At 39.1% G+C, this 131,750-nt stretch overlaps 4 protein-coding genes and 1 pseudogene across 5 annotated transcripts; 1 reads left to right on the top strand and 4 right to left on the bottom strand.

The window, feature by feature from the left end:
* Positions 1–7,494: 7,494 nt before the first annotated feature.
* Positions 7,495–12,459, bottom strand: Gng10 (G protein subunit gamma 10). Its single transcript, XM_071600835.1, has 3 exons — positions 12,334–12,459; positions 9,775–9,906; positions 7,495–8,461 (listed from the first exon to the last, which is right to left on the bottom strand). The coding sequence occupies exons 1-2, from the start codon at positions 12,412–12,414 to the stop codon at positions 9,781–9,783; spliced, it is 207 nt and encodes a 68-aa protein (XP_071456936.1). The 5' UTR covers positions 12,415–12,459; the 3' UTR covers positions 7,495–8,461; positions 9,775–9,780.
* Positions 12,460–18,037: 5,578 nt separating this feature from the next.
* Positions 18,038–36,502, bottom strand: Dnajc25 (DnaJ heat shock protein family (Hsp40) member C25). Of its 2 annotated transcripts, XM_071600834.1 has the most exons (5): positions 36,107–36,502; positions 23,314–23,466; positions 21,516–21,708; positions 21,238–21,416; positions 18,038–19,263 (listed from the first exon to the last, which is right to left on the bottom strand). In XM_071600834.1, exons 1-5 carry the CDS (start codon positions 36,431–36,433, stop codon positions 19,141–19,143), a joined length of 975 nt encoding a protein of 324 aa, XP_071456935.1. In that variant the 5' UTR covers positions 36,434–36,502; the 3' UTR covers positions 18,038–19,140. The 2 variants fall into 2 exon arrangements, with proteins under 2 accessions (XP_071456935.1, XP_027798842.2); XM_027943041.2 differs by having other exon boundaries at positions 21,238–21,708.
* Positions 36,503–68,328: 31,826 nt separating this feature from the next.
* On the top strand, positions 68,329–96,721 carry Ptgr1 (prostaglandin reductase 1). The gene is made up of 10 exons (XM_027943005.2): positions 68,329–68,432; positions 70,307–70,422; positions 71,866–71,911; positions 73,200–73,256; positions 77,358–77,525; positions 81,529–81,646; positions 87,128–87,283; positions 89,665–89,773; positions 93,489–93,607; positions 95,375–96,721. Exons 2-10 carry the CDS (start codon positions 70,317–70,319, stop codon positions 95,483–95,485), a joined length of 990 nt encoding a protein of 329 aa, XP_027798806.2. The 5' UTR covers positions 68,329–68,432; positions 70,307–70,316; the 3' UTR covers positions 95,486–96,721.
* Positions 96,722–104,762: 8,041 nt separating this feature from the next.
* Positions 104,763–116,264, bottom strand: Znf483 (zinc finger protein 483). Its single transcript, XM_071600403.1, has 7 exons — positions 116,067–116,264; positions 114,333–114,345; positions 113,807–114,220; positions 111,587–111,675; positions 109,210–109,336; positions 108,158–108,268; positions 104,763–106,309 (listed from the first exon to the last, which is right to left on the bottom strand). Exons 1-7 carry the CDS (start codon positions 116,262–116,264, stop codon positions 104,763–104,765), a joined length of 2,499 nt encoding a protein of 832 aa, XP_071456504.1.
* A 1,867-nt stretch (positions 116,265–118,131) lies between these two features.
* Positions 118,132–119,069, bottom strand: LOC114098777 (baculoviral IAP repeat-containing protein 2 pseudogene; annotated as a pseudogene).
* Between the last annotated feature and the right edge of the window lie 12,681 nt (positions 119,070–131,750).

Here is a 131,750-nt window from a genome sequence, read left to right as displayed (position 1 = left end):
GAAGGTACAGCTGCTAGTTTAGATATATGACATAAGAGAGAGGACTCAGGGATAACACCAAGGTTTTTGGCCTGAGAAGCTAGAATGATACTGTCATTTACAGATATTGGGGACACTATGAGAGTATAATTTAGAGAGAAGATCAGGATCTGATTTGGGGGCAAATTAAATTTGAAATACTTACTAGACTTCCAAGTGGAAGGCATTTGAATTATAAAAGTCTCAAGTTCAATAGGATATGTAAATGTGGGAAGTACAAATTTGAGAGATATCAGGTATAGGTAGTATTGAAAACTACAAAACTGAATCACATTACCAAGGCAGCAAATTCTATTTTTAAATTTTTAAAAATAGAAAAAGTTCAAGGACAAAGACCTGTGATGATATTTGAGAAAAATGGAGGGAAAATGAAGGAAGATTGAGAAGGAGCAACCAGTGAAGTAGGAGGAAAATTCAGGAGATTGTGATGTCATGGAAGCCAAATGAAGATGTTTCCAGATGGAACCATGGATTGTGTCAATTGCTACTGACAGATCAAATGAGAGGAGGAAAGAGAATTAACCACTGGATTTACCAAAGATAAATTAAGATCATTGATGATTTTAATAAGAGAAGTGTATGAAGGAAGGGTGAAGCAAAAGCCTGATTAGAATTCAAGAAAAGGGGATTCAAGTAAATAAAGGATAGGAAAAAAGAGGTGAGGAGTTTATACAACTCTTTCTGGAGTTTTTGCTGCCTAGGTATTTAGTTAGAGAAAGAAGTCAAGAGTGTATTCTTAAGATCGAGGTACCTCACCATGTTTGTATGCTGATGGAAAAAAATCTACCAGTGGGATTCAGAAGTTAATGGAGGAGGAGAGAGAGAGGGAAACGGGCAGATGTGGTGAGGGAATATGGACATTCTCTTCTGATTTGCTTCTAATTTTTTTTTCCTATCAGTTTTTCTGTTTTCTGTATTACATTTTTTGGTTTGGTTTTTTTTTATATATTTTATTTTTAATTTTTTATTGTTGGTTGTTCAAAACATTACATGTTTCTTGATATATCATATTTCACACTTTGATTCAAGTGGGTTATGAACTCCCACTTTTACCCCATATACAGATTACAGAATCACATCAGTTACACATCCATTGATTTACATATTGCCATACTAGTGTCTGTTGTGTTCTGCTGCCTTTCCTATTTTCTACTATCCCCCCTCCCCTCCCCTCCCCTACCCTCTTCTCTCTCTACCCCCTCTATTGTCATTCATTTCTCCCCCTTGTATTATTTTTCCCTTTCCCCTCACTTCCTCTTGTATGTACTTTTGTATAACTCTGAGGGTCTCCTTCCATTTCCATGCAATTTCCCTTCTCTCTCCCTTTCCCTCCCACATCTCATCCCTGTTTAATGTTAATCTTCTTCTCCTGCTCTTCGTCCCTACTCTGTTCTTAGTTACTCTCCTTATATCAAAGCAGACATTTGGCATTTGTTTTTTAGGGATTGGCTAGCTTCACTTAGCATAATCTGCTCTAATGCCATCCATTTCCCTGCAAATTCTATGATTTTGTAATTTTTTAATGCAGAGTAATACTCCATTGTGTATAAATGCCACATTTTTTTTATCCATTCGTCTATTGAAGGGCATCTAGGTTGGTTCCACAGTCTTGCTATTGTGAATCGTGCTGCTATGAACATCGATGTAGCAGTGTCCCTGTAGTATGCTCTTTTTAGGTCTTTAGGGAATAGACCGAGAAGAGGAATAGCTGGGTCAAATGGTGGCTCCATTCCCAGCTTTCCAAGAAATCTCCATACTGCTTTCCAAATTGGCTGCACCAATTTGCAGTCCCACCAGCAAAGTACAAGTGTACCCTTTTCCCCACATCCTCGCCAGCACTTGTTGTTGTTTGACTTCATAATGGCTGCCAATCTTACTGGAGTGAGATGGTATCTTAGGGTGGTTTTGATTTGCATTTCTCTGACTGCTAGAGATGGTGAGCATTTTTTCATGTACTTGTTGATTAACTGTATGTCCTCCTCTGAGAAGTGTCTGTTCAGGTCCTTGGCCCATTTGTTGATTGGGTTGTTTGTTATCTTATTGTCTAATTTTTTGAGTTCTTTGTATACTCTGGATATTAGGGCTCTATCTGAAGTGTGAGGAGTAAAGATTTGTTCCCAGGATGTAGGCTCCCTATTTACCTCTCTTATTGTTTCTTTTGCTGAGAAAAAACTTTTTAGTTTGAGTAAGTCCCATTTGTTGATTCTAGTTATTAACTTTTGTGCTATGGGTGTCCTATTGAGGAATTTGGAGCCCGACCCCACCGTATGTAGATCGTAGCCAACTTTTTCTTCTATCAGACGGCGTGTCTCTGATTTGATATCAAGCTCCTTGATCCATTTTGAATTAACTTTTGTGCATGGCGAGAGAAAGGGATTCAGTTTCATTTTGTTGCATATGGATTTCCAGTTTTCCCAGCACCCTTTGTTGAAGATGCTATCCTTCCTCCATTGCATGCTTTTAGCCCCTTTATCAAATGTAAGATAGTTGTAGTTTTGTGGATTGGTTTCTGTGTCCTCTATTCTGTACCATTGGTCCACCCGCCTGTTTTGGTACCAGTACCATGCTGTTTTTGTTACTATTGCTCTGTAGTATAGTTTGAAGTCTGGTATCGCTATACCGCCTGATTCACACTTCCTGCTTAGCATTGTTTTTGCTATTCTGGGTCTTTTATTTTTCCATATGAATTTCATGATTGCTTTCTCTATTTCTACAAGAAATGCCGTTGGGATTTTGATTGGCATTGCATTAAACCTATAGAGAACTTTTGGTAATATCGCCATTTTGATGATGTTAGTTCTGCCTATCCATGAACAGGGTATATTTTTCCATCTTCTAAGATCTTCTTCTATTTCTCTCTTTAGGGTTCTGTAATTTTCATTGTATAAGTCTTTCACCTCTTTTGGTAGGTTGATTCCCAAGTATTTTATTTTTTTTGAAGATATTGTGAATGGAGTGGTTGTCCTCATTTCCATTTCAGAGGATTTGTCGCTGATACACAGGAATGCCTTTGATTTATGCGTGTTGATTTTATATCCTGCCACTTTGCTGAATTCATTTATTAGCTCTAATAGTTTCTTTGTAGACCCTTTTGGGTCTGCTAGGTATAGAATCATGTCATCTGCAATAGTGATAATTTAAGTTCTTCTTTTCCTATTTTTATGCCTTTAATTTCTTTCGTCTGTCTAATTGCTCTGGCCAGTGTTTCGAGAACTATGTTGAACAGAAGTGGAGAGAGAGGGCATCCCTGTCTTGTTCCAGATTTTAGAGGGAATGCCTTCAATTTTTCTCCATTCAGAATGATGCTAGCCTGAGGCTTAGCATAGATTGCTTTTACAATATTGAGGTATGTTCCTGTTATCCCTAGTTTTTCTAGAGTTTTGAACATAAAGGGATGCTGTACTTTGTCAAATGCTTTTTCCGCATCTATCGAGATGATCATATGGTTCTTATTTTTAAGTCTATTGATGTGGTGAATAACATTTATTCATTTCCGTATATTTAACCAGCCTTGCATCCCAGGGATGAATCCTACTTGATCATGGTGCACAATTTTTTTGATATGTTTTTGTATCCGATTCGCCAGAATTTTATTGAGGATTTTTGCATCTAGGTTCATTAGAGATATTGGTCTGTAGTTTTCTTTCTTTGAAGTGTCTTTGTCTGGTTTAGGTATCAGGGTGATGTTGGCCTCATAGAATGAATTTGGAAGTTCTCCCTCTTTTTCTATTTCCTGAAGTAGCTTGAAAAGTATTGGTATTAGTTCTTCTTTAAAGGTTTTGTAAAATTCTGCTGTATACCCATCCGGTCCTGGGCTTTTCTTAGTTGGTAGTCTTTTGATGGTTTCTTCTATTTCCTCAATTGATATTGGTCTGTTTAGGTTGTCTATATCCTCCTGACTCAATCTGGGCAGATCATATGACTTAAGAAATTTATCGATGCCTTCACTATTTTCTAATTTATTGGAGTATAAGGATTCAAAATAGTTTTTGATTATCTTCTGTATTTCTGAAGTGTCTGTTGTGATATTGCCTTTTTCATCCCGTATGCTAGTAATTTGAGTTCTCTCTCTCTCTTCTTCTCTTCGCTAGCATCGCTAAGGGTCTGTCGATTTTGTTTATTTTTTCAAAGAACCAACTTTTAGTTTTGTCAATTTTTTCAATTGTTTCTTTTGTTTCGATTTCATTAATTTCAGCTCTGATTTTAATTATTTCTTGCCTTCTACTTCTTTTGCTGTTGTTTTGCTCTTCTTTTTCTAGGATTTTGAGATGAAGTATGAGATCATTTATTTGTTGGTTTTTTCTTTTTTTAAGGAATGAACTCCAAACAATGAATTTTCCTCTTAGAACTGTTTTCAATGTGTCCCATAGATTCCGATTAGAGTTATGGCACGCTGTTCATCAGATGTCATCCAAATGTGAAAAGGCAATACAAGAGGTTAGGAATACTTTATTACTATCACATAAATTGTTATGCATCAAAAAGTCTGCTGTTTTGCAGTAGAGCGTTCACCTTTCCCTGGGTTCAATCCTCAACACCATATAAAAATAAATAAATAAAACAAAGGTATTGTGCGCAACTACAACTAAAAAATAAATATTAAAAGAAAAGTATGCTGTTTTTACTTGCTTTTTAATTAAGTTTTTCTGGTGGGAGATGAACCAAAAAAATCAATTTCACTGCATATTCATTCCTCCTGTTTGTCCCCACTCTGATTTCCCTAACATCAAAGTACTGAAAATTAGTTTTGGAAATTACAACCTCAACCATTCTCCCTTGCTTTCAATAATCTGTTTATCCATCACTTCTTTACTAGCAGAGAGAAGTCAGCAGGGGCTGTTTCCATATCCCAGCCTCAACCTGACCACAATGACCACTTACTAAGTCACTTCAAAGAACAAACTCCTCCAACAATATAGCTTATGCTTATGGAACTGCCAAGATTTGACTGGCTGGATCCACTGGCACAACAATGTTATCTGTTTCAATCTGGTGGAGTTCACAAATCAATATTAGCTTTTCATAGATGCATTGGTAGTTTTACCACAGATAATATTCAAGGAGCCAAAAACTGAATAAATAGAAAAAAAGTTAAGAAGAATCTATTCATCACACCATTGTTATATGAGAGGAGTGATACAGGAACGATTTAATTTTCTACATGTAAATCTATATCATCTGGCTTGTCTATGATAAAGACATTACTTTTATAATAAAAAGGAGGTATCTGGAATTTTTCTTCATTAGAAATAGATGAACCAATCTTTCAGTAGATAAATGGATTTAAAAAATGTGGCATACATACAAATGGAATTTTACTCAGCAATAAAAGAGAATAAAATCATGGCATTTGCAGGTACATGAATGGCATTGGAGAAGATAATGCTAAGTGAAGTTAGTCAATCCCCCCCCCCAAAAAAAATGCCAAATGTTTTCTCTGATTCATACTGGGGTAGAGAGGGGGAGCATGAGAGGAATAGACGAACTCTAGATAGGGCAGAGGTGTGGGAGGGAAAGGGAGGGGGCAGAGGGTTAGCAAGAGAGGTAGAATGTGATGGACATCATTATCCAAAGTACATGTATGAACACATAAATTGGTGTCAACATACTTTATATACAACCAGAGATATGAAAAATTGTGCTGTATATGTGTAATAAGAATTGCAATATATTCTGCTGTCATTTATTTTTTTTAAAAAATAAAGAAATAGAAGGACTAAAGAATCTAAACAACACTATAAAATAAAGAACATACAATGTTTTACACAATTAATAGGTAACTATTGTACAACCCACAATAATGAATCATTATTAAACTATTCCTGCCTCACTAGGGTATTGATGGAATTTTTTTTTATCTTAGGCATGTCAAACTATAATGTGCTCTCATTCCACACATTAATCCAAAATATTGAAATTGTTCCTGTCTAATCAGTTACTTCCCTGTAGTAAAATAAATTTGCTCAGGGCAAAACATTTCAATTCTGCTGGTTCAATCTATAAATGACTTATCAGCTGGTTTTCCCTGATCTACCTAGTCTTGTTCCTTGTGTCTGTGTTTTCATTTATCTCTAAGAATTTTTTAATTTCCTCCTTGATGTCTTCTATAACCCATTGATCATTCAGTAACCTATTGTTCATTCTCCAAGTGATGTATGCTTTTTCCTTCCTTCTTTTATCGTTGATTTTCAGTTTCATTCCATTATGATCAGATAAGATGCATGGTATTATCTCTACTCCTTTATATTGTCTAAGAGTTGCCCTGTGACATAATATATGATCTATTTTTGAGAAGGATCCATGTGCTGCTGAGAAAAAAAGTGTAACTGCTTGATGTTGGGTGGTATATTCTATATATGTCAATTAAGTCTAGGTTATTAATTGTGTTATTGAGTTCTATAGTTTCCTTATTCAACTTTTGTTTGGAAGATCTGTCCAGTGGCGAGAGAGGTGTGTTGAAGTCTCCCATGATTATTGTATGGTGGTCTATTAGACTCTTGAACTTGAGAAGAGTTTGTTTGGTGAACATAGCTGCACCATTGTTTGGGGCATATATATTTATGATTGTTATGTCTTGTTGGTGTATGGTTCCCTTGAGCAGTATGTAGTGTCCCTCTTTATCCCTTTTGATTAACTTGGGCTTGAAATCTATTTTATTTGATATGAGTATGGACACACCTGCTTGTTTCCGAAGTCCATATGAGTGATATGATTTTTCCCAACCTTTCACCTTCAGCCTATGTATGTCTTTTCCTATCAAATGCGTCTCCTGTAGGCAGCATATTGTTGGGTCTTGTTTTGTGATCCATTCTACTAGCCTGTGTCTCTTAATTGGTGAGTTTAAGCCATTAACATTTAGGGTTATTATTGAGATATGGGGATTAGCAAGGATGGTGGAATATGATAGACATCATTATCCAAAGTACATGTATGAAGACACGAATTGGGTGTCAACATACTTTATATACAAACAGAGATACAAAAATTGTGGTATATATGTATATTAAGTATTGTAATGCAAAAAAAAAGAATAGCGTTACCTTAGATTAGGTAGAGGGAAGTGAAAGGAGGGGAAGGCAGGGGATGTGGGGATAAGAATGATAGTAGAATGAAGCAGACATTATTACTTTATGTATGTATGTGACTGTATGACCAATATGATTCTACAATATGTATATTCAGAAAAATGAGAAATAATACCCCATCTATGTGTGATATATCAAAGTATATAAGTGCATTCTACTGTCATGTATAACTAATTAAATAAAAAATTTTAAAAAACAGTAATGCTGGTTAAAAAAAAAAGATTTTTTTTTTATATTATACATATACACTTTTCAGAATGTTTATAAAATTCTACAAGGACTTATAAAATTTTTACCTCCCGCTTAAAGCACTATTCTCACAAGCAAATAGAAATCCATGACTAAAAGAAAAATATCAGACACACGTTACTGTCATAGAAAATGATGAATTAAACAGAATTTATTTCCAAGATCTTCAAAGATTATTCCAAACACGAAGTATCCTTCTAAAAGTATCCCAAATTAAATCAAAGGCACATCATCAAAGTCAAACACTTGTGACATGAAGAATTCTTTTAGGTCATAATATTTTCACATTACTTTGTTTTTAATCATTTGCAATGCTCTGTATGTAGGTCCTACTTTAAACATTTTTTTAAAGGCATGAAATAATGTAGTATCTTTTTAAAAGTGCAACCACAAAGTAAAGGAACTTAAAAAGAGTTCAAATCTGCTTCTTACATAAAATGAGACAACCTAATATATATCATAACATGAATCTTCCTAAACAACACCTCTTGTGTTAAATAAAACAATCTTCTTATTTAGAAAAAATCAAGGCATCATTTGATTAGTAAAGTCTATTCTTCCCCCACAATTTTATACTTTCTTATCTTCATTTAGTAATTATAAATTTATGATAGAACAAATTTTATTATAGTATAAAAATCTTAGGAACAACAAATTACAAATACTCCATTTTTTTTAATAAACAAAAGTGTTTTCCTTCCTAAAATGTAAACATCCAGTTAATAAAACATACATGATATTCTAGGTATAGCAACACCAGTAACTCACTTATTAAAGAGGTGTATTTTAGTATATTGGTGGTAAGGTTTTTATCTTAATACAAAGCACTTCTTCAGGAGAACCAAGCCATTATTACTTAAAACAATTCTATTTCTTCACTCAGTTTCCTTATTTGAGTAGAAAATCATTAATTTCTGTAGAATTTTGGCTGTAAGATCAGGACACTGGAAAGGTCTGAAATATCTCAGTCATTTGGCTAAAGAAAAGTGTTTTCTTGAGACTTGGAGTCAGTCATTCATTACTTTGTGCTCGAAGGCATTTCTCAACAAACTTCTTCCCTATTAGAAAGAGAGTTTGATTGGTTTTCACTTTAGTAAGGTTTATTCATAACTATTCATTATTTCATAGGGCAATTTAGTATTCACAAAGTAGAAAGTAACAGGTAAACACAATCAACATCCTAACCACATCACTGGATGAATAATAGCTATACAAGTACTCTGTCAAAAGAAAACTACTATGCTAACACAAGACAACTATTTTAATATCCTGAATATGTATATTTTCCATTAAGAGGTACAAGTGTACCTGATAATAGAATTACTTCCTTCTTTTATATATATGTATATACACATATATGTATATTTTTTCAGTCATAGATGGACACAATAACTTTATTTATTTATTTTATTTATATGTGCTGCTGAGGATCAAACCCAGTGCCTCACATATGCTAGGCAAGTGCTCTACCACCCCAGCCCCTACTTCCTTCTTTTACATGTGACCAATTCCTTTTACAAATTTACAAAAAAGAACTTAATATCATTACTTACAGTATAAATATCATGTAGAACATATCATTTGAAATATGTTAGCCCAAAAAGTCTAAATCTAGGTCCTTTTCATCTTAAAAAATAATAATGAAGGAGCTGGAGTTGCGGGTCAGTGGTAGAGTGCTTGCCTGGCATGTGTGAGGCCCTGGGTTCAATCCTTAGCACCACATATAAATAAATAAATAAATAAAGTAAAAAATCCATTAACATCTAAAAAATATTTAAAAGAAAATAATAATAATGAAAATGTGAATAAGACCTCAATACAAAGAATTTAAACTCATGAAATCTCTAATGTGCTACCAGAGAGATGTTTTCATTTCACTCTCGATTTTTAAAGCTCTCTTAACCCTATTCACACTTCCCCCCAGTAACTATATTTCTTCTTCCATTAAAACACAAAGATATGAGAGCTTTCAGGAAAGAGATCATAGCTCATGGTAGGAACAAGTCTCTCCATCTGAGGAGTCCTTAGTTCCAAGAATTGTAAGTCTATAAAGTAGCAATCACAACTCTGGGGATGATATAAGGACAGAGGGTGGGGATTAAGGTCAAGAAATCACTACTAGTCAACTCATTTAAAGAACTTAATTATATAAGGATACTGGCATCTCATGAGTTAGTGCCAAAGAGAGAATTGAGTTTGTCTTAATTAGATAGAGTCTACAGGCAGAGTCAGTCTAGTCTACAAACTAGAGTCACTCTTCAGGGAAAGTTGTACATTCTCCTGGTCTTTTATGTTAATTCCCCCAAGAATAGTAGATATTCAAACCCCAGTTGCCCAAATCCTTTGGGAAGCCTTGTGATAATGTCATAGCCCCAAGATGGCATGGTGTATCATTACTTACAAGTCTTCAAAGTAAAATGCAGGATCTGGGCTCTCGGAAGGGGTTGCTTCCGGCTGGAACTCCAACCAGCAGAGCATCCTTACAGGCATTCTGCATGCAGTACTGCTGAAGCTCTGCCGCAGCCTGAGAGACCTGAAACCAAGGCACAGCAACATGATGCACTGCTCACAGCCAGACGCGGTCCAATGTCATCTGATATCCTGAATATGATCACCAAAGCTGATAAAGGTCAAGCTTTTTGCAATCTCCAAGTGTCTTTTTCGCTGATTCCAATAACCCAATTCCAAAGAGGAAAGGTCGTAATTTCTATAAACTTTAATTTAGGATATTTTTTACTTAGTTGCTTATCCAGCAAAGGTAAGAAAAAGCTGTAGCTGAAGGTTCATTTAGAAATCTAATTCTATTCTTTTTTTAAAATATTTATTTATTTTTGTTTTAAGTGGACACAATATCTTTATTTTACATTTATGTGGTGCTGAGGATCGAACCCAGTGCCTCGTGCATGCTAGGCAAGCACTCTACCACTGAGCCACAACCCCAGCCCCTAATTCTATTCTTAACAGAGACTGAATTGGCAAAGAAATAGCTCTCTAGTGTTCCTTGTATGAATTTTCATTATGTAAAGCATATATATGATATATTCAAGTTTGCCATGAGAGCAAATTATTTCAATGTTTGCAAAGCTGGACTCTTACCCAGTCTACTCCAGAAAAGTGAGTCTCTACTGAGGCTATCAAAATAGTGCTGGTTCAAACATATCCATAGGTCTAATGAAGAAGGTTGCCAAACACACAACAGACGTTCTTAACCAACAAAACATTGCACAAGTACTAATGCCACATGTTTGAAAATCCCTTTCTTGCTTTCTCTAGCTTCCTCCTCAATTGTCCACCAGACTTTTAGGGGAAATATACGTTATTGGTTAAGAATTCAATCTCTAGAACCAGACGTCTGGACTCAAATTCAGCTCTATCACTACACATGTGATCTTGGGTAAGTTACTTAATTTCTCAGTACCAATTTTCTCATTTGTGAAATATATTTAGCAACAGTAACCCACTTCCCTTAGGTTGATGTGATGGTTAAGTAAAGCACTTAGAGTAGTGCAAACAATTAGTAATACAATTGTAGCAAACATGCTCACAATAATTTACAGCTCCTTCCACAATCAGGAAGAATCTACTTACCCTTAAATCTGGGCTGGGCTTATGACTTGCTTTGACCAATAGCATGTAACAGAAATAATTGGCAAGTTCCAAATCAACTCCTTAAGAATATTTGCAGCTACCACTTTTGCCACAGTTGAATCCCCTGAGACCACCATCATCCTGAATGGGCCCAACCTAGCCCTGTTAGAAGTCTTGGGGAAGAGAACCACCAGGTGGCCCCACCGGCCCACCTCAGGACAAGTGAATAAGGCCACCCAAGTTCATGCAGACAGCGGCCAAGTCTCCATCTGATTGCAGATACATGAGAGAGTCCAGCCAAGATAAGTAGAACCATATGGCTGAACCAAGCTCAGATTTATTTTCAAGTAGCGTTATTATCTGAAATCATTTTATATACTAATGTTTATTATCATCCCCACTACAATCACTCTATTCCCTGGAATAGCCCATGTCCAGGTGCAGGGAACTGAGTCTATCAAAATAGTGCTGGTTCAAACATATCCATAGGTCTAACGAAGAAGGTTGCCAAACACACAACGCTTCTTAGCCAATGAAACATTGCACAAGTAACTAGTGCCACATGTTTAAAAATCCCTTTCTTACTTTCTCTTGCTTCTTCCTGAATTGTCTGTTTGGACCTTGGTCGCACGCCCTGGTCACTGCTCTTCATGCAATGCATTTTTTTCCCTCTCACTCCTACACATTTTAATGACCTCTTTCAGCCTTGCGCTCTGAGCTTCAGTCCACAGCTGAACACCTCTTGGATATCCCCGCAAAGTCCGCTTATCCAAAACGGAACTCGTTTCTTCCAAACTCCTTCCCCCTCCTCTCTACCTCAGCCACCGCAGCTCCATCCATCCATCCCGTCACCGCATCAGAAACCTGAGCACCCTTTCCCCTCCCTCTCGCTCTCATCCTATCCAAGCATCACTAGGTCCTATTCATTCCGCGCCTCCCCATCGCCAGACTCCATCTTCCTTCACCAGCCGAGTCCAGGCCGCCAACGTGTCGCCCGCAACGTGGGTCCCCGCCAAGTTGCTATCCACGCTGCACGGACCAGGGCTAGCCTTCCAGATTGGAAGAGCCCACGGGGAACCCCAGAGCCGTGCCACGCCCGCGGGGCCAAGCCCGTGTCGCGGGGCCGCCACGGACCCGGCCTCCTCCCCAGGTCGCTGGGTCCCGCAGGGCCCTGCGCGCACTCCCGGCCCGCAGCCCCGCGTCTCCCGAGCCCTCCGCCGCCCCCAGCTCCCGCCCTGCTCGCGCCTGGGCCCGGGTCAGCAGCCATTTCCGCCGCGGCCTCAGGCCGCCCCCTCTCACGCCCCTCGGTGGAGACTGGAGCCCGGGTCTCCGGGCGCCGAGGGGAGCGCGCCTCTGGGCGGGCCGCCCGCACCTTGATCCTCTCCACGCTGGCCTCCAGCTTGAGCTGCTCCACCAGGCGCTGCAGGGCGCTCACGCTGGCCCCGGAAGACATGGCGGCGGCGGCGCTGGCTCCGAGGGCGGCTGAGCCAGGCTGGGCTGAGCCGCCGGCCCCAGTCAGGCGCCGCCCCGGGGCGGGGAAGCAGCTGCTCCCGCCCCGCGGCCCGGCTTCCACAGCCCGGGGTCCCGCAGCCGCAGGCTAGGAGCAGTTAGCGGCGCCGGCGGGCTGGCGGTGCTCTGAACCCCTCCTGCAATGAAAACCTACGTGGCACCTGCGTCTCGTCTGTGCCTGGGACCTGCGCTGGGACCGGAGGCCCGTGGCAGGGCGCGCAGAGCAGCGCCCATCTCCGCAGCGAAGCTAGGGCTCCTAGAGGGAGCGAGAGTCGCGTGGGGTGTGCACTCCTCAAGGGGCAAATGTTCCTGGTGAGCTGATTCCCCGTGGCTGGAGCCAAGGTGTGAAATGAATTGGAGAAATAAGGGGCCATGAGAAGACTATCCCGAGGGAAGTGGACGACAATTTGTAGGATTTCATGAAATAGTAACAGGCTAACCTATAAACCTGTCCCTGCCTCATGAAAACCTACCAGTCAGTCTAAGGGTCAAGGAAGTAGGGTAAAACTATCTCAGCCCCCGCTGTCTTTGTGAAATACATTGAATAAAATTAGATTAGCTTCTGACCAGTTTCTGTTTTCCTGCATTTTCTTTAATGTGCACGTTCTAAGACTGGGATCATTACTATATGTAAATTTGGAGTTTTTTTTCACTTAATGTATTATGAATATCATTATTCTTGTATACATTAATTACACTTGTCAGAACCCACAAATTGAGTAATGCAAAATGTAATATTTTGGCTTCTATAATTGAAAAGTCCATGTGCTGGGAGCCATTAGCCAAGTAGGTATGACAATTTCCTTGCCAGCGTACCCCATGTTGCAGTGACATTGAATGTAGGTGACCTTGTTCAAGGACCAAGGCGGATTAGGGCGTTCCCGGTTTAGGTTCCAGGTTTAAGGTTTAAGATTATTCCTGCTGGGAATAGGGCGTATCCTGCTGCCTGAGTTCCCCTTGAGTTCTCACGGGATTCAGAGTATTTTTTGAGAGATAGAAGCCCAGTGGAGGTGATTTTGGGCAGAGAACGTGGATTTGGGCAGAGAACTTGGATTTCCCCAGAACGTGATTGTAGACGGCTGGTGTGAGTTCGGGAATAAAGGGTTGCTGTTTGAATCTACAAGCTGTGTGGTGGCTCGTGATTGTGTGCCCAGCCAGACTGCGGCATTTGTGCCCAGCCAGACTGTGGCATCCATGGACTTTAAACTGGTGGATTTAATTACCTAAACAATAGTTTCAGACTCTTCTCCATCTCTTGGCTTTGCCTTCTCTGAGCCTTGGCTTTATTTTCTTCAGTGGTAGATAGGCTGTGAAGGCAAGCTTCATGCTTTCATTAGCCAAGCCTAAGGAGCACAGTAGCAAGTATATCTCTTCCTACTGGTTTCAGCAAAAGTCCTCACAGTGGATCTCACTGGCTGGTAGTGAGTGATGGGCTCAAACCCTGAACCAGTTACTACTTGAAGGGAGGGATTTGTTGGAATGGTCAGATTTGCTGCCTGGGCCAAGAGCAGGATGAAGATCTGAGTTAGCCTTACATGTAGTGGGCCAAGGTACACCACCCCAGTTCCTGTTTCAGGACTGAGGCACTCATTCCTCCAGTGGCTGGAAGTGGTGGCAGTAGATGATTCTCATCTGATTCTGATCTGTGAACTGCAGAAAACATGTAGGCCAGAGAACACCTAGGCCAAGGTCACAACCCTTCCAGTGTTAACCCTCTTCCATTGGTTGATGGAAGAAAGATATCTATATATACATACACTCACAAACACATATATACATATATATATGCATTTTTATATAGGAAAGAAAAACATAACTATAAATATATATGTATACACGTATACTTATGTGTAATGCATACATATATATGTGTATAAATATATGTCATCAGTAAGCTCTTTTGAAACCAACCAGGGCACTGTAGTCTAGAGTAGAAGATGTGATTTCCCTGCAACTCCAAGATCCACTCCTAGGTGAGAATCCTGTGGAAGCCTTTGCAGGTGTGCACAGGGGCTCAGGCAAGAATCTCATAATTTGCCATCTGCTATAGGATATCTAGCACAACCATTGGCCTCAAGTTACACTGATAGATCATCCCAGCTCTGGAGCACCTAAAGGGATCATCTCAAGTCTTCATGAAGCACAGGCCAACTCCTCCTTCTGCCCAATCCTCACTTTCTGAACCCTCTGCCAAGTGTTGGTTTTAAGGCACTCTCCAATAAACTTTGTTTGTATGTGGTGCTGAGGATAGAACCTGGGCTGCACGCATGCCAGGCAAGCGCGCTACCCCTTAAGCCACATCCCCAGCCCACACCCAATAAACTTTCAATGTGGAAATTTTCATCACAGGGTGTTTCTCTTAGGAACTCAAACACATGGACCAAGATGGGGGAAGAGCAGTTTCCCAAAGGAAAATCAGGTTGTTGATGTCAGAAGAGGGGAAAGGATAGAGAGAAGAAAAAAAACTACAGCTACTTTTAATGACTGCAACAGTTTATTACTGCCCTATTATTTAATACCATTACCATAAACATATATCTCTGTTCAGATATTTCCTTAGGATGCACTCCTGGAAGAACCAATGGGTCAAAGAAAATACTTAAAACTTTGCTACTTTATCTTCTTGAAGGTGATAACAACTAATTTTCCCACTAGAAGATGATGAGACTGCCTATTTCTGTGCCATCATATTGAATAACTCCACACTGTAATTCTTAACCAATAGGTGAAAAAAATATATCAGAACTTTTTAAATACCTTCACTATTAAGACTGAACACTTCTTATATACATTTTGTGAGCTATGTATTCATGGTCTATTGTTGTTCTTGTTTTGTTTTCCAATTTTATCCATGACCTTTGGAGTGATAAAATCCTACCTAGTAACAGGAGCATATTTGCACATTTGAAAGCCTTCTCTCTTGGCAAGTTTCTTTGCCTCAAAAAAACATTCCAGTAGAGATGGAAGCATTACTAGACTGATGAATGGGACAGAATAGAATGTATTTTAAAAACATGGCATTGGCAAAGAACTCAGCACAAAGATATAGACTGGAGGAATGAAAGGCTCTTCACAAAGCTGCTAAGAATGAGAGTCATGGGAAACTTAAAAACAATCAAAAAGACAAGTTTTGTCTTTTCGGTGGGAAGAACAGCCCTGGCTAGGACTGCGAGGGTAGGAAGGTGGAGAGACACATCAAAAGACTCCATCCAGGTGGTTATGAAATGCAAAGGAAAAGGGGACAAGGTTCTGAAGTGGAGTAGGCCAGAACTGATGCCAATAATGTGCAGTTTGGTTTAGGAGAAACTAAGCCCCTTTGGTTAAACATGTCCTCTAGGCTCTTAAAAATGCTCAGTAGTCAAGATGTTAATGAGAGATGTCTGCACAGTAATGACAGCTGAATTATAAGATTATCTTCAAATAATTACACATGAAGGTTTTGGATCTGCCCAGAGGGACACACAGTATACTTGTGTCAGCCATGAGGTAGCAAAAAATCTGGGGGTGTGGCCCATCTCTCTGCTTCATACCCACACCCACCTACTGCCCTTGCCCACCTCAGTGTTCCTTTGTGCTACTCTTCAAGAGGAATGCTTGGATGTGAAATTGCCTGGTTTTGGCACACAGCCCCTAGACTGATCCATGGACCAGCAGGCCAAGTGCCACTTATACTTGAGGAGGACTAGCCATCAGTGTGATGTTTTTTACTTTACCAAAATTGCTTCCCATCCATGACTTTTCCATCATGGAACTTCTGAGCTGAGAGGAACAGTCAGATAGTGCAGCACATCTCTGACTTTACAGAGGAAGAAAGTAACACCCTCCAAGGAACGTGAAGTCACCGATCCATTATCACAGAAAATGGGAGTGGGGACAAGAATTTCCATCTTAACTTTCAAGAGAAGTCACCACCCACCTGGAGGATGAGGGGCCCTTCCCACATGTACAATGACTTCCAGAACTCTGAACAGAGGTGAGGCATGGGGACGTTCCTCCTCTCTGCAGTTAAAATGCACAGATCACCAGTATTTTTTTAAATGTTGTTACTTTTTCTTTCCCCCTTGGTTAAGCTAAAAACTTTAAAACCCCCCGTTTCCAAGAATGTCAGTATTTTTCAGATATGTCAATGCCCTTATAAAGACAAGTGCTTCATTTGTTTCTGCTCTGATCTGCAGTTCTCCACTCTTCATAGTGACTTATTTTTCCAGAAAAGGTCTATGAATCATTCTTCTCCATAAAAATGATACAGTGGGAAGGTACTTCCTTCTACCAATGTTATCCCAAAATTGCAATAATGTATACCTTCTGTAGCTTCCTAAAGTAATAATAGTGGACTATATTCAGCTGGGCCCAGTGGCACACATCTGTAGTGCCAGCTACTCAGGAGGCTGAGGCAAGAGGGTCGCTTCAGCCCACGAGTCCAGGGCCAGCCTGGGTGGCATACTGAGGCCCTGTTCCCTCAAAACAAAACAATTTAAAAAGTTCACTTCCTTTACCTATTGTACTTTTAGAACCTTAGAATGAATGAATGAATCAGGAGCTGAAAGAATCTGCAGATGTCCACAGGCATTTTGGTCTTTGGGAGGTGGTGGAACTTACAGCTACCACATCTTCTTGAGCAACTGTTCTGCTGCTCATTTTCTCAAGTGTCCCTTCACTAAATACAGAACTTAGACTATGGCAGGGCGATTCACTGTCATCATCTCTGAAAGTTCTCCTTCCTCTCCTCTGTTGTCAGCTGCTTCATGTTGTACCCCAGAGTCAACAAGGGCAGGCAGCTGCTTTTAAAATAGCCAATTCCCACGCTAAGGACTTCACTTTTTCACTCTAGCTCTGTAACCTGCACAAGGTAAGAAATTCTAATACTTATTAAAAGAAAAAAGAAACAAGTTTGTATTAGAACACTCTCCTTACCATGAATTTTAACAAATGAGACTTCCTCTTTCCTGCTCACTATGAAGGCAAGGGAACAAACATTTACTGAGCACTTAATATATGCCAGAGTATTCTCACAAGAATTGTGTGAAATAGTGAGGATCCTCATACTAAAGAAAAGGAGATTCAGGTCAGAAAAATGGCCCCATAGACAACCTTAGTGTATTTGATTACAAAGTCAGAGTTACTCTACTCTACCTTGCTCTTATTAAAAGAGGAACCTCTAATTAGAAATCTGTATGACAGTGATCTGAGACCATATGATCCATTCCATACACAATTTCTGAAGATATCCCAAATCCTTTAAAAATTAAGACATCTTTGGGCTGGGGTTGTAGCTCAGCGGTAGAGCGCTCGCCTGGCACGCGCGAGGCCCTGGGTTCAATCCTCAACACCACATAAAAATAAACAAACAAAATAAAGGTATTGTGTTCAACTAATTATGTAGCCTTTTTTACTTAAATACTCATAACATTTCTTGATCACAGATAATCTATCTACTTTAGTCCTATGAGAATTAGGCAGGTTCTAATTATGGAATTTTAAGTCTCCTATGCTACATTAATATTTTAAAAATTACATAATACAAAACCAGTGAATTAATCTTTTAAATGTCATATGAACAAACATGATATATTGCAACCATTTTATTAATATGAAGCAATGGCATAAATCCTTCAACAGGAATATTGGTTCACTATTGTAAATATGTATTGATACTCTGGTATAGTATCATGCTTGATTCAGTAAAATTATGTGTCATTTACTTTAGCTTTCACATTATAAAAACATTTATATTTCAGTAGTTGAGAAAACAGTATACAGCCATGCTTATCTTCTTTCTAGTTTAAATGCATGTAAACACTCATGTACAATGGATTTCTCACTGCTCAAGGACTTCATAAACTATGAACAACTTTTTAGCGCTATTTGTCCAGCCATTTTGTTTTAATTGAAAAGAAAGTGAGCGAGCAAACAATGCTGTGGTACAAAAGATCTTTGTACAAGATCCCCTTCTGAAGAAATGTTTGAGTAACTGTAGTCCTACAATGAGACTATAATAAAGATCATCCTACAAGGACATGAGGCAGACCCACTCTCCTGGAGAGTTTCCGATCTTATTAAGAGTACTATTATGACTGGGGTGGAGTGGAGATCATTAAGACATTCTGGAAGACTCTCCTAGAGAGATTATTCTGAACATATCTCAATCCTATAATGACTATAATGAAGACAACATGACAGTTGAGTCATTCTGCTGAAGAAATTTGTGTCCATAAAGACACAGTAATATAATTAAATGATATAATTATATTACAATTAATTTTTTTATGTTCAGTGAAAATATAGAGGCCATGAAAGCAGAAAAATGTGGCACTATGACAAAGAATAAGGAAGCACTCTTAAAGAATAAACACTTAATCCAAAAATATTTCACAGGTATCTAATAAATTTTCATGTCAAATCTTTTAACTAAACATATAAAAATTTTAAATGGCAACTAATAAATTTCCATGTCAAATCTTTTAACAAAATCCACAAATAGATTATAAAAATTGAACAATCATGTCTTATGTATAAAGTTTTACGGAAAAGTTGAAATTTCTACATTATTCTGTTTAATCAAATGCTGAAGGAATTTGAGTCACTGTTGAGGAGCAGTTGATACATTTCTGAAATAGTTACGAAAATAATATCACAATTAAGGTTTGGCACAGTAGCATTCCATCAATCTTCAGTCATCTACAAAAGTTAACCGCCCAGGCCCTTCGTTCTTCATCCATCTCCTGTATCTCTTCCATCTTGGGTCATTTGCCAATTTTTTCTTCAATTCTTCCTCTTGTTCTTGTTTGTAAATCTATAAGTATAAATAACACTAACTGACTTTACAATGCAAAGAGAAACATTTCCCATTAGCTTTATTGCATTTTTATACTTTTCAAATATAACTTAGGTAAACGATTCCAAAGAATATATTGACTGATTTGATTTCTGAAGACCATTCATCTACAAATGCTAAGCAATTAAGTATTACAACAATCAGTGTTAAATAAAAAAAAGAACTGTATAAGAACAACTACTTCCTTTTTTGTCACTGAATTCTACAACTAGAATTATTTAAATCATACATGAGCTGAGTTTAAATGGCTTAACATTTACTCTCTACAACTAATGTTCCAATATTAAAGCATCAATATTTTTTAACATGGTATGTTGTAAATTTAACTGATGACTTTCAGATTTGTTGACCTTAACCAAGGAACAAATTGACTTTAAATATATATCTGCTCAAAACTAAACTTATACCTACTTTTATCTTCAAAGATAATCACTGGTTTTAAAAAAAATTATTGAAGTCTCTAAAAACTAGATAAGCCATATAGGTTAAGAACAAATGGATGCTAATTGAAACTAAATAGACAAGTTGCCATATCCAGTTTCATAGCTACATCAAATTTTAGAAATAAATACTATTTCCATATTTTAGGAAGCAATGACTAAAATAACCTGACATAATAACAAGATAATTCAGCTCTGTACAGCAATCTAAGAAAGGCAGTATTATGTCTAAAAGAGAAAACTTTTCAAATAGTTTGAGAGCTAAATAGTATCTTTTTAAAAAAAATATTTTTATTAGTTATTCATGGACCTTTATTTTATTTACTTATTTATATACAGTGCTGAGAATCGAACCCAGTACCTCACACATGCTAGACAAGCGCTCTACCACTGAGCCACAACCCCAGCCCCCTAAATAGTATCTTAACCTTCCATTTATTTGTAAACAGGCTGAATATATTTACTTGTTTCCAGATGTCTATCTGGAAACTTCCAGTAAGTTAATGGTCACATATAATTTAGACCAAAACTTTACTTTCAATAAAATCTACTCAGAACCTCACATAGTTTCAAAACTAAAAAAAAAAAAACAAAAAACTAATCTCTCTCAAATTTCTTGATAGTTTCAGTGTGTTCTATTTGACATTTAACATATTAATGAATTAACTGTATTCAGAACTTAAAATTTGAGGACAATTATAGTAACAAGAACTGCTTGTCCCTTTGCACTATGAAGGTGATGACTTCAAAGTAACTTTTGTAACTGAGAAGTATAGAATAAAAAACATTTAATAAAATGAATGAAGTTTAATGACATTACAGTAAGTCAACTTAAAAGTAAAATAAAACAAGCACATCTGTAATCCCAGTGGCTCGGGAGGCTGAGGCAGGAGGATTGCGAATTCAGAGCCAGCCTCAGCAACTCAGCAAGGCCCTAAAAAACTCAGCGAGACCCTGTCTCTGATTAAGATATAAAAAAGGGCTGGGGACGTGGCTCAGAGGTTAAGGGCCCCTGGGCTCAATTCCTGGAACCAAAAATAAAGTAAAATAAAATTTTCCATACATAGATTAGTTACTATGCAGAAGGTTCTGGGGTCAATAATTTTCAAAGAGTATTTCAACAAAATTTCCATCTTATTCTCTGTTTTGCTTTTTTTTTAAATCTCTGTCAAACAAAACTTGGGAAGGACCAAATTTTAGTGCAATTAACAGAAAGTTGTTTAACACCCCTGCGAACACACACATCATTACTCTACAGATTAACACAACAAATCTGACCTTTTCTCGGAGTTAGCCGAATTTGAAATTTACCTTATAAAAAGGCAAATTACAGGCTAAAAACCCACTGGCCAATTACAGTCACACTTTTACTAATAAAATAACTTTTTCATTATTCAACTCTTGGATTTCATACACTTCTGTATCCCACCGTATCCATAACCCAGATTTGGTGAGGGGGCGACAATAAACCCACAGTAGTGTCACTACTCACCTCATAGTTCTCCTTTATCCAGAGCTCCCGTTTAAGAAAGGTTTCTTTCTGATGATCTTCTAGACTATCAAACTGAGACTTTGACATCTTCATAGATTTACGTATGATATACAGTCTCTCTTCCTCCCCATATTCTTTGCCTTTGATGTTAAAATTATAAATCCACCGGCAATACCAGGCTATATATGAGCACAAGTGAAAAGGAGCTAAGATAATTTGAAACAGGAGAAGATCACGTATTTGGGGTTTCTGGTACCCTCCCTTTATATCTATTTTACTTTTTATAATGTTCTTTATGATGTTCTCCTCCTCGTCACGAATTTCCTCTTTGGACTTTTTATTTCTGCCTTTTTCTTTGGCTTTCTTGAGCAGTCCCTGCTGCTTTGCAATCTCAGTTGCTTGGATACGGTACTTGGGCACTGTGGCGAGGTAGCTAATTGCCTTATTGTAGCTATTCCACCAGCTGAAAAACTAAAATATTTAACAAAGAAAAATAAGTCACTTTTATTAATAAAATTCATGTATACTAAAGCAATAGTAGAGAGTCTTGGTGAATACCATCATCCAAAAATTCCATTCTGATTAAAATCAGGGATCTCAAAGATCTTATGTCATAAGTGGACATGCATGTGCTCTCTCTTTCTTGTATTTTTGCAGTACTGAAGTTTAAACCTAGGGCCTTGTGCACGCTAGGCAAGCTGTCTACTCCTCAATTACATTCCCTGCCCCCTCTTTTTCTTTAACTGCATCCACCTACTAGAGGAAAAGTTAAATGGCCAAAACTAGATGGTAAGAAATTAGTTTCTAAAATTCCTGGAGTATAGCAGACACAGGCAACTAGGTTCATTTTTATCCCTTTCCTACACCATCTACATATATCAGAGTGATACTTATTCAATTCTGAACTGAAAGATTCAAATACATATTAACTCCATGTATTTGGACAGGAAAACATTTAATTTCGTGAATAAATTCTACCACAAAGAGTTTTATTGTCAGAAAAAGGCTTGTTCCTCAGTACCTCTATACATTTCAAAGTTTCCATTTTACTAAATGCATACAGCAGTGATACTATTAATATTCTGAAAGAGTATACAAATAATCTATTAGAAATAGCAAAGAAAAATCAGTAGGGTATTACAATGTCTAAAACAAAAAAGTAAAATTATCCTTGCTTTCCCCCTCGGAAGCGGGGGGGGGGGGGGGAATGATATATTTAAAATATATCTTCAACAGGGAATTCTAATTTTTGTTTGGGTTTTTTCTTTCACAATTTTAATAAAATTAGCACTTTTCCTGGATATTCCTGCCCCCTCTTCCCTTGACCAAAGAGTAACAGGGAATTCTCTTACTACATGAATTGCAGTTGAGAATCATTTCTGGGAATTAATCTGAAGAAGTCATTTTCAAACTGAAGAAGTCATTTTCAAACTAGTAAAATGCTCTATTCTAGTCGTCTCACTGTTCTTTTCCATTAAAGTAGCACATGGCAGGTGTGGTTAGTGTAACAATAACAACAGGGAAAACTTGCTATAGGCTCAGTTAAATTTTTGTGATATTTTAAAGCAACATAAAAAGTTACTATACCTATTTTAATCTGTCAGTGGTTTTCAACCTGAACAGAAGCACCTGTAGGGGGGCATGTGGAATGATGCAGGACATTTCTAACTATTACAATGGTGAGTTCTACTGGCATTGATGGATGGGAGCCAGGACTTGCTATGCCATAATTAGAAGCTCTTATTTCTCCCAAGTTCATGGGAAATCACTGAATAGTTCTAGAGAGGCAAATGATATAATGTAGCTGTTATGTGGCAAATACATGAGAAAAGATTTGTATTCTGTGGGGGTTTTATAGTTACATAACTACATTTATCATCAGTTACTTAGATTTCCCACTGACAAAGATTCTAACACTGTTGGTTGCTAGAACAAATGGATGGTAGTTTTCTAGACTCAAAACTTAATCTCAAAAATTTTAATCTCAACTAGAAGTCAAATATTACAAAAAGGTACTTGAGCTGTAAAAGTGTAGGCAATGTGCACCCACATTGAAAGACATCCACAGATACACACCTGAAACACTGAAATAGCACACACACTGACCAAAATCACTATCCTAACGTCCACTTTGGGGGTTAAGCGTCTGCTGTAGTAATGGTAGTAATGGCTGTAGTATTCTTCTGGATGATCCAGCATATAGTCATAATCTTTTCGTGTTTCTTCATCCTGCAAAAATGACAAGATTTCCAATTGCATAGGACATTTCATTAAATGGTCTAAGTTTATAATTTAAGTCAAACCTAGAAGTTTATAATTATGAAAGATTATTCCAAACAAAAGTTAAAATTGTCAAAATAAAAAAAACTTCCCAATGCATAAATTTGTTTCCAGAACTTTAATATTAGTTATAAAATAACTGTAATATAAAAATATTCCAAATTTTTATTCCTAGAAAACATACACACACTTTAACAACAATTAACCATGACTTTTTAGCTAATGCTGTGGTGCTAATAAGCACCATGTTCCTATAATGTAAGAGAATATTGAGGGCTGGGGATGTGGCTCAAGTGGTGGCGCGCTCGCCTGGCATGCGTGCAGCCCGGGTTCGATCCTCAGCACCACATACAAACAAAGATGTTGTGTCCGCCAAATACTAAAAAATAAATATTAAAAAATTCTCTCTCTCTACCTCTATCTCTCTCACTCTCTCTTTAAAAAAAAAAAAAAAGAGAATATTGACACCTATTCAACTACCGTTCATAGAAAAAATGTTTATCTCTTACATATATTCATATTCACATTCCAGCCTTGTATAGAAAGTCTTATGTTGAAAGCAAGGATTAAGATCAAAAAATGGATGAAGCCAATCTGGGTCTACAAAACTATGCTTATCTCAAAAAACAGTGAGACATCAATGTAGTATAAGGGTCAAAGTTTAGCTTTGTGAACCTGGGTAAAATATTAAGCCTCTGTGAGCCTCATTCTTCATTTGTAAAAGGAGATAATACTGCCTGCCCTAATATTTTTACATGATTGTTTTAAATATCAAATGACATACATGGTACATAAACATGTTACAAATATGTAGTGATTTACTATTATAATACATTGTCACAGCCCAGTTCACAAACAAACTCACTGAACTATGGCATTCTGAAAAGCTGTCCTGAATATTCACAAATAAAACATTTCCTAAAATATCTAATTCTAACCTATTTCTAACAGAGATAAATGCCAGTGTTTACTGAGCTACCCAAGTTAAGGAGCTACTAAAGTAGGTTGCAATTTGCTTTGTATCCCACAAGAAACCTGTTTTTCAACTTGTCCCATTTAAAAGAAAAATGCCAAAGGACTAAGACCAAAATGAGTTCTTTAAGCTCTACACATGAGTAGAATAGAAACCATTACAAAAGCAAAAATCTTTTTTTAGTTAGATTTCCTTATTGATTAAACTATTCATCATTAATAAAGCTGCACGTTCTGAGCTAAAGGCATTTCAACAATTAATCTAGTGCCTTGTCACTGCAGACAGATTCTCTGGAGGTAAATTCCTGTTGACAACTTTAAAATACTACGCAGACAAAAAGGAATGCTAGTTAAAATTTTTAAATTTCATTTTATACTTGAGATTTGAATTTGTATCAACCAGCTATGAAAAAAATAATTTAAGTAAAAGGGATGGAACCCAGGGGCACTTTACCATTGAGCCACATTCCCAGCCCTTTGTATTTTTTATTTGAGACAGGGTCTTGCTGAGTTGCTTAAGGTCTCACTAAGTTGTTGAGACTGGCTTTGAACTTGCAATCCTCCTGCCTCAGCCTCCTGAATAACTGGGATTACAGGCATGTGCCGCCAAGTTCAAAGAGCCAATCCATAGAGGTCACACAGTCCTAAAAACTAAAGCCCACATGTCTTGTTGTGTCTCATTTTTGAGTACTTTAAAGTGTCCTTTCAGAATTTTTCCATTCTCCCTTCAGTTTTTGCTTTTTTAGGCTAACTTTATAGAAATGCCCTGCTTGAAATTCTTGATTTTCAATTCAGCCTTTCAATCCCAGCAGATGCCTTTTGAAATGTTTTACTTCAAGCATGATTCTTCTTGTTTAAACTAGATCACATGTACTTGAAACTTAACACCAGACTTGAGATAGAATTCCTGAGTTTCCAGCAGCTCTGTCTACACAAAGCCATTTGCCCAGCTTGGGTGGCTTACTCCATTATACACACAGCAAGGACTTCAAGTGTCACTGAAACCCAGTAGTGGAAGGCATGTGTCCTGTGGCTGTCCTCCCTTCTTTGTTCTCTTCATGAAGGTCACATTCCATAGTATGCAGATGCCATCCCTCTTCAAGCATTTCACCCAGATTGTCCCCCATGGTCACCATCTTCTCACTGTTTTCAGATTTGTGACTTCACCAAGCCCCGAGCTCCTCCTACAGGAAGGTTAACTAATGCTCCAGACCAGCAACTCCAAAATCTATACCTTGTGACTAGCTTTCTAATGCAAGCAGAATCTGTGGGGTCTATTCAGGGCCCCACAGTTCTCAAGCTACCTAATTGCTATAAAGGTTTTCAGGATCAAGTCTGACTTCTCTTAGAATAGTTTTTTACTTCAGGTAGGAGGAAAATAAATTTATGAGCCTATTTGGTCATGATTAAGAAACTAGAAAGTTGGCCACCTCTTTGTCATAGCATTTATTCAAAGTTATTTAATTTTCACTTAAAGTTTTCTCTCCAAAATGAAGAAAACGATCTTTAATCTGAGGTATGCATACAATTTAGAAGGTATTCCAAGTTGACACAAATTGGTAAAAGTTAGTAGATCTCAACAGCCTAAGTCAAAATTCTATTCTTTAGTAACCTACAAAATTTAGAACACAAGAATACCAGGAATAGAAGAAAGAAAAAAAGACAATAAGAACATCTTTCTTTTTGGGACCCAATTAGAGAGCTAAGGTACAGTCTTACTATAACACCACAGTTTTTTCTCCGACCCATCTTAGAGCTAAGGTAGTCCCACATTTTTTGTTATTTATCTCCAATGCTTCCCACCAGTTATAGTTTAAAACTTCCTTGGTATGTAAGAAGTCCTCCACAATTGGCCCAAATTTACCTCCTAGCAAACATCTCTTATCACTCTCCCCTTCTTTTACCCACAGCAAACATTCAGATTGCAATTTCTGTCATTTTGCATGTTCTTCCAGTACCGCTTCCTTTCTCAGACCTATGTCTTGGAACATATAAATCTCTCTAACTTGAAGCCCATCCTTTCTTTCAACTTCATGAGTTCCTGTTAATCATTTAGGACATGCCTCAGACAGAGTAGGGCCTCCCCCTTCCACACATCCCCTCTTTTTTTTCCCTTTTTGCAGTGCTGGAAGTCAAACCCAGGGCCTTACACATGCTAGGCAAGCACTCTACCACTAAGCTACCCCCTAGCCCATGGACCACTCTCATTATACTTAGTATCTATTTATTATAGCACTTATCACATTGTAAGCATCAGTTTTTTCTGTTCTTTGAATAAAAATTTCTAGGAAGTAGATAGGGTAATTCATTAATCTCTGTATATCTAAGACCTATCACAGTGCCTGGCATTCAGTAACTGTCATTTCAAAAATGAGTGAAATGTTACAAAGGTTCCCCTTCACTATATACATCTCTCCAGCCACACAGGTCTTTCTCCATCTCACCAGCAAGGCTGGATGGGTAATTATATCACAAAAACTTTAGCTTGGCAGAAATGACTGCTTGAATTCACTGCTTACAAAAATTTGCTAATGTGCCTAAAATAGCTTAAACCTTAAAACAGTTTAATATCTTACCTTTCAATAAGGTAGTACTTTTTCTTTCAGCAATTTTGTGGATCTTAAGGTCCCAGAGTCAGGAGATTCCAACTTCTTTCCAAAACCAAAAACTTTATACTTGTATCTTCCTCCTCTCTGTCCTGAGCCTTGATAAGCAGGGTAATAAACTCCTTGTTTCTAATCTCTACAGGAATAAATGGTGCTTCTGCTGGTGTCCATCCACTCCCAATCCTCTTGGGCATATGCAGGAGGACTGGAACATAACCACCAATATCTAGATCAAAAGTGAACAAGAGGAAACCCACAAGCAAAGAAAGCACTGAATCCTTCCTTTTCTTATGAAAACAATCATCCCTTCCCCAGAGGCAAAACAATATGTTCCTGCCCTTCCAAGAAATGAGTAGCTTGATTTCAATAAATATAAGTTGCAATAATATAATTATTGCAGCCAGTTTTACATTAAAATTTTCTATTATACAGAGTGTTGAAATCATGTGGGGATGGTAAATGCTAGGAATCGATAATATATAAAAACAATCATTTTACAAGCTCTTAAAAATATATATTAATTTTAAAAGAATCTCACTCTCTCTTTCACAAACACACACGATATTTAGGAAATATAATCTATGTTGAATTTTTTTTTAAGCCATTACATCCTACTGAAGAGGAAGAAAATTAACTATCAGTTTCATTTACTTTCTTGTTCCCTAGCCAACAGTCACTAGCGCAACTATCTTCTCATTCTCAATGACTTCCATGATTTGGATCATTACCAATATTCTAGTGAGCATCTGATTGTCCTGCCTCCTTTCAACTATGTCCTGAATATTTTCTAAATATAATATAAATACCTACAATTTAACATACTCAAAAATCAAATTTGTTTCCCTGTTTCCGATAATATCACCAACTACTTGGTCACCTGAACTTTCAAAAACCTTTGTCATTTCAATTCAGCAAATAATGACACAAGTTATCAGCCTTGTGTTAAAAACAAACGAAGACAAAAACACAAAGACAAGGTCTTGGCCTTAAGAACCTTCCCATCTAAAAGAAGAATCTAGCAAGCAATAATTTGATTTGCTATGGAATAAAGGACCAACCAACTGCCTGGGACCACAGGCAATGGGATTGACAGAAGAGATGAGAGGAGAGCTGGATCCTAAATCAAGTAAGATATGAAACTTGTTACAAGCAAAGGGAACAGCAAGTGTTGGAGCATCAAGGAACATAAGTATTCAGTGAAGCTTGAGCACTAAGGAAATCCAGAAAAGACTAGTACACTTATCTAGAAAGGTAAGTATGGTTCTTACCATAGAGGATTTTATATGTATGCCAGAGTTAGGGTGTTGTCATTTGTGATATTCAAAAATGAAATGTTTGAAAGTATGAGAACAAATGGATTGACTAGAAGGATGTACTCTTGAAAGACAATTCCAGTATCATTATTAAAAGTGGAATAAGGGAGGGCTGGGGATGTGGCTCAAGCAGTAGCGCGCTCGCCTGGCATGCGCAGGGCACTGGGTTCGATCCTCAGTACCACATAAAAATAAAAATAGAGATGTTGTGTCCACCGAAAACTAAAAAATAAATATTAAAAAAAAATTAAAATAAATGTGTCACAGTAGATTGGGTAGAAAGAGGGGAGGGAGGGGAGGGGGGGATAGGAAGGGTAGCAGAATACAATAGACACTAGTATGGGCCTATGTATAAACGCGGCTGCACGTGGCTGTATAACCAATGTGATCCTGCAATCTGTACACGTGGAAAAATAAGATTACGTACCCCAATTGAATCAAATGTAAAAGATCATTGTAATGTTTTGAGCAACTAATAAAAAAATTTTAAAAAAAAGAAGTAAAAATAGATCAAACTTAATAAAAATATTTCACAAATCCTCAAAAAAATTCTCTCTCTAAAAAAAAAAAGTGGAATAAGAGAGAAATATTTTTTTGTTATATATGACAACAGAATGCATTACAATTCATATTACACATATAGAGCACAATTTTTCATATCTCTGGTTGGAGAAATGGTTTTTAATAGTTAAGAAGTAGAATAAATAAGACTTGATGATTAAAGGGGCACACAAGACTCAAAGGAGATGTTGAGCATGATACTGAAGTTTCCAATTACAATTACCATATGGATCATGTTACTGGCTAAGATAAACAATGGAGGAAGAGGACAGCAAGTATAGAGAAGATGTGAGGGGAAATTTTGAAATGGGAGAGTGAAAACTGACTAGATACCCTTTCAATCTCTGGAGCCTCCAAAGATTATCTTTGTCTGTCTATGATTAACCTACTTTAATTCTATTAAGAAGTAACTTATAGAAAACTGGAAATAATGCAAATAACTCCTGTTTTCAGGAAGGCAAACTCTGTCCAGTAGAATGCAGCTGATTACTGCCTTGTAGTTATTAGTCAGTTTTACAGGTATTCCAAAATTCCCTATGACTACAAATGTGGAACACTTTTTCTTTTGAACTAGTTTTAATACCTTACTGGTTTCCTCATTAATTAATGAGTTAAAAAAAATCTCTGCTATTTATTCATTTTGTTTTTGTATGAGAGTCATGACTATAACCTCTTTTAAAGTTTACATTTAACATGGGGCTGGCATTGTAGCTCAGTGCTAAAGTGCCTGCCTGGCATGTGTAAGGCACTGGGTTCGATCGTCAGCACCACATAAAAATAAATAAAAATAAAGCAAAGATATTGTGCACATCTACAACTAAAAAAAATTTTTTTAAAGTTTACATTTATTGATTGATGATTGATTGATTTCAGACATATGATAACTGTGCTACAGATAAGAGGCAGCTGGAAACATGAGTCTGGAGAGCATGCAGGTTTTAAAGTGGTCAGCTTAAGAGCAGTGACTGAAGTCAAAGATGTAGAGTTTTGTCAAGAAAAGCTTAGAAAATAGAAAATACACAGAGGACAGAACTCCAAGAAAAAGCAATGTTTATGGATCAGGCAGAAAAAAAGACTTTAAAGACTGAAAAGAGAGCTGAGAATGTAATTCTCAGGTAGAGTGTTTGCCTAGCATGGGCAAAGCCCTGGATTCAATCTGCAGCATCACAAAATAAAAATAATAGTAAATTACATCAAGAAAGTCAAGACAGGACACCTTGAACTTAATTGTCAACAACACTAAATGCCACAAAGAGTTCCAGCAAGAAGAAGAAATGAAGAGCAGCCATCAGATCTGATAATCAGAGTGCCATTTTCCACTTGTTAAAAGAATGGTTCCAGTATGTGTGCTGGTACACATGTTAGTCTGATAACTTAAATAAAAGAGAGATGAAGTAAATACAATGAATAGTAAAGAAAGAAGAAAAATGCAAGTGTAGCTTTACAAGAAACAAAATTAAGTGAATGGAGTAAGAAATGAATCAACTAAGAGATTCTCAAGTTATAAAAGAGGAAAGATGAGATTCCAAAGGAAGAATACAGAAATAAAATGAGTTCAGTCAAGAATACCTTCTTGCTCTCCCCAGCCCATTCTCTACATTGCTCTCAGAGTTTTCTTTCTGTAACAAATTTAAGATTGTGTCATTTCGTCACTTTAAAACCTCTGGTAACTACTCAAAACGTATAATTCAAATTCCTGAAAAGAAATTATGGGTCAATCATATCTGATCTCAAACTACGCTCCAATCTCCTAAAACTGTCTCCCACGCAGTTCACAGGCTTCCAACCTAGAAACAGCAGACGCATGAAAAGAAGTCTATAAAGTTATGCACTTGTGTATATCTCGAAATGTTCCATTTATCCATGGTAAATCTATATAAGCTAAATTAAAATGCCAACTACTCAGTTCTTGGCTAGAATCATACAAACTCAGTAGTTTTCAAGTTGATCTGATTGGTTGACTAGTTGCAGATGACATCAGATGTCAGGTAGTCAACACCAGAATTCAACACATCTGATACATAATCAACCTCAGCCATAAGTAGGACATAACAGCTGAAATTAAGGAGTCATTAAAAAAAATAAACAACACTTATGGTTTCACAGCTGAATGTAAATGTTACACATGCTACCACAGCATTCTGGGCCATGGGAGAAATCACTATCAAATGTATTACTCCTTCCTGCTAAACCCAGAAAGGTCTCAAGTGTTCCAGATAGTCATGCCCAATCAGAGTAAACATGTAAAATAAAAACTATCTGCAGTCTATAATCTGTAAACATTCTCAATCTAGTTGTTTACCAGCATCAAAACTATACTAGAATTTACATATTATAATATTTTCATGAATATAGCCATTCTTGTTATTTGCAGGGGACTGGTCCTAAGACCACCATGGATATCAAAATTCTCACATGCTCAAGTCCCTTAAATCTTGGTAACTTTTTTCTAGATTCATCCAGCTCTAAGAGTACATTCTTCTCTAATCCCCTAAGAATAAATAATTGCTTCCTCTCCATGGCACAATATAATCTGCACATACTTTTATTAACCAAACAATAAGTATATCTGCCTCTGTTAAGGGGGTTAACCCATTAAGTCCCAAGTTTTCAATTCTGCGAACATAACAAATACTTTAATAGTATTTCAAAAGTTACCATAAGTGGTATATTTATTGCTCAATATAGGTCTTTTTAGGTGTTCCACATCTGGAGCAATGGGACAAAGTGGGTTAAAAGCTTAAAGTCAGGAACTGCACTTTTTTTATCCATTGTTATGGTCTCCTCCTCAGCACCCATGTCAGTGCTGGTTAGAGAAAAGGGTTGAGTAAAAGAATGTACTAAGGTATAACAATAACACAGAAGGGGAGGGAGTTCAGAATCCCCTTTTTGCTAAATTCTTCTTAGGGGTTAAAGCACTGCCACATCAGATTGATAAAAAGAAACTGAAGTGCCCTTGTGAAATCTCCCTCCTTTCAAAGTCAAGGCTGGAGTAGAAGGTGCTTTGCATATCCTTTCAACTTACAGATAACCTTCATGCCAGCAATACTCCCAAGAATTATTCTGTATTCTCCTCTTGTGATCTTGCAAACTACTGTCCAATTCTACTACTTTCCCATTTCCTATCAGTTTTTTCTAGGTATCCTTTCTAGCTATTCCTGCATCTGCTAATTTTTATGCAATTTTTCATGTTTCATCCATTTCATCCAATTTTTAACTACATTCAAAAATGATTTTTAAGGCCGGGAGTGGGGACACTCACCTGTCTGTAATCCCAGCGGCTGGGGAGGCTGAGGCAGGAGGATAATTAGTTCAAAGTCAGCCACAGCAATTTAGTGAGGTGCTAAGCAACCCTGTCTCTAAATAAAACACAAAAAAGGGCTAGGAATATGGCTTAGTGGTCAAGTACCCCTAAGTTCAATCCCCAGTAACCCCCCTCCAAAAAAAAGATTTTTATAAAATGATTATAGTTCTCACTGAAAAACCACCCAGAGCATTAAAAGAATAAATGCAATTTTTCTCTCATACAGGAAATTTTTCATTCATAACATCTATGCCGCTCTTTAACATTACAATTAATGTGGGTGGAACTGCAAAATAGATTGCACATAACAATATCAAATGCCCAAAATTCACTTTCAATTTCCATTCTATTTGAATCTGCTTCCAGATGTGTTTAAATGAATAATATTCATTATCTGATGTGCCAGACACTGTGCTAGACTCTATGGATATACACACAAAAAACAAGGAGGCCAGGTTTAGCGGAGAGGAGAAGGGCTACTCAATATTCACGATGCAGTGTGATAAGTGCTATAGTGGCAAAAGAACAAGAAAGCAGTAAGCGGGACTAGAGTGTTCCACCTGGTAAGATTCAATGTTGACATAGTGAGAGTTTACTTAACTTCCAAAGTCCATGAATTCCCTGAACCCTGATAGTCAAATAAGGACTAAGTACTATTGCACTGTCTTAACTTACACAACAATGTATGAAATCATTATGGTCTGAAATCTTGCTGAGATCTGGAATTGTAAATTATTTGGAATGGGAATGAAGCATGACTGGGCAAAAGCATCTTTCCATTATTACTTATTTTTCTTTTTCAGATTTTCCCCAACCTCTCCCTGCATGAGCCCAATCTTTGATTGCTGATATAGTAATAACTGAGTGTCATATTTTCTTGTCTTAGTAACTACACTTAAATCATGTTAGTATATTTATTATTCAATAACCACCATCTAAAAAAATCTCTAGAGCCAGGCACAGTGGTGCATGCCTATAATGCCAGCAACTCAGGTACTGAAGCAGGAGGACCTCAATTTTGAACCAGCCCCAGCAACTTAAGAAGACTCAGTCTCAAAATAAAAAAAATAAAAGGGTTTATGTCTCAGTGGTACAACATCCCTGGGTTCAATCTCTAGTACTGGGAGAAAAAGTCTCTTTCTCAAAAGAGCTTTTATTTGACCAAAACAAGTTCAGAGTCATAAATCCACCAAGCCTTATATAAACAGTTGCCATTTTAGTGATAGCATTTATTATCAACAGAGACAGGCTTATAAATGCCATTTTTATTCTGGAGCCAGTAGAGCTCAATTTCTCCCACTATTCTCCCTAACCTGCACCTAGCAAAAGTCATCAGGAACTCCTATCCCTCACAAACCCTTTTGCCAGCTTGAGGAGACCATTTCAAGCAAAATAGTGATTGCATCACCTGAGCGTCAACGGGATAACTTAAAACCTGAGGTCCTCCAAATTGGATGACCCGAATTTATTAAATCTTTCCATGACCCAGAAATGATATTCTCTGGCAACTTTTTCACAAGTCTCCATTATGACAGAAATTAAATCAGGCCACCCTGTTTGTTTTCAATAGCTTCTCCCATACACAGCAAAGTCCTTTTCCTTATCTCCTCATCTGCAATGAGGAAAACAGATCTTGGGAGGGACTCCACTTGGAAGCTGAATCTATGTTCATCTTTACAAATTCTAAACAGGAGTTTTAACAGTTATGCTGGGTCTGACTTTCAAAGGTCCAAACTACTCAAGATACTCCCTTTCTTTCACAAATAATTTCTATCTTCTTGCAATAAGACAGTGTGTGTGTGGAGGGGGTGGTGCCACAGTTGGGGAGCTACAGAACACCTCCAGGCTTCTCTCCTCCAGCAGTACAACTTCATTTTTGTTGGAAGGGTTTGTAACTACCACAAACATCCTGTCAGAGTCCATAAGTGTTTTCCTCCAGAAATACTAGTTTTAACTGCCTAAACATTTCTTGTTATTGAGTGGACAAATTATTTTATTAGCTAACACTTTAGAGGCTTCTTCCCCTATAAAAGCAACCACATAGATTCGCCAGATCAGTCCTCTGAAACTGGCTTTTTAAGAAAATGGCAAGAATATTAAAAGAGTCCTGGGGGACCTCCTGGTACAAACTTCTCCTCCCTAACCATGGCACTTGTTTTCAATGTTCTTACCAATATGCTCACCATTCTCAAGCCAAACTTACCCATCTCCAACCCCTCAAAACCCAGCAACAGTTGCCCTCTCTTTTGGAAATTCTCCATCTGTCCAGAGCTCCCCATGCACTACCAGAGCTTTGGAGCTTCACCAGTGGCTGGCTGTCTGTCTGCACTAACGTCTTTCCTCTATAAAAACAGGATGACGCTTCAACATGTTGGGTTACCCCAGTGGAAAGACTTCCTTTCTTTTCTGAAGTCTGTCATCAATCACTTTTTACCCTAAATAATGGGCAACTAAGCCCTCTGACCTAAGCACTTTCCTAACTCTTCACCTACTCCTGTTAATCGCCAATAAAAATTACAAACCAAGGCTATCGAGAATTTAGTGAACCAAGCACACTTTTTTTTTTTTTTAATTCCTAATTACCCAAACTGTACTGTACAGAGTTTCTAACTCTCAGTATTTTCAACTCCATAAACTTAATCTGGAGAAATGATCCATGGTCATTATAGTATATCCAGTCAAAATAGTCATTAAATGCAGACTGTAAGCTAGGCATGGCCGAGCACACCAGTAATACCAGCTACATGGGAGGCTAAGGAAGGAGGATAGCAAGTTTGAGGACAGACTAGGCAATTTAGCCAGACCCTGCCTCAAAATAAAATTTTTTAAAAAGGGGTGAAGATGTAGCTCATTGACATAGTGCTTGGCTAGTACAGGAGAGACTCTTTGTTCAATCCCCAGTACTCGCTCACCAAAAAAGCAGACTAAAGGAGGGACACTGAAGACGGTCTTAAAATAATACCTCACAACTATAATTGCTGTTGAATTAGCACGATGGGCCCTTGAAGCAGTAATAGCTCCATCAAATGTGACTTATACTTGGTGATTTCTCATATGGTCTGATCTTTGCAGTAACAGAAAAAAAAAATGGTGTCAGGGTAAATCTCCCCCACCCTCATTCCCATAGTACACAAGAAAACCTTTGTCAAATAAAAACACATATACGAAAAATATTTCTTGCTAGAAATTCTCAGTCTTGTAGCCCAAATCATTAAGCATCTATTTAGGGGTCCTACCTGGGGGATTTCTGGCGCTTGTCAATAAATCCCCGTAATAATTCTGTGAGGAGTTATCATGCCTGGCCTTTATTGTGGTATGAAGAAATAGCTATCCAAGGTCACGAAGGGGTATCAGAGCCAGGAGTCAAATATCTGGCCTCTGACAGATTGTTCATTGTTCTTCTTTTAGTTCCTTAAACCCCTAAGTGTCATCATTAATACCATCCCTAGAAACCAACCTTCTGTCATATCAAATTGGCATGAGCAGTGTCGCTTTGTCATATCAAGTTGGCATGATCGGTGTCAATATGGTTTCTGAGCAGCATATTATCAGCATGTTTTCATGAAATGATAAAATGCCCAGCAGCGCTTTCCATAACAAGGACTGTTTAAAAAGAGGAGGGGGCCGGTTATCCTCCCCAGGGCTGGAGGAGTTTCCCATTTCCCACCCTGGTCAGTGGGCCAAGCTGACTTTCACAGGGCCACGTGGCAAATGTGAGCCTCCTAAAGGTCGAGGTGGCGGTCGCTCCCGATGCCGGGGTCACACAGGACACCGCCACGAGGGCGGAAGGGCCAGACCACCGGCTCCCGGCGGCCGGTCCTCACAGGTCTCACCTTGAGAGTCTCGTAGGCGGTCGCCACCAGCAGGAAAGCCTCCTCGGCGCTCCGCGGGCTCTGGTCCTCGTCGCCGGGCTCTGGCCGGTAGCGGTCCGGGTGGTAGCGCCGGGCCAGCTGGCGGTAGGCCCGCGCGATCTCCGCCTTGCTGGCCGAGCGGCTCACGCCCAGCACGGCGTAGCAGTCCCGCGTGCCGCAGTAGAGCCCCTCCACCAGGGCCTCCGCGGGCCGCGCCAGAAGCGGCACCAGCAGCAGGGGCGACAGCAGCACCAACCGGCGCCGGCCGGCAGCCCCGGCTCCCCAGCGCCGACCTTGCGGCGCTGCCATCCCGGCCTCGCTCGCGGCTCCGCCACGCCAGCTGCTCCCGCACTCCGCGACGCGCCGGGCGCCGACGCCCCGGCCCTGACGTGTCTGCAGGCGGTGCCTCTGCGCAGGCGCACACGCTGCGGCTGCTGCCTCCACTTCCTTCACGACCGGTTGCTAGGGGAGAGGACGCCTCAGCCGCCAGGCCGCTTCCGGCCTGTTACCCAGCGCCCTTCCTAGCCTCTGCAGGCTGAGGGCCTGATCTCGGCTGAACCTGGATGACGTCTCTGTGTCCCAGGCGCACTTAGCTAGTGGGTGCAGAGCGCTCTGCAGTCCACGATGCTCAGCAGCCCTCACGTGCAACCTTTTCCACATCGTGATTCACAAGCTGCAGTAGGTGCTAGGGTTCTTTGCATCGCCTTAGCGTCAAGAAGATACGTGAGTGATACTGGCCAACTTATATTGCTATAATGTGTGCATGTACGAGTATGTACAACAAATCCCAAAATAGTGCACCAATTTTTAAAAATTGGGAAAAAAATTTTTAAAAAAAGAAGAAATTTGTAATGTTTTGAACAACCCACAATAAAAAATTAAAAAAAAAAGAAAGAAAGAAAGAAAAAAAAAGAAGAAGAGAGAAGAAGAAATGTACATGGAGGAAAGAAAAGGAGGAAGAGAACGAGGACGAAGAAGAAATGTGCATAGCGTTTTAAAGCCAGGTCTCCAGTTCCGGACACCTTTTTTTCTCTAACCCCTTTCCAAAATAAAAGATGAACTTAGAAAATCCTGGGCGCTGCCTAACAGGAACCCCATTACCTTCTAGTTCTCTTCCCATTATTGACATTTTGGATCAAATAATTCTTGGGAGGGCTGTCCTAGTTAGTGTAAGATGTTCAGCATCATCCCTGGCCTCTCGACACTAGATGTCAGTAAGTAGTACCACCACCCCAGTCATGGCAATTAAAATGTCTCTAGATCTTGCCAAACGTATCCTGGGGGAAGGGTTACAAGAAAAAACACAGAACGCTCCATTAAATTTTAATTTCAGATTAACAGCAAATAATTTTTAGTATAAACATGTCCCAAATATTGCATGGGACTATATAACAATAATAACTTGTGATTAGCAACTTGATCACAGCTATATTAGGATTCTAGTAATTGGGATTGGTCAGTGCAGGCATTAGTAAATTGTGATAAACAGTGTTAGAAACTCATATGGAATACATAAAACTTTCTAGTATCAACGTGGACTCAAGATTTCCATAAACATAAACTTAACCTTAAGTATTTCATTTGATGTTAATTTGAGATGGGTCAAGCACAAATACTTATTCCAAAATAGAATTCTATTAATAGTCACATTTGCAAATTTGCAAGTACAGGCACAATTAATTCACATACATTGGAAGAAGTTTTACAATTAAAAACTTTCCCTTCAAAGTGGAGAAGTGTTTCAATGCACATATATTTAAAAACATATATTTTAAAAAAGCTATCTCAAAATCAGCTTTGCACTTAAACTTCCCTTTGGTCCCATTTACAAATTTGTTCATCTTAGTGCAAATAGACTGCCAGTCCACAAGTCTGCTAGTGTGAGGTAGGTGGTGATGGTGCTGGAACTTCACCAATTTTATGGCCAACTTCACCAATTTCTTGGTCAAGCTTGTATGAATATAACTTCTCTTTTGCCTTCTCAATATATGTCTACTGTTCAAAAATAATTAATACTTCTTATCTCTCCTGAAATCAATTCACTTTAAAAATGGGGGGGGAAATTTTGCCTGTACTAGCTCCAGTTTTTCTCGCATCTGCTGCCCTTCACTATTCAGTTCTTTCAGTCACTTCTGTAAAGAAACTCATTTTTCAATTCTCACACTCTTCCAGCATTCTAATTTGGGGCAAGCAGAAAAATCACACAGCTCACACAACCCACTCCTAGTGGGTTTATATCCTGGACCTGCTAAGTCATTAGGGATAAAGAAGCCAGGTGTTTACTTACTGACCACTAGAGAGAGAAGAAAATTACTGATGAGAGATTTTGGGAGAGGACTCACCTTTCTTGAGTCTCACCAACGGTCGCATCAGAGACCATGATCGTTCCAACATTGTCCACTAGAGGGTGCTACTCACTCCTGCACTGTCTGTTGCAGATATCTGGATTCCAGAATTCATAGTGATATATATTTTCCCTAACCTTCCTCAGAATTCATGAAAGACACACTTTAAAACCAAGCATCTTTGGGCTGGGGTTGTGGCTCATCAGTAGAGTGCTTGCCTAGCACGTTCGAGACCCTGGGTTCAATCCTCAGCACCACATGAAAATTTAAAAAATAAAACTATTGTATCCAACTAAAAAATAAATATTAAAAGGCATCTTCAATAAGAGAAAATAAATCTATATGATTGGATGTGTAAACGAAAGAGGAATGCTAAAAAACAGTTCCAATAACCACTCCTCTGCACTGTTCCTATCAGGATCAAGTCAAACCCTTGCAGTTGACTCCTTATTTTTTTTAATATTCTTTTAGTTGTCAATGGACCTTTATTTTATCTATTCATTTATAAATGGTGCTGAGAATTGAACACAGTGCCTCACATGTGCTATGCAAGCACTTTACCACTGAGCTACAGCCCTAGCCTCGCAGTTGACTCTTTTTAAGGGAGAAAAAAAAGGATTTTCAAAGAATGATCTCTAATGTGCAGGCTGACACCTATTTACATTTTGTCCAAATGAGTATGAAATTAGGCAAACAGTCATTTTTGAAATATGGTAAGATTTTACATGGGAAGCATAGGGAGATGAGCATTTACTAATTAGCATGATACCAAAGCAGCAGCTGGCTTCTGCCTGAGTGTGAATCACTATATCCCACTGAAACAAAATGAAAGTCAACATTTAAAAAGAGATGTGAACCCTTAAGAAAAACTTTGATACAGAGAAGGATTTGCAAGTTGAGAAATAGTAAAATTTTTCAAAATTGATTACACGAAACTTAAGAGTATGTATTAAAATCCACAATATTAAAGAACAAATAACTAATTGGAGGCAGATACAGAAAAATATGATAAAGGATTAGTACTTTATATAAAAATCATACAAATTATTTAAAAAGTGTAAAGACACTATTTAAAATTTAAAAACAACAATCTGAATCGACTGCTGCCTACATCGCTGCCGCCATTGCTGCTGCCTCTGATTACCCCGCTGCCAGACTGGAATGGCCTGAAGGTCTTCTTTCTGGGTGCTGCTGCCAAAGAAGAAACCAAAACTGCTATCCCAGATGCACCTGCAACGGACACTGCTGCTGACTCCCAGAGATCGCCTGGTGACCCTGCCCCCACAGCTGCAGTTTCAGCTGCTGCTGACATGCAGCCTGCTGCCAACAACCACCTCCACTACCTCTGCTACAGGGGCTTGGAGGCTTGGTTCAGGAGAGACTCCGGTTTGGTTGCACATGGCTGCACTCTTTTAGGACACCAGCCAGGGCCTGAGGCCTGGGTGCCAGCATAGAAGCCTCTGTCTGGGAACTCCAGCTAGGACCTGCAGGTCCAGTGTGGGGAGTGTCTACAGGTTTGGAGGAGCCTGGGGTCTTTCTGCTGTGAGTGCTAGTGGCCCTTATCTTGCTGCTGCATCTCGGAGTTGCTCTTTTGCATGAGTGTGTCTCTCTGCAAGTAGGAGCAGCATTGAGATCTTGAGACTGCAGCATGGCCCAGCCTGGGGTATCTGGAGCCCAGATCCGTGGGATAGAGACTGGGTTTATGAGGGCTGATCTGGGTTTGGTACAGAGCAATGTCAGTGACAGGGCTGAGAAACTGTTGAACACTAACAGAGACAGTTTGACTTTCCAGCAAGATTTATTTTATTTTTCGATTCACTGATCTCTCTAGCATATTTGGAACAGGGTGTTTTTTGTGCATCTGTGTGGAGGACAATAATATATGAATGGTATTTTGCATTTTTGCTGTATTCTTATGTCTTTAATTTTGTTTCTCTTTGTTCATACTCTTCCTCTCTCGTCTATTTTCTTTCCAATTTTTCTCCAACCAACAGCCGGTCTCATCAGCTCCTCTTCCACTCTTCCTGTGAATTTTTACTTCTGGCTTCTCTCTTCCTCCCTCATGAATATTGTATACTGCACTGCCTCTGTTCTCTCATCCACCATTTGAGATTGTAAATCTTTTTGACAGGTATTCTGTTTGTACTGTAGATAGTTATTGAACTTGTCATTTTGGTTTAGTGCGAGAAAGCCGTGGACAACTTGGTGGGACCTATTGGGTTTAGGGCTGTATATTGTGTACACTGAGTACTGTTGATTTTGGTCTCACCAGTGAAGGCGAGGTGCTGGAAACCTTTGGGGACACTGTGGGTCTACAGGTTAGAATTTGTACTGCCTGGGATCCATATTTCTGTGTGGGAAAACACACAAACAGCGTGAAAGAACGGGGGAGTGAAGCGCCCCAAACAAACCAAGATGCTTCAACAATGGAAGCCTCTGAAAACACAGTAGAGAAGGTGTCATAGAAGGAGTTCAGATTGTAAGTGGTTAGATGGATATATAAAATAAAGGATGGTGTAGAGAATGAAGTCAGGGAGGGAACACGGGAAGTGAAAGACCACTTCAATAAAGAGAGATCATGAAAAAAAAACAAGCAGAAATCCTTGAAATGAAGGAATCAGTGGACCAAATTATAAATTTGGACCACTTAGAGGACAAAGCCTCAGACAATGAAGACAGGATTTGTAATTTTGAAAGTGGAATTGAACATGCAGAGAGGATGGTGGAAAACCATGGGAAGAACATCCAGGAATTGTTGGATGGCATGAAAGGATCAAATTTTGGAGTTGTTGGAGTGGATGGAGGAGCAGAGATACAGGCCAAGGGAGTGCACCATCTTTTCAATAATATGGTAGCAGAGAATTTCCCAAACCTAGAGAATGGAATGGAAAATCAATTACAAGAGGCTAACAGGACCCCCAAATGTACAAAGTTGCAGCAGACCCCCACCAAGAAACATTGTAATGAGAATGACTGACACACAGAATAGAGATAAAATCTTGAAGGCTGTGAGAGAAAAAAATCAAATTATGTATAAAGGGAAGCCAATTCGGATCTCTATTTATTTCTCAACCCAGACCCTCAAAACTAGGAGGTCCTGGGGTAGTATATTTTGGTCCCTGAAAGAAAATGAATGCCAACCGAGATTAAGTTTCAGATTTAAGGATGAAACATTGCATGATAAACAAAAATTAAAGGAATTCACAACTGGAGAGCCTACACCACAGAACATTCTCAACAAAATATTCCATGAAGATGAAGTGAAAAAAAGACGTGAAGGCCAGCAAAGGGAGGATCTATACTGGGGGAACATTCAATCCAGTGAGGGACTGGGAGGGATCAGGAACCAGGGAGGGGATCAAGATGGCGGGGAGTGCAGATCATGTCTCAGTGTAATCTTGAATGTTGGTGGCCTGGGCTTGTTGCTGGAGGACATAGACTCGCAGATCGGATTAAAGAGCGGGACCTAACGAAAGGCTGTCTTCAAGTGACTCACCTAATGAGCAGAAAGGTCCACAGGCTGAAGGTGAAAGGATGGGAAAAAACTTATCATTCATGGGGATTGCATAATCAAGCACGGGTTTCCATTCTCATTTCAGAAAAAGTAGACTTCAAACCAAAGTTAATCAGAAGAGACAAAGAAGGACATTTTATCCTTCTCAAGGGAAGTATATATAAGCAGGACATAATAATTATAAATATTTATGCCCCCAGCAATGGAGCATCATGTATATCAAACAAACCCATCTCAATTTCAAGAGTCAAATAGACCACGATACAATAATACTGTATCGTGATTTTGGCACACCTCCCTCACTACTGGACAGCTCTTCCAAACAAAGACTAAATAAGGAAACTATAGAACTGGACAATACAATCAATAATTCAGACTAAACATATATAGAGAGAATATTTCATCCATCAATGAGCAAATATACTTTCTTCTCAGCAGCACACAGCTCCTTCTCTAAACAGTCCATATCTTATGCCACAAAGCAGCTCTTAATAAGTACAGAAAAACAGAGATAATACCCTTCATTCTATCAGACCACAATGGAATGAAATTAGAAATCAATGATAAAATAAAAAGTAGAAGCTACTGTAACAAATGGAGACCAAATAATACACAATTGAATGATGAATGGATAGTAGATGAAATAAAAAAAAATTAGAGGTAAATGAGAACACTGATACAACATATCAAAATCTCTGGGACACTGTGAAGGCAGTACTAAGATAAAGGTTGGTTGAATTGGGTGCATTCATTAAAAGAAGAAAAAGGGGCTGGGGATGTAGCTCAGTTGGTAGAGTGCTTGCCTTGTGCAAGGCCCTGGGTTCAATCCCCAGCACCACCAAAAAAAAAAAAAGAAGAGAAAGTCAACAAATAAATGGCCTAACACTGTATCTCAAAGCCCTAGAAAAAGAAGAACAACACCAGAATCAGTTGAAGACAGGAAATAATTAAAATCAGAGCTGAAATTAATGAAATTGAAACAAAAGAAACAATTGAAAAAATTTGCAAAGCAAAAAGTTGGGTCTTTTAAAAAATAAATTAAATAGATAAACCCTTGGCCATGCTAATGAAGAGAAAACTCAAATTTCTAAAATCCAAGATGAAGAAGGAAATATCACAAGGGACATGTCTAAAATATAGAAGATACTTAGAAACTATTCTGAAAATTTATACTCTGATGAAATAGAAAATATCAAAGAAATCAACAAATTTCTAGAGACATATGACCTACCCAAACTGAATGAGGAAGTCATAACATGATTTAAACAGATCAATTTCAAGTAATTAAATAGAAAATGCCATCAAAAGCTTACCAATTAAGAAAAGCCCAGGACCAGATAGATCCTCAGCCAAGTTCTTAAAGACTTTCAAAGAAGAATTAACACCAATACTCCTCAAAGTATTCCATGAAATAGAAAAGGAAGAAACACCTCCAAACTCATTCTATGAGGCTAATATCATCTGATACAAAACTAGACAAAGACACATCAAGGAAAGAAAACTTCAGACCAATATCCCTGATGAATAAATAAATAAAATTCTGGCAAATCACATACAAAAACATATTTAAAAGATAATGCACCATGATCAAGTGGGATTCATCCCAGGGATGCAGGGTTGGTTCAACATACAGAAATCAATAAATGTAACCCATCATATTAATAGACTTAAAAACAAGAATCATATGATCATCTCAATAGATGCACAAAAAGCATTTGACAAAATACAGCACACCTTCATGTTCAAAACACTAGAAAAACTAGGGATAGTAGGAACATACCTCAACATTGTAAAAGCTATATATAAACCCAAGGCCAGCATCATTCTAAATGGAGAAAAATTGAAAGCATTCCCTCTAAAAACTGGAACAATCCTCTTTCACCACTTCTATTCAACATCATCCTTGAAACTCTAGCCAGAGCAATTAGACAAAAGAAAGAAATTAAAGGGATACAAATAGGTAAAGAAGAGCTCAAACTATCACTATTTACTGATGACATAATTCTATACCTAGAAGATCCAAAAAATTCCACCAGAAAACTTCTAGAACTAATAAATGAATTCAGCAAAGTAGCCGGTTATAAAATCAACACTCATAAATCAAATGTATTTCTATATATCAGGGATGAATCCACTAAAGGATAAATTAGGACAACTATTCCATTCATAATAGCCTCAAAACAAATAAAATACCTGGGAATCAATCTAACAAAAGAGGTGAAAGACCTCTACAGTGAAAACTACAGAACACTAATGAAAGAAATTGAAGAAAACCTCAGAAGATGGAAAGATCTCCTATGCTCCTGGATAGGCAGAATTAATATTGTCAAAATGGTCATACTACCAAAAGTATTATACAGATTTAATGCAATTCCTACTAAAATCCCAATGACATTCTTCATAGAAATAGAAAAAGCAATCCCAAAATTTATTTGGAAAAATAAGAGACCTAGAATAGCTAAAGCAATCCTTAGCAAGAAAAGTGAAGCAGGAGGCATCACTATACCAGACCTTAAACTATACTACAGAGCTATAGTAACAATATGGCATGATATTGGCACCAAAATAGACTTGAAGACCAATGATACAGAATAGAGGACACAGAGACAAACCCACATAAATACGGTTATCTCATACTAGACAAGGGTGCCAAAAACATTCACTGGAGAAAAGATAGCCTATTCAACAAATGGTGCTGGCAAAACTGGAAATCCATATGTAGCAAAATGAAATGAAACCTCTCTCTCTCACACCCTGCACAAAAATCAACTCAAAGTGGATCAAAGACTTGGGCACTAGAACAGAGACCCTGTGGCTATAGAAGAAAAAATAGGCCCAAATCTTCACCTTTTCAGCTAGGATCTGACTTCCTTAACAAGACTCCTAAAGCACAAGAAGTAAAATCAAGAGTCAATAAATGGGATGGATTCAAATTTAAAAGCTTCTTCACAGCAAAGGAAACAATAATGTGAGGAGAGAGCCTACAGCCTCGGAGAAAATATTTACCACATGCACCTCCACTAAAGCATTCATCTCTAGGATATATAAAGGACTCAAAACACACACACACACACACACATAAATAAATAAATAAATAAAAAATAACCCAATCAATAAATGGGCTAAGGAACTGAACAGACACTTCACAGAAGAAGAAATACAATTGATCAACAAATATATGAAAAATTGTTCAACAGCTCTAACAATTAGAGAAATGCAAGTCAAAACTACTCCAAGATTTCATCTCACTCCAGTCAGAATGACAATCATCAAGAATACAGGCAACAATAAATGTTGGCGAGGATGTGGGGAAAAGGTACACTTACACATTACTGGTGGAACTGCAAATTGGTGCATCCACTATGGAAAGCAGTATGGAGATTCCTCAGAAAATTGGGAATGGAACCACCATTTGACCCAGCTATCCCACTCCTTGGTTTATACCCAAAGGACTTGAAGTCAGCATGCTATAGTACCCAGCCACATCAATGTTTATAGCTCAATTCACAATAGCTAGATTATGGAACCAAGCTAGGTGTCCCTCAATAGATGAATGGATAAAGAAAATGTGGTGTATATGCTCAGTGGAGTATTGCTCAGCTTTGGAGAGGAGTGAGGTTATGCCATTTGCCAGTGAATGGTTGGAGTTTGACAATATCATGCTGGGTGAAGTAGGCTAGTCCCACAGAACCGAGGGCCAAATGTTTTCTCTAATATGCAGAAGCTAATTCACAATAAGGCAGGGGACGCTAGGAAAGAATAGCATTACCTTAGATTAGGTAGAGGGAAGTGATGAGAGGAAAGGGGAGGGGATATGAGGATAGGAAAGATAGTAGAATGAAACAGACATTATCAATGTATGTATATATGTGACTGCATGACCAATATGATTCTGCAACATGTACAATTACAAAAATTGAGAAATTATATCCCATCTATGTATGATATATCAAAGTGCATAAATGCATTCTACTTATGTAGTGCATAAATGCATTCTATACTTATGTATAGCTAATTTAAAAAAAAATTTAAACCAACAACAATCTTCAATAGGCATTCTCAGAAAAAGAAATCAAACCAGTTGACAGAAAAGGAGATACTTAATTTGTTTAGTAATCCTAGGAATGCAAATATTAGCCTCAAATGATATTTACCTGACAAAATTAGCAAAGATTGTAAAATTTGCAATAGTCAATTTTAGCAAAATGGGTGAAAGAGGACAGTTCACACTTTCCTTGGGATTGCATAAATTAATAATTGAGATAACTGTTTGCAAAGTAATGTGGTGATTGTAATACCTGTAATTGAGGAGCTCAAGCATTGTTTCAATTCCCGGAAATTACTCATACTCTTGGCCCAATACTTTTCTACCATAAGAAAAAAATTCCAAACATGGGAAAGGAGGTATGCACAAAGACATTCATTCTGGTGCTGTATATATGTTATCCAGGCCACACCAACCTAGAGTTTCAAATGAGGTTCATAAAATAATAATAATAATAATAATAATAATAATAATAATAATAATAACAACATTTCTTGAATGGTCCACATCTGCTCCACAGGGTCTCCAGCAACCTGAAATTTTTTGTGACGAGTAGGGTATTCTGTCACCAGCTTGTCTACTCGCTGACGTATTCTTCTCATTCTAGTGTTTCTGAGGGAATTGACCAAGAGGCTTAGCCATACCCCCATACCTATTGCAGGTGTCACTGTCACCATACTACTACAAATACTGATGCTGCAAATGTGACCAGTTCTTGGTATTGAGGGTACTTTGGCCTTGGTTGGATTGAAGTGCCAGCATACATGCCCGTGTGACTTATGAATGCAGTGGTTTACCAATATGAGAATTGCTTCTATTTAAGGATTTTAGGAACATCAATGACAAAGAATCTCTAGACTCTCCAAGAAAAGAAAAAACTTGTCTAGTTTAAATTCATACCTGCTCTATCTCTTATTTATAACTAACGTGCTTTGTAAATATTTGATTAGTAAAGTTAGTGATGTTGCAACCCCGAGACTACTTCTAATTAATAAGGGGAATTATACTTGTTAAAGGTGCTTTAGTTAGATTTTGCATCACTGTAACCAAAATACCAAATAAGAACAATTTAAAGGAGAAAAAGGTTGTTTGGGGCTCATGGTTTCAAGGTCTCATTCCATACTGACTCTACTGCTCTGGGCCCAAGGTGAGGCAGGATACCATGGAGGAAGGACCCAGCAGAGGAAAGCAGCTCAGCTCAAGGCTGGTATCAGGAAATGGGGAGGAGAGGGCCATAGGGAAGTGCACCCTTCCAGGACACACCCCAGAGACCCACCTTTTCCAGCCAGCCCATGCACGCCTGCCTACAGCTACTGCCCTGTCAATCCATTCAAACTGGGATGTATTACAGCTCTCACAATTCAATCATTTCACATTCCTGTGTTAATACAGGAGTTTTGGGGGACACCTCATAGCCAAACCATCACAAGGAAAACTGACTTTTTTCACTCCCAATTATCAACTATTTTTGTCATAGGAAATTGAATTTGTGCACAAACTTTGTGATTATCTCTGACCATGGCCTGTCTGGTTATTGCTAAGAGCCAAGTATATGATGCATGGCATTTTTGGTCGAAAGGTGATGCCAGCTAGCCATTGAGATGATATGATTATGTTAAGATTTGCATTCATATGGATATTGGATTCCTGCTGTTCACCTAGGCCGGCTACGGGACTCCTGGAGAGTTCCCATTGGTTGGGGAAGTACAGTAGGAGGGAGTTCCGGGGGAGGAGCGCTCTCTGCGGTTCAGGGAGGAGGCCGCGTGGGTGGATCGAAAATCTTCCCGGGCGCAGTTTCAAAAAATAAAGTTTGTTCCTGCTTGAGTGGCTCATGATTTTGTGCCCAGCCAGACTGCGGCAACTGGCTGCCCGTATGGGGAACGCCTGAAGCTTGGAGGTGAGTAAAATTGCTCGCCCCTGAGGGAAGGCAACAAAATGGGTGACCATTTCAAAAAACAATGTGTTCTCGTTTTGATTTATCTTGTTTTTGTTTCAAGCTGCCTATCCCTAGAATTTTCTCAGGCAAACTGGGAAAAACGGTTGGCTCAAGGTTTGAAGTTGTTCGGCCCTGAGAAAGAGAAAATTGATACAACTATTCTTTGTTCGGTTTTTGTTTCATTCTGTTTTGGTTTTGTTTTATGCTATCTTATTGGGTTGCGTTACCTTTATAGTAGATTAGAAACTAGTAAAAAACAAACCGAAAGACTGTTAAGTAAATTGTTAGAGGTCCAGACTATGGTAGAAAACATGTTAGGTCAAGCGAAAGAGAAGGTCTCTCAAGCTAGTCAGACAGAGGAAGATTTGAAGAAAGAAAGCTTAGAGGAAAAACAACCATCAGGCGGGGAATTACAACAGGAGGCTGCTACTAACCCCGTTCTATCACCAGAGGGCGTAATTCAACCAACAGCTCCATCTACAGCTGAGCGGCCCTCAACTCCCGTAGTTGATGGACGGAATCCTGAGGCAGGACCCCAAAGATTAGCATGCCCTGTACTTGAGCAGGCAGGAGAGCAACGAATTCACCGTGCTTTAGATTTCAAAACAGTGAAGCAATTAAAGGAGGCTGTAACAACCTACGGGCCGCAAGCACCCTTCACTGTGAGCATGGTCGAATCCATTACCAACTTAGACATGACGCCAGCAGATTGGGCTAACATGTGTCGATCTGTGCTAAATGGAGGACAATATTTGTTATGGAAGGTTGCCAATGAGGAATTTTGCATGGAGACAGCTAGGCGAAATGCAGCAGCCGGTTACCCTCAAAGAAATCTAGATATGTTATTAGGAAAAGGACCTTATGAGGGTCAACGGCAACAAATTGAATATGATCCTGGCGTATACGCACAAATTGCTGCAGACGCAGTTAGGGCATGGAAAACTTTACAGGGGCATGGAGATTTACAAGGACAATTATCTAAGGTAATACAAGGAGCTAATGAACCTTACGCTGAATTTGTAGATAGGCTTATTCAGACAGCTTCTAGAGTATTTGGAGATACAGAACAGGCAATGCCATTTATAAAACAACTGGCTTATGACCAAGCAAATCGTTGCTGCAGAGAGGTCATCAGACCATAGAAACATGAAGATTTAAACACATATATTAAATTATGTAGAGACATTAATGAACAAGGGCAAGTCTTAGCAGCAGTACAACAGGCTTTAGATGCCAGGCCAAAAACATGCTATAATTGTGATCAAACAGGACATTTTAAAAGGAGTTGCCCCATAGGAGGAAGGTTTAACAAGGCTAGGTATCAAAGGAATAGGATACCGGGTATTTGCCCACGATGCCGTAGAGGGAAACATTGGGCTAATGAATGCCGTTCTCAAACCACAATAGAGGGTATTCCGTTATCAAAAAACAGACAAGGACCAAGTGTTTACCCACGATATCGTGGAGAAAGACATCAGGATCCATTGCCAAAAAACGGACTGGAGGGCCCAATGCTCCGGGGCCCAAAACCACAAATATACGGGGCAATGGAGGAACCCAGCAGCACCATCAAGGTAGTGCCCAGGACGCATTATCCATTAAATCCCTCATCAGACAAACTAGAGGGAGCGCAGGGTTGGACATCTGCGCCTCTGCCAGAGCAGTACTAACTCCAGAGATGGGAGTTCAAATCATTCCCACAGGAGTAAAAGGACCTCTTCCCCAAGGAACAGTAGGCTTATTATTGGGACGCAGTTCTTCAACACTAAAAGGACTTATGATAAGTCCTGAGGTAATTGATCCCGATTATGAGGGTGAAATAAAAATTATAGCTATTTCTCCAAGAGGTATATCAGTAATTTCACCAGGAGATAGAATAGCACAGTTATTAATAATACCCAGCCTACATGATAAATTTTCCAGTCGTACTGTAGAAAGAGGTTCCAAGGGATTAGGCTCCACAGGTGTAGATTGGGCTATGCTGTCTTTAAATCTAGATTCTCGCCCCATGCTAAAACTAAATATTCAAGGACATGACTTTAATGGGCTACTGGATACAGGTGCAGACCTTAGCATCATATCTCGTCAAGAATGGCCGAAACATTGGCCATTACAACAAGCCACTCAAATGCTTCGAGGCCTAGGAGTGGCAACTAATCCCCATAGAAGTGCAATGGTATTAGATTGGAAGGATCCTGAAGGATGTGAAGGAACTATACAGCCCTATGTATTGGATCATCTTCCTATAAATTTATGGGGACGAGATGTCCTAGATCAATTCATTAACAAATAACATCAATCCTAATGCGCCCACTACTAGGGCTAGACAAGGCTTTAGGAAAGAAGAAAGATTAAGAGAACAAGAACAAGGTATGACAGCACCAATTCAAATAGATCAAGAAACAAATAGACATGGATTGGGTTTTCAGAAAGGGCCACTGAGACAATCAAAATTACTTGGAAATCAGAAAGACCAGTGTGGGTTCCTCAGTGGCCCCTGACTAACGAAAAGATACAAATAGCCCATGACCTGGTCAAACAACAATTAGCGGAGGGACATATACAACCTTCCGTATCTCCCCATAATACTCCCATTTTTGTCATTAAAAAGAAATCTGGTAAATGGAGATTATTGCAAGATTTAAGAGCCATTAATAATGAGATGGTTATTATGGGACCTGCTCAATCAGGGATTCCCCAATTGTCTGCTTTACCAAAAACCTGGTATGTTTTAGCTATAGATATTAAAGATTGTTTTTTTTCAATTCCAATTCATCCCGAGGATAGTCCACATTTTGCATTTACTATCCCTGCACTAAATCATGAAGGTCCTGATCAGAGATATGAATGGAAAGTACTCCCTCAAGGGATGGCTAATAGTCCAACTATGTATCAAATTTATGTTAACAAAGCAATCCAGCCACTTAGAAATCAAAATCCTGAACTACAAATATTTCACTAAATGGATGATGTGTTATTGGCACATAAAGATAAAAACACATTGCTAGAATGTTATGCCACACTTACAAATTTATTAAAAAATTATAATCTAGAGATAGCAATAGATAAAGTACAATTAAATCTTCCAATTAATTATTTAGGGGTTTTATTATCCTCAACCATGGTCCATCCACCCAAAATTCAAATACGAGTAGATCAACTCAAATCACTTAACGACTTTCAAAAGTTATTAGGAGACATAAATTGGATAAGGCCTTATCTAGGCATACCAACAGGAGAGTTGGGACCTTTATTTGATATTCTAAAAGGTCCATCAGATCCAAATTCACCCCGCATGTTGACGCCTGAAGCAAGAAAGGCATTAAAAATCATTGAAATATATATGGAAAATATGCATTTGGATAGAATTGATATAAGTTTGCCTTTATTATTTATTGTTCTGCTAACAAAAATATTCCTACAGGAGTATTCTGGCAAGAAGGTCCATTATTGTGGATACATTTATCTTATTCTCCTAACACTATTCTTACTAGATATCCTGAGTCTGTAGGACAATTAATACTCAAAGGAATAAAAGCAGCCAAGGGAGTGTTTGGGATTTCTCCCAATAAAATTATTACTCCATATACTATGGATCAAATTGATGAGTTAGCCAATGAGTTAAATACTTGGGCAATAATCATGTGTAAATCTAATGTTTCATTTGATAATCACTTACCGTCTAATCCTTTGTTGTCTTTTTGGTCTAAACATCCTGTAGTTTTTCCAAAGATGACAAAAAAAAAACCCTATCATGAATGCTCCAAATATATTCACTGATGGGTCAAATAATGGTACAGCAGCAGTAGTTACCCCTGATAAAACTTTTACATTTTTAGTACCCAAACAATAAGCTCAAAAGGTAGAGCTTAATGCAGTATTACAAGCTTTTATGATGTTTAAAGATTCTGTATTTAATTTATTTTCTGATAGTCAGTATGTAATTAATGCTATAGTATCCCTTGAAGATGCTGGTAGGATTTCCCCTTCTTCTACTGTTTTCTCTTTGTTTTCCACTATACAAAGTCTAATCTGGGACAGAAAAGATCCATTCTTTATAGGACATATCAGGGCACATACAGGATTGCCTGGAGCCCTTAGTTTGGGCAATGAGTTAGCAGATAAATCTACACATGACATACATATTTTCTCCACAATAGAAGAAGCTATAAATTTTCATAAAAGGTTCCATGTCAAGGCTAATACTTTACAAAAGCGTTTTAAAATAACTAAAGAACAAGCCCGACATATAATAAAACAATGTCAAAATTGTGTGACATTTTTACCACAAGTTAATCTTGGAGTCAATCCTAGAGGACTGATACCTAACCATATTTGGCAGATGGACGTCACACACTTGCCAGAATTTGGAAAATTAAAATATTTACATGTTACAGTTGATACTTCTTCCGGATTTCTGATGGGCTCCCTTCATGCCGGAGAAAAAACTAAAGATGTTATAGCTCATTGCTTACAAAATTTTGCCACTGTGGGCGTTCCAAAACAGTTAAAAACTGATAATGGTCCTGGATATGCGTCCACCTCTTTTAAACAATTTTGCTCATCATTTGGCATTACTCACATAACAGGAATTCCATACAATCCACAAGGACAAGGCATAGTTGAAAGAGCTCATCAAACTATTAAAATGTACTTATTAAAACAAAAGGAGGGAATTGGAAAGGGGTATATATCCCCCAAAGATAAACTTAAAATAACCCTTTTTACTCTAAACTTTTTAAATTTGGATTCATCAGGGCTTAGTGCTGCGGAAAGACATTTGTATCCAAAAAATGTACATAAGCCTAAGGTACTTTGGAAAGATATTCTAACAGGACAATGGAAAGGTCCTGACCCAGTGATAGTCTGGAGTCGGGGCTCTGTTTGTGTTTTTCCACAGGAAAAACAGCAGCCGATTTGGATTCCAGAGAGACTAACTAAAACAATTTCTACAGACCAAAAGGAAGATGATTCGACTCAAATCCATAACAGCTGATATCCAGATCTCCAGCTTGGCTATTCTTACATCTGCGACAGTGATTAACCAGGATGCTTTTTTCAATATCTATTTTATTATTGCTTTTTCCCACATCATAAAGTTCTATTTTATTTTTGAGCTCATACAAACCTAGGTTAATGTTTTTTCTGATCAGTTTTATTTTTTGACTGTGGAGTTTTTGAACATTGCAATGGAGATTTCACCTAGGTAAAGCTACAAGGCCTTTACTATTGTCTTATGTGTTATATGTTACGTGTGCACACTTCTGTTTTGTGTTGTATGTCTGTATGTGCGTATGTCCATATATCACATATGAGGAGCGCTCATGCACATGGATCCAAAAATTTTTTTTTATTATTCACATGATTTTAATAGTTTAATTTAATTTGGGTAAACAGCTGTTGAGGATTGTTTTAATATATGAACAAATAGAAGGTTAACAGATCTGTTTGTTTACTTTCACCTTTCCTTTTCATTATATTTAATAATTCTGTTCAGGATAATGTAAATTGTTCTAAATATTGTTTTCTTAGTACCTGTTGAAATGTTACATATTTTTTTTTTAGCATCATTGTCAAAATTCCTATTTTCATCCCAGTGCCGGTGAAGACAAAGATAAAACCAAACTACAACTTCTTCGAGAGTTATCACAACAAACCGTGTAAACTGATACATCAATGATTTATAACTCAACGAGTAATGCTCAATCAATGAGTCGATTTATTTTGGAAGGATATGGACATATTGATAGATTCCTCTGCTTTGAACTGCTTACAGAACTTGCCTGGACTATGTATCACTTGTATGCTTTGTGATCTATTTGTTGATGCAGCGAATTATGGTAGTGCTAGCGTATCTTTGCTGATGTGTCACCAGTGATGCAATTTTTCCTAGGAGCCGTTAATTGACTTGGTGTCATGACATTTCTGTATCCTCCTCCCTTCTACTAGTGATGGTCTAATTTGGGGGGCCAACAAAGGTGAGGTAAAGAACCTCACCCCCCCACCGGCACCAAGGGCCAAATTTGGGGGCCAACAGAGGTGAGGCAAAGAACCTCACCCCCCCCACTGTACATAGGCCTATCCACAAGTATGGCTATATGCTGGACCGGTAGTCAGTGACGGGTATGATCCAATTGCAATGGTATCAACCTAAGACAGGAGGCTGACGCCTAAAAGTCAGTTTTCTGATGACGGGTAAGAACCATATGTTGAATTGGACAAACCTAACAGGCACGGTCCCTAGCCAGATTGCTTGTTACTTAAACAGAAGGGGGGAGATGCTAAGAGCCAAGTATATGATGCATGGCATTTTTGGTCGAAAGGTGATGCCAGCTAGCCATTGAGATGATATGATTATGTTAAGATTTGCATTCATATAGATATTGGATTCCTGCTGTTCACCTAGGCCGGCTACGGGACTCCTGGAGAGTTCCCATTGGTTGGGGAAGTACAGTAGGAGGGAGTTCCGGGGGAGGAGCGCTCTCTGCGGTTCAGGGAGGAGGCCGCGTGGGTGGATCGAAAATCTTCCCGGGCGCAGTTTCAAAAAATAAAGTTTGTTCCTGCTTGAGTGGCTCATGATTTTGTGCCCAGCCAGACTGCGGCAGTTATGTTTAAGCAACCAGTACATAAACTGTTTAAGATCACTTGCCAGACAGAAAAGGTCTCTGACTGTGAGTCTAGGTATTCCTGTTTGAAACATATATATATATATATATATATATATATATATATATATATATATATATATATATAAATGGAACAAATTGAATTCATGGTTTAATCATTTTGAACACAACACGAAATTCTTGGTTTTCTATATAATAGGAAGAAAGAAACTGAATTAGTCTTTCTTGAAAGATGTGAAAAGAAAAATCCAAGAACATCTGTTGAATTTATAAGATTAACTTCAAGTTTTTGAGGCATTAGATAACAGGAAAGAGGACATGTTGAAAACAATCCTATATCTATCTTCCCTATTTGTTCCTTTTCACAGATAAATTTTGTGGATTTTCTCCCTGCCACCCCCTTTGCTCTCAAAATGAGGAAGCTATCTGGTTCAAACCCAAACCTAAAAATAATTCTTTCTCTTTCTGAAACGCTACAGAAAAACTAAACTTGAAAAACATCAGGACAGGAACATGAGATGATTATAACTCATACTGTGTGATTTTTACCATTGTCTCAATATTCTGAGATCAACAACGTAGATGGGGCCAGAATATGTTGTACTTCCTGTGATTAATTCATGGATGGTTGGGGAGGGCGAGAGGCTCAACTCATGCTTCCTCAGCAGTTTCTACCCTGATGAAACCTTCCTCAGAAATGTCTTCATTTAAGCACCAGTGACAGAGCTTCTGACCTATGTCCATAGAGTACCACCTCTAAATTCCACGTAATCTGATTCTCATTCCCCTTGACTTTCTAAGCCAAAATATGAGCTAACACATCTAACCTGCAGTTCAAGTTCTTCCTCAGTACTTATTGTTGAGGGGACACGTTCTCATTGCAGAGGGAAGAATGTGCTGTGTCATTGTTGTAGGGACAGATGAGGCAAGGCACCAAAGATAGCAGGAAACAGTTTTATTCAGCTGCAGTCAGGTTCAGAGGGCAGCTTTTGCTATAATCAATCCCCTGAGCCCTAAGTTCAGGTAGTTTCAGAACTTTATACCCAGCATGTAAAGGAAGGGGCTCAGAAGTTCACAGTCTGCAGAAGTTCACATAAAAGCAGCTTTTTCTTTCTTTCTTTTTTTTTTTAAAAAAAAAGAGAGAGAGAAGTTTTTAATATTTATTTTTTAGTGGACACAACATCTTTATTTTATTTTTTATGTGGTGCTGAGGATCGAGCCCAGCGCCCCCGCGCATGCTCGGTGAGCAAGTTACTGCTTGAGCCACATCCCCAGCCCACATAACAGCAGCTTTTTCTATCACTGTTCTGGGCAAGTTAACCCTTCAAGGACAGCACCTGAGAAAGGGAGAACTTCTTCTCCCCTTTCTTTCCTCCCCCTGCCAGCTGTTACCGTGGAGCCCAATTGGTAACTTCTCTTATCAGAAATGTAGCCATCTCTGTGAAGCCAGCTCAAGGCCAGAGTCCTTGTTTACACATTTCTACAGACTACTACACTGGATACATGTTTGTGAAAAACTAGTAAGTGGGTGTCCAGCACCTGGAGTGCTGATTTCTTCCCAGCCGGTGGCCAAGTAAGACAGCGCAACATGAAAATAGGAAGTTTATCTACATTGAACTCTTTTGTAGAGACTCTTTTGCTGACAGTCCTAAAATCAGCCATGGTGAAGATTTCTGGAGAATACCAATTAAGACTTTTCTGTGGAGAAAGGGGGTGCCACTACATCATCCCTCATGGGAAGAGAGCTTAGGGATACTCACCTATGGGTGTCTCCAGACTCTTCCTGATTCTTTTCCCTCCTTACTACATTGCTGTAATAAATCTTTGATATGAAACAGTATACTAAATCTTGGGAATCCTTCTAGTAGCCCTCCAAACATGGCAGTAATCTTGGACATTCTTAATGCATGTAGTTAGGTCATTTAATCTCAGTGTGTCTAATAAGGTCAAAGTTGACAGTGCCATCTGCCATCCATGTTGAAGCTGCTTAATAGCTGATATGAGTACCAGAAAAATATAGGATTATTGACTGTGGATTATATTAATGAGTGTGTGTGTTAGATAAAGACTATAAGCATTATGTCCATGATGTAGTGTAAACTACAAAACTTAGATAAACCACAGAACTTAAATAGATTTAAGTTAGTGACATAAGAGTCTACACCTGGGTATAGACCCCAGAGCTCACCCAGTTATCAGCTGCAAACACAACTGAACTATGACTTAAAAACCCAGCCTTTTGGAGGTTGGGGAGACTAACAGGACATGGATAGAGAGACCAAGACCTCCATCACTGTTGTCCTCCTTGCGCCAGACTCCTCCGGCTCAGATCGAGTTCAGCAACCTGGACTTAAGACATGTCACAAGTGAACACTCAGGACTTAGAATGTGTATCTAAAGTTCAATGAACATCAATAAAATAGATTTGATGGAATCTAACTGTGCCTCAGAATGAGTCATAGTAACCGCTCGTGACAGTAGCAAGGCTACTCAGTACATTACAGAGAGTTTAGTGATACCACTTATTTAAGTTTTCACTTTTTTCTTTGTTAGTGTCCCCTGTGCTATAACTCAAGCATGACACCAAGAGTCCAGGCTAAAGAAATATACAGATAACCAATATCCAGCACTTGTTTTTTCCTTTGACCACAAACCACTCGCTGTTATTTGTGATACTTGACTCTCTTTCATACAAAGCATTCTTTTCCTACAATTTCTCAACCCCTCATATCATTTTGAAATTATTTTGAATGAAGATATTAGGACTTCCCTGAGAGTTGCTAAAAAGCTCTCTCTGAAACTCCCTCAGTCTTCTAGACAGAAATCCAGGTACAATAGGACCCCCAACTTTATAGTTTTGCTGTCTTTGTTTCAGATACCACCGTCAACCACAGCTCAAAACTTTTAAGTAGAAAATTCCAGAAATAAACCATTCATAAGTGTTCAATTGCACACTGTTTTGAGTAGCATGATGAAATCTTGTGGCACCTACTCAGCCCTGCCCAAGACATGAATCACCCCTTTTCCCATTGTATCCAGGCTATATACACTACCTGCCCATTAGCCATCTAGTAGCTATTTTGGTTATAAGATGAATTATTGTAGTGTAATCATGTTTGTGTTCAAATAACCTTTATTCTACTTAGTAATGATCCCAAAGCAATTATATTGTATAATTGTTCTTTTATTATTTCTTATTATTGTTCATCTCTTGCTGTGTCTAATTTTTTTTGTAGTTGTAGATGGACAGAATGCCTTTATTTTATTTGTTGATTTTTATGTGGTGCTGAGGATCGAATCCAGTGCCTCATGCATGCTAGGCAAGCGCTTTGCCACTGAGCTACAGCCCCAGCCCTATTACTGTGTCTAATTTTAAGCTAAACTTTATTATAGGTGTGTACATGTAAGAAAAAAACGTAGTATATATAGGATTTATTTGTGGTTTCAAGCATCCACTGAAGGTTGTGGAACATAATCCCCTCAGAAAACTGGGACGACTCTGAGTAATTGCTGGTAGTAATTTCTCGTTTGCTCCTCCCACATAGCTCACAAAACCAAAGTGAAAAGACCCTAATTGAAGAATGGCTCCCCTCTGCCAGTTCAGGATAACTACAAACTAGAATCTAGACAATGTCTCCACTTGGCAAATAAAACCCAAATACAATCCAGAGTCAGTGGTAGGAGCCTCTTCTGCCTTTCAGAGATCTGATTAACCTGTCATTAAAATTAATTTTGTTCCCCAATCATCCAAAGTCCACCCACAATATCTGTGACTTATGGGCTTGTCTCCTTCTACATTGTTATATATTTAGCCCCTTTACCCACAAACAACCTATTCATCCCAATATTTAGAAATTTTGTTTATAATTTTTGTGTGATTAAGGGATTATGGGAGGGGTTCCAGCATGTAACACAGACCCATTATCTTCCCTTACTTTTACTTCTAGAATAGGGAGTTCGAAATTCTCTCATCTTCTCTTAGTGACTTTACCCAGAGGTACACAGCAAGTAAAAGGGTAGGCCAGAATTCAAGTTTGGTTTTTTGCCCTTTCTACCTCATATACAAATACCTATTAGTCTTTCCAAGGTCTTTGATAAGAAAAGTCAATATTATTTTCATATACTCACATTTTAAAATAAACAAATTGAAAAGGCAAAGGTGAATTGTTAAAAAAAAAATGCTTAACATGATTCCTGATTCATTCCCTAAATGAATTTCTTTCATAAAAATTGCCAAGTCATGGGCTGTGGCTATGGCTCAGTGGTAGAACACTTGCCTACCATGTGTGAAGTTCAATTCTTAGCACTGCATACAAAAATCCAATTCAGTATATAAATAACATGCTGTCCATCTACAACTACAAAAAAAAAAAAAAAAAAAAAGGAAATTGCCAAGTCAGACAAGTCAGAGGCTGTTTCAAAGACATTTTAACTGAACTTGATAAGAACTACAAGGAGGCTCCTAATTTAAGTTTACCTTAATTTCATTCAGCAAATACTTAATCACAATGACATTGCATGGTTATATTTTTTATTTTATTTTTAATCAACAATATGTAATATATATACACTTACATATACATATATATTTATGAAATACAACATTTGTTTTGACTTATGTATACATTGTGGAAGGGCTAAATCAAACTACTTAACACACATTACCTATGAGGGATGACTGTCATTCTAGCACATTGATTATTTAAATTAAAAGATAGCAGATGCAAGATGATCACTCTCATCTTCCTGGTATTTCTTAAGAGCAGATGAAATTCCCATGTGAAAGATACAACATCCTTATACTCAAGAATGAAAAGTCAAGATCAAGAGAATTCCATGGACCTTGTGAATGTAGTTGCTAACGAAATTCAGTTGCTTCGTCATAACTTACTGTTCTCTGTCCAATTCAGTATATAACTGACTCTGCTTCTTTGGGTCTTCGTTTCCATATTGAGACTCCTATGCCATATAAAACTTGCATTAAATAAGCTGGTCTGCTTCTCTGCTGTTACTCTAGTTTATGTAAATTTAATTCTTGGACTCAGCTGAGAGCCTAAGAGGATGGAAATGGAGTTCTGCATATATTTAACATTTGTGTGTGTGTGATAAAAACACTTAAAATTCACTCTCAGCAAAAAATATTTTAAAAAAATATTTAAAAAAATATTTATTTAGTTGTAGATGAACACACAGTATCTTTATTTATTTTTATGTGGTGCTGAGGATCGAACCCAGTGCTTCACATATGCGAGGCAAGTGCTTGACCACTGAGCTACAGCCTCAGCCCCCACTCTCAGCAATTTTAATAACATGTTTTTATTAACTGTATTCACCATTATGTAAAATAGATCTCTTGAACTTATTCTTCCTAAATGAGATTTTTCTGTCCTGTGACCAGTGTCTTCCCAATTCTAATTAAAAATGGGCAAAAGAGGGGCTGGGGTTGTGGCTCAGTGGTAGAGCACTTGCCTAGCATATGCAAGGCACTGGGTTTGATCCTTAGCACCACATAAAAATAAATAAATAAAATAAAGGTATTGTGTCCAACTACAACTAAAAAAAAAAAAAATTTCTTAAATGGGCAAAGGAGTTGACTAGACTCTTCTCCAAAGAAAATATACAAATGACCAAAAAGCATCTGAAAGATGTTCAAGATCACTATCATTAGGTAAATGAAAATCAAAACTTTAAGGAGGTATTACCTCCCACCCATTACCACGATCACTGTCAGGAACTAGTAAGTGTTCGCAAGGATATGGAGAACTGGAACCATTGTGCACTGTTGGTAATCAGTTCTTGTGGAAAAGAAGCATGGAGATTCCTCAAAAAATTAAAATTGATGAACTACCATATCATTCAGTAATCCCAACCAAAATGTCCCTGGATGGATAAATAGATATAGAAAATGCAGTGTATATATACAATAGAAAATTATATAGCCTCTGAAATGAACAAAATCCTATCAAATATCATGATATGGATGAACTTTGAGGACATTATGCTTAGTGAAAGAATCCAGTCATGAACAAATACTGCATGATTCCACTTATATGATGTATCTAAAATAATCAGACTCAGAAAGAAAAGTTGAATTGTGGTTGCCTGGGGCTGGAGGAGGGTGAAAGTAGGAGTTGTTCCGGTGGGTACAGAGTTTCGCATGGTAAGATGAAAAATTTCTAGAGATGTTACACAACAATGTGAACCCACTTACTACTAAACAATAAACTTAAACATGGTGCAGGTGGTAAATTTCATGGTTTTTACAACAAGTTTTTTTAAAAAATAAAAACCATTTTACCTTGCAGGATATATAAAAATAGGCAATAAGTTGGATTTTACCTGAAGGCCATAGTTTGTCAAGTCCTGCTCTAATGTACAGTTCATATTTAGATTTCACTGGTTATTTCAATTATGTCAGTTATGATTATCCTTTCACCCTCTGCAATCTCATTCAGCACCATCTGGCTGCTATGTCTCTTTTGCCTCCTTTGATCTAGAATAGTTCCTCAGTCTTTCTTTAAATTCCATGATCTCGACACTTTTAAAGATTATATTACAAGCTAGTTATGGTAGAAAATCCCTCAATTTAAATATTTCTGTTATTTCCTCATGTTTCAACCCAGGTTATGCATTTCCATCAGGATATCACAGAACTGATGTTGTGTTCTTCTCCAGGCATAATATAAGAAAGTAGAGATAATATCTACTTATCTTATTATTGGCAATATTGGCCTTACTCACTTGTCTGCCAAGGTTTTTCACTGTACAGTGACCTTTTCCTCCTTTAATAATCTATGATAAGATACTTGTAAATATCTACTATGAAAATATCCGTATCAAACTTTTATGTATTAATTTCAGCCTCCATAATTGCCTGAATCAATTATTAATAAAATGATTGCAAAATGGTGACATTCTAATTCAGTCATTCTACCTACCTTCAGTAGTTGGCATTCAACTATCAGGAAGATCTTTTCCTTTTCTTTGCATTTATGAACCCATGGTAATTTATTGTATAAGTTAACATTAACTGTCATTGATAATTATGTGGGCGCTGATATGTTAATTTCATTATTTATTTTGATGTTCAAATTGTTTCAGATTTGGCCAATAGAAGTTCCTATAAGGTGGCTTTTGGGTCCTTTTGACATGATCCCATTCGTTTTTGTTCCCATCATGTTTTGTATACTTATTTTGCATACTTGCTTGCTTACTGATAGAAAAAGATGTTTTAGGTACCTCTTGTGTACTCTCTATGCCCTAACCCAAGTCCAGAACATTATGAGGAAAAAGATGCTCTGGAACAGAATTACATCAGACACTAGCCAAGTGGACAGGAGGGTGGGAGGAGGGACTGGAGGGAAAGCCAGGATGAAAGTGACATTCGGAGACTTCAGCATATTTGCATGTCAGAAATCACATTCCTGAGAGTAACACACAGAAATCCTGCGTTTATGACCTTCCCTAAGTTTGTCTTACCTACAAGAGGCATCTACTTCACCTGTATTGAGAGGTAGAATGGAACAGAGAAAAATGCAGGGTATTGGAGCAGACTAACTAGGTTTCCAATCGCAGCCCCACTTAGCTTACACAAGATCACAGGGGGCTGGGATTGTGGCTCAGTGGTAGAGTACTCGCCTAGCATGCATGAGGCACTGGGTTTGATCCTCAGTACCACATAAAAATAAACAAATAAAATAAAGGTATTGTGTCCATCTGCAGCTAAAAAATACTAAAAACAAAAAAAAAAAAAACAAGATCACAGAGCTAGTCACTAGTGGGGTTGAGATTACAAATAACAACTATCTCACCAGGCCAGTAAAATGGAAGGTGTAAAGAAGCAAAAAGGGGACACATCCGTCTAGGTTGTTTTTTTTGTTTTGTTTTATTTGTTCTGTTTGTTGTTTTGTACCAGGAATTGAACCCAGTCCTTAACCACTGAGATACATTCCCAGCCTCTTTTATTTTGAGACAGGGTCTCACTAAGTTGGTTAGGGCCTCTCTAAGTTGTTGAGGCTGGCTTTGAACTTGCAATGCTCCTGTCTCAGCCTCTCACTGGGATTACAAGCATGTGCCACCGAGCCTACTTTGTCTAGTTTTTAAATGCATTGTCATAGAAATCCATGAGGAATTCCTACCAGACATTTGATGCAAATAATTATTTTATTATTTCCATGATTTTACTAAGTGAATTGTTCCCTCAGAGAGCTAGATCAGAGTTCTTTGAATAAGCTTCAGTCAGAAGACTGAATTGAATACAGTTTCTCAGAGCAAAGCAAAAGCAATCTTTTCCCTTGATCCTTTGTTCTATACTGTGACTCTGTGTTTAAGTATGTATCAGCCATGACTTTGCCTAATCACCATGAGTTGGCTAGCTGCAATAATGAGTCAAAATGATTGGCAGAGAGATCCTGTTTGACCTGGTGTGGCCAGATCTTAACTATACCTTCCATTTCATGTTAAGTAGACACATATTTGAGGAAGCCTATATAAGGTTTCTCAGAGCAAAGCAAAGGCAATCTTTTCCCTTGATCCTTTGTTCTATCTTGTGACTCTGTGTATGAGTACATATCAGCCATGACTTTGCCTGATCATCATGAGTTGACTAGCTGCAATAATGAGTCAAAATGATTGGTAGAGAGATCCTGTTTGACCTGTTTGGCCAGATCTTATCTATACCTTCCATTTCATATCAAGCAGGCACATATTCCTGACATTTTATTTGTCTAATTCTTACTTTGCAAAGGCTTTTCACACCTGCAGTTTTATTAGTTTTTTCAATATCAAGAAGCAGAAGTGTTGTGATTATCTGATATACTTGAAACATGTTTTGTTCACAATATTTAATAAGTATATTTTTAAATGTTAAAAAAAAAAAACAAGTTGTGAAAGTGGAGAGGAAAACAATGATATTTGAGGGCCTTACTACTTGCCAGTACTATATATCCCATGCCAAATCTGTGTTAGTCTCTGTGACCAAAAGACTTAATAAGAACAACTTAGAAGAGGAAAAGTTTATTTTGGCTCTGGTTTCAGAGGTTCAGAACATGGTTGGCTGGCTGCATAGCTCTGGGCCCAAGCTGAGGCAAGCCATCATGGCAGAAGAGTATGGCAGAGGAAAACAGCTCAGGACATGACAGCCAGGAAACAGAGAGAGCTCTGCTCACCAGGGACAAAATATAAACCGCAAAGTGACACCCCTAATGACCTGTTTCCTCCAGACATACTCTACCTGCCTAGAGTTACCACTCAGTTAATCCATCCAATTGGATTAATCCACAGATTCAGTTATCATTCTCATAACCTAATCATTTCACCTTTGATCATTCTTAATTGTCTCGTACGAGTTTGGTGGGTAGGGGGACACTACATACCTGAACCATAACACAATCTTTACACTGATCCTGTTTAACAATGTCATGGGGCTAGAGGTCTGCGGTTGTTTCCCTAAAATCCACTTCTAGGTGCCAGGCAAGCTTTGAAAATTCTCTCCTCACAGGCAGAGGTGGTTTCTTGATCAATTGCCAGATACTTCTTCTTTCATCTAGAGGAAAGATGGACTTGATAAATTCTCACCAGGAAAACATGGTGGCACAGGTTCCACCTATTCCATTCCTGGATCAGACCTACAGTATATGGTTCTAGAAACCAAAACCACAAGGTTTAAAAAGCACTTTGTTCTTCTTTCTGGAATAATAAATCCAAAGTAGGAAGTTCAGGGCTGGCACAACTGCTCATTGAACCAGGTGACTTTTTATTTTCTCTAGTGTCATCTCCAGTGGGTGGCTTTCTTCTACATGGACACAAGAAGTTTGTTCCACCACCAAGACAGCACCTTGGTGAGAGCAGGGAGAAGGACAAAAGTAGAAAGACGCATGTTTGCAGTAAAATTCTCCCTTTTTGTTTTAATCAGGAAAACAATTACTTTCCTAGAAGCTTCACCCTATTTATTACGTTTCTGCTTATGTCTTATTAGAACTGTGCTACAACCTCAGCCACAAAGAAGACAGGAAAGTAGAGTTCTTTAACTGGGCACACTGCTGTGCTAAACAAATGTGGGCTATTGTGTAGTAAAGACAAAAGGGAGAATGAATAGTGAACAGGCAAACAGCATGGTCCACCCCTGGATATACAAAACACGAGACCTTTCTATCTGGCTCTTTGCTATTAAATGCAGGGTTTCTGTTCCCGTGACTAAAAGTCTAAGGGGTCACTCCAGGTAAACTGGGCTAACTGGGCTGCATGAAATAACCACACAAGAGACACAAATACCTTTTTCTTTGGGGTCGCTGTGACGGCTCCTCTGACCTTAAGGGTCTGCAGAAAGAGAGAGAGCGAGAGCACATGCTGACTCCTTTTATTGAGGAGAAGCTATTCAAATGAGGCAAGGGGTCAGGTTTCAGGGGGCTGAGTCTATCTTCATGATGTCCACTGTCAGCAGGTTGACTGACACCTGGGTAGGCCACACCCAAGGGCACAGTAAGAGGAGGGGACACACACAAGGCACTTCCATGGAAGATTCTATCCTAAACAGTGCAAGGGGTTATATTACAAAGGAACAGGTGAGCGTAGCTTCACCCATGGGGCTGTAGCAAGACACACCCATGCACGAGACACTGACCCTCGCACCCAAGAAGGGTGGGGAAAACTCTGCCACATTTCTGTGACTGAGCGCCTCAGCACCCAGTCAGGGAGCGTGACTCAGTCACGTGTAAGGTTGGTCTCCCACAATTAAACATACATTGGAGGGCTGGGGCTGGGGCTCAGTGGCAGAGCACTTGCCTAGCATGTATGAGGCACTGGGTTCAATCCTTAGCACCACATAAAAATAAATAAAATAAATGCATTCGGTCCATCTACAACTACAAAAAAAAAAAAAAAAACTTGTAAAAAATACTTTGGTTACTTCACAATATTTGTTAGAGAATAAAGAAAGCTCCAAATGGGAAGGAACATGTTGCAACTGAATGTTACCACTTGGGCCAAATGTCAGAGAAAGAGGGAGGCAGGTTGTCTTGTGTCCAAGAAGCTTTACCGAGGCCAAATCTTTGTCTAGCCTGCTAAGAAAGTGAGGGAGGGGTGCTGTGGTTTCTTCACTGTTCATATTTGATTTTGTACCAGGGGTTAGGGCCAAACATATATGATTTTGGACCATGGGGGCAGAGGGTTGAGTTTTTCATACTCATCAATGAGTTTATGGCACATTACTGTTACCGGTCTGCTGAATTATTTCCCTCTCTGTAATTTATGTGCATTATTAAAAAAATCACTATTCCTTAGTCTTCGCTTCTTACTATCGGCAATTATGGTGATATGTTTAATGTGTGCGTAGTTTCTTTTTTTTCTTTTTTCTTTTTTTTTTTACATGTTCTTATTTAATTTTTTTTCAGTTTCTTTTTTAGAGAGAGAGAGAGAATTTTTTTAATATTTATTTTTCAGTTCTCGGTGGACACAACATCTTTGTTTGTATGTGGTGCTGAGGATCTAACCCGGGCCGCATGCATGCCAGGTGAGCACGCTACCACTTGAGCCACATCCCCAGCCCACATGTTCTTATTTAAGGTGGGCATTCACTACAATTAACAAACCTCATTCTGTTTCTTTTCTACTGCAGAATTTGTTTTTAGGATCCATGCAAGTTATATACATCAAACCAGTGCTTCTGATTGCTGTATTGTAACCCACAGAATGCACCCACCATATTTTAACCATATACTGGGTTATGGGCTGAATTGTGTGTCCCCTCCTCCCACCACAGAAAATTGATACGTCAAAGTCCCAAACCCTAGTACCTCAAATGCAACCATATTTGAAGACAGGGTTTTAAAGAGGCAATTAAGGTTAAGTGAGCTCATATAAGTGAGTCTTAATCCATACAACTATATTTGAAATTGGACCTTCAAAAGTGTGATTAAATTAAACTGAGGTCTTTAGGTTGGACTGTAATCCAACTGTGTCCTCATTAGAAGAGAGACACCAGAGATGCACAAATACAGAGAAAAGGCCATAAGAGGACACAGAGAGAAGGTGACCATCAATAAGCCAAGGAATGAGACCTCAAGAGAAACCAAACCTACACACTGATCTTGGACTCCAGCCTCCAAAACGTGAGAAAGTAAATTTCTGTTGTTTAAGCCACCCAGTCTATGGTATTTTGTTATGGCAGCTCTATCAAACCAAAATACACTCTCGGAAACACCTAGGTTTCTTTCAACTCTTCTATTGAAAAGCTTTTGCATTCAACAAACCACTTTTACTGTGAAACTGACAAAGCTGTACAGCTAACATCTGAAAACCTCTTACTGCTATCTTACATAGAAAATGGGGAATTCTGTCTCTTGGAGCGCTAAATCTTTCATTTAGCGCCTTGTTAATTGAAATCCTGGTAAGAAGAAAAGATCAATCCTATGCTCAAAGACAGTTGATTGGTTTAGGTAATCCAGGGCATAAACTAATTTGTACTCACTGGATTGGCAAAAGGTAAAAACAACATCTCCACTCCTGATGTGAGCTTCAGTTAAAAGGAACTCTTTTATGGAATATTACCTGACAGTTATTTAAGTAATGAGCTACATCTATATATGTTTATTTAGAGAGATGTCCATGATATTAAATCAGAAAAAAAGGGGTAAAGTACCATCTTTAGAAAGATCCTAATTTTATATTATGTATAATCCATGTCAGTCATGTAATTGACTGACAAAGACTGGGTGAAGGTTTGACAGTATGTAATTGGATATGGTGTGGGTTGTCTGGGATTTGACAGTATGTAATTGGATATGGAGTGGGTTGTTCTTCACCTATGAAGAACTCAGAAGACTGTTACTGGGATCTAGATATTAACCACACTTCTGTACTAATCTAAGCACTTGATATTTGACTCATTTTATTCTTTCACAAAGACATTTAATTTTCTTTTGTATTTTGGGGGGTATTTATTTTGTTTTTTTGGTATTGGGGATTGAATCCAGGGGCACTTTACCACTGAGCAGCATCTCCAGGCCTTTTTATTATTATTATTATTTTTTATTCTGGGACACAGTCTCTCTAAGTTGGTGAAGCTGTTCTGGAACTTGTGATCTTCCTACCTCAGTCTCTTAACACCCACCTCCTTTATCGCTTAGGGATCTAATCCAGGGCCTCATGCATGTTAGGTAAGCCCCCTACCAATGAGTTACACCCCCCAGCTATAAGGTATGTAATTTTCAAAGTTACTCTGGGGGTAAGCACTATTCCCCACCTCCTTCAACCCCCGCCATCTTGCAGATGGGTGCTCAAAGCTGCACCACTAGTAAGTAGCTAGCTCAGGCTTCCAAGAAGAGCACTCTTAAGATCAGCGACTTGACTCTGCCCAACCGCTGCCTTAGACCGCCTCTCTTCGCAGAGGCAGGGAAAGGCCAAGTCAAATGCTTACAGTTGCAGGAGTGTGATGGGTGTGTACAGGGGGCGCTTCAAAGGCAGAGAAGCTCACTTCTCTCTGGAAGGGTCTGGGAAGGATACACAGAAGAGGTAACCCTTTTCTTGAAAGCTGAGTAGGTGTTCACCAGGCACTTGGCGTCTCTCTCACCGGCATCTTTTCGCGGGAGCAACAGGCTCCAGTGGGGCTGCTACTATTGGAAGCCAAAAAGCGCGCGCGCGCGCGCGCACACACACACACACACACACACACACACGCACATTCCTCAGTTCCAGAGTTCCCTCCAGTGATTCTCTGGCGGTCAGAGGTCTCAGGCTTCCAGAAATAGCTCCTCCCCGGAGAAGCCCCACCTTCCTTGCTACCGCCTTAAACTCAGCTCTCCGCTGCGCCTTCTCTTCCCCAGCAAGTGGAGTCTGCGAGATCTTGTGAGTAGACATCCCACATTCTCTTTTCTCTCACTTCTCCCTCTCCTCCTCCAGGTCCTCCAATCCCTCTTTTTCCCTGCAGAAACGCGCCTGTTGAGGAGGGTTTGCGCTTACCCTTTCCACTCCAGGTGCTGAAGGGGAAACAGGGGAGCCGGAGGTCCCAATGCTTCAGGTCCAGGCAGGTTCTTGGGGTGTTCGGGACGGGTGCTGGAGGAAGGGGCAAAATCTGGCTGTATTTCCTTTATGCCCCAGCCGTGTACGAACTGGAAAGGGGCCGCCAAGAAACTTGCTGGACTGCGAACCCGGGGAAGGAGTGAACAGGACGCAGCAGGATCGTAGCCTGCGGCGAGGTGTCTGCGCCGCAAGCGGCGCACCGCACCAGGCCCCTTTCCTCCAAGGGCGCTGGCTTCTGCGGCCAGGCTCTTTCAGGGGGCGCTTTCGAGGCTTGTGGCGAGTTCAGAATCACCAGCAATTGCCCTTTTGTAAAGAAAGGCAAGAAACTGGAATTAAAAATAAACAAACAAAAAAAACGGGAGACTCAGAAGGATTGAGAAAGTTGATTACCAGAGTCTGGGAGTGGCTTGGGGCGGGAATGAGTTATTAGTGAAAGGTCACGAAGGGCCAGATAGGAGAGTAAGTTCTGAGGTCTGCTGCACGAAAGGGTGACTGTAGTCAGAATAATGTATATTTCGAGGGCTGGGGCTCAGCGGTAGTGCACTTGCCTGACATGTGAGGCTGGATTCGATTCTCAGCATCACATATAAATAAAGGTCTATCAAAACTAAAAAAAAAAAAAAAAAAAAGAAATAGTGTATAATTCGAAATCACTAAGTAAATTTTAAATGTTTCACCATAAAAATGTTAGGTAAATAAGGTGATGGATATGTTTGTTAATAACTTGATCCAATTACTCTACATTGTATTACACATATCAAAACACAGCAACCCAGGTTTCAGAACACAAAAAAAATCACGCTGTACCCCATCAATGTATAAAATTATTAGTTGACAAATAATATTATTTTGTTCAAAAAGACGGAAGAGCTGGGCTTGGACTGGACGGCCCTCAGCGTTCTCTCTGTAAAGCAGACGTGTCCCCTCCAGGCTACAGTGCCCCCATTCCCGGGTCCTGGCCAGGAAACAGAGTAAGATCACCAATCCTGCAGGCTTGTCTAGTTGTCACTGGTGGGGAAGGCGTGGTTCCCACGTGATGCAGCCCAGTTCGGTGCCCAAAGTCCTGACTCCAGAGCTCAGAGCAGGATTAATCATCTCTTGTTTTGGGGTGGAGGCAAGTTTAAACTCAAATCCTGATTTCCCCATTGGAACCAAAACTAAAGAACATTCGCTCCTGAAAATGGGGCGTAGCATCGGCGCCACCCAGTGGCATGCAGGCGTCCCTGGGACTGCCTTGAGATAATGGCACTGTCCACCTGAAAGAAGTGAATGAATTTGGTTTTGTGTTTTGATTCTTTTTCTGAGGATTTAATTCATGGAAGGTAAGAAACTGGAAGTATTTTCACGCCGAGCAGATGGTCACTGTCCTGGAGAAATTCAGCCTAGTGATGCCTGGGAAAACTTTCCACTTCAGTTTATATTTTTCCTTTCTTTGAAGGTTTCTTTAAGTATCTGTACATTGGCAATGATAACAATGCCTATCTTATAGGGAAGTTCTGGGGATAAAATGATATCATGTATGCAAAGTGCTTAGCACAGCACCAGAAGCAGTAAGTACTAAATAAAAGTGGCTGACGTTACCTGATAATATGAGAAGTAGTATGTGTAGCTGTGCTATCTGGCCTCAGTGCAGTGTGACTAGAGAACTGTAAGAATCCAGTCACTTCAAGGAAGCCGACCATATGTTTACTTTGTTCTAGGAGCTTCAGGATGGTTCTTGCTAAGAGGTGGACCCTGAAGAAGCACTTCAGTGGCAGCCCTACTAATAGTGACTTTGAGTTGAAGACTGCTGAACTCCCACCCTTAAAAAATGGAGGTAAGTCAGACTCCTAAGATCTCAAAATTGTATAGGTTAGCCTTTGCTGCATAACAAACTACCTTAAACCTTGGGGACTTGAAGTAACAATTATTGATTAATTCACAATTCTGAGGGTTAGCAGTTTGGGTTGAGTTAAGGTGAGTGATTCTGTTGGCCTCTCACTCACATGTTTGATGGTTAGCAGGTTTTCTGCTGGGGTGCAGGCCTCATGTCTCCTCTATGAGGCCTTTCTAGTAGGCTAGACTGTTATCTGTCTCAGTGGTCCCCTGGAATTAGAGCAGCTGGAGTTGACAAATTCCAACATGCAGTTGCTTTTCAAGCCTCTGCTTTTATCGTGGTTTCTATTAACCCATTGGTCAAAGCAAATTAGATAGCCAAGACCATATTCAAGGGGAAATACAGTTCTTTTCATTTTTATGTTTTTATTTAGTGCTGGAGATCAAACCCAGGGCATTACACAAGTACTCTACCACTAAGCTACATTCTCAGTCCCTGGAAATAGATTTCCTGATGGGAGGAGTGGCCAGAAGGCCCGCACAAAAGAGTAGGAGGTATTTGTAGCCATTTTGCAGTCTGCCACACTGACCTTTCAGGGTCTTACATAACCTCTATGTCATATTGGAGGATCCTCTGCTTTTTTTGATCATTGAAACTCATTCTTGGGTTCATTGCTCTTCCTGGCTCTGACAGGACCATGAGGAAAATGTCCTCTGTGTCCTGGTGAGCCTGATGATGACAGAGCATGGATTAAGAATATGACTCTAAGGGGCGTTTATGAGTGGGTAAATTTTTGAGAAAAGAGGATGCAGTCAAGTAGCATGACAAAGTTATTTATCCCAGTTAAGTCGTGATAGTCGGGACTCAGATGCAGAATTCCAGAAAATATGTGAATGAGGGTCATTTCAGCAAAATACACATTCTTTCATGATAATTAGGACAGATAATGAAATCCTATGTGAGCATGATCAAACCCAGGGCATTACACAAGTACTCTCCCCTACATTCTCAGTCCCTGGAAATAGATTTCCTGATGGGACTGAGTGGTTACAGATGGGACCCTGGGCAAATTACTTAACTTCAAATAAAATGGAAACAATAGTTGAGAATATCAAGTGAAATAATCCATGTAAAGCAAGAAGACAGTGCTGATAAATAACCACATCGTCACCATCACCATCATCATCATCTAGGCTGGGCCAAACATGAGAGCCCTTCTTGTCTCTTCTATAGAAAGCACAGATGAAGGGCTGGGGTGTAGATCAGTGGTAGAGTACTTGCCTAGCATGTAGAAAGCTCAGAATCTGATCTCCAGCCCGGGGGAGGGGGTGGGGAACCGACCCTGAAGCAAAAAGATTATCTGCATTTATTTAGAATGCCAAAAATGGCACAGGCACCAAGCCTTGCGTTTCTAACTGCCTGTGGAATACTTATATTTTGTAGAGGTCCTGCTTGAAGCCTTGTTCCTCTCCGTGGATCCTTACATGAGGTATTATCTTCCTCCTCAAAATTCTTATGCTGTGTGATGGACCCTATTCTGAATTACTGCAATGCACCTTTTAAAATGCTCAAAGGAGATGCATATTTTTAATTTGATTCAAAACACTGTCATTTCTGCGTTTCTCCCAGTATTGTATCAATGATGGATTCACAGATGCTCTTCTGAGAAGCGTAATGAGAGATTAACATGGTTGCTTTCTTTTACAACCATATTCTCTCTGCTCTGCACAATTTGCCTTTTATTGTTCACCAGAATTGCTTCTGGGGTGGTGGGAAATGAAAAGAAAAAGAAGCTAAGCCCCAATTCACCCATTTCATTTGTGGTAAATAATTTGGACAGAAGTTGCTGAGACTAAAGCCGGATATTCTTGCCTTCCATTGACTTGTGTTCTTTTAATTTAGGTTATCTGTAATTGACTTAAATTTATATACTAGTAAATAACTCGGGATTGGGGGAATAAAAAGCCTTCCAGGCAACAAATGCCTCAGTAATTTTTGCCAAAGTAAGTAATATATTCATCCTTCTTTTAAATATTTTTTTCATGCTGAGCATGGTGGTGCACACCTATAATCCCAGAAACTCAGGAGACTGAGGCAGGAGAATCACAAATTTGAGACCAGCCTCAGCAACTTAGTGAGGCTTCAGCAACTTAGTGAAACCCTATCTCAACATAAAAAATGAAAAGGGTGGGGGATGTAGCTCAGTGGTGAAGCACTCCTGGGTTCAATCTCCAGTACCAAAAAGATAAATAAATAAATAAATTCAGAGTTATAAAGAATTTTACAGATTCAAATCTGAAGTGTAAAATGCAGTGTTTTTTTTGTTTTGTTTTTTTTTTAGTTGTCAATGGATTTTTAACTTTGTTTATTTATATTTGGTGCTAAGGATCGAACCCAGGGCCTCACACATGTTAGGCAAGTGCTCTATCATTGAGCCACAACCCCAGCCCCTAAAATTCAGTTTAAAAATGTTAACTAGCATCCTTTTTTTTGTTTGGCTAGTATTTTAGGTATATTTTTAAAGTTATTGATAGGAACTCACCTCCAATTCAACACGGTGGTAAGATTCTCCTGTCCAGTCATAGGACTGCCAGAGTGCATCTTAGGGGTCACAGAACAGAACTGCCCCTAACCATTTCACCTGATTGTGCCACCCTTGTGTATCTGGGTTTTATTTCTGTACATACTTCCCCAATGGTTTGTTCATTTCGCTTGAAATTCAAGACGGTTTTCCCCACATGCTCTTAAAACTAAGAATGGAATTTTATTTTTTTCAGAATAGCATCCAGAAAATTGAAGGAAGGTGATATAATGATGGGGGAGCAAGTGGCCAGGTAATTATTTTCATTTGTCCCAGTGCTTGGGAAATACACTTCTTCCTGACCTCTTGCTGGGTCCTGTCTCTGTTCATTGCTCCTACTTGAGCCTGTATAGTTCACTCACTTTTTGATTTGAAAAGCCCCTTGGGAGATTCTGTCCACTTCCTGACTAACCAAGAGGGAGGGAAGATGTGAAATTGTCAATCTTGCCTCACTCTGCCATCCTTACTTTTAATTACTTTCTTAAACAAATGTATTCATCCAATTCATGATTATTGTAAAAACTCAAATAAACCAAAAATTTAATCTTGAAACTGAACTGTAAAGTCAGTTGTTGTTAATGGATTGTTATTTCAAAAATTGTTTAGTGCACATAGTTTTATATAGTTTTAAGTGGGAATATATGCCATTCAACAAATTGCTTTTTTTCTCATTTACTATGTCATAGATATCTTTTGTTGACAGTATATAAATATATAATCTACCTTTATTAAAAGTTGCAAATTATTCCATTATACTCTGACATTTAACAAATCTGCTACTGATACAACTGTTTTTTTTTTCTACTACAAATAATTCTTCAGGGAGCATGTATGTATCTGTGTATTCTTTGTCCACTTGGAGAAGAAGGCTTTGCATTAAATTCTCAGTAGTATAAATTCTAGCTCAAAGGAGATGAATATTTTTAATTTGAAAAGGTCACGACAATTTGCCCTTCAAAAAGATAGTATGGGCCAGGCATGGTGACGCAGGCCTGTAATCCCAGGGGCTCAGGAGGCTGAGACAGGAGGATCACCAGTTTAAAGTCAGCCTCAGTAACTCAATGAGGCCCTAAGCAACTCAATGAGACCCTGTCTCTAAATAAAATACAAAAAGGGCTGGAGATGTGGCTCCGTGGCCGAGTGCTCCTGGGTTCAATCCCTGGTAATCACCCACCTCCCCCCACCAAAAAAAAAAAAAAAATAGTATGAGCCTGGATATGATCTTTCACACTTGTAATCCCAGCTTCTGAGGTTGCTGAGGCAGGAAGATTGCGAAACTAAGGCCAATTTAGGCAATTTAGGGAGACCCTATTTCAAAATACAATACAAAGGGCTGGGGATGTAGATCAGTGGAAGAAGTGTTATCTAGCATACACAAGGTTCTGGGTTCAATCCCAGTACTGGGTTGGGGAGGGTTGAGTATACACTCCCACCACCCAGTAGTTTTAAAGAACCTCTTTCCTTACACGTATGCCCATCCTTTTTTTTTTTTTTAAGGAAATTCTTTCAGTATTTTTTTTTTTTTTTGCAGTTGTAGATGAACAGCATGCTTTTATTTTGTTTGTTTTTATGTGATGCTAAGGATTGAACCCAGTGCTACGCACATGCTATGCAAGTGTTCTGCCACTGAGCTACAATCCCAGTCCACACATATGCCCATTCTTTTCCATCTTGGTTTTGTTGTGTTGTGCTTTGGGGCTGATGTGCTGCACTGGGAATTGAACCCAGGACCTTGTGCATGCTAGGCAAGCACTCCACCATTGAGATTTACCCCCAGCCCTTTCCATTGGTGTTGGCAATCTGAGATGAATTTGTTGATACTTCATGTTTAGTTTGTATTCCTTTCATTACTAGTGATGTTGACCTTCATTTTGTAAGTTAATTATCAGTTTTCTTCTCTGAATTATTTGTGTCTTTTGCTGTTTTCCTTTAGGACTCTTCCTCTGTTTTATTGATTTGCAATTCTTTTTGTATGTCAAAGGCATTAGTGTTGCAAATATTTGGGTCTCTTTATCTTTCTACAGTATCCAATCATAATTTAAAAATTTTAAATATTTGCAATTATGGCCTTTTGATTGCATCTTATGCTTAGAAAACTTTTTCACCTCTGAAAGGGTTAAAATATTCATTCATGTTTTCTTCTATATTTTTAGTTTAATTTTACACTCAAATTTGCTAGTCATTTACTTTTTATGTTGGCATAAGGAGTGAGGTGTTTGTGTCTTCATGACTAGTGGATTGGCATAATCTATTTGTTCAAATCTTATTTGGATTTTTATTGATATTTCAATGACCTTGTAGATTGATTTAGAAGAAACTGATATTTTTGTAGTCTTTCTCTCCAAGTACAGGGTGTGCTTTTCCATTTATCCATTTTGTCTTATATTCCATTACCAGGGTTCTTCCCACAGATTGTTTTGGGGAGTCTTGGGGGTAGGTACCAGGGATTGAACCCAGAGATACGTCACCACTGAGCCACATCCCCCTGCCCTTTTATTTTATTTTATTTCTGAAAAAGGTCTCACTAAGTTGCTTAGGGCCTCATTAAGTTGCTGAGGATGACCTCAAACTTACAATCCTCCTGGGATTACAGGCGCATGGCACTGCACCTGGCTTCCCATAGGTTTTATACATTTCTTGCTAATAATCAAAGAATGAACATGTATTGTGTTTACTGAATTGGCAGAGACCTTTAAAATCATAATACTCAGTAATGGAGATGATGTGATGATACTTTCACTCATTGGGTAATATCCATTAATGGATGATGATACATTATCAGTCCAGAAGTTGGCACAACCTTCTAGAAAGAAAACTGTCAATAGGCATCAAGAGTTACAAATGTTTTCATACTCTTTGACCTTGTAATTTTACTTGTAGAAATGTTGTCTAAGGAAAAAGTAAATTCATATTTATCAGTATTAATTAAAATGTAATTTACATTAGGAAGGATACTGGGAATAAACTAATGAATAATTAAATTCATTATAATTTTTTTGGGGGGGGGATTAAACCCAAAAGTACTTTACCACTGAGCTACACCCTTATCCCTTTTTATTTTGAGACAGAGTCTCCCTAAGTTGCTGAGGTTGACCTATAACTTGCAATCCTCCTTAGCTTCCCAAGTCATGGGATTACAGGCATACACCACTGTGCCTGCTGCTTGTTATAGGTTTTTAAGGATTCTTAATGACATGGAGAAAAGCAAAAATTACATAGACCAATATAGTGTTGATAGTTAAATTTGGTTACAAACGTTACTTCATACGAGCACAGTGACACACACGTGTTGTAATCTCAGCAACTCGGGAGGCTGAAGCAGGAGGATTGCAAGTCTAAGGCCAGCCTTAGAAATTTAGAGAGGCCCTAAGCAATTAGTAGGGCCCTGTCTCAAGAGATAAAAATGGCTGGGGATATAGCACAGTAGTAAAGAACAAAAGCAAAAACAAAGCCTTGGTTCAATCCCTGGTACCAAAAAAAAATTTACTTCAGTTGTGTAAATATGTATAATATACATCTTAAAGGATATCACTAACATTTCCATAAAATACACAAAGATATTAGCAATTACCTTTGTGTTTGTGGATTATAACTGATATTTTTATCTTACCTGTTTTACATTTTCTAGAACAAAATGTGTTATATAATCTTATGATCTGGGGGAAGATAGTAAAGAATAGTGAGAGTGCGGAAAAAAATAAAAGAACTGAGACGGAAATGGGGCAGCTCAGAGAGGGAGTCAGGAATAGCTAGGAGCAGTCAGTGTCCTGCAAACCCATGGGAAGCGTTCATGGTGAGCTTCAGTGTTGAATGGAGTACAAAGACAAAATGGGGTAGTGATTAAAGGATGGCCACTGGATTGGAATCGGGAGGTTGTTGAGACCTTCATGGAACAGTGGTGGCGGAAGGCAGGTTATTAAGAAAATGGGAAGTGAGGAGGATCAGCTTCAAAAGCAAATAGAAGGAGGAAGGTGGGAAGATGAGAAGGAGCTTAAGAGGTGGCAGAATGAGCCTGCGCACATGCTGAAGCAAAGGCGGTGGAGGGGGAGGTGTTGGTGATTCAGGAAAAAGGAAGGCAAAAGGTAGAGGCGAAGCCCTGAAGAGAAGAGGCTGCTGTCCAGGCCACCTGGAGCCAAGGAAGGAGGCTTCTTGCTTAAAAAGGAGAGAAGTAGGTGAGGCGAGGATGGACTTCTCTTTGAGGGACCCCGTGCGATGATGACTAGGGGTAACTGGAGAGGTGACAGGATGCCACTCATGGAGGTCAGCCTCAGGCCCATTCCTGAACACTAACAACACTAACGTCCCCTACAAAAGGGAAGAGGTGTCACATGTCTTGATGTGCTTTACCTTTCAGAGTTGTGGAAAGTAAAAACTCAGCATTCCCCAAAGGAACTGTTGTACTGGCTTATTTGGGCTGGACAACGCACTCCATCTCTGATGGGAAAAGACTGGAAAAGCTGCCTACGGACTGGCCAGATTCACTACCACTGTCTTTGGCTCTGGGGACAGTAGGTATGCCAGGGTGAGTTTCATGAGTATATTTCATTTGTTTGAATGCCTGACCCTTGGTTTTTCCAAATTGGTTGGTCCAGAACTTGGTCCACAAGAACAGACATGAAGCATTATAGGCCTAGAATCAAAAAAGTTGAACTCAGAGCAGAGAGGAGAATGGTGATTAGCAGGAGCTGAGGGCTAGGGAACTGGGGAAACGCTTGTCAAAAGATATAAAATTTCAGTTAGACAGGAATTTCAAGAGATGTACAACATGGTGCCTATAGTTAACAATATATTGTATACCTGAAAATTGCTAAGAAGGTAGATTTAAAATAGTCTTACTGTGCGAAGTAATGTATATTAATTAGCTTGATTGAGCCATTCATATATACATATTTTTTTCAAAACAACCCATTGTACATTATATATATATATATATATATATATATATATATATATATATACACCATTTTCACTCGTCAAGTACAAATTAATAAATAAAGGGAAGGAAAAGGTGGTCTAGAATTAGCCTTGATGCTGAAGAAAGGAGACAGGAATCAGATCCCAGGTATAGAGGAAGCACCATAAGAAGTGACATGGCACACGATCCCCACCAGCGGCCGGCACAAGGGAGACACAAAGGAACCAGCTGCTCCCGGCCCTGGGAGGCTCTTGGCATCAGCCGCTCATCTCTGCCTTTCCTTCAGAGTTTGTAAAGGGAGAGGGATTTCAGCCAGCGTGGTCTTTCTGTACTGGCTCTGCTTCCTCCTCACCTCTCTCTCTATACATCTGTTTCCTGGGGTAGAAGAGGATCTGAAGTTTACTTAGTTGAGATGAATCACAGTATTGTTCAGTGACTCCGCCTGGAAGAGGTTTAAAATATGCTGATGGCCATATCTCTCAGGAAGACTCCTGGGTCTACACTTCAGTTCCCAGCTGAACTTTGAAACCTCGCATTTCCTTTTATGCCAAGGCCATTGTTGCCTTTAGTGTTCCCAAAACTTTGCCAACCTGAAATTCATTTCTTTCCTTTCTCTAAGTGGTGTGATCTTTTCTTTTTTTCCTCCCTTCTCCACTCCTTGTTCCCTTATTTGAAGAGCATCTAAAGAATGAAATAGAAATATAGACCCCTAAATGGTCAGTCTGTTATAAAAACAACTTCCATAACCCCAAGTTCATATTCCAGTCAGAATTTGAACTCGGAGTCAGCAATGCCAAAAGACATTGTGAAATCAGAGGCGGCTCAATGCCTTCTCACATTCAATTAGTGGACATTAACCAGAATTAGAGTGCATCCTGGTTTTTTCTGCCTGCCCTTCCTTCACTCTCCGCTGGTGACAGCTCTTCCTCCTACCTTGTCATCTCACCCATCCTTCTCTCTGTGCTCTGAGTCAGGTGGAGGAGAGCAGAGGTGAAGGTAGACCTGAGGGAACTTGGGAGCAAGTCTCCCATGACTCAGCCGGGAAGAAAGTTAGTTGTAAGCTATTAGGAGATCTTGACTCCCAAAAGAGAATCGGTGTGTATTTCTTAATCATCTCTTCCAAGCCTCTAAGGAATGCACTTTTACTCCCATCAATCAACTTTATGCCAGTGGTTCTCAATGATTGAGGGGAGAAGTTACATCATGCCTGTTTCTAAGCATTCTCTAGCAACATACCACCTATTTGTTGAGACTACTCACCATGGTGGATCACTCCAATGAGATAGGTCAATTTTTAGGAATGCTTGGACCATTGCTAAAAATTATAAATGATGTTAAATTTTGGAATCAGTGTATTTCAACTGTCCACACACTCCAGATTTAATATCCCCCCAAAAAACTATTGTGTCATTCCCTTCCATTTAGTTGAAAGACCTCATGTGTTTTGCTCTCTAGATTGTTGTTGTCCAGTCTTAGCCATAGCGTACCTTGATTTTCTCCCTAGGATTTCTTTACAGCTGCCTATTCCATCTTATCTCCATTTGTTAGTCCACTTTCTATCACTATAACAAAATGCCTAAGATAACTAACTTATAAAGAGAAAAGGTTGATTTTTGCTCATGATTTTAGAGGTCCCAGTCCATGATAGATTGGCCAGTTGCTTTTGGGCGTGTGGGGAGACAGCACATAAGGGCAGGAGTGCAAGGTAGAACAAAACCATTCACCTGTTGGCCAGTTAATCAGAGACAGAAAGAGGAAGAGACCAGCATTCCACTGGCCCCTTCAAAGCATATCCCCAATGACCTAAAGACCTCTCCCAAGGCCCCACCTCCTAAAGCCTCTGCCACATCTTAACAGTGCTTGCCAACTGGGGAATAAGCCTAAAACATGGGCCTTTGAGGAACATTTAAGATACAAACTGTGATTTATTCTCCAAGCCACTGTTTCTATGAAGTCCTCCTTAGTCCAAAGTTCACCTTTGACCTCCCCGAGAATTTCTTTTTTTGTTGATGTTTCCATCTTATCTCCATTTCATTTTTAAAAGAAAGTAGTTTGGAAAAGGCCTTGTATATCTTAGGTCAATATACAGACTGACCGGAAATCCCAAGGAGGTAGCTTCAGGGAGGACAGATGCTGGGGGCCATGAGTTCATTAGTTGATTTCATCATTAGGTGAACATCCTAGATTATATTTACACAAACTAAAATAGCTACAATGTTGCCGTAGTCCGGCTGGGTTAAATAACCGAGAGGTGACAAGCAACTTGAAGGTTGAATTGGGAACTACTTTATTGCGAGTGAACTCAGCAGGAACTGAGAACTCAAAGTAGCGGGCACCCAAGGTAGCAGGAGCCGCTTCTCTGCCGGACTGCAGAGGTACATATACCCAACTAATTACACACAGCTTAACTTAATTGACATCATCTAGACACAGCAGTCAGTCATTAAGGAATCCTCATCATCTTAATGGCTCATTGGCGTTGGCTTAGAAACCACTCCTCCTAGCATACTGCCAGGCGCCATCTTAACTTGGTTGTGGCCCTCATCACAAGGTCATATAATTTTACGGACCACTACTGAATACGCAGTCTGTCCTTGACCAAAACATCATTATACAACTCATGACTGTATTTGAATCCTCAGAAAAAGATATTACCTGTGTCTGTCACTGCCTTCCCCTTAGGGCCTAACTGTCATGGGCCCCAAATAGAAACAGAGGCTGAATAAAACAATGTCATGCTCACATGCAGGTTCTGTTTTACACAGAAATCACTTTAGATGAATTTGTCTGAAATTTTGCAGGTCCCTTAACCGTCACTATAATACATATCGATCTTTGGCACAGAAATACATCTTAAAAATTTAGCTGTGACTGAACTTCATTTCTTTCTCAGGCCCTTATTTGGGCCGGTTTAGTAAAAGAAAACTTTCGGTGAGTTCTTGCTGGCAGAATGGGGACAACGTCTCCATCTTAATCGGTGTCGGTCTTATGCTGTTCCCTCTCAATGTCTTCCATTCCACCCCCTTCCAAGTTTCAAGCCACTGGGGTGTGGTAGTGTCTTCACCCAGTCCCCACCGTGACTGTCTACACTGCATCTCTGTAGGCCCAGGGTTCTTTCTTGGCAAGCTAACCTCACATACCACTTCAGGGCACATGGGGGAAATTCAGAAGTTCTTCTATACCTCTCTGGAGTTATCAGAAACTCAGGATGCTGTCTCTGAGCCTCTCATGCCTATCACAGCATAGCATCCACCCTGCAGCCAAGGCACTGTTAACACTGAGGCTTGCTCTGTGAAGCTCACCATCTCCCTAGGACTTACATGGAGATAAGGCATGAGTTCTCCATTCTTGGAGCCCCAAAATTTAAGTCTTTCTTCATCCCTGAGATTTGACCTGAACATGGATGTGATGAAGCCCCATCCCAGCCAATTCTCTATTCCCTTCCTATTTCAAATCATCTGAATTCTTCTCTAGAAGAAGGTGGACCAATCGTCATTTCCTGTATTTCTTACTTTGACTGGACCCCATGGCACGGGGCTGCTAAGAAGTCCTTCAAGGTTTATATAAAAGAGGAACAAATCTACTCACATATCCTGTTTTCTTTCTTTAGCCTAACTGCCTACTTTGGCCTGCTTGACATCTGTGGTGTGAAAGGTGGAGAAACAGTGATGGTTAATGCAGCGGCAGGAGCAGTGGGCTCTGTTGTGGGGCAGATAGCTAAGCTCAAGGTAAGTGTCTTCCTCCAGCAACATTTAGTCAAAACCCGCAGAGCACATTGGGAATGCAATGTGAACACAGAGATCTTCCCTAGCCTTGAGGAGTTTACAATCAAGTCAGTGGATCTTGCTTGGAAGTTAGAGATTGGGAAGTAGGGGAGAAGAGGAAAACATGTAGCAAAGATAAACTGAATGATATTTGATAACATTCAGGTATAAGTCAGGAGTGGCCTCCAGTTTGAGTGGGATTTTGTAAGCACTAATTATTTTTTTTACAAGACATTCTTTTGCCACAACTTAACCTCCTTTATTCATTACTGCATTGTGCAATAGAGGAGCTTGAAGCCAGACATGGTAGAGCACACCTATAATCCCAGAAACTCAGGAGGCTAAAAAGGAGGAGTTCAAAGCCAGCCTCAGGAAAAGCAAGGCATTAAGCAACTCAGTAAGACTCTATCTCTAAGTAAAATACAAAATAGGGCTGGGGATGTGGCTCAGTGGTCAAGTGCCCCTGAGTTCAATCCCCAGTACCCAAAAAAAGTAAAAAAAAGAGGAGCTTGAGATCAGCCCAAACAAGAATCATTGCCCTCATGTGGCTCCATTACAAACTGTTGCACCAGCAAGAAATGGGCAGTGAGCACAGAGCAGTGGGGCTCTGTCCTGGGAACTAACTCCTGGAAGGCATTCAGGGCACAGAAATGTTGCCTCTTATTTGGGCAGGTCTCTGCTCAAGGGATCCAATCTGATGGTGTGTGTACAGGGCAATAGGCAGATTGGACCTGGTCAGGATTTGTTACCACACATTAAAATATTCCAAACTGATCTAGTTTAGTTAATCTAGCTTTGCCAAAGGCTGGGATTTAGGACTCGGGACCTAGTTCCTAGGGGATGAGGTGAATGGAATGCTGATGAGTTCAGGGCTACACCCAACAGCCAAGGATGAGGGCTGGTCTCCAGTACTGATGGGGGTTTGGAATACAAATATAAGGCTGCCTTAGAGGTATTTAATTTATTTATTTAAATAAGTAAGTAATTAAATAGGAATAGAGGTTGAATTTTATGAATGCCATTTCAGCATTTATCCCATTCATTTTGCAGTCACTGAGTTTTGTTTATTTTCTAACATGCAACCATTCTAGCATTTACAGTATAAGTTTTATTTAATATGGTATGTTATAGATTTACACTTTTGGAGTTGACTTGATAACTTTTTGGTTTTGGTGCTGCGGGTTGAACCTAGGGCCTTTTGCATGCTAAGCACATGCTGTACCACTGAGCTACACCCCAGCTCTGATTCAATAATATTTTATTTTAAAGAGAATTTTCACATCTGTATTTACAGGTGAGTTTAAAGTTTTGTTGTTCCCCACTCCCACCCCAAACTGAAGAATGTCTCGCCAGACTTGGTTTATGTTGGACTTACAAAATAAATAAGGAGTATTTCCAATACTTCAAATTTCAAGTGTTTTATTAAAAATACAAGGAATTTTTATTCCAGAAGTTTGATAGGATTTGTGTTTAACCTTATGCATTTATATTCAACTCTTCTGTTCATTTTATGTAATTTTATCTTTTTACCCCATCTAAAAGTCTCAGTGTATTAACAGGTAAATTTAAGCCACTCATACAAATTGTCAAAACTGGAATGTTGAGCTGGAGATATAGCTCAATGATAGAGTGCTTGCCTAACATGCATGAGGTACAAAACTAAATAAATAAATAAATAAATGAAAAGGATTGGGGATATAACTCAGTGGTAGAGTAACCCTGAGCTCAATTCCCAGTACCAATGAAAAAAAAAATCTGTTTTATTTAAATTCTGCTAGTGTCTATATGCATATTTTCTATACAAAAAGCAAACCTATATGTCTGTGAACTTCTAATGTAGTATATTGTACTCCCTTATTCTACTCCCGTATTCTACATTTTGTTTTCAACAGTCTAATTTTATTTACAAAATTTTTTTGGTGGGGGGGTGTGGAACCAGGAATTGAATCCAGGGAAGCTTGACCACTGAGCCACATCCCCAGCCCTTTTTTTTTTTTTTTTAATGTTTTATTTAGAGACAGGGTCTCACTGAGTTGCTTAAAGCCTCACCAATTTTCTGAGACTAGCTTTGAAGTCACATCCTCATGCTTTAGCCTCCCAAGCCCTTGGGATTACAGGTGTATACCATCACACCCAGCAACAATCTAATTTAAAAATTCCATATTATTAGGGCTGGGGTTGTGTCTCAACGGTAGAGCACTCGCCTCACATGTGTGAGACCCAGGATCGATCCTCAGCACCACATAAAAATAAGTAAACAAAATAAAGATATTGTGCCCTCTATAACTAATATATATATTATATATATAACAATAATTCAGTTTAAAAAAATTCCATATTATTAAAATGTGTTAGTTATGACATCTAAAAATGCCTTCTAATTTTGCTTGGATTAGATCCCAAAGAAATGACCCCTTTACCTCATAGCTCTCATTCTGAGAGTGCTTTCTGGAATGCTCTCCAGTTCGTCTATGATGAAGCAGCATCTAGCCCAGTACTTTGGACCAAATCAAAGACTAAGGGGGCTCTACCTAGAGAGCTGCCCATCATATGAGCCAGAGTTGAAGGTGCACCAAGAAATAACTTACACATCATTTCAAGGAAAGAGAAACCTCAAAATGGAGAACCCAGGAAGTCAAATGAATAGGTTATTAAAGAAGCAGGTTGAAAGCCCAGCAGCCCAGATACACTCATACCAGCCTCTGCAGGGCTCAGGCGCACAGTGGGCCGGATCCACCCCTTTCCCAGCGGGGCAGACACTCACCAGAGCCTAGCCTCTTGTGCAGGGTTGCCTCCTCTGACCAGCAGACTACCATGGGAGGTAACAACAGTGGCCTAGATCTACCCACTCCAACTTATGCAGGTCCCAGATCCAGGATGCAGTAGTATCTATTGAGGGACACCAGCAGGGTCTGGAAGCCCAACATCAAGGTGAGATACAGACAATCTGTACGTGTACTACAAGAATATAGGGAAGAAACTCTCAGATCCACACTGCAAGAAAGGAAGACACATAATATGAAAAAACAAGGGAGGAAAATGCCCCAAACAAACCAGAACTCTATAGTAACAGAACCCATGGACAACAAAATTGATGAAATTTTGGAGAAGTTCAGAAGGTTCATAATTAAAATGATCTGTGAATTAAAGAATGACCTAAATGAGCAAATACAAGCTCCAACAATGAGATAAGAGAGCAAATACAGGTAGCAAAAAATTTGCTGATATGATATGATTCTATACTTGGAAGACCCTAAAAGTTCCACCAGAAAACTTCTAGAACTAGTAAATGAATTCAGCAATGTAGCAGGATATAAAATCAACACCCATAAATCAAAGGCATTTCTGTATATCAGTGACAAATCCTCAGAAAAGGAAATGAGGAAAACTACCCCATTCTCAATAGCCTCAAAAACAAACAAACAAAAAACTTGGGAATCAACTTAATGAAAGAGGTGAAAGATCTATATAATGAAAATTACAGAACCCTAAAGAAAGAAATCAAAGAAGACCTTAGAAGATGAAAAGATCTACCTTGTTCTTGGATAGGCAGAATTAATATTATCAAAATGACCATACTTCCAAAAGCACTATTCAGATTTAATGCAATTCCAATCAAAATTCCAATGACATTCCTCCTAGAAAAAGAAAAAGCAATCATAAAATTCATCTGGAAAAATAAGAGACCCAGATAGCTAAAGCAATCCTTGGCAGGAAGAATGAAGCAGGTGGCATCACTATACCAGACCTTAAATGATACTACAGAGCAATAGTAACAAAAACAGCATGGTATTGGCATCAATACAGACCAGTAGACCAATAGTACAGAATAGACTAACTCACAAAACTACAATTATCTTATAATTAGACAAAGGTGCCAAGAACATGCATTGGAGAAAAGACAGCCTCTTCAACAAATGGTGCTGGGAAAACTGGAAATCCATATGTAACAATATGAAATTAAACCCCTATCTCTCACCATGCACAAAACTCAACTCAAAATGGATCAAAGACTTATGAATACATCCAGAGACCCTGTGTATAATGGAAGAAAAAGTAGGCCCAAATTTCCATCATGTGGGATTAGGCCCCAACTTCCTTAATAAGACTCCTGTGGCACAAGAATTAAAATCAAGAATCAATAAATGGGATGGACTCAAACTAAAAAATTTCTTCTCAGCAAAAGAAACAATCTGTGAGGTGAATAGAGAGCCTACATCTTGGGAGCAAATTTTTACCCCCCACACATCAGATAGAGCACTAATCTCTAGGGTATATAAAGAACTCAAAAAACTAAACACCAAAAAAACAAGTAACCCAATCAATAAATGGGCCAAGGACATGAACAGACACTTCTCAGAAGATGATGTACAATCAATCAACAAACACATTAAAAAATGTTCATCATCACAATCAATTAGAGAAATGCAAATCAAAACCACTCTTAAGATTTCATCTCACTCCAGTCAGAATGGCAGCTATTATGCATACAAACAACAAAAATTGTTGGTGAGGATGTGGGGAAAAGGCACACTCCTACATTGCTGGTGGGACTGCAAATTGGTGCAGCCAATATGGAAAGCAGTATGGAGATTTCTTAGAAAATTGGGAATGGAACCACCATTTGACTCAGCTATCCCTCTCCTAGGACTATACCCAAAGGACTTAAAAACAGCATACTACAGGGACATAGCCACATCAATGTTTTTAGTAGCACAATTCACAATAGCTAAATTGTGGAACCAACCTAGATGCCCTTCAGTAGATGAATGGATAAAACAAATGTGGCATAAACACACACACACACACACACACACACACACACGAATATTACTCAGCAACAAAAGAGAATAAAATCATGGCATTTGCAGGTTAGAGAAGATAATGCTAAGTGGAGTTAGCCAATCCCAAAAATCAAATGCCAAATGTTTTCTTTGATATAAGGAAGCTGATTCATAGTGGGATAGGGAGGAGGAGCATAGAAGGAATACACCAACTCTAGATAGGGTAAAGGGGTGGGACCGAAAGGGAGGGGGCGTGGGGTAATTAATGATGGTTGAATGTGATGATCATTATTATCCAAAGTACATATATGAGGATACGAATTGGTGTGAATATACTATGTATACAACCAGAGATATGAAAAATTGAGCTCTATATGTGTAATAAGAGTTGTAATGCATTCTGCTGTTATATATAAATTTTAAAAAATTTAAGAAAAAAAGAAGCAGTTTGAAACAAACTTCAAACCAAGTAAACAGAAGGCAAGCTGAAGTGGGGTTGTGGGCTCGTTCCAGTTTCACTCATGAGGTCTGTTGTTCCATCATGGTATTCCTCATGTAGGAGGTGTGTTCTTGGGGAACTTGACCATGCTAGACCAGGAACATGGAGTTGGTCCATGCTTCTGGCTCATGAATGGCTCTTATTTTTTCTCTCTCCATTTAGGGCTGCAAAGTTGTTGGAGCAGCAGGGTCTGATGAAAAGATTGCCTATCTTAAAAAGATTGGATTTGATGTTGCCTTTAACTACAAGACAGTAGAGTCTTTGGAAGAAACTTTGAAAAAAGCATCTCCTGATGGTTATGATTGCTATTTTGATAATGTAAGTGTAAACTGATTTAATATTTAATTTATTAATAAGGCTTTATATAAAGGAATATACTAGTTTCTATATAGACTGTATGAAGAAAGTACCTGTGCCTCTTTTAAAAATAGCTTTATTGAGATATAATTCAATAATTCAAATATAATTCATTCATTTAAAATATAAAATTCTAGGCTTGGCATGTTGCTCAGTGGTGGAGCACTTGCCCAGCATATGTGAGGTCCCCCGTTCAAGCCCCACCACTACAAACACACAAAAATTATAGAATTCAGACATTTTTAATACAGTCACAAAATACAACCGTCATTACAGTTTTAGATAAGAAACACTCACCAGCTGTCACCCCTTTGTTTCCCCTTAGACAGTGATCTTTTGGGACTGGCTTCTTTCACTTAGCAAAATATTTTCAAGTTTCATTTATATTGTAGCATTTATTAATAACTCTTTCCTTTTATGGCTGAATAATATTTCACTATATGGATCTACCACATTCATCAATCAATACACGTATGATTTGTTTATAGTTTTTGGCTAACATGTATGAGATTGCTGTGAACATTCATGGACATGTTTTAGTGTGAACCTGTTTTCATTTCTCTGGGGTATTCACCTATGAGTAGAACTGCTAGGTCACATGCTAGCTTCATGATGAACATTTTGAGAGACTGCCAGACTATTTCACAAAGTGGCTACACTATCTTCCATTTCCCCACCAGCAATCTGTGAGAGCTACATTTTCTCCATACCTTTACCAAAACTGGTCATGGTCCATTATCTTATTATAACCATCTGTGTTTGAAGTGATATTTCATTGTGTTCCGATTTACATTTCCTCTATGGCTAATGATATTGAAGATCTTTTCCTCTACATTTGTGTATCTTCTTTGGAGAAATGTGTGTTCAAATACTTTGCCTGTCCAATCAGTGGATTATTTCAAGGGTTATAGGAGTTCTTTATGTATCTGGTTATAAATCTCTTATCAGATTCAGCTGATCACAGGAACATCAAACCATTGCTCTTAGAAGAAATACGTACCTATATGTACATTTCTCACATAAATTAAATTAAATTTCTCACATAAGTTAAATTTTAAAGCTTCTGTTTTCTTTTTTTAAAAATGTCTTAGTTGTTGATGGACCTTTATTTTATTCATTTATTTATATGTGGTGCTGAAATCAAACCTAGTGTCTCACACATGCTAGGCAAGTGCTCTACCACTGAACCACAACCCCAGCCCCAGCTTCTATTTTCTTTACAAAAGAGAAAAAGAGGTTCAGAAGTGTTAAGTAACTTGCCTTGGCTGCTGCACCTATTATTCCCAAAGTTGGCATTCATACCCTACCCAGCTCCCCCCGAGAGCTTCTTGAACTACACTGCTGTGCCCCCTTCCTTGAATCTCTATGCAAGAGTTGAACCTTCTACCAGGGACATCTGTGTCTTTTTCCCTGCTCTGTGCATGACTGCAAATGACCAGGGAAAGCTCTGAGTTTTGATTTTGAAAGTTACAAATTTTAGGACATTGTGCACTTCATAAATATGGAGTCCACTAATAATGAGGATCAACTGCATGTAGTTTGCAAATATTTTTCCCCATTCTGTGAGTTATCTTCATGGTCTAGATAGTATCCTTTAAAGCACAAAAGTTTGACATCTTGATGAAGTCTAATTTAAAATTTTTGTTATTGTTGTTGTTTGAGCTTTTGGTGTCATGTCTAAGAAGGTTTTGCCTTACTTGGGGTCATCAAGATTTATTCCTGTGTTTTCTTCTATGAATCCCATAGTTTGAGTTCTTACATTCAGGTCGGTATTTTAAGTTAGTTTGTGCATGGTATAAGAAAGAGGTTCAATTTCATTCCTTTCCTAAAGAAGGGGAAAAAAAAGGATTCTTTTGACCTCCACTGAATTGTTTTGGCATTTGTATAGGAAATCAATTCATCATAAATGTAGGGTTTATTTTTGGTACTTCCAATTCAGTCCCACTGATCTTTATTTCTATTTTTCAAACCATCTTGATTAATTTAGCTTTGCAGTAAGTTTTGAAATCAGAAAGTGTCAATCTTCAATTTTGTTCTTCTTATGTCTTTTGAGTATTTTTCCATACTTTTAGATTGTAGAGCAATAAGACTATTGGACTGGTGAGGGAATCCCAATATTTAATACATTAAAATTCATTTTATTATAAGGTATATTTCTAGAGTCAAATAGAAATGTCCATTTCTAATGTCTTTTTCAATTGCAATTTTCTTCACTGTTGTGATAATTTAATGCACTTTGTTTCTGCTAAAACAATATGAAATAGCAATTGTGACTTAATGATTTCTCCTAATTCTAATGCTTAGATGATTTAAGGTGTGCTTTGTTTCTCCTATCTGTTTAGGTAGGTGGAGAGTTTTCAAACGTTGTCATACCCCAGATGAAGACTTTTGGAAGAATTGCCATCTGTGGGGCCATCTCCACATACAACCGGACTGGTCTGCCTCCCCCAGGTAATGAGTTCATGCGGTGATCACAGGCTAGGAAGCTTGGGGAGGCTTCATAGATATGGGAAGGTCATCAAAATGTGAGAATGACTTCCTGATATTATTGATGAAATTTAAGAACATAGCATTTATTAAAATAAAATATATGATTTCATATATTTTCTGCTAAATCAGCTTAGATTTACTTATTTATTTTGTAGCACTTGAAACCAAGGACACTTTACCAGTGAGATACACCCCAGCCCCTTTATTTCTCCCTCAGCTTGTTTTTTATTTTTTATTTTGAGACAGGGTCTTGCTAAGTTCCCACAGCTGGCCTCAGACTTTAAATCCTCCTACCTCGGCCTTCTAAGCAGCTGATTTTACAGGTGTGCACCACCACACCTGACTTATATTAGATTTCAATATGAAAAATTAACAGGGGGGGGAGGAGGGGGGAGGGGGGAGGGGGTTGAGGTTGTGGCTCAGCGGTAGAACACTAGCCTCGCACGTTCGAGTGCCTGGGTTCGATCCTCAGCACCACATAAAAATAACTAAATAAAAATAAAGGTATTGTGTCCAACTACAACTAAAAAATAAATATTTTTTAAAAAAGAAAGAAAGAAAAATAACAGGATCCAAGAGCACAGAAGAAACACTTATAACAAGTTCTAGTTTTTTACCTATCACTTTCTGCCGATTTGTAAAAAGACAGCCATGATTTGACTTAGAACACTTTGGCTCCCCGTGGTATTAGATGACTAGGTGGTGGAGGTGTGCAGTGGTGGAGGGTGACTTGACTGCTCAAGGGAAGGGTAGGCTATCGATCCTACAGTCTCAGGCAGTGCTTCCCAGTAGCAAGACAGTTGGCCTGACCAGTCTGACAGTTGCATTTCCCTGGCAATGCTCCATGGTGTGTTTTGTTTCTCCACTGCCCTGCTGTGCCCAGCATCCCCCATTCTCCACTGTCTTGTACTGGTCTTCCCTCCCCCTCCACACTCAAAAAGGTTCAACAACAGTATCAACAGAAAACTGTATTCATCTTTCCCAGTCCTATGAAAGGTCTTGTATAGGCCTCATATCTCAGATGGGAAGATGAATGGCCAAGACAATTAGAGACTCCTTAAATCCTATTAGCAGCAGACATGAAACAGACTAGTCTTCTGAGCTCCTCATATAGCAAGCAACAAGATCCTTTCTGCTACAATGGTTCTGTGCTGTTATCAACATTACAGATTTACTGTGGTCCCCCGAAAAGGGAAAAAAAAAAATGAATAAAAATGAGTCTTCTAGACTACAATCAAGTTCTAGGCAACCATAAATGGTTCACTCATTCTATGATGGGCTTCACTAATGGGAATGAAGTTTTATAGTCTCACTAATTAACAACACAACTGCATGAAGAGGGTGGCTAAGAGTGGAAGGGGCAACTTACAGATTCTCTCTTGGGCTGTGAAAAAATAAGAGAAACTAGCTTCTCTAAGAAGGAAATTCCAGATTCACTTGGCAACTTTATTGTTAGGAACTTTTTTTTCACCTTTATTTTTCTAATTGATGAGCTAGAATCGTGAGAAATCATCTGCCTGCTAACTGAGCAGAGTTCTACGATGCTTTTGATTAGACACATCTAATTAGGTTTAAATAACTTGAACTGGTCTTTTAAAAAAAAATTATTTTTCAGTTGTAGTTGGACACAATACCTTTATTTTGTTTATTTTTGTATGGTGCGGAGGATCGAACCCAGGGCCTCGCACATGCTAGGCAAACACTCTACCGATAAGCCACAATCCCAGCCCCTTGACCTGGTCTTTTTAGCAATTAGTCTTTGGAAATTCAACTACTCAGGTAGATCTGGGAGATGTTAGCTGACTTTTTCCATTCTATTTTAACCAATTGGGATTCTGCCTTGCCTCGGATCTGTAGAAATTCCAACATATTCCATTAGTAGAATAGCTCAGGGCCAAGTAATTATTTCCACCAAACCTTACTGCCACATTTGCTTTTTTTAAATTTTTTTTATTTTTTAGTTTTCGGTGGACACAACATCTTTGTTTGTATGTGGTGCTGAGGATCGAACCCGGGCTGCACGCGTGCCAGGCAAGCGCGCTACCGCTTGAGCCACATCCCCAGCCCCCACATTTGCTTTTTTTCTTATCTCAAAAAATAAACTAGTTCCCATCAGGATGAACTAGGCCAGCAACAGTATTTTCAAGATTAAAAATATAGGAACTGGGGCTACAGCTCATTGATAGAGCACTAGCCTAGCATGTGTGAGGCACTGGGTTCAATCTTAGCACCACATGAAAGTAAATAAAGACATTCTGTCCATGTACGACTACAAAAAAAAAAAAAAATAGAAATTCAGGTTTCTGGGGCTGGGGTTGTAACTCAGTGGTAGCGCACTTGTCTGGCTCATGTGAGGTACTGGGTTCAATCCTCAGCAACACATAAAAATAAATAAATAAAAATAAAGGTATTGTATTCATTTACAACTAAAAAGAAAGAAAGAAAGAAAAAAATACAGGTTCCAATGTTTAACTCAAAAAGAAATATGGTTGATGTGGATCATCTGCAGAAGCATTCTTTCTGCCTCTAATTCAATTCTTTCTGATTTTCATCCAATCTAGCATGTGGAAGTATCGCTCATCATGCATCAGTTTCTGTTGATTCAAAACAAAGCTCCATTTTTCTGCTGATGCTACTTTTCTCAAAATAGTGAGTAGGGACCTTAGGCTTGCGTGACACCAACTATCTAGGGTGTTGAGGAAAGATTCTACCACTTGTCTCTTGTTTTCTGGTTCTGATATTCCCTAGGCATCTTCATCTGACTTCTTAGAATTTGTAAGACTTTGCTCAGGTATCATTCTCTCAATTTCTGGAAACAGGATTCCTGGGAAAATGAACCAAGCAACCAATATAATCCTTTCTCTCTTTCAGAAGAACGGTTCCTTCTTTACAGGCTGTAGGAGGACTTTGTGCTCTTTCTAGGCTAATGATTCTCAAAGCGTGGACCCAGGACCAGCAGCTCAACTAGCTCCTGGGAATTTGTTAGAAATACAAATACTTGCCATGTGGGGTGGTGCACATCTGTAATCCCAGTGACTTAGAAGGCTGGGGCAGGAGCATTCATTACAAGTTAGAGACCAGTCTCAGCAACTTAACGAGACCCTAAGCAACTCAGAGAAACCCTGTCTCAAAATAAAAAGGAGTAGAGATGTAGCCCAGTGGTTAAGTGCCCCTGGGTCCAACACCCCTTATAAAAGAAAGAAACACACTTTTGAAACACTCTAGATCTACAGTTCCAAACTATATTTCCCTCCTTCTCTCCCTCTCTGTATCTCTACTCTATCTCATATCCCTGTTTCCATCATCATTTATTTTTTCCTGACCAATTTTCTTGGGTCTCTCTTTCCCTCACAAGAATACGTGTGATTTTTATTGAGACCATGGTATGATCTAGAATAGTCTCCTGATCTCAAGATTCTTAATGTAATCACATCTACAAAATCCTTTTTGCCACATAAAGTAATATATTCACAGGTTCTGGGGTTTTGGATGTGGGAGTCTCTGGGGCCATTGTTCTACCTACTACAGATGGCCTGTTGATAGTCAGCAGCCCCATGTATCAGAAAGGGGCAGAGAGAATGAAGGGGAAACAGTGACAGTGACTTGGACTGCTTGTGTTCCCACCCTGGAGAGCAACATGTAGACCCTATTGCTTAAATGTGCCCTCCTCTTTCAGGCCCACCCCCAGAAGCTGTTATCTATCAACAACTCCGCATGGAAGGGTTCATCGTCACCCGCTGGCAAGGAGATGTCCGCCAGAAGGCTCTGAAAGACTTGATGACATGGACCTCCGAGGTAAGGGAATCCAGAGCCACCCACTTCCGTTGTACGCTAGATTCCATTGGCTTTTTGCCACTCAAGACCATCCATCTAGCAATTGGTCCCTTTCTCTGTTGCACTATTCGTTACTTCCTGTCTTTTGGATCATTGTTTTTCAAATACAAACCTTGCTTTTCCCATCCTGAAAAGGAATATGAAACAACCCTCTTTAAATTTTATTTCTCCTGCAAATACAGGTTCATGTCACTGTTTCCCCCTTTGATAACAAAATACCTACCTGCAAGTGTTGTCTACCCTCATGCAGACATCTCCTTTCTTTCCATTGTCACTTGAACCCACATATCAGGCTTTTGCTTGGCCACAATTCCACCAAAATTACTTTCATCAAGGTCATTGATGTCCCTCACCCCGGGAGATCCAGCGGCCGATTCTTAGCATTGCTTGGCAATGGCCAAGATTTGACTGTGATCTCTCTCATTGATGTGCTTTCTTTCCTGGCTTCCCTTATCTCTGATTTTTCTCCCACTGATTAGTCTTCCTCAGATTTCTCTTCTAGCTCCTACTTTCTAGATTAATAATATTAATAATAATTAATGTCCAGGGCATGGTCACTGGGTCTCTTTCCCTCTTACCCACACTCTGTCTATCCCTTAGTTAGCTCATCCAGGCTTGTGGTTTTAAATACAGACAGTATGCTGACAGCCCCCAAATTTCTATCTCCATCCTGATTTCTCCTGTGAAGTCCAAATTGGTATATCCAGCTGCTCAACTGCTGTACCTGGATGCCTAGTACACATCTCCAAGTTACCATGTCAAAATATACCACAGTGAACCTCACCATTATGTATATCTACAAGGCATTAATTAAAAAAAAAAAAAAAAAAACTATAAGTAAATACAAAGAGTAGAGGGAAGGAAATGGGGAGGGAGGAGGGTAGGGAAAGGGGAAGTATTGACAAATTCTATTCCATCCTCTTATAATTATGTCAAAATGAATCGTAATCTTATGTATAACTAAAAAGAACCAATCAAAAAATTCCAGCTTCCTTACTTTCTTAGTGACGTCAAGCAAATACTTTTGTCCATAAATTCATAAAGGTGCTTAGCCATCAGTACAATACATTAGGGGGAAATGGTTCAAGTCACTGAGACCTCTACCTAAGATCCCTTTCTAAAAAAATCTTGAAAATATAAATTAGTTCCACTTAGTAGACTATGTGCCTTGTACTAGAAGAAGAAATTTAAAAACCCCTTCACTAACACTCCTAAATAATGTTAAGCACAAATTGAATGAGCCTGGTCTTAAAGAGGAGACAAATGATTGGACTGCCATGGTGTTTACATTTCCTGAATAGGCCCTGCCTCAGCAAGGGCCAAACAAAGGTGATGAATCTGCATCCTCTGGCCACTGGAGGTGACTAAGACAGTAGGACCTGACAAGGGTGCTCCTGTCTTCATCTACTTCCTCCTCTCCTGAGATCATTACATTATTAAACTTTTCTAAATAATCTACATAGAGAATGCTTAATATTGCCTGTGACATTGCTCTTGTTGTTACACTGATGACCCTGACTTCTAAATGCTTCTTTGGTGTACTTTTGTCACCTCTTATGCATACCAGGTAAGTGGATCTTGCTCCCAAATTGACTTTAAGTTCACAGAAAACAGGGCCTCCATTTCATTTCTTCCAGGTCCCCATGATATACTTGATAAAGTTCTTGTGAGGATGAGAGTATCATTTGCTTCAGGAACCAATATATTACATTTGTTGTTTTGATACAGGGTAAAATCCAGTATCATGAACACATTATTGAAGGATTCAACAACATGCCATCTGCATTTATGGGATTGCTGAAAGGAGAAAATTTGGGGAAATCCGTAGTGAAAGCATGAGAGAAAAATGACACAGGAGCCACCACTGGACAATTTAAATGATTAGTTTTTCACCATTCAGTAAAAATTAGCCTTAATTATCTAAATTATCTTAATTGTCTAAAAATTAGCCTTGATTATCTAAGAATAACTAATCACTTTGACCTACCTAATAAAATGCATTTAAATTATTTATAATTAGTGATAGAGAATGAAATTTTCATAGTTAAGAACAACCAGTCACCAACTTACTACCTACTACTGCTCCTCCCGGGTTATAGCCAAAAAATTATGACTTTGAAGTCTGTGTGTTAGCTTTCCCTTACTGTGACAAAATGCCTGAATAATCACCTTAAAAGAAGGAAAGGTTTATTTTGGTTCACTGTTTTGGAGGTTTCAGTCCATGGTCTATTGGCCCCACTGCTTTGGGCCCAATTGGTGAGGCAGTACATCATCAGGGAAACGGGTGGGAGAAGCTGCTCATCTCATGGCATCCAGGAAACAAAGAGAAGGACAGAAAGGAGCCAAGACCCAATATCCTCTTCAAAGGCATACTCCCAGTGACCTAATGTCCTCCCGCTAAGTCCCCTCTCTTAAAGAATCCACTCCTAATAGTGCCAGTCATGATAAAGCTTTTAACACATGGGCCTTAGGGGGCACTCATCCAAACCAAAGCAGAGTCTAAAAGTTTACTCCCTCTGTGGCCTTGAACTTCCAATTCTTTGTTTTTAAATTGAAGATAGTTACCTCCTTCCAGAAAATGGTGAACCTGAAGTAATAAGATCTCTAACCCTACTGATTATAACAAAAGTCTCATATAAACCAAGAAAAGCAAATCTCTTCATTCACAACAGGTGCAAAAAAGATAGCACCTAGGAATACTTAAAGACCTTTAAAATTTTTTTGCAAGATTTATATGGAAAATGGCTTTTAAAATTCTGAGGAACACAAATGATTTGAATATATGGAAAAAGTAACGTGCTTTTGGACAGGAAGATTCAATATCAGAAAGATGTCAATTTGTTGATCAATTCTATCATCATTAAGTTAAATAAAATTGTACAAAGAATGAGGCAAAAACTGTGTATAAAAACTGGATGGATATAATAAACTACCAATAATGGTCTGTTTTCAAAGAATAAAACTGAGTATGGAAAATAGAGGGATAAGAGAAATCTTTGGAATGATAACATTTGGTACTTTTTGAACTCTGAACCTTACAAATTTACTCACAAATACAATTAAAAAATAAAAGTCCCTGCTTTTTTGTGTGTCCTTCTTTTACCAGTCTGTTCAATCCTAAAGTTATCAGCGGGACTGAACAAGGCAACTGCCTCTTAGGGTTTGGAGTAGGGGAACTCCATGACCCAGAGCAGGGTGAGCTCATGCACGGAGCCTGGCTTCCTGACATGGACAGTCAAAGTTCAGTGTTGTGTATGTGTATACACCAGGGAGCAGAAAGGGGATGGGAAGTATTGGGTGGTGTGTTGTAGACTGGTGGGGGATTGGAGCCCAAACAAAATGGATATAGCATCTGAGTCACAGTAGAACTCCCCAACATCATGTATCAAAGTCCAGAGGAACCAGGCGCAGTAACACATGCCTGTCATTCCTAGTGAGCACATGGCAGAAGGATTGCAAGTTGAAAGCCAGCCTGAGCAATTTAGCCAGACCCTGTCTCAAAATACAAAGGGCTGGGGATGTGGCTCAGTGGTTAAGTGCCCTTGAGTTCAATACCCAATACCCTCCCCTCCAAAAAAAAAAAAAAAAATGTCCAAATCGAGTGAAGAGTTCATCAATGTCATGGCCCCGTGAATGGTGTCAAGGGTTCAAGCAGGTGAGGAGAGCATTTGAACAGGAGGGCTGTCTGGTGTGTGGAGTGAAGGCAGAGCAAGGAGAATATCATGCCTGGCAACTGCACATGTAAGAGCTCAGGCAGAATAAGCAGGATGCTGACGTGGAGGGGTGGCCTGACATGGGGCATATGATCCCAAATGAGGTGAGGACAGTATCCACGTGGGAGTGAGTGACAGGCAGTTGGATCCCAAGTAGGTTAAAGAGTTGCTCATGCATGGGATAGCCTGGTATGGGGATCAGAGCCCAAGAGGAGCTTCTGGGTGGCAATGGGCTCACCAGAGGCTGGTGGAGCAGAGGGAAAGAAGAACATCCTCAAGGGAAAGCAAGAGTGGTGACCAGGTGCAGGATGTCAGAGCTTGAGTGGAATAAAGGAGTATTTACATGAGAGGTGGAAGGTTGGTGATACAAGACCAACATGTAGAAGGTTTGATCAAGGAAGGAAATGCAACGTAAGACAGTTTATGCCAGAAAAGGGTTACAAACATGGAAAGAATTGGAAGTATTAGTGTGAACTCATGAGTCTCAATGCATGAGATAAATTATGGTTGTTACTAAGTTGTATGTAGTATATACATACTGCATACAAATGTACGTACGTATACATTCATATATTCCTTAATTCTGTCCACTAAGTGGTTTTAATAGTGACATCCCAATAGTGATGCGAACACCGAAATCTCAGAATATGGCTTTTACATACCATTCTCTACAAAACAGAACTAAAGCTCCTTGGAGAAGTGGCTTATTCTAGGGCTGGGGGAGGGAAGATACAAGATGGGTGGGGTGAGGCTCAGTGGGGAGGCACTTGCCTAGCATGCTCAAGGCCCTGGGGCCAATCCCCAGTGTTTAAAAAAAAAAAAAAAATCACCAAGATGAACTTCTTAAACCAGAAAGTAAGGAAATATTCAAGGAATGAGGAGGTCATGTCAAAAAAATTCAAATTCCCACTAGACAAATCATGGAAAATTTGAGCTCCAAAATAGGGGTACTGTATTCTAATGTGTTACTGATGAAATCTGAGGATTTAGGATGTGGAGACATCAGGTTCTCTTGAAATGGGAGAGAAATCAGAGGCTAAAAGCGCTTAAAAATACACAGAAAGAGGAGTTTGAGCTCCCTACCTTGTTTGGTCAGGTAATAATCCTCCCACAGGAAATTATTATATTTCACCAAACAGAACTAGAAAAGCTATTAACTGGGAGACCCCAGGTCTGCAGAAGGGTATAAATGAGACAGAAGACTAGAAAGAGATGAAATGGAAGCCTCTATCCCATCCTGCCACATAGCTTGCTTCTGCCTGCTCCAGAATAATGGTAGCCAGGCTTATATGCCCTGGGCTGATTAGAAGACATTTCTCTAGACAAAATATACATCCTGCTGAAGAAATTATATTACTTCAAGAAAAATTAGCAGGCACTGACATTTAGGGTCTCAACAGTAAAACCTAGGTGAATGAAACTAAAAAGCTTCTAATTCAGACTCTGGACTCTGAATTGGAAACACTGATCTCATCTGACTTTGGATTGTCTCCTTGAGGAAGTATGTACTGCATGTGGGAAGAATGAAAAGGAATGATAATTAAGAGACTGGGGTAGAAATAATCCATGTGCTCACGTTAAGACTATTTCCCAGCCTTCCTTTATGTTAGGCTAGGATCATGTGACTGATTTCTGGCCAAAAGATGAGAATATAAATTATTTCTGAATCTAATGTTCCCAAACTTCTTGGTTACATTATCCTCGGGGTCATATAATTTTTTTTTCTACAATGCCCTAGGCCAAAAGAAATACCTACCAATTCCAACTGCTGGTTAGTTCCAACAACACAGTAGAAGTAGTTGATGTTGTCTCTATCAGTAAGAGATGTACTATCACTAAACATTAAAATATTCTGAGAAGCTCCAGGGAGTTCTCTGCAGTGCCCTTGGAACCCAGTGGTGACCCATGGATCTAAGCTCTTTTTAGGCCAGTGCTTAAACACACTGTACCATGTACCAATTCTCCCCTTCCTTGCCTCTGGGACCTTGGAAATCATATGTCCTAAATGGCATGACTACAAAATGTCGGAAAGCAACAAAACCTGGAAAATAAACTTTTATTGCATTAAGCTTCTGTGATTTGTTGGAACTAGCTTACCTGTAGCTAGCACTGCTTTCTTTAATTCTGTACAGTTCAATATGGTGGCCACTTGAGATCATTAAAAACTAAGAATGCAATTAGTGGCACATACCAAAAGCTTTAAAACAGCAGGAGGCAAAGACAGGAGGACTACAAGTTCAAAGCCAGCCTCAGCAACATTGAGGTACTAAGCAACTTATTAAGACACGGTCTCTAAATAAAATACAAAAAAACAAACAAACAACAACAACAAAAAAAAAACAAGGGGCTGGGGATGTGGCTCAGTGGTTGAATGCCTCTGAGTTCAATCCCTGGTACACCCCCCCCCGCCCCCGCAAAAAAAAGAGTCAGCCTCAGCAACTTAGCAAGGACCCATCTCAAAAAATAAAAAGGGTTGGGAATGTAGCTTAATGGCTAAGTGCCTCTAGGTTTGATCCCCAGTACCAAAACAGAATTCAAAACAGAAGCACAGGGAAATATTTTTTCATTAAACACAACTTTATTGTCTTGACAGAACTACAATTCACTTTAACCACTGCATCACATAGGACACTGGTCTTCTAACACTTGTATGGAACGTGCATTATTTTTAGTGTTACGTACAAACATATCACCAATCTAGTCGGTATCAACAGACTAATTCAGTTCAGATGACTTTTTTCTATGCACGGATGGAATATTATGGTGGGTTTACTTGGATATTTTACGTAGGTAGCACAAGTTAGAATATACCTATGCAGACAGCACAAGTTACAGTGTTTTGCACATAAATCATAATCATTAAATTGAGATATTTGCTATTATAATTATTTTCTAGGCAAAAATATATGGAAAATATTTAAATTTTAAACAAGGCATATCATTGAGGCAAAATTCAGTGCAGATACAGAAGCTAGTACTACAACCAGCAAAAACGGGACTAGGAGAGTATAGTGCACATTCAAAGATCAATACCAATTGCAATTTACAGCAAAATGAAAAGAAAAGGCTGTTGAATTCAAAAGTTGATGATAACATAAAAGGCAACACTGAAGACAATCATTAAGAATTACTAATTTTTTGAACATATTAGTCAAAAAATAATTCACAAAATTAGTCATAAGAAATGAGAATTAAATTTCTAACAAAACAATTTTTAAAAGTTTTAGCAGACTGTTTGTAAACACAGTGCACTATTAAAACAGCTTAATTCTTACATGACCATACACAAAAAAAGAACGTTAGATTGAAAGATAAAAAGAGTCAGGCTGGAGGTGTAGCTCAGTGGCAGAGAACTTGTCTAGCATGCACAAGGCCCTACATTTAAGCATCCAGCACTGCCACAAAAAAAAGAAGAGATTATTTTATATATGATAATTTATTTAGAAAATTTTAAGACCTCTTAAAAAACACACACAAAAAAACCCTGATAGAAAAAAAAAAACCCTGAAATATTCGATTGTACCATTTAACAATTTTGCTCATAGAATATACATGAGCAAATTATATTTTGCTAACAGAATATATAGGCATATGTTTCTAATAATATCAAAGATCAATTGATTCAAAATTTGAAAATTTTCAAGTTTTAGTTTCAGAGGAATTGTGTGATATAAGACACTGCTCAAGGAAAACTTTGGGTATATTCTGTTTTCAAAGAACATCCAAATTTACAAAGAAATGTCAATTCATTGCCTAAAATCTCAAATTCATGACAGATATTTTTGATCAATTTCCATCAGTCGAGGAATTTCAACAAGAGATTAATTTGTACTGTGAAGATGGAATTCTAGCTATGCTAAGTCAAAGACCAGATACATCAGAATTTAAAAGCAAAATAACCTCTCGTTGCTTTATTCCAGTGTACAATTCATATTGAAGATATTCTTGTTCAGTTTTCTGAAGCAGATCCCAAGATGAGATATGGATAGTCACTAAAATTCTTCAGGACATATGCATATGTACAAATGCTATGGAATACTCACTGCTAGTTATGGAACCAAAAAAGCATAAAACAATACATGATCTTGGGTTCTTTATCACTGTTATCTGGATGACTTATAAAAGAATTTTATAAAGATTTCCTGAACTAGAAAATCCAATTCAACATTTCCTTGAAACAAAAGGAATGTTTACCAAATATTATGCAAAGTGAAATAAGACAGACACAAAAGAACAAACGTTATATGAGCTCGAGTTATGTGAAGTGTCTAAAATTCAAATATGTAGACAAATTAGAATAGTGGTCACAATGAGGGGAAATGATGAGTTATGGTTTAATGAGTACAGAATTTCAGTTTGGGATGATGGAAAAGTCCTGGAGATAAACAGTGATGATTTTACGAACATGTTAATGTAATTAATGCTACTGAATTACACAACACAAAATGGACCCCAACAGCTAATTTTACATTATGTATATTTTATTACATTAAAGAAGAATTCTAAAATAGGTAAAATAAGAGTGAATTCAAGGGTGGGGATGTGGCTCAGTGGTGGTGTCTGTTCACCATGCATGAGTCCCTGGGCTCTATCCCCAGAAAGAAAAAGAATTCATACAAAGAAATCTTGTCTTGTCCTGTGACTTGAAAGAAATTTCTTCAAAAGAAACTCATTACTGGGAAATATTTTTTAAAGCGCGAGCTTCACTGTAAAATAAAATTTGTCACAGGGCTAACTTTAACACTCATCCATGTAAACAAGAACAAAAATTCTAAATAAAGCTTAATAAAATCAATTCTATGAGGAGTGAGCAGTTGAAAAGCTCTTGATCTGACTTATTCCAATGATGGATTTAAGTACATGGGTGATGGGCCAGACTGAACGTCATTCAGGCAATTATACATACTTAGTTACTGATAAATATTGTGCAGTAGGGTCTATGGTTTCCCTCAGTAGCTACCCAATATTTACAAAGCTGTACTGTATAAAGAACTTGTATCCAGGTAAAGGATCTATTGTAACTCAATTAACAACAACTCAATTTTTAAAGAGATTGAGTAGGCATTTTAACAAAGAAGACTTATATGAATGGCTAAAGAGCACATGAAAGATAAATCAACATAATCAGTCATCAGGCAAATGCAAATTAAAACCACAAAGAAATCCAGAAAAGGCAACCCCACAGACAGAAGGTAGATCGACTAGTGCTGCCTGGGAGTAGGGGTAGGAAGGGGAGATGGAAAAAATCTTAAGGGATCTGATTAAGGTGATGTTCTAAAAGCGGGTTATGGCAATGGCTGCACACTCAGTAAATTTACTAAAACTCTCTGAACTGCATACTTAAACTGTGTGTGTGGTTTTGCTTTTTTTATTATTATTATATATAATTTATACCTTAAAAAGTTGAAAAACAAAGTTTGTGCTCTAGATTCCCAACTGACACCAGGATAAAACATCCTCTCATGCAAACTGGGTGGGTCTAACCATGAAACATCCTAAAATAACTTTAAGAGTTTTACATATTCCTCTTAATTCTTCCCATAAATTATATCTTATGAGGAAAAAAAAAAAAACTTACACCAATGTGGATGATCCTTAGGTGACATTCCTTCCATGGCTAGAGTGCGTCTGGTTGGTCCATTCAGCGGTAACTGTGCAGATCAAGCTGTCACACAGCAGACTCTGAACTGCAGGCTTTGAGAGTGGGGGGATGAAGGAGGCACCAGAAGAAACCGAAAACCCTACATCCAGAGGTAGCATTTCAAACCAAACATGTTACATTACAGCAAATGTTCCTGAGTCTCACATCAGCATTAAGGATCTCTTTATTTCCACAAGCGCGGAGTTTTATGGTTCAAGTTCTCTTTTTACAGGAGCTGTTTCAAATTTCAACCTTAGGAACTCATTTCTGTACCACTCTTCAGTCGTGGGGATTCTCTAGAACCCAGTGACCTGACACCCAAACCTAACTCACTCAGGATCTTTAGTTCCTTTTTCAGTTAGAAATTATTATTCAGACTCCTCAATGAAATTTTTAAAGAATATCCATCAATACCCGTATATTCCATTCCTTCAAGGTCTACTCTCACACACAACAGAAAATATAACTGAGCAATTATTCTTATCAATTCTACATTCTTTTCCTGAATCGCACTAGCTATCAATGGGGTTTCGGTCTATGTATTTTCCAGATGGTACGGGATCAAAATATCAAATTCCTACAGAGGAAAAGTCAGGTTATATACATGAAATAACTTGATAAATGAGAGTATGTTATCCATCTCAAGGTGGCAGCTGCTACTCAGAACCAGCTGAGTGTTCCACAGAAATAAGGGCGCAGTATGATAGTATTAACATGGAATTCCCTAATTTTAAAATAGTGACAATTATACACACACACACACCAAAAACATGTCCAAGGGCCCACTCTGACCCAATCTGATTGTGACCTTTGCTATACAGAATGCTTACACTGTAATTACAGGAAGCTGTGCTTGCTACAAAGTTTTTAAAAAATATACACTTCTATTTTGCAAAAAATAAAAAAAAATCCATCCAGAATAGCTATTTTCAGCATGTGTCTTTTCTATCACCCTCAATCTATCTTCCTATGATGCATGGCTCAATTGGCTCAGGTGCAAATTCTTATATTCTCAACCCCCTTAGCCAATACTCAAAAGAAAAAAAGATTGTGGTGATTTGTGTGATTAGAACATTCCCTGAAGGCAAACTTATTTGAGCTTCCCTGATCTGTTCCTATTTATCACATTCTAGGGATTCCTGCATCAAGTATTCAAAGAGTATATCACATTATCATACGTCCAGTATCCTGCAACACAGTAGTTTTCTACTAAGCAAATGAAAACATTCTAAAGGACGAAAAATGTTTAAATGATTTCCATAGCATTAGAGAATATCATAGATACAAAATGAAACTTAGAAATCAATAGCCCCATCCCTTCATTCTACGTGCAAAGAAACTAAACTTCAGAAGGGTCAAGTTATTTGTGCAAGGTTATATGGTGAGTTGGTTGGCAAATGGGGACATACCCAAGTAATCTGAATCCAGTCAAGTTCTCTTTCCATAATGCTACGTGGCAGTGAAAGAAGAGCCAAAGAAAGAGAAATACACTAAAGGAAAGAACTTTTCAAATATAATTTTGGCTTTTTAGAAGCATTTCACATCACATACCTTCTTCTCTTTCCACATAACTTTACCAACCAGCAGTTGACATCCTTGGTAAGAGAAATGAATGAAGATGCACATTCCTCCTAGCTGCCAACCCATTCAAGTTGCAGTTACTCATAAATGTTATGGTAATTTAAATTCCAGGTGTGTATGTAAGGAGATGATAAGGGGACATTTTGGACTGAATTTCTCCTGCCTTACTATATTCCCAGAATTACTCTGCAGAGTGAAATAACCGATGTCTGATAAGACTTGAATTACTTTTAAATATTTTATCACATTTGTTGCATTCATATTCTCTATTGCCAGTATGAATTTTTACGTGCTCTACGAGGACTGAACTCCGACTAAAGGTTGCTCCACAAAAGTCACATTCGTAGGGTTTCTCTCCAGTGTGAACTCTGTAATGTTCATTAAGAGATGAACTCTGACTGAAGGTTTTCTCGCATTCGCTACATTTGTAAGGTTTCACACCAGTATGAATTCTCAGATGACGACTGAGGAGGGAATGAGTAGGAAAGGCTTTCTCACACTCGGTACATTTGTAGGGTTTTTCTCCTGAATGAAGTCTTTGATGATAAATGACAGATGTAAAATGGCTAAAAGTCATTCCACAATCCTTACACAAATACGGCTTCTCTCCAGTGTGAATTCTCTGATGTCGAGTAAGGCAAGAATTCTGTCTAAAGGATTTTCCACAGTCTTCACATGTATAGGGTTTCTCTCCAGTGTGAATTCTCTGATGTTTGGAAAGGGAAGAGCTATGACTGAAGGACTTCCCACAATCGTTACATTTATAGGGTTTTTCTCCAGTATGAGTTCGCTGATGTTGAGCAAGAGAAGAACTTTCACTAAAGGGTCTCCCACAGTCTTTACATATGAAGGGTTTTTCTCCAGTATGAATTCGCTGATGTTTAATGAGGTGAGTGCTCAGGCTGAAACTTTTTCCACAATCATCACACTTGAAGGGCTTTTCTCTATTGCGACGTCGTCGTTTGAGCGATGAACTATCACCGAAAACTTCTTCACATTCACTACACATAAAGGATTTCTCTCCAGTGTGCTTTCTATGTTTGGTGAGTGAGGCATTACAGCTAAAGGTTTTCCCACATTTACTACATTTATGAGTTTTTTTTCCGGTCTCAGGTCCCTCATCTTTATTTAAGGTTGTATCTTGCTGAAACTTCTTCTGACATTTTTCACACATCATCTTTTCTCTCTCAGTACGGGATAAGCTTTTGGCAAAGGACACCCCACATTTACTGCACTTGGCCTTATCTCCCAAATGTATTTTCTGACGTTTGTGATGTTCACTAAGAGATGAAGAATGACTTAGGCTCTTCCCACCTTCTCCGCCTTTCTGTGACTTCTCTGAAGAATGTTCTTTACGGTTCAGAACAAGATCGGAATGAAAACTGAAGGGTTTCTTGGATTCATTATACCTCCGCGACTTCTTCCTTAAGTAGGCTCTCACATGTTTCATCAAGTCAGAAGTTCGTTTAAAGTGCTTTGCACCAGGGCTCCTTTCTGAGTCAAAGTCTTCACCTTTACTGCCTCGCTGATGAGCTTTCTTATGTGTTCCTTTTGAATGTCGTTTGCCATGACCCTCATCAGATCTGCCATAACGCTTCCTTAATTCTGCAGTCAAGCCACAACCATCATCCTTGAAGCATCTTTCTATTATTTCCTCTGAAGTTGATCCTTCAATAAGCACATCGTGCTTTTGAACAGACGGCTCCAACTCACCCCTAGGCTCACTCTCTAAAAGAGATCACAATAGAATATTTCTGTTTGCAATAAAGAAAGCTACTGTATTTGGGACTAAAATAGGAACATAGACAGTAATGATAAGGAATCTGGCTTGGATAATTCTCAAATGGAGGTTTATAAAACAGGAAGCAGAAAGGCAGTTCAGCAAAGCAAGATGAAAACAAGGGTTAGGACAAATAGGAAGATGAAAAGGTGGTGTGACATAGTTAGAGATGCAAATTCTTACCCTTATTTTGAATTTTTCTAACAGGCTTAAACCTATCCTCCCTACATCCAAACTTCTCTCTTTTCAAACAATGATAACACAAACATTTGTTGCCTACTTACCAAGTACCAGGTGCCATGCTGAACACTTTATCTGTATTATTTTACTTAATCTTCACAACCCCCGAGTGAAGTAGGTCCTACTCATATCCCCATTTAATGAGTGTGACAACTGGTTACATAAAGCATAAGCAGCTTGCAGAAGGTCACATATATTATAAGTGGTAAAGCTAAAAATTTCAGTCTGACATCAAGATTCATGCTTTTGATCCCTAAACCGTAGACTCCTCAAAGCAGACAAACAGCACTAATTTTATAGAAAATGTTGATCACATCACAGATAAGCAGTATCACATATGCTAGACTCTTTAAAGGTTACAGCAACTTGGCCTTATCAACTTTAGGATGCTCTAATCAGGCATCCATTTCCTGTCCCTCACACACTACAGCACTTTCAATCCTATTCTTTTGGCCTTAAAACTTCCTACTACCTAGAAGTTGGGCTTAGTGGCACACACCTGCAATCTCAAGAGCTAGAGGGCTGAGGCAGGAGGATTGCAAGTTCAAGCCTTGACAACTTGATGAGATCCTGTCTCAAAACAAAAATTTTAAAAAGGGCTGGAAAGGTAGGTCAGTGGTACAGCACTCCCAGATTCAACCCCTCATACTAATAAAATAAAATTAAATGTATGTGGTCTAAGCAGGGCATGGTGGGGCCCACCTATAATCCCAGTAGCTCAGGAGCCTGAGGCAGGAAGATCATGAGTTGAAAGCCAGCCTCAGCAAAAGCAAGGGACTAAGCAACTCAGTGAAACGCTGTCTCTAAATAAAATACACAATAGGGCTGGGGATTTGGGTCAGTGGTCAAGTGCCCCTGAGTTCAATCCCCAGTACCAAAAAAAAAAAAAAAAAAAGATTATGGTCTAGGAGATGAAATAGTATGAGAAAGATTACTGTTTTGGGGGGTTGGGGCTATAGCTCAGTGGCAGAGTGCTTGCCTTGCATGTGTGAGGCACTGGGTTCAATCCTCAGCACCACATAAAAATAAACAAATAAAATGAAGGTATGCTGTCCATCTATAACTACAAAAAAAATTTTTTTTAAAAAAGGATTACTGGTTTTCTTAAAATAAATGAAAGTATTGATATGTATGATTTTTAAACATTTTTTAATGAAAAATTAGTAAATTTTAGGAAGATACAGGGAATGATAAAGGAAAAACTTTCTCACAACTACTCTTCAGTTCAAGATTCTTCCTTCCCAATCTTTCCCCCTTCCCCGCCTCATTCATAGAGGTTAAACTTACATCATGCTGTAATAGCTCTCTGGCTTCTTCCAGCTCCCTTCCCATTTGTTTTCATTGGAATTTTCCAAAATAAATCTCTTGCATGGGAAATCACCCTTGGCATCTACATCTCAAAGGACCAAAACCAACAGTCTCTCAAACTAAAAAGAACATTCCAAAAGGGGCAGGGCTCTTCCACATCCTTATGTTTTAGCATATAGGCTGCCCAACATTACAAAGGCTCTTCCCAACTGACTTGGTGAGCAACTGCATTCAAGGTTCTTACCTACCTTTCACCAACTCACCAGGTCTGGAGTCTTTTGAGATTTCTTTGGCCAGCACCCTTGGCAATTCAATCCACTTTAGCTGGGAAATCACATCTAACTGGGAAACTGAAGAGCCTGCTCATAGAGAAAAGAATGGTAAATGACTGCTCATGCATACAACAAAGATGTCCCAACATTCAAACTTAAGCCTCTGGTTCTCTAGGAAAGATGAAATGAAATAGACATCAATATTAGAATTCAAGGAGAAAATGGGGGAAGGGAGAGCACTGATAACCAAATGATGCTGTGCCGCAGTCTGGCTGGGCACAAATAACAGGGGGGTCACGAGCCACTTGTAGATTCAAGCAGGAATGAACTTTATTTTCTCACCCACGCGAACTCCACCCACAAGAACTGTGCAGCAGGAGCCCCCCTTCTGGCAAATGCCAGGCACCATCTTGACCTGGCCGTGGCTCTCAACACCCGAGCCACCCTTTTTCCTCGGATCTGGAGGCTCCTGCGCATGGATTGGACAGGTCACTGGGCCGCTTCTCCCTGCAGAAAGGGACCCGAAAGGGAACGCCCGATAGCAGCGCCACCGGACTGGATGCACATGCCACGCTGGCAGTGGGGGGGGGACATGCGGAGCGGGTTCTGCGCGAGACCGCAGCTGGCCGGACAGCCGCCCCTTGTGCCTGGTGGTCCCTATCAAAGTCAGTCCATGTTGGCGTCTGGAGAAAGTTCAGAATGGCCCAGGAGCGCAGCCAGGGGGACGCCCTTCTAACCCTCCTGCTTTCGCCCTCCGAAGGCGCCCTGCCTTCTGCGCAGTGTTTGGAACCCCTGCGGCTCTCAACAATGCTGCACACTTCCCACTGAATGAAGCAAAGACCTTTTGGAGGTAATTTTGCAGAAAAGTACAGTTTTCTGATCCATTTTTAGGATTAGTCATTTTAATCCCTGAGTGCTCAGTCAAAACAAAGTTAAAATATTTACATGAGTACAGTATTTATCTTTCTATAACAGGGGACAAAAAGATACCCAGCTTAGATGCTAGATCATAAAGAGGATGTCATTACCCAGAAATTCTAGGTTCCTTAAGTTCTCCAGTAGCACGTCCTTATATAGCTCCTTCTGAGAGGGCTCCAGCTTCTTCCATTCTCCTCTGGAAAAATTCACAGTCACATCCTTGAATGTTATGGTTTCCTAAAACACCAAACATAGTCATTTTGCATTGTATTATTTCCAGACAGACCCTAAGGATGCAGAGAAGTGGTTAGCATATAAATAAATGATTTTGACAGTATTCAAGTTTTTAAAAATTTCAAAGTAACTATGGAGTAGCTATTATGTGATTAATACAAGTGACAAAGAACAGGGTATTTCATAACCCTGCCTCTCCCATCCAGTCTCTGTTGTCAATGCTGTATAAGAATTCTCTATTGGTCAAGTTAATTCTAACATATTGATTCCTACGAGTAAAAGGAAAATTATGAGTGAAGGGTATGATTTACATTACCAAACCCCAAATATGCAGAATTAATATAAGCTAACTACAGGTAGTAATTAAATACATAATATCATTAGCAATTATATTCCAAATTTTAACTTCCAGTTATATGCAGTAACTATTTTCTATATCCTCTTACAGAATCTGTATTCAATCTGTACTTGCACTTGTAATAGCTCCACATTTATAAACAAGTAGACTGACTCTTTAAATTCACTTTCTGTAGCATCCTCCGCATGACTTTTTGAGACGCAGTATAACAGAGTGTCTGCCTATTATTGCATTAGCTTCCTGCTGATGTAATACCATGTAACCAATTACCATGGCTTTGGTTGCTTTGAACAACAGAAATGTATTCTCTCACAAAGCTGGAACCAGAAATCAGAGCTCACTGTGTTGGTAGAACTGCACTCTCTTGAGAGGATCTGGGGGGAGAACTTGTTCCTTGTTTCTTCTAGCTTTTGGTGATGTCAGCTTTCCTTGGCTTGTGGCACTATCCATTGAAATCACCTCCCTCTTTTATATCATCATCTCTTCCTAGTACACTCACTCTCTCTCAAACTCTATTGGGGGAACTTACAGTGCATTCAGAGCCTACTCATATAATCAAGGATAGACATTTTAAAACCCTTAATTTAATCACACCTGCAAAGATCTTCCTCCAAAGGAAGAAACATTCACAAGTTGCAGGAATTGGAAAAAAGACATAGTTTTTGGAGTAATCACTGGCCTGCTACAGCACTGTTAATTCATTCTTGTGAATAAAATCCCCCACCACTCAGTATGGTGGTCTGACTCGGAAGACTGAGGCATGAAGATCACAAGTTCAAAGCCAGCCTCAGTAACTTAGCAAGGCCCTAAGCAACTTAGCAAGACTGTTTTAAAATAAAAAGGACTGGGGATGTGGCTCAGTGGTTAAGCCCCTGTGGGTTCAATACCCAGTACTAAAAAAAAAAAAAAAAAAAGGTATTTTTTCCCCTAACTGGTGATTACTGTTTTATAGGAAACTTATTGATTTGTAACCAACTATTTTCCCAGATATTACTACAAGTTTCAGTACTTTTTCAGTTGCTTTTGTTGAGGTTTTGAAAATAGACAATGTCTTCGAATACACATTTGCCTCTTTAATACCAATGCTTGCTGCATTGGCTAGAGTGTTCAGAAAACACTGGTTAATGGCAATGATGTCTTTTCTTTTCGGTAATGGGGACTGAATCCAGTGTTTTGTGCATGCTAAGCAACATCCCTAGCCTTTTTTTTTTTTTTTTTTTAATTTTGAGACAAGATCTCCCTAAGTTGCTAAGGTTGGTTTTGAACTTGTGATCCTCCTACCTTAAGACTCCTGAATTAGTTTTTGAGAATTAGTTTTTGAGACAGCATCTTGATAAGTTGTCAAGGCTAACCTTGAATTTGTGATCCTCCTGCCTCAGCTTCATGAGTAGCTGGGATTACAGGATGTACCACTGCACTCAGCAGCAATTCCTTATCTTTTATTGATATTGTGAAGATTCCAACACTACTCAGCTGGAGATCCTCTTGATCATATAAAGGAAATACAGCTCTATTTCCACCTGACTAATTTTCTACAGGATTAACTGTTGAATGTTAGTAAATGTTTTTGTTTTTGTTTTGAAATATTTGTTTTTTAGTTGTAGTTAGACACAATACCTTTTTTTAATTATGTATTTATTTATTTTTATATGGCTCAGGGCCTTGCACATGCTAGGTGCGCGCTCTACCATTGAGCCATAATCCCAGTCCCAAATGTTTTTGTTTATTCCAACTTGTAACACAATCTGTGAACTCAAATAAAATGTGAAAAATAAACTTTAAGGTCCTTGTTTCAATTTTTTTTTTTTTTTTTTTTTTGGCCTGAATTATCTTTACCACTAAAGAGTCCAGTTCAGTATTCACTTAAGAATGAAAACCAGGGAAAGGAAACTTACACATGATTCAGTATTTGAAAGAACTGCAACCATTTTATCTTCTTCTGAATTTTCCTCTTGGCAAAGAGAAGAATCTTGAGCAACTGGATCTAAGAAGGGGGAAAAACACCTGGTCTTTCTAGTGGATTCTTCAGACTAAACATTTTTTTGTATTCCCTAGGGTGGGGGGATGATGGGGGGGGGATACAAGTCTGTTTCTCCTACTATACAACCCAGACTCCTCTGTGATCCCAGATGTGTGTGTCTGGGAGGAGGGTCCCCCACACAAACTACACAATTCTGCCATGCATACTCCAGTGGACATTAGCTCAGTGTCCTTTAATCCAATTCAATCTGACACTATCTACCCGGAGAGAGCACCAGATTCCACAGGTTGAGGACTCAGTCCCACAACACTGTCCCCCATTTCAGATGCTAGCTTTAGCCTCTGGAAATTCTGACCAATAGTTATAAATCAGATTTCCCACAACCATCTCCTTGTTAGAATGGCTCACAGGGCTCAGGGAAATACTTTTATTTTTACCCGTTTACTACTTACGATATTACAAAGGATATAAATGAAATAAATGAACAGCCAGAGAGAAGAGCTGCTTAGGATAAAGCACTAAGAAAAGGCTCATGGTCTCTGAAAGGAGCTAAAGGCCTGGATGTGCCCAAATTTCTATGCCCCTAGGAATGCCCACATATTCAGCTTGCTAGAGGCTTAGAACCCAGTCCTTTTGGGTTTTTCAGGAGGCTACATCATACCAGCATGATAAAATCACCAGTTGCGGGCAGAATGGCTCAATCTTCAGCAACTCTCCAGGAGGCCCCAAGTTCCAACCCTCCCGCTCCAGAACAAGTTGGTTCCCATGGCAACCAGCCTCCCAGGGTGATGGCTAATTAGGGATTTTCCAAAAATCACTTCCTTGACAAACTCAGATGTGACTGAAAGGTGTTTGTTATAAATAACAAAAAGACTGCATTTTACCTTGGGAGCTCTGCAGTTGTTTGGGGAACAAGTTTCAGGAATCCAGGAGAAAAGGATAAATACTTTAACAAAAGATACTTACTGTGCCAGTCACTTAGGAAATGACAAGGTTATAGGAACTGTGAGCCAGGGACTGTGGATGAAAACTCATAAATATATCTCAAAATATTACTCTTGGTTTCAATTCTTTCAGGAAAAAAGGCATGAAATTTTTCCCATTCTTTAAACAAAGAATAGTGAGAGACAGGTTCTTACAGTACCCCATAAGAACCCAGGCTTTCTTCCCTATCTTAACCCCAAATCCTTTCAATTCCTAATTTCACAAAAACTGGTTTCCTTTATTGCACAAACCCTCAGCTTCAAAATATTTAATTTACACAATAATGAGTCTTTGAATAGTTTTAAATTAAAAGATGTATTAAGGTAAAGGGCATTTTCCTTTTTTCTTATTAATGTGTTTACTTTCTAGTCTGAGCACAAGGCATTGCTCCAGGGTCACCCAAAGCTGTTTGTTTACTGAGGGAAGGCATCGGCTGGTCCCAAGAACTGACTCCATCTTTGGGAAACCCAGCAGATTCCTGCAGACTGAAATGAGGAAACTAAACTCACAGGAACTAAATGTCTGAAATTGACTTCAGGTGCCTTTTTCACATTTAAAGTATTTTTTCAAATCACGTTTCTTGTGAAAAGATTTTTTCTGGCAGCTTTACCAACTAGACAATTAGAAAAAAATTAAGAATTAGAATTATGTAATCAAAATCAAAAGAGGGTTGTAATTTAAGAAAATTGTTCTTCTTCACAGGATGCCAGCAGTCAATTCTTTGTTTCCAGAAGCCTCTACACAGAAGCCCTAATTTGGAGAAGTGCCATGCTACAGTGACAGAATTTATTCCACCATGAGTTCTAGAATACATAAGGAAACAATGTTTACCACCATAGACTTAATTTGTTGTTACATGGATAACTGATGTGTTCAAAATGGGGGTTTCCTGACTTCTCTCTGATTTGTCTGTTATTGCAACATAGTGTTTTTCCAAAATTAGGGCTTCTAAGGGGAGGACACTGCAGGAAGAATTGATTGCCCACATTCTCTAAGGTACAAAAGTTTCCTGATGTTAATCTCTCATCTTTGATTACATGGTTCTAATTCTTTTTGCTTCCTTTGAGGAGTTTATTTTCATAACTTGAAATCCCCCCCACTTTCTTCCTCCATCTATAAATCTCACCTTCCTTTTCTTCAAGTATCTCACCATCCTTCTCTTCAAGTGTTTGGGTCAAATCTTCTATCAGGGCCACCATCTCCTCACTATTCTCAGGATGTTGTGACTTTACCCAAATCCTGATCTCCCCAGGCAAAATGGCCAGAAACTGCTCAAATACTAAGAGCTCTAAAATCTGTTCTTTTGTGTGAATGTCAGGTCTCAGCCACTGAAGGCAGAGCTCCCAGAGTTGATTCAGGGATTTCCTGGGTCCAGCCTCTTCTGAGTAACAAAACCACCTGAACTTCTGTCTGAAAGACTCTGGGTCAGCAGTGTTTCCTTTTGAGATAGCTTTTTGGTCCTCAGGAGTTTCTGCTCCTGGGACTTTGTTGTGTTCACTTGAGGCCACCGTCACAGGACCTGGGGAGATGGCTGTCATCTTGTTCAGGGTGACTACAGCTTGCACTGTGAATCACAAGCAGGAATCCGGTCCCTTTAGACTATTGAAGTATCAGCACAGTCCACCAACAGGCACTATACACAGCAAAACATCAAGGACTCCAGGGATCCAGTTTACAGTCTTGCAGAAACTGCCAAGAAGAAACATAAGACATGGAAAAAAATGAAATAAATTGTTGTTAATCCTGAACACATTGGTTTGGTTCAAATACATATAGTCATACATATAACCTCAGAGGCCTAGAACAGCCCTACCCAAGTATTCTATTAAAAGAACAATTTCCTTTATAGGTCAAATGCTCAGGAGTTACTTAAGAATAATTAAAGATATCCTCCCAGGAAGCAGCAAATTCAGACTTCATAATACTCCTCATAAACAAAATTTATCAGAAAAGGTTCCCTAATCCAAGGGGATGATGTCACAAATCTACTTAACTACTCCTGCCATCTCTTAGTAGACAGCCACCAGTTGCCCAACTCAGAAGTCTGATCTCATATTTGACTACCAACTCTCTCTTCCTCCTTACTCTTCACATCCATTAATAACCAAGTTCTGGCAACTTTATTTGCTAAGACCCTTTCCATTCTATTGCACTGAAACTGCCTAAGAACAGGTTTCTTCAATCTAGTCTCACACCATGGCCAAGGGATTTTTTCTAACACACAAAAGTTGATCCTGTCACTCCCCTGTTTGTACTTCCTTACTGGCCAGCTGTTTCAGATAAAGTTCAATGCACTGGCCAGCCGTCTCAGATATAATTTCAATGCAGAGGGGTGTGCACAACCATCAAGAAACATGCCTGGCTGACTTCATCTCTCCAGCTCTAGCTAGCAGATTGACAGTGCAGCCATAAAGAAATATCCCCCCATTCCCAGTCTATACTCTCCTATTCTTTGCACGATGGCTATTCCCTCTCCTTGGACTGCTGCCTCCTTCAAGGCTCCTACCAAACTTTAATTCTTTCTTTAAAAACTGACTCCTTTCACCTCCTGTCACCTCTTGTGTGAAACTCTCTTTGATCCCCAAATGCACACAGCCTGCTGTGTTGCATGCATTCATTCATTCTACAAGTGACTGAGCATCTACAATGAGCTGGGAATGAGCATTGTGAGGACTAGTCAGGCGGGGGACCCACTCTCCCAAGGGTTCAGAAAATAACAACACAACCTAAGATGAACCACTGCGGGGCAACGGAGAAGATGGGCGTCTCTTACTGCAATTATTATACAAATAATAATCTTGCGTACCCAATACTTGTACTCATTTCCGAGGACCGAACGCAGCACGCATAATGTCACTTATTCCTTTGCTAAATACTAGGCGCCCACTTATCTACCACTGGCGCCCTGCAGGGCACCTGGGACTAACACACTCTCGACTCCGTCTCCCTGGAGTTACAATAGAGGCTCAGTGAAAATGTGACGCAGGCAAAGATTCTCAACCAGGGGGAAGAAAGGGAGAGACGATTTTGTCCCAAAAGGGTCATTTGGCAATACCTGAAAACATTTTTAGTGATCTGGACCGGAGAGGAAGGATGCTTTAACTGGTATCTAGGGGCTAAAGCCAGGGATGCTGGCAAAACGGACACACACCCACACACACACACCCAAGGAATTATCCCGCCCAAAATACAAGACTGCCGAAGTTTCGAACCCCTGGGCGCAGGGAGGGATGGAGAGAAGCGGGTGGCTCTGTCCTGCAGGACAGCGCCCGATTCCCGCGGCAGGAGCAGCAGCCGCAGTGCACAGCCAGGTCCGCTGGCTGCTCTCGTCCCCACCCTGCCCCCAGGTGCGCGCTCGGAGCCGGCCACTCGTCGCAGTTCCCAGACTAGGGATCCAGGACAACCAGTACCTGCACCAGCATCCGCAGCCAGCTCCAACGCCACCGCAATGAGCTTCCAGAAGCTCGTCCCGCAGCGGCTGCGCGCGCAAGCCCGCGGCAGCCACTGCGCCTGCGCGGCGGTTCTGAACTACGATTCCCGGAGTGCGTTTGTTCCACTTTGCAAAAGTCCTGCTCCTTCCATAGGCTCCCACCTGCCCTGTTGCGCATGGTTAGTGGGAAGCGGGTGGGGGGCTTAGCTGCAGAATTATTGCTGCGCCAGAGGCTTGGAGGCCTAGAACCCTCTCAGGTTTTCAAATCTATGCGGCTCTGTCTCCTTGGCAACCTCGAATCTTCCCTCACCTTCCTTGGTAACCACCATTCCCTGAGATCCAATGTGAAAAAAAAGAAAAAAAAATTACTGCAGAAGTGTATTACGGATTCACTTGATACATCGGTAAACTAAATTAAATGTTAATCTGACTTCTACACCTGCCATCATTGATCCAAAACAAAACACCATCATGCCTTGCCTGGATTATTGTTGTGATAGCTTATTGATTTGACATTTCTTGTCCATTCTCTCCTCACCACGGTCAGGCAGATGTTTCAAAAACATCAAACGAATGATGTTCCTCCTTTGCTTAAACCACTGCAAAGGCTTCCCATTTCACTCAAAGAAAAAAACCCCTAGTCTTTACAATGGCCTACAAGACCTGAGGCCGTCTGGCCACTCATAACCTGTTTGACCACTTCCCCCACTTTCCTGCACATGGACCACCCTCCAACTTCTACCTACTGATCTCAGTGAGCTGTGCCACCACTGCAGTTAGTGAAATTGGAGTTCCACCCCACTCCTATTTCCCCTTCTAACATACCATGATTTTCTTCTTAATTACTTATTGTCTATCTTCTACACCAGAATATTAATTCCACAAGGATAAGGATTTTTATCTGGCTTGTTCCATGTTTTATTTCCAGGCCTGGAACAGAACTTGGCACATAGTAGGTACTCAATAAATCATTTGTTGAATAGATGGCTGGGCTTTGCATGAACAAATTTCAGAAGGATTGCTTGGAGGGTTCTCATAACTAGATGATTCTTGGAGGGACAGAGTCGGGAAAGAAAGTATTCCAGATTGAGGGAGCAGAGCAAATCTTCAAGGCACACTTTAAACCATCAGAGCAGGCTCAACTAAATGAGCTACTGTGTTTATCTCACAGACAGCAAGGTGATGGAGGAAATAGGGTTGCCCTTCAGTCAAGAAGAGGCTGACTGGCTGACTGGTTACAACCCGGCTCTGGTTCATTGAGATGCTTTTGCTTTCCTGGCCTGAGGAGGCCTCCTAGCAGCTGCCCTGCTGAGGTACTTTCAGCCCCAGTACTGTGATGTACAGCCCTCAAGAGTTCCCCCCTACTCATTTTTCCCCCTGCAGACATAAATCTCATTATGGAGAGTACAAAGCTTTTTTTCTTTTTCTTTCTTTTTTTTTTTTTTAAATAAAGATAGAGTGAGTGAGAGAGAGAGAATTTTTTTTAATATTTATTTTTTAGTTTTTGGCAGACACAACATCTTTGTTTGTATGTGGTGCTGAGGATCGAACTCGGGCCGCACGCACGCCAGGCCAGCGCGATACCCGTTGAGCCATATCCCCAGCCCAGTACAAAGCTTTATAAAGGGATAAAACTTGAATTTCATGGAGTATGATTTTGTGTATGAACCATATTTTAAAATATTGAGTTTTCAGAAAGAAAGGTAAATTCTGGTACATTCTGAATATACAGTAATTCTGTTGGTAATGTATTGTTAGGCAGTCATGATAACAAAAAGCTGTCTTTTGATAAATTGATTCATCTATAAATTACAACATGACTGATATCCTATCTGAATTGTTCTTAAATGAAGATCAGTTTATTTAAATTTTTAAATGAAATATAGAAAGTGTGTGCTGTGGAAATTTTATGGCTAAGTTTATGGAGAAAATACCATCAGTTGACCAGGTATAATAAAGAGATATGCAGAGTTAGGAAGAAAGACAACAGGAAACTGCAGGAAGTAGAAACAAAGTATAGATAATGTTTAGCAAATGTAGAAGAGTTAACATTCCCAGCATGTCAAGCCACCATCACAACAAAAGAATTTGACATCATCATTGTGATCCGCTTAACAAAAACCAGCACTTGCAAGCTGCTCAGGCTGAACTGGAACACTAGATCGTGAGCACATAAACGTTCTCATTCAAGCTGCGTGTGTCTGCATGCTGATTTGAAATACTAAACCTCAGCATTTCTAGAGAATTTTCCAAAAATGGACACTTGGGAAAATATCTCCTGTGTTCTGACATAGCATCATCCTTTGGTTCCCAGTTACTTAGCTTCCCACCACAGGCAAAGCATGCTACCCTACATCCAAGTCCTATGCAGTAAAAGCCAGCTGTCACCAATTCCAATGGCAACAAAAATGTTGACAGCCACGCATTGTAAGTAAGAAATCTGGCTTCTTCAGTACTCATTGGGTAACTGTAGGGGTTAGTTATCAAAGGAGAGAGGTCTTCAACAGCTCTAGAATTAAGAGGATTTGGTGAAAGGCTGGAATAATAATCATGGAATGAGCCACTATGTTCCAAACTAGGAGATAATGAATGTTCAAAACTGTTTTCTCATTGGAGAGGTATTCTTAGGGGTGGATCGTAGACTAGCTGAAACCAGATTCTGAATAAAGCTATAGCTAGAATATAGCTGTTTACACTTTTCAATAGGATTGTCTCCTTGTTTCCAGTTATCCAGCGTCAGGCCACAATAGAAGCATCTGACTTTGTCATTCACACCAGTTTAATAAAAACCAGCAGGAGCAAGACTCCCTTCTGAAACAGGAACACTGATGGGGAAAGTTGAATATATAGACATTCTGTAGAGCCACATGAAAAGTCATACTTCATTTGTCCAATTTGACAGGATTGTGCTATCTTCGATTATACTTTTTTTTTTTTTTATGCAAGGGATCTTGGATAACTCTTTGGAGGCAGTTTTGTGCATGAGTAGGTAGCAGTACTTTTTGATGGCTAAAACTTTTGTTACTGCTGTTTACCGGTGATGAGTCCTTGCTTCCCTGAATGCTGAAGTATAACACCAAAGAAGCACGCCGAGGCAAGTGTAGAGTGGAAAATAGAAGGCTTTATTAAAGGATAGCAGAAAAGACTTCTCCCCAGAGGAAGAAGGGGACCCAAAAGGCGGAATCCGTGGAAGGGCAAGGTCTTCCCTTTTTTATAGCTAAGGTCTTCTTTTAGTCTTCCCATATTCATGTCCTTTGTCTCCCTTTATCCTGCAGTGATAGAATCCAGGTAGGAAGGCCAAAAGGTGGGAGATAGTGGGCTAAAGGATTAACCTGGGCAGGAAGGGTCTGGGGTGGTTTTTGATTAGCACCTACCTGTTTGCTGGGAGCTACTTCATTAACAGTTCCTTAAGATGGGTTCTTTTCCCCAGGTGCTGCTCTGGTTTCTTGGACTCCATTCTTGATAATGGTCTCCATTTTATCTAACTATACTAACTACCTATCTTTAAATCTGGCTTCACTTTCACATAAAATTTCTCTTGTCACTTTTTTATCACAAAAAGAAATCAAAAATTCCTTAATTTCGTTGAACCACCACACCCTCTTTACTAGATTTATGTTTGAGTTTAAACTCAGGTGGGATGAATATCTCTTCTAAATTACCAAGATACCTTTGAGTACTTTGGGATTATATTAACACTTTTAAGTAACTCACATGCTATTTGCTCACAGTTTGGTATAATAACTGACTTAAAGGTCTGAAAAAAAGTTTATGTACTTCTAAAAGTTTCAAAACTTCTTTATTTTTCAAAGAAGTTTATTTATTTATTTATTTATTTTTGGTACCAGGGATTGAACTCAGGGGCACTTGACCACTGACACATCCCCAGCCTTATTTTGTATTTTATTTAGAGACAGGGTCTCACTGAGTTGCTTAGAGCCTCACTTTTGCTAAGGCTGGCTTTGAACCTGCGATCCCCCTGCCTCAGCCTCCCGAGCCACTGGGAATTTCAGGTGTATGCCACCATGCCCGGCTATTCTCAAAATTCAAAGCAACTATAGAATGCTGAAATTATGCCTTTAATTTGTTTTTGGTTACAAGCTATGAAGCCTAGATATCAGGACAATTACTGATTATACCACTAAAGTAAAGTTAAATGTAGGCTTTTTTCCCTTTAACAAGCACTTTACCATGACATCCAAAATAATCCCACTTTATTCTAGCAAATAAGAGTAATTAAAATCTTCAAAGGGTTACATTATTTAAAGGTTAATTGCACCCAGCTTATCACAGTTTATTGACTTAAGTGGATTATATTAGCTTCAGCTAACAATTTTTTGGGGAAGTCAACACTCAAAGCTTTTTTGTGCCCTATGCCTATTATTTCAAAAAAGATAGTATTATATATTTAATCTCAGTCCATTTAGTTGTAAGAGAAGATTTGTGAAATAAATCAGTGTATAAGTATGAACACAGGAAGAATTAAAGGAGTAGTGTCAATGCTTCTTATGGGTCATTTCAGGAGTTACTGGATTTAGTATTCTTTATGAAAGCTTTCAATACTAAATTACAATGTAGTTTAAAAGAACTGTAAATTACTAACACTGGAATTCATCAGAGTTGTTGCCAAATTCTTTGGTGCTTTTTCACTTGTTTTGTAAAGTAAGGATTTTTCTATTACTGATAAACGAATATTTTCCCTAATTTGTGAGAAACAATAAAATGTGTTAAAAGGAATGTTAAAAAGAAGAAGCAGCAGCAGCAGCAGTGACTATCCCTATCCCAAGTGTGAATGGTTATTATCTTCCCCAGGGGTGGCTGAAGGTGGAATGTCAGAAGTTAAAGACCATCAGATGAAATGTCAACTGTTTTAACTGGGAAAGTTACAGACACTTGAACTAATGGTTCTCAAATGTTAGTGTATCTTAGAATCTCAAGGTGTTCTCTACTTGAAAACAGCTTTTTGGAACCCTCCAGCCCTCTGCCCGCCAATCTGTTGCAGGTGATCCTCTGGCCACACTCTGAGAAACACTGTAACTTGTGGAAATATTCTGTTACCTAAATGACATTCCACACAGGAACAAATTACCTGGAATGACATCTTCGGAGAACTGTAGCCAAACTATAACTTCTGTTTAAAAGCAACTGTCATGGTAAAGAATGATGGATTGTGCATCAGTAAAGAAAGAGAAAACTGCAAATCAATTGCTTGCCTTATAAGCAGTCTGGTGGAATCTTCAATCCAGGATTAGCATACTTAGGGATAATTGTGTAGGCTGTGTGTTTAGTTTTTTAACTGTTCTAGCTTTAGTATGAAGAATAATTGGAAAGATATAACATTAAAGGTTAAAAAAACACTGATTTTGTTAGATTATTGCAATAAACCAAGTAGGCAATGGTGATATGATATAAAGATAGTTTAAATGATAATGGAAGACATTATCATTGTCATAGTATTATCAAGAGATAGTAGTTGTTAGAGTTGCTCACGCCTGTAATCCCAGTGGATCGGAAGGCTGAAACAGGAGGATTGCAAGTTCAAAGCTAGCCTCAGCAACTTAGTGAGACCCTGTTTCAAAATAAAATATTTTGAAAAGGGATGGGAATATGGCTCAGTAGTTAATGAGTTCAATCCCCGGTACCAAAAAATATTAATATTAGAATTTGGAGATTTATTGTAACCATTCATGAATAGGAACAAGGAAAAGCTAAAAAATAATACATTATGTGGTAGATTACATTTTGTAAAGACAATCACACCAAGACAGGTGCAGTGGCACATGCCTATAATCCTAGCAGCTCAGCAGACTGAGGCAGGAAGATTGCAAGTTCAAAGCCAGCCTCAGCAACTTATGGAGGCCCTAAGCAACTTAGTGAGACCCTGTCTCAAAATTAAAAAAAAAATAGAAGTGCTGGGGATGTGGCTTAGTGGTTAAGTGTCCCTGGGTTCAATCAGTGATACAAAAAAAAAAAAAAAAAATGGCCACACCAATTTATATCTCCTACCTCATAGAGTATTCCTACAATGTAATGTTGATATCCTTTTTTGAGAGGAGGTATCAATTTCCTTCCCCTTGAAACTAGGTTGACCTTTATAACTACCTGAGTCAATAGAATGCAGTGGTAGTGGGCTGGGGCATGGTTAAGTGGCAGTGTACTTGCCTAGCATGTGTGAGGCCCTGGGTTTGATCCCTAGCACTACAAAAGAAAGAAAGGGAGGGAGAATTCAGTGGAGGTGGTTCAGCCTTATGTCTAAAACTGGATACATCCATGTATAAGCAGCATCCCAGAATTCCTACTTATCTTCCCTTTTAGTCACCTAAAATAGGGTACAACTATTCTGACTTGTAACAGTGGTATAATTTTTTTTATACCCTTGAATCTAATTACAACTAGAGTCAGTGTATACTCTGTGCGTACAGTTTCTTACATTCAACATAATGCCTGTTTTTTCAATTTTTTAAAATATCATTTTTTAGTTATTCATAGGCACAATATCTTTATTTTGTTTATTTATTTTTAAGTGGTGCTGAGGATCGAACCCAGTGCCTCACAGGTAGGAGGCAAGCACTCTGCCACTGAGCCACAATTCCAGCCCTGTTTTTTCAATATTTTTTAATGTTGTTGTAAATCATTTTTTGTTTCTGCATAGTGTTTTCCTATGACCTGTTATTTATATTAGTTTCCTGTTTTCTTGGCCCTTAGCTCAGAATCTGTTCCTCCAGGTGGAGAGAAAGTACATATGCATATTTGGGTGTGTGAAGGAGAATTTCCTGCCTTCCTTCTAGAATCACTGTGCTTTAAAGAAACTGAGCAGTCAGGTCCTTACCGTATTCCCCACCTCCTATTTTGCAAAAAAAAAAAAGTACAGGGAAGAGGTTTTGCCAAAGTGGTAAACTGACAACTGACCAACTCTGTGCTTCTGCTTTTAGCAGAAGAGAGCACATTTACACCCCCCCCACCCCCCCCACCCCCCCCCCCCCCCCCCCCGTTTCTATAGGGAAGAGAGCAGGCTAGGACTCCACCCAGGAGTCCAGGGTAGGAGTTGCAAATTCAGCGTTGCCATTCTTGTTTAAATGCTAAAGTCTGTCCAATAGAAATAATGCAAATGAAAGAGAGGCACTCCTGATTGGATCCCTGGCTTCTCCCATCTCAGGCAGCTTTTGAGATATCTCCTTGGGATCTTCTGAGTCTGGAGGCTTCTAAGGACACCAAGTTCTTCCTCACTTGCCTGGCTTAGCTGGAACTGCAAGTATCTTCGAGCCAATTAGAGGCCATGAGTTCCTCTCTGGGAGAGCTGACCATCTTTGGAAAAGAAAAAACAAAAAGTCCTCCTGCACAGCTGTGCAGAGAGCCACAGGGGGTGTTATGCAACCAGAAAGAAAGAAGAGAAATAGCAAGGCAGCTAGGAAGGGATTGTAAGAACCCTCTGGAGAGAAAAGAGGAGAGAATACGGAACAAAGGAACTTTTTGTAAAGACTCTGAGACACTAGGAGGAAGCACAGTTAGAGGGATTGGCCTCGAAAAGTCAGAGGCAAGGTCCTCTGTTCATTGTCACAGAAGAGAAGAGACAAGGAAGAGTCTAGATGCAAGAAGAGATGAAACTGATACTGTCTGTGGGTGACGAAGCTTGATAAGAGTAGATTACATTTGAGATAGCTTCTGGGGCAATGTGAACTGATTGGAAAAAAAAAAAAGGTTTTCCCACTCTGTTAAGGGCACATTTGAGGGAAGTGCCACCAATGTATGTCACATCTACTTATGCATTGATTAGTTTTTCTCAAGTATTACAAAGTAGTTCCAAAATAGGCATGGAGAGGAGGATTTTTGGATTGAGCCAGGAGTTGGGGTTTTGTAGGGTGAATTTGACAGGAGGACAATCGACATTTGAGGACATGAGCAAAATGTGTTTAAAATGATGACTGTTGGAATCCAGTTTTGATAAGGAAGATGAATTAAGTATAGCTAATATAAAAGAAGAGAGTAGAGAGATCAAAGGATAAGAGAAGTTAAAACTTAATAACCAATGTGGTTACAAAGTTAAACATATACTTACTGTATGACCCAGCAGTCTCACTCCTAGTGTAATTTATTCATGATATATATAAACACCCACAAAAAAACCACATGAAATATTTGTGTCTGTTTTATTAATAATTGCAAAAACTAAAAATATTCCAAATGTTAGCACTGGGAACAGACAAATTGTCTTACATTCATACAATGATAAACTATATATAGCTGTATTGTGTGGGTTTTTTTGTTTTTGTTTTGGTACCAGGGTTTAAACACAGGAGCTCTCTCTCTTTTTTTTTTTTTTAAGAGACAGAGAGAGAGAACTTTTTAATATTTATTTTTTAGTTTTCGGTGGACACAGCATCTTTATTTTATTTTTATGTGGTGCTGAGGATCGAACCCAGCGCCCCGCATATGCCAGGCGAGCACACTACCGCTTGAGCCACATCCCCAGCCCCAAAGGAGCTCTTAATCCTGAGCCATATCTCCAGCCCTTTTATTTTTTATTTTGAGATAGGGGGCTAGCTGAGGCTGGCTTTGAACTTGCAATCCTCCTGCCTCACCCTCCTGAGTTGCTGGGATTACAGGTGTGCAAAACACCATACCTGGCTGTATTATCTTTTTTAAAAGGGGGAGACAGTAAGACACCATGTCCCTGAATGTCCCCTTTTTGTTCCCCAAAACCTAGCCAAGCCTAGTGCAGTGGCACATGCCTGTGATCACAATTATTTGGGAGGTTGAGCAGGAGAATAACATGTTAGAGACCAGCTTTAGCAATTCAGCAAGATCCTGTTTCAAAATAAAAAAAAATTTAAAAAATAATAATAATAATAGTAAAAAGGACTAAGGATGTAGCTCGGTGGTAAAGCATCTGTGGATTCAATCTCACAAAGATTGATACAATCTTCAATACACACAAAGAAAGGGAGGAGAAAAACAACCTAACCAATTTAAGGGAACAGTGAATGTCCAGATACATATTAACATGAAGGACACTAGATTTCTCTTATGCATGCTGGGAACTAGGGCAAGTTAGTGTTATTTATAGAAAGCTACTTTCTTGCATGTTTGCAGGGATGATTGTTCCTTGGGATGCTGGTCATACAAGCAAACTAAGCAAGCTAATGCTGATGATGTCACTACTTCTGCAGCCTAACATAAAAAAAAAACCTCTCTCTTTGTGACAAGTGACAGAGAACTGTGGAAAGGATACATGCCATTCGTCCAGCTGGCTGCCACTGGCCAAAATGCTATGTCAGGGGGCACTGCATGGCAAAGCCTCGTGCAGGATGGAGGTGCTCTCTGTTCAGCCTATTGCCACTGGACCTTCTCCATAAGCATTTCTCAGTGAAGTTTAATTTCTCATAAGCCAACTCCAGGAGTTTTCTTTGGTCTCTTGGCATCCTATCCCAATGCCCTGGCACAACTGGGCTGTGGATGTGACAGGGACTGAATCTCAAAAGCAGAATGCTAAGTGAGAGAAGCCAGCCCCAAAAAGGTGATTCCCATGTGATTCCATTATTATGACATTCTAAAAAGACAGAGATATAGAGACAGAAATGTTTCTATAGGAGTCACTGACTGGGAGAGGGAAGTGCTTGAGGGAACTCTTTTTGGGTAATGGAGATGCTTTACAGTTTGATTGTATTGGTGGTTGTATGATTATATTTACCTGTCACATTGCATGCTGCACACATTTGTCAAATAGAATTGTACACTATGAATGTGATCACAGGTGAGGTATACCTCAATGGGAATGAAAGCATATTGCTATGGTTTCGATGTAGTTCATCCCTCAAAGATTCAAGTGCTGGAAACTTGGTCCCCGGTGAGGCATGAGGCAGGGTGGGAGGCAGTGGCTAGTGGAGGGTGGGGATTAGGTCACTGCAGGCACTGCCTTCAGAAGAAAGAATGCTGGTCTCGTGGAATGAGTTAATTCCCAAGATTGTGGGTCATTAGAAAGTGAAGCCCCATCCCACACATGTGCCCCCATCTGAAAGTTGTCATTTCCTTTTCTGTTTCTCCACCACGTTATGACACAGCCCAGCGAACTTCATTAGAGGCTGAACAGATGACGCTGCCAGATCTTAGAATTTCAGCATCCAGAATTGTGATTCAAACAAATCTCTTTTAAGTACCCAGATATTTTATTAGAGCGATAGAAAACAAATCCACATATTTTCACACATAGACTTGTATATAACTATTCACAGCATTATTTGTAACATTTAAAGCCTGGAATTATCTCTGAAGTCTAGAAACTGGGAAATGCCTAAACGATAGTGGTACATCACACAAAGGAACACTACTCAGCAAAGAAAAGGAATGCCCCATTAATACATGCCACAACATGGGCAAAATCTCAAAGTGTGACAGAGCCCCTGTGAATTAAAAGCCCAAATCTCCCCAATGTCCTTAAAAAATTGTATTTCTAAAAATGAGTGTCCTCCTACTGAGAATGTAAACTGAGGGAATGGCCCCAAAGCCTGGGAAGGAGCCAGCAAGTGTTGAAAAACTGGAATCATAATATATTTTCTGGGGATGAGGTTGTAGCTCAGAGGTAGAGCGCTTGCCTAGCACATGTGAGGCACTGGGTTCAATCCTCAGCACCACATAAATATAAATAAATAAAATAAAGGTATTATATCCATCTACAACTAAAAATATTTTTAAAAATATATTTTCTGGCTAGCACAGCCATTGCTAAATCTACATATGCATATTTCTTGCATTTTTGTCTTAGAGTACCTCTCTTATAAAAGAGGCCCCTGGGTCCCCCAAAGATGGAGATTTGAGACAGAAAAAAACCTCTACTATTTTATCAGATTTTAAATAAGTCCGTTTTTCCCTCACCAACCTCTATCCTCCAAGATTTGGTTGAGCAGCAAGTAGCAGAATTTTACATTCCAATAACAGAAGAAGTAAAAAATGATGGGTATTTGAGCAGGTACTTGTACTCCCAGTTACTTGAGAGGCTGAGGCAGAAAGATCTCTAGATCCCAGGAGTTCAAAGCAAGACTGGGAAACACAGTGCGACCTCCATCTCAAAATATATATATTTTTTTTATTTAAAAATATGCACTATGGCTAGGTGTGGTGGTGCATACCTAAAATCAGTGGCTTGGGAGACTGAGGTAGGAGGCTCAGGAGTTCAAAGCCAGCCTCAGCAACTTAGTGAGGACCTAAGCAACTTAGCGAGACTTGTCTCAAATTAAAATATAAAAAGGGCTGGGGATGTTTGTCAATGGTTAAATGCTCCTGGGTTCAAACCCTGGTACCAAAAACAAGACAAAACAAAACAAAAAAACACAGGTGTTGGGGCTGGGGTTGTGGCTCAGCGGTAGAGTGCTCACCTAAGCACATGCGAGGCACTGGGTTCGATCCTCAGCGCCACATAAAAATAAACAAATAAAATAAAGGTATTGTGCCCAACTATAACTAAAAAAATTTTGGAAAAAAAAAGTACAGGGTGTTATTCCATTTATTAAACACTTGAGAAAATATAGGCTGTGGGTGTCAATCAGTGGTAGAGTGCATGTTTAGTGTGCATGAAGACCTGGGTTCAACTCCCAGCAGCAACAAAAACAAAAAGCATCAAAAATGTATTCTGAGAAAATAGAAATTAATCTATAGTGACAAAAAGCAGACCAGTGATTTCCTGTGAAGAGAGGAGACATGAAGGTACAGAAGGAAGAAAGTTTTGGAGATGACAGGTATGTTCATTATATTTTTGTGTGATGGTTTCCTAGGTATACACACATGTGGAAACTCATCAGATTGTACTCTTTAATCATGCAGTTTATTGTGCATCAATTAAACCTAGTTAGAGCTTAAGAATTTTGTACCTCAATGAACCTGACTTTAGAATAATAATAATAAATTATTGGAATAACTAAGTAGAAGTTAGAATGGCAGGTTGATGGGTAGGGTAAAAGATGGGAAGGTGGAGGCCAACTCTAGGGTGAACCATTAGGAGCAGATCACAGCAATGGAGTGAAATTTAAGAGGAGTGTAGAAGAAACTTTCAAGGAAAAGAGAATCCACAGTATGGGATGGCTTCACGCGGATATGGACATCCAAGATGCTCAGGACTTAGGATGGAGCGGAAGAATTCAGCTGAGGGGAATATCAGTGAGAAGCAGAGATGTGATTCAGCAGTTTATACTGGGGAGGGCTGCCTAGGGAAAAACATTATCAGACAAGGAAGGAAGTGAGAGCAGTGTTCAAAGAAAAACGTTAGGCAAATTAACAGAATTTATTTGAGCAAAGAACAATTTGTGAATTGGGCAACACTCAGAACAAGAAGTTCAAAGAACTCCACAATGTGGGAGCAGTATTTATGGTCCAAAAATTGAAGTGAGTTACAGAAACAGCTTCATGGGGATAGCTCTGCATTTGTCTTCTCTGGGCATGATCTGATCAGGTGGCAACCTGTGATCAGGTGGCAACCTGTGATCGGCTGGCTCTTTACTGCTGTGATTGGCTGAGACTCAGCTTATGGTACAAAAGTATACTTCTTAGTTAGGGTGTTGGCTTGTTTATGGACCAAGGTGGGTTGTGATTACTTAGGTAGGGACTCTAGGTATGCGAATAGCCTCAGGCAGAATTTAGTTTAACAACAGCAGGTTCTATGACACTGTGAGCTTGTTGGGGAGTTTGGAACTACTAAACAGGTTCCTTATTTTCAAGGGCAGTTGTAAGAGGTTGTCATGGCCTGGAAGGAATGCACACAAGCATGGAGTGTATAGTACCTGAATAGAAATATCACAGCTCATTTTGTGAGGTCAGAGTCCTGAGGATGATAAGAGAGAGAAAGGTAGTTCTTAGCCTGGGGCAAATTCAATCTGAGTTCCCAGTCACATTCCTCTGGGAGGTAATAGCAATAGTGTTGTTGGGCATGGGGGTGTAGCTCAGTGGGAGAGTACTTGTCTAGAACCTGCTTGTGCAAGGCCCTGAATTCCATCCCCAGCACCACAAAAAAAGAGAAGGAGAAAGAGAAGAAAAATAGTATTGTTTGCATAGATATTAGTCCCACCCAGTTCCAAAGCTGATCTGGGCAGAGGCTCAGTGCCTCTCTCTGGGTTGGCTTTGGAATTAATTCTTTGAGGCCCTGGACTCCCAGGAAACATTGCTGGGAGCTCTTGCTGCCCCTGCTTTCCGTGAGTGTCCTTGGCTGCCACATGGTCTAGGAATCATTTCCCATGCTCCAGTTAGATGCAAGTCTTCCCCTAAAGGCTTCTGGTTGAGCCCTAATCATGTGGGGTCAAGACACAAGGGCAGGCTTCAATGAAGCCACATGATTTTCTAAGGGGGTTGACCTTACCTAGTCACAACTGAGTCCATGCTGGCTTAGAAATGTCCACCTTTGCTTGACCTCAGCTGGGTGTGTTCCAATGTACTTTATAACTTGGCTTTTGCCTTTACTGATAATCTCTCTCTTTCTCTCTCTCTCTTTTTTTAATCCCTGTTCTTATTCTAAGGCACCTCCACCACTTTTTGAAAGTAAGTTGGTTGAAGGGGGAAATAATAAATATTGTTATCTATTATGATAATAAACACTAAATGTTTTATTATGATATGTTTATGATAGTAATAAATACTTTATAATTATCATAATAATGATTATTACGTATTATTCTTTTGTTTATGTCAGCAGACACAGATCTTTTGGATTCCTCAGAATAAAGCATCTCCAAAATATGTTTTTATCTCTATAACCTTGATGCATTGCTGTGCTACTGAAGTCTACTTATGTATTAAATTGAGGTAATAGGGTAAACAAATGCCATATGGATTTCCCTATAAGTTTACCTTTTTATGACTTAATTATGTCCAGGACTCTACCTCATTGACTATTTTTAATGGCTACTTGTCAGTATGTATTGGTCACCTAGCCAAATCAATAAAGAGGGAAACAAATGTAACCTACTTATAATGGTCTAGATCTTAAACAGCCCAGAAGTCACCTACTAAAAGCTTGATCACCAGCATGTGGCAATGTTTAGAAGCGGCAGAAACTTTAGGAAGTGGTGCCTCCTAGGAGGAACTTAGGTTGCTGGCTGTGCCCCTGAAGGAGGTATTGGGACGCCAGCCCCATCCTCTTTCTTTAGCTTCCCAACCTTCAAGAGGCAAGCAGCCTTCTTTGGCATATGCTCCCCACCATGATGTCCTGCCTTACCACAGGCCCAAAGGCCACAGGTCCGAGTAGCCATGGACTGAAACCTCGGAAACCATGAACATAAATAAACCTTTCCAAGTTGAAGTTCCTTGCTCAGTTTTGTCACAGCGACAGAAAGCTGACCCATTAGTAATTAAATGATTTCATGATAATTCCTTGGAAGTAAGTCTTCTAATTGCAAGTGTTGAGTGTGTTGGTAAACAAACTTTTGATTTTTGAAATAAAATGTTCGTAATTTTGAAAATTCCGATCCTGCAGAAGAGTAAAAAGAATAGTACAAGGAATACTCAAATATCTTACACCCGATTTTGCCAGTTTATAACATTTTTTAACATTTGCTCTCTCTTACACATGCATTCATACATTTTGTTTTTGTTTTGTTTGAATCAGTTAAAAGTAAATTGTTGACGCAATTATATTTAACCCCTAAGCATTTGAGCTTGTATTGTCTGGGAAATTCTTTTTCCTACATAATGAAATTGTCATTATCACAACTATGACATTTTAAATGGATATAATATTACCATACATTATAACCTCATTTAAATTTCTTCAGTTTTCCCAAAAAGGTCTTTACAGAGGTTTTTTTCACTATCCTCTGCTGAGCCAATATTTAGTCAAAGGTTTGGTTGTCATACCTAACATCCCCCAATAGACAACTTTTACTTATTTATTTTTTTAAATATTTTATTTTTTAGTTGTAGTTGGATACAATATCTTTGTATTATTTATTTATTTAGTTTTATGTGATGCTGAGAATCAAACCAGGGTCTCCCAAGTGCTAGAAGAACACTCTACTCTGAGCCACAACCCCAGCTCGACAACTTTTTTTTTTTTTTTTTAAGTTTTATGACACTGACATTTTACTTATTTATTCCTCATTAATTTGTTCATTTAGCAGTATGGGGATTAGACTCAGGAGTGTTCTACCATTGATCTACATCAGCTCTTTTTATATTTTGAGACAGGGTCTTGCAAAGTTAAGAAGGTTGTCCTCAAACTTGTGATCCTCCTGCCCCAGCCTCCCAAGTAGCTGGGATGACAGGTGTGTACCACTGTGCCCAGCTGACACTGACATTTTAAAGAGTCAACCTAATGGTCTTGTGGAATGTCCTATAAATTGATTTACCTGATTGTCTCCTTATGATTAGATTCAGGTTAGATACTTTGCAAAGAATACTACCCAGATGGTGTCATATACTTCCCATGGTATCACATCAGGAGACATATAATATCAGCTTATCCCATATGATAGATACTAAATTAGTCATTTGGCTAAGGTAATGTCTTGCCCCTTTATAAATAATAAATAATCTGGAGGTGATATTTTGAGGCTATTTGAATATCCTATTTCTCAGTTATGTTTCACCCAGTTGTAGTTGTCTTTGGTTTCTTTCTTTGAACCAATTTGAAAATTTCAAAATAGTAATTTTTCAATTTCTACCATTCCTTCTAAATGTATTATCTGGC

The sequence above is a fragment of the Marmota flaviventris genome, chromosome 13, assembly GCF_047511675.1.
Source record: "Marmota flaviventris isolate mMarFla1 chromosome 13, mMarFla1.hap1, whole genome shotgun sequence".
Classification (NCBI taxonomy): domain Eukaryota; kingdom Metazoa; phylum Chordata; class Mammalia; order Rodentia; family Sciuridae; genus Marmota; species Marmota flaviventris.
Note: the sequence above shows the minus strand (reverse complement) of the source record. Positions and strands in the feature narration are given on the sequence as shown.

Bases quoted from the DNA above. Each gene is read 5' to 3' on its own strand.
- Gng10 (XM_071600835.1), bottom strand. From the start codon at position 12,414: ATGTCTTCCGGGGCCAGCGTGAGCGCCCTGCAGCGCCTGGTGGAGCAG. The intron at 9,907-12,333 runs GTGCGGGCGGCC...CCTTGGTTTCAG, and splicing joins CCAGCGTGGAGAGGATCAAG to GTCTCTCAGGCTGCGGCAGA.
- Dnajc25 (XM_027943041.2), bottom strand. From the start codon at position 36,433: ATGGCAGCGCCGCAAGGTCGGCGCTGGGGAGCCGGGGCTGCCGGCCGG. The intron at 23,467-36,106 runs GTGAGACCTGTG...TCATTTTTGCAG, and splicing joins CCGCCTACGAGACTCTCAAG to GATGAAGAAACACGAAAAGA. The intron at 21,709-23,313 runs GTGTGTATCTGT...TAAATATTTTAG, and splicing joins GTGCTATTTCAGTGTTTCAG to TTTTTCAGCTGGTGGAATAG.
- Ptgr1 (XM_027943005.2), top strand. From the start codon at position 70,317: ATGGTTCTTGCTAAGAGGTGGACCCTGAAGAAGCACTTCAGTGGCAGC. The intron at 70,423-71,865 runs GTAAGTCAGACT...TATATTTTGTAG, and splicing joins CCCACCCTTAAAAAATGGAG to AGGTCCTGCTTGAAGCCTTG. The intron at 73,257-77,357 runs GTAATTATTTTC...TTTACCTTTCAG, and splicing joins ATGGGGGAGCAAGTGGCCAG to AGTTGTGGAAAGTAAAAACT.
- Znf483 (XM_071600403.1), bottom strand. From the start codon at position 116,264: ATGCGCAACAGGGCAGGTGGGAGCCTATGGAAGGAGCAGGACTTTTGC. The intron at 109,337-111,586 runs GTAAGTTTCCTT...TTGGTGTTTTAG, and splicing joins TTTCAAATACTGAATCATGT to GAAACCATAACATTCAAGGA. The intron at 108,269-109,209 runs GTAATGACATCC...CTCTATGAGCAG, and splicing joins AAGGAACCTAGAATTTCTGG to GCTCTTCAGTTTCCCAGTTA.